We start from the raw sequence: 143,706 nt of genomic DNA, 5'->3' as shown, positions 1-143,706 counted from the left end.
CCAGTGATGCAGTTCGGCTGTCACTGCATCCAAACAAGAGAACTTCTCCCTGGCCGCCTGATCTTTCAGTTCCATCACCATCAGGCCTTCTTCCCTATTCAAGGTGATGCGCTTCAGAAGCAAGGGGCCCTGGTGCAGCCAGTTGCCAGGGAAACCCTCAAAGCCGTTCGGAATTTTGCTCCTCAGAATAAAGAAGCGATTCTTCCAATTCTTCAGAGAGGAGGGCAGATCGGTAAAGAGCCCACAATGTGGCTTCGCCTGGAAGAACCAATACTCGTCGTCCTTTCGACAAGTTAATCTATGTAGTTCGGCGAATACCTTAGCTGTAGGACTGAGTCCCTTAGCTCGGCAGATGCCTTTGAAGGCTACTAGGATCCGCCATGAGTTCGGGTAAACTTGGGCAATGCACACTTGGTGAAATTTTAAAACTTCCTTGAAGAAGTCGTCAAAAGGAAACCGCAGCCCGGCTTTTAATTGTTCTTCATATACCATGATCATATCGTTCTCCTCGAAGAAGTGATCGGCACGAAGATCGCCGTGACACTTAATCAGCTCGTATGAATCAGGCCGAATGTTATACTCTTGGCTGAATGACTGCAGGTCGATTTCTTGAAGGATTGATGGCAATTCGTCCATGGGAAGATTTTCTCTCCCTGAAGAATATACATGCCTTGACGGTGCTCCTTGCCCCCGAGTTAGAATAGAGGCCCTAGGAGGTTCAGGTCGCACACTTGGTCTGACCACCTCCACTTCATCAGACGACCACGAGATCTGAATGAAAGGGGGGCTTGCCGCTCTCTGGCCCTCGGCGCCGCTCATTTTCAAAGGAAATAGAGAATTTAAACTAAAATAAGGATCAAAACCCTTACCGGAGCTTGATCGGTGTCGGAAGAACTTGAGAAATCGAGAGAATTTTGGAATCGCTCGCGGGATGCTGAAAATGACATAAGAGAGCAACTGGCTGACCCATCCCCTATTTATACTCGTCTGAGCATTTAATGCTCACAGTGTTCCAGGCGGTGCATCGGTTAGCGGTACTCGCCAACTTTTCTGACACGTCTCACGAATATTCTAGAAATTCCATAATAAAAGAGGTCGGCTAATTACAGAACGGTGAATTAAGGCAGATCGGTTAAGGGTTGTTCAGTTAGGAACCGGATCGGATAAACACATCAGAGATCGAAAAATAATCAATGTAATAATAATAAAAATGATAATTGACAAAATAAATTTTATTTACAAAAAGGTCAAATTACATTATTTGGGCGATCTCCAGAGATCGGATTACATTAAAGGTCGAATTACATCATTTGGGCGATCTCTAGAGATCGAATTACATTGAAAGTCAAATTACATCATTTGGGCGATCTCTAGAGATCGGCAATACATCCCATCTAATAAAGACCTATGTCAAAGCCTAGTCTCGTGGCTGAATCAAAAGATGTGTTAGGCCAGCTATCGACATCAGACAGATGTACAGCTCAGATGGGGGGATTATGACTCTCATGAAGATGAGAGAGATCGTCATCAATGTTATTGCTCAGAACCGAGCCGCTATCGGGACACCCAATGAGGTGAGAAGCCAAATGAACTTCAAGGCGCAGTCACCAATGTTAAAGGGAATATTATCAGTCTTCTCGCTCGAAGTCAGTTCACCGATTATATCGGTCGAATGATTTGAGATCGACATGATCGAAGTCCTCGATCCAGGTCGGTAAGTTTTTCATCAAATGAGATTATCATAATTTCCCGATCATCGGGATCGTAAATTTTCAGTCGGGGAATAAAAAGAACAATCGGAAAAAGATCAAAAGCCACTATCATGGCCGGGACTACTGCCGAAGTAGTTAGAACAAGAAATGTGAGAAGGAAGAGGAGAAAATCAAATGCGGGGGGCTTCCCGGTTGAAGGTATATATATAGGGAAAATCTGAGCATTTATTGCGAGCAGAAAATGAAGCAGATGCCTCGGAAATCAAAGGAATAAATGCTTTGACTGAACTGGACCCGGATGAAGGAGAAGATTGGAGTTGGAAATGTCGGAAGAAGGGAGCCCGGCATGAGAGATCGGAAAAGGATCATGTTAGAAAGATCGGAAAGGAGGGGAGGTCGGAAAATAAAGGGAATAAGACAATTTCCGCTAACTGTCGTCATAATCAGAGCCGAGGTAGTTAAAGCATTGCAGACGAAATCTCCACTGCACGCCCCAGAATCGCCCGCATTACTGACATGTGCCAGAGTATGTCATGACAGTGCTGTACATCCCAATCTCCACCGTTGATCTTACTTGTAAGGACGAGCCCGGAGCCCTTGGATCAAAGAAGAAGATGACAAGACCAGCGCCTTTCACTCCCAGCCCTCGGATCGCCCTTGATAAGAAAATTTTGGGCCGTCAGATTAGAGGAGAGAAAGGACAAATATTCTGAAAGGGATCTCAGCCGGTCGTTATGATTCTCTTTAATTCCCGAGCCTCAGATCATGTCACCCTCAAAATAAATCTTGACCCTTCATGGGGAGCACCCGGTTCCTATAAATACCTGTATGAAAACTGTTCAAGGGAGGACGAAAAAAAAGTAGTGACTATAGCGGAAGGACTCTGAAACTTAATTCAGTTCGTTACTTTGCTATTTTTGAGCTTTCATAAGAAAAACTTTTGAAACCAGTTTTCTGAAGTATTTTCTTACAGAGGGATTTTTGAATACTGAAACTCTCCATTTTCAGTTCGTTCATTATCCTGTGACACTCTCACTTTCTGTCTTTGCTATCTTTATTTCCACTCCCGTTGTCCAAGCTCAACTTCATTCAAACTCGGTTATTATTTTGACCTGACTGCATTTTAGCAAAGTATCCTTCATTTCAAGGCGAACCTTAGTCCTCAAGCTATCAGCCCGCAGTCCTATTGCGTTTTGTGATTCCGTAGTTAGTTCAGTAGATTCGGCTCCCTACAGGTGAGTGCTTATATTGCTGCTTTATCAAGTGCTCGTTTTATTTTACGTATTTCCTTTATTTTTATGTTTGTAATTCTCACTAAGTTTATATTGCGTCAAAAAAAAAAACGCAAGGAAGGTTATTCTCGAGTTTACTTCTTTGTTAATCAGTCCATTCTTTTGTTAATCTTTGTTACTTCTAAATGCAAGAATTCTAGTCTCAAGTAGCGTATAAGTAGTTGGATAAAATGTAGGTAACTGTATCTTAAGCGTTTCTTTAAAATAATAGAAGGTCTGAATAATAAGTCAGGATAATAGTAAAGTTGAATAACTAGACTAACACAGAAGATAATTGGGTAAGACGTCGTAAGGCGGAATAAAACCAAATCTCAGATAAATAAATAGAATAGATCGGGTATCAAAAGGTACTGGTAAGGCGACCACATAGGAGGTCGGTAAAATTCAGTCTGGTATCCCCTATCTAGTCACGAGGTACCAATGAGTTAAAAGAAGCCTTATTCCGATCCCCGACATCTTTGAAATGCCAGAACCCTTAGTCTTAGGCTCTTGTGGTGTGTAGCTGTAATCAAATTTCGAGAGGTCGGAAAAGTCCTTATCCAACTCCCATTAAAATAAAAGAGATCAGAGGAGAGTTCTTATCCGATTCTCAAACCCAAAGTTTTCATAAATATTTAAAAGAGATCGGAGGAGAGTTCTTATCCGATTCTCACCTAAAAATTTTAATAAATATTTAAAAGAGATCGGAGGAGAGTTCTTATCCAATTCTCACCTAAAAATTCTTAATAAATATTTAAAAGAGATCGGAGGAGAGTTCTTATCCGATTCTCACCTAAAAATTCTTAATAAATACTTAAAAGAGATCGGAGGAGAGTTCTTATCCGATTCTCAAACCCAAAGTTTTCATAAATATTTAAAAGAGATCGGAGGAGAGTTCTTATCCGATTCTCAAACCCAAAGTTTTCATAAATATTTAGAAGAGATCAAAGGAGAGTTCTTATCCGATTCTCAACCAAAATTTTCATAAATATTTAAAGGAGATCGGAGTAGAGTTCTTATCCGATTCTCAAATCAAATTTTAACAAATACGTAAAATGCTCCCCCCCTAAAATAAAACTAATACGCAACAGCAACTCACTAAGGGTCATCTCATTTATTCGTATATCTGGGTAGCCCGAATTGGTGAAAAATCAAATATTCCCTTTTACCAAAATGATTAACATTTCCATCCGAACCCTCCTAACTATTAATTTTAGTTTATAAAGAACTTGAAATTAAATCTGCTTACCCTCATCGAGGGACGAGGTGGGGTGCCTAACACTTTCCCCACCCGTTTACGGACCCCGAACCTAAAATCTCTGTTCTTGAAGTGGTTTCATTTTAATTTATTTTCACAAATGGTTTTCTTTAATTTCCCTCAAAATTAAAGTGGCGACTCCTTACTCTTTCCCATTTCGGTGAGGGTTCGTCCAGGCGATCGCAAAACACCTTGCGACATATATATATATATATATATATATATATATATATATATATATATATATATATATATATATATATATATTAAATCTTAAAGTTCTTGCTGATGCGGCGACTGACGTGGTAAAATTATTATTATTTTATATGTTATTGTTGACGTAGCATAACTTTAATAATTAAAAAAAAATCTAAAACTTTTTTACTTTTATCGCTAATTCTATATGTTTGTTTCATTTATAGCCAATTGATTAATTTGGATCTAACATAGTCAAAATTAATATTTTATTACCTAATAAAATTGTAAAATTCATATTTTATGTTACTTAGTATAATAAAAAAAAAAATTTCTCTCTCTCTCTCCCCTTATTTTTTTATTTATTTAAAATTTAAAAATTTATGTAAAAAATATCAATAATAACAATATTCATCAATTTAGCAAATAATAATAATAATAATAATAATATAATAAATATGTGATTGAATGTCTATATATTATTGGATGACAGTAGGTGAGAGGAGAGAGAGAAAAGTGGATGGAGGGTATATATTATTATTATTATTATTATTATTATTATTATTATTATTGGATGATAATGGGTAGAGGAGTGGAAGGATATTTTGAATTTTAAATAAATAAGAATTCATCTATTTTTATAAATAAGTTTCATAAATACCTAAAAGAAAAGAGAAAGATAGGGGATTTTTTTTTGTTCTACTGAATAATATAAATATTTATTTTTGATAATTGTATTAAGTAATATAATATTAATTTTAACCAAGTTAAATAAAAATTAGTCAATTGACAAAGATCAAAAAGTTTTAGATTTTTTTAATTATTAAAGTTATGCCAAATTAGTAGCAATATATAAAATGAAAATATTTTATCACATTAGTTACCACATCAGTTAGAACATAAAAGTTTTTACCATGTCACTGTTAGTAGTATGCCCTAGAACATATCATTTAGTATGTATATTGTACATATTTTATTAATAAAAGGCATTTTCACTTTTCCATTTACATAATATATTTATATATAATAGAAAATGTCTATTGATATTTTGTTAGAAATTATATTCTTAAGTTGTTAAGAATATGAGTGACAGTATTTCTAGCACAAAGTATCTTAAATAGGTTCACAATCGAGGATACTTCACAATAAGGACATGACTTGTGACACCCCTTATCCGTCTACAGTGTAGCCGAGCAAGATATGCCACACAGTGTGCCGGAGCACTAAATCATATTTCCATTACAATTTACCCTTTTTAATTCATTTATTTACCATTTTGTTTATTCTGAATTTTCTGTAAATTTTATAGAAAATTTTGCAGAATGCCGACTGTAAATTAGAAAAATAGTTCTTCTGAATCCGTTAAAAACACTTCCAATATAATCATATTATCAATCTCAGTCAACCACCAACATCTTTCCACAATTTCTCAAATGACTTCAATATCTCAAAATTCAATTCGTTTCACATCATACTCAACTCAATAAGAAATACTTAAATTTATTACTGAACATGATTTATAGAAGTTTACATCAAAACATAATTACATGAGTTTATAATATACATGACAAAATAAAAGTCTAATTACAAAGGTTTATAAAATACAAAATACCAAAAGTAACCTAATGTCCTACCAATGCACTACAAATGTGAGGTGACTCTGGACTCTGTGTGCAGATCTGAAAGTTCACCCGGTCTGAGGTTTGCTGGACTCCCTAGCTATGTCTCCAGTACCTGCGCGTGGCAAAAGAGACGCGCTAAGCAATTTTGCTTAGTGGTGATAATATAAAATAAAATAACTAAAATAAAATAAATATGCAGAATGTATGTTTACATTTTAGGAAGACTTAATTTATGACATTTATTGCAGTATTATTCGATTAAAATTTGGTAAGATTTATTTTCATTGCCCGAGTAACCCATACTAGTCGACTGGACTAGATAAATGGGTAAACTGACACTGGGTACCAACTACCTCGGACCATCACACCATCGGTCACATTGTGTCTCCCGGTGTGCAACAGAATAGCTAATAAGCTGTAATAATTATCAGGGATAAAACTCAAGTATAACAACTCAATCAACATAGCCAAAGGCTATTATAACACAGAATGGCACGTGAGGCCATAAAACACAGAATGGCATGAAGCCATATGCAGTACTGCTAATAGAACCCTATTGGCATGCCAACCTATCCAAACAAATCTTGCTAGGTGTACTAGGGAATGTTACACTTTTAAATTGTACAATTCTTGAAATTTAAGTTTACGTGTTACTATTCATTTTATTAGTCAACTAAAATGTTGACTTTTGCATAGACAATAGGTATATTGGTTCTAATACTCCCAACATACCACATTTTGCATTCTAAAATTGTTGGTATTGGTTGCCAACACCTTTTTTAAGCTTAGTGTTAGTTATTCAAAATTTTCAGATTTCAAGCCTAGTGTTTACTGTTCCATTGGTCCTTTTTACAGTGGGAATTTGGCAAAGTTGTCAGCATGAAAGTTGTTCCTTATTGTGTATAGTTACATTTCTTTTTTTGAATCACTTCATTTGGAATTTTGTGGCTCAAGTTATGGCCTAAACACCATAACTGGCCGGATTGCAAACTTTCCAAATTTTTTGGACTGACTAAATCTATAGTGTTTTGTGCAGTGATTACAAGTCATTTTTTGAACATGTTATGGTCAAAATTTGGGTTTGGTTTCTTCATGAAAGTTGTAGGTCTATGTGTCAGCTATCTGTTGATAAAATTTCAAGTCAATTGGACCTTTATACACTGAGTTATGACCAAATGAATAAACACTGTTCATTTAGTCATTTTGCCCAGGTAGAATGCAGGTCAACCGGATTAAGGCAATCTTTATATCAACTTAATTTGGTTTTTTGGGTAGGGTTTCTTCACCAAAGTTGTGCCATTAGTGTCTAATTTCATGTCTAATTGGCCTTGCACCAATTGAACCTACACAACTCCAGTTATAGCTGCCCAAACTTGTTGGACTCACACCTAGTCCTGCAGGTCTCCAAGGGCAGTAACACTAACTTCAATTCCCACTAAACAAACCACTTCATTTCTTATTCACACATAACCAAATGGTCACTAATTGACCATTAAAACTTACTTTCACCATTACATTATCAAAGTCTCAATTTCATACCCAAACCCTAACTCAACCATCTCAAATCATGCATTCACTTACCTTTCATTATCCTAAACAATAGGTTAGTATTAAGGGCAGCTAGGATACCATTTTAATTCAAGAAAATCTTCAAAACCCTACCAAGCCCAAGGCTGTTAAAATTTTAAGCAAGGCATACACATAATATTTATTCAATTTTCTTGTAAATTTGCATTCAATTTCACTCCTTCAACATGAATTGAAAGAGAAATATTAAGTTTGGTCACATACCTCTAATGGAGTTAATCTCAAACTTGTAAAAGCTCATCCTTTCTACTTCTTTTTGTTATCTTTAGCTTGCTCAAGGTTTATGAATAATTTTTTATGAAGACAAAGATGAGTTTCAAGGTAATTTGGTGGGTTATCTCAAGCTTTCTTAAGCTTTCATTGAGGTGTGGAGTTAGGAGAGGTTTTCGGCCAAGGAAGGAAGAAGAAGCATCTGATTTTTTTTCTTTTCTTTTTCTGCCCCTTTTATGTATTATAATTATATTTCTTTAATTTGATTGGCCATAGACTTTAATTACCTCATGCTTACATAAGCATCATGTAATAAATCCCATTTAGTTTCATTTTATTTCCTTTTCTTGTCTTCTTAATTTCAATTAAATTTTTAACAATATTTATTCACATTTTATGTCATATAAATTATTTATTTAACTGGACAAATTAGCCAAAAATCATCTCTGAAGATGAAATGATCAAAATACCTTCCGTTTGGCTTAACGAGCTAATATTGTGTGTACCAATTGATTAAACTTTTTCTTGTGTTTTCTTAACATTTTATTGTCATTAGAACTCCAAAAATCCTTTCCTGAAGTCCCAAAAATTATTTCATAAAGTTTTCCCCGGGTCTAGGGTTGTTAACGGCCTTCATCGTTACTTCCCCTTCTAGTTACTCATCACTGGAGTTTCGGCTCATTTAACCTTAGTGTATTTCATTCCTAAAAATTTTTCTTGATTTTTATGAGCATTATTTGGTTTATTTATAACTCCTCACTCTAGTTTAATTATAATTTCAAATATTTTAGCTGTCCAGATTGACATTGGTCACCGAAATAGTAGACTGTACGGACTAGCTAAAGTGAGGATGTTACATGACTTCTCTAGAAAGATTGTAATCATGTTTGTTCCCAAGTTATTTATATGAGATGTAAATAAGATGGAATGGTGAGTCTCATGCCATATAACAAACATGATAGGTACTTATACATGATGAGTAGGCCGAACCAGTGATATTTATGACAAGCACATGGAGTTTACTCTTATCAATGTATTGTCATAAATCATATCAGTGTATATAATCTTTAGACCTGAGATAGCATAGTTATCTTGTATATAGGTGGTTTGAGTTTGATATTGCTTTCATACTTGTACTGTGTATGGGTATATGGGCATGTGTTGGCTCCTACTAGTTATATATGAAGGTAGGTATTGATTAATATTGTCACACCTTACCCCTCTGTAAGGCATAACATGATCCCGTAGAATACCTAATGAACTACCGAACTTCACCTACCGATAACTCATTAAGTACCCTACAAGGGATTTTAAAACAATTTTCTCATTTTTGATAAGTGGTGAGCATTTTCTAATAGGCATTTAAAACATTTAGTTAAAATTAAAACTAGTTAATATTTTTGGTCCATTTTAGTTTTCCGCAAATTCTATAGAAATTTTGACAGAGTTTCCTCTGTATTTTGAGAAAACCGTTCTTCAAATACCTGTAAAAAGCACTTCTAAAAGTTTTTCTCAACCACTACTTCGGTTTCACAATCAAACTCAATCAATTTCTCAAAATTCACAAGTTCAATAGTTCTCAAAATACTGTCAATCAATATCATACATATTTCATTAAAAACAAAATAATTTATACACAACCTTACAAATTTATATCAAAAGAAACACAAACTAAACTTTATTACAAACTTCATACAAATTTGTGTACAAGCTGCTCAAGACCCATTTTTACATGTCCATACATTTATGTGCAATATATACATCAAAAGGAGTATTTATAGTTAGGGTATAAATTATACCCGAAAACTTTAGGCTGGTAGCTTCTCACACCTCAAGACTCGATCACGCTTCCTCTAGTTCTCAGATCATGACAAAGAATAAAGCTATCACGAGTACTAGGACTCAGTGGTGCACAATATACTAAAATAATCTTTATGCAAAACTTAAAGCACATTCATTCAAAAATTTGGCTAAACATGAAAATTAAATACAATCATGCATTGTGAGATTTTACATGTAAACCAAGTTCATTTCAAAGTATCAAAACACATTTCATAAAACCCACAGTTAGATCATGCCATTCGAAACAAATAGAATCTCAATAGCCAGAGGCTAAGAGAAATCACATGAATCTCGATAGCCAGAGGCTAAAGAGAAATCATATCACAAGGCTAGCTAGCTCAAATATATGGATATCCATTCACATCCTCTTCTACTGGCACACCTCAACACTTCTCCAGAGAAGGAATCAAAATTCGAAACTAATTACCCCCACTAGTCGTGCTAGTGAGGTATTCAAATATGTGGTCATGACACTGTGGTTTCAAAACTTATCTTAACAATTTGCTAAATATTGTCTTTTCAAATATACATAATAACTTTCAACAATTTAGATCAAACATCATAAGAATGTCATAATCCAATATTTCACATTATTCAAAACGATATGCAAAAGATGATTATAAAAGTATATGTTGTGCACAAACCTCAAACGAGTCGCCTGTTGGCCTTGACTCGACTCCTCGGGTTCTGTCCCGGTATTCTTTTCCACTGAAACATGAAATTTTCCAATGTTTCAGTACTAAAACTTAAAATAAATCCAAAATAAACTTAACTTCACATTTACCTAGCTCTAACGTGTTAAATTCGACGTTCTCGAAATTTTGTGTTTCGGGTTACTATTCACTGCACTATTCAAGTCAAATTATTGACTTTCTAAGGCTTAATAGGTATGGAAACTCCAACTTCATCCACATACCACATTTTGGTCATCAAACTTGTTGGTTTTGGTCATTTGTTTAAAGCTTAGGTCATTTTGGCAAAATTGCCAATTTTCGGTTTTGGTTCTCCGAAGTTGTACTGTTTCATTGGTCGGTCTACTGTTGGAATTTGACAAAACTTCGTTCATAGAAAATGTTCCTTATTGTCTTAAGTGTATTCTCATTTTTGGATCACCTCAATCGGAGTTTTGTAGCTCAAGTTATGGCCAAAATAAGTTTATCGCTCACGCATCTTGTTCATACTGAGATTTTGGTGCTAGCAGATTTTTGGTCCAACTTTGGTTAATAATTTGATCAAGTTAAGTTCATAATTTGGTCTCACTTTCTCATATGAAATGTTGTACTATGTCTTAGGTTTCCATCGGTTCAAGAATCGCCTAAATCCGAGTTTTCTAGAGGGAGTTATAGCTATCCAAACATTGCTGCTCAACTGAAAATCTGCAGAGTTGCAGTACAGTAATTTAATTTTGCTCAATGATTTTGAAAGGGTTAATGGCCTAATTTGGGTTGGTGTTCTTCATAAAAGTTTTAGATCTATATGCCCTCTAACCCCTGGCCAAATTTCAGGTCAATTTGACCTGTCTAACTCGAGTTATGACCAAATGAACAGTTACTGTTCATTTGGTCAGTTTAGTGCAGTGGCAGCCTGCAATCAATCCACTTTGGTCAATTGTTTCACCAAGTTTTGGTCAGTTTTTGGCCATGGTTCCTTAATGAAAATTGTGCTCTTTTATGTCTATTTTCATCTCCAATTGGTGGCATATCAATTGGACTTGTAAAATTTGAGTTTTGGTCCTTCAAAGTGGGTTTGGTCATGCTGCCAGTAGCATGACCATTGACCTACGAATTTGATTTTTATTCCAACAATTCCCACACAACTTATTTGGTCATAATTGACCATTATTTCATTTCACAATAGGTTAAACATGCCATTTATGTATTTCTCCAATTTTTGGTTCATAAACCCTAGCATTGAAAACCCTAACTCATCATTTTCATGCCTTTAACTAGTTCTAATGGTTTAAATGTTAATCATTTAACTATGTAAAGTTTCTAAACTCATTCAATTGCATCATATTCATGCAAACCATACTCCTCCCAACCAGGCCAAATTTCAGCAATGGTCATTCTCCCATGTTTGTTTCATTTAATCAAGTTCTAAGCTCACTTTCAACCATCACATGTGCATTTGAATGGATAAATGAAGAGTTTAGCATACTAACCTTTGTGTAGCAATTTTCTTCCTCCTTTCCTTCAAATTTTCCTTCTTTCTTTCTTGCTCAATCCTTTTCTCAAGTTTCCTAGATAAGCTTTAACTATGGTGGCTAATTTTTCTATGGTGGAATTAGGGATTTGATCAAGCTCAAAATGAGCTTTAATGGAGGTTTTGGGTGAGGGAGAGGGTGAGGGAGAGAGAATCACGTTTTTGATGAAGAAGATGACTTTATTATATTTTTTTTTTCTTTTCTTTTCTTTTCTTTTATGTCTTAGGAAGACCAAAATTCCCAAATTAATAAAATAAATCAATTAAGCCTTTATGACATCATGCATGATGTCATCACTTTGACTTTTCCATCTTCTTTCTTTTTTTTTATTTATTTTTCTATTAGTTCTTTAATTTAATTCTCGATTCCGAAATTTTCTTTTCTCCGATTTTATTCGACAGTTAGGTCAGGAGTCAGCTCTCGGGGTCAATTGACCAAATTGCCCCTCGCCTGTTCATCCCGGTTTGCAAATAATCCAATATTTCTTCCGGCTCCCTGACCTAATTATTTGACTGACTTAACAGTTCTTTTTCGTGATTTTCTCTTTTCCACTGTGTTCATAAGGGTCCTAAGGACCGCATGGCCACTTTTTCGGTTCAAATTTGAGTTTAAAATGACTTCAGCTGTTCAGGAGGTCACTCATCGCCGTGACTCTACTGCTTAACCTCTTATGTTCCGTTTTTCTTATTTATAGTTAACTAATTAAACATTACTAATTATTTGTGTTTATGGCTTCTCAAATTGTCTTAAGTGTGGCCCTAATCCCATTAATTGTCCGGACCGACACCGGTCACCGGAACAGTGAAATATACCAGGCTATGCAACGGGGGTGTTACAAATATGGAATCTATTCCTCTAAGTAAATAGGGATAAAATCCTATGTTAATTTAATTATTCTTGATGTTTCAAGTTCCTGGCTAGGACAGATAGATTTAATCAGAAAAGAGTTTCTGATGAGAAAATCTTTTTAATTAAGAACTGGAATTAAAAGAGAACATAATATTCATAGCAAATGGGGTTTGACATAAACCATGACTCCAGCTCGAATTGGGATTTTGTAATAGAGAGATTCTAGTGCATGATAACATATGATTATAGGTTCAGTTAAGGTAAACCTTATTACTAATTGGGTGGCCATGGCATGCTATGCTAGGTGTTAACCATGGTCTATGAGGTGCATAAAATGATTTAGAGAAATCATTTATGGTAAGAAAGAGTTCTGATGATATTAAGAGTTGATATCATGTCTCATTGCCAATTAGTAATGAGCCTAGTAAGTCACACACATACACAAGTAATTATCAAATTAAATATAATTTAATTAATTAATTAAAGAGTTTAATTGATTAATTAAATAGGTTTGGTTTTCAATTAGATTACAAAGTTCATAGCATAGCTTAAAACCAAATCTAGGTTATTGGATATATAGTATAAGTTAAATTTATATTTAAAGTATTTAAATATGAATTTAATGAATGAGAAATTAATTAATAAAGATTAATTAATTAATTAATATTTGATATAAATTAATTAGAAGAAGAGAAATAATTATTTTGGGTTAAGAACTCAAAATTAAGACACAAGGGTATTTTGGTCATTTCACAGGGTGATATGTGTGGCACTACACATAAGCTTGCCAAATGTCTTTTAATCATGTAAGATGATCAAAGTCAAGATTAAATATAGGTTTGACACTTGGCACAATGTGATTGAGTCAATTAAACCTAGAGCTAATGAAAATGTGACATGTGGCAAGGGTTTTAAGTGGTGACCTAGCTATATAAGTGTAAGGATGAAAGAACAAAAACATAAGCTGCCATTCATCTCTTTGTGCTGCCACCCTTGGCTACTCTCCCTTCTCTTCTTCTTCATCTCTCATCAATTTAAAGAGATTAGCAAACAATCTATTGAATTAAAAATACTAGAAATTATTTCTAGTGTCCTGTTTACATTTGTAATCTCTCAAAAAGGTAGAACTTGATTTTCTAATTCATAGAAAAAGCTTTAGAAGCTGTTCAATGGCTGGCATAGGTGATCTTGGTGTGGACAAGTTAGAGGGACAACACCTGATGTCCTAAGGCACATCCCAAAGGTGCCAAACACACTACAGTGCATAAAAAATATTAGTGCACTTATTCTTGATCTAATCTAGGGTTCTAATGAATTAATCTGTTAATTCTAAAATCTTAAATAGAAAATGTAGATCTAAAAATATATTAAAAAAGTTTTAATATGCTATTTATTATTGAAATCAAATAGATAAAAATGAATCTTGCATGATGTATGTGACCCTAGATGAAAAATTTTGAATTTCAATGATCTAAACTTGTGTTTTTCATGCTTTCGCTCTTTCAATTGGTATCAAAGCCACGATATTTGCCATTTATATTGTTGATTATATGATTTAATTGTACAGTTTGATCATGAGATGATAGATCCATTGCTGGTTGCAAAGGAAAAGTGGCGGTATGGTGATGAACACTTTGTGGTCCCCAATGGTGTGCGCAAGGTTTGGTTTTTGAATCTACAATTATTGTATGATCTAAGGTTTATCCTATGACTAATTAAAATATTTAATTAGGTGTTTTAATCACACAATTAAATTGTGATTCAGATCTGAATTTTAAAAATTGTTTGAATGTGATTCAAATCTGAATTTTAAAAGTTGTTTGAATGTGATTCAAATCTGAATTTTAAAAGTTGTTTGAATGTGATTCAAATTTGAATTTTTAAATTTGTTTGAATCATATTCAAATATGGATTTTTAAGTTGAATATGAGATATTCAATTTATTTTAAGTATGTATGTTTTATTTAATTGTTAAATAGTGATATGCATGATGGATGATCATGGACTATAAAAGACCAATGTGATTAGATTTATTTCTTTTATGTTTCTTTGGGTTGTAAATTAATTAATTAATTTTAATTTATTTTGGGCATGTATTATAAAGGTTGTAATATTTTTTTTTGTTGTAATTTCATTTATTTAGTTCTTGTAAATTCGCTTTAGTATGCCAGGGATTACTATGTAATTGGATTGCAAGAAGATCAAGGAGATCAAGAGCATTGGTGGGACTAGTGGGAGGAATTCAAGATCAAGTGTTGATTATGTACTCCTTCAGCAACTCTTGTAAAATGAATGAATGAAATGCACCTAGGAATGCCCTGATTCAATTCTTGGTGGCTCAGAATTAAATCCCTTAAAAAGTCCATGATCATACCATATTTACTGTTTATCCATGAATGCATGAGATGTATGGGAATGTATGCTAGTATCTGATATATGCATGCTAAATGAATAATGTGCAAAGTGAGACCTTAATAGTAATTAGGACGATCACAAAATCTTCCAAACAAATGATTAAGTTGGATATGTTATAATTAAAGTAATTATAACATGGGCCCTCCATTGGGGCATTTATTTTAAGAAAATTTAAATAGTTGCATATAATGCAATTAATTTAAGAGATTTTCTTATGAATAATTGTTAAGCATGAGATGTTGTAAATATACAAATGATTTGGTGGCCAATAATGGATATGCCTGAGGAAATTAAAATTATTTGCATATTTACTGGCCCAATGGGATCAACTTAACTAATGCAAGATAAGTCAATAATGGATGTGCCTGAGATTTTGAGCATTAGGGGCTAGGTAAAGGATTGAACCTCACATGAGATGTGATGGGCAAGGAGTTACTCACTTATAATTTATTGTAATTCCAATAATGGATGTGCCTAAGGATGATCAATAGGATTATAAGAATTCAATCACCCACTAGAAATCAATCCAACTAGGATTTCCGTTTTCTACTTTGGAAGTGTAGGATTTGCTAAGTTAGTGGGAGGATTAATTTGATTAAAAGACCATAATCATTTTGGTTAATTACATGATACATTTACTAATTAATCTAGTTATTTTCTACAGTTAATTTTCTAATAATAATGAGCATAGAACAACCACCACCATCCAATATCCTTGCAAGCATACTTGATTGCAATAGGTTGACAGGACCTAATTTATCTGATTGGCTAAGAAATTTAAAACTTGTCCTGAACCTCGAACATATAGGATATGTTCGAGACTCAAATGTTCCTTGTCCCTTACCTCCAAAGGCCACTCAAGAGGAACATGAAACTTTGGACAAGTCGAAGGAGCATGATATGAGAGATAAGTGTTACATGCTTGCTTCCATGAGTAATGAGTTATAGAAGCAGCATGAGAACATGCAGAGTGCGAGTGAGATCCTCCTTCACTTACAAGAGTTGTATGGTGAGCACAGCAGGAATGCTAGGTATGAGATATCTAGGCAGCTATTCCGCATGAGGATGTCTGAGGGACAGAATGTTGGGGATCATGTTCACAAGATGATTCGACTGATTGAGCAGCTGGAACATCTTGACTTTAACACGGATTTCCAATTACAAATGGATTTGATCCTTCAGTCCCTTCCTGAGTCATTTGGTAATTTTGTGACAAATTTTCATATGACTAAATAGGAATGCACCTTGGCTGGTTTAAACATGCTGGTTATTGCCCAAAAGAATATGCCGGGCAATAAAGGAAAAGAGGTAGCTTTGATTGCATCTTCTTCTGCTGGAAAGTCCAACAAGAAGAAGGGCAATAAGAAAAAGAAATCTCAGATTCTTGGTCCTTTCAAGAAAATAGCTAAATAAAAACGGAAGACTAAAGCTGATGGAGGCAAAGGAAAGTGTTTCCACTGCCAGAAGAATAGGCACTGAAAAAGGAACTGCTCAGAGTATCTTGCTTCTCTGAAGGACAAGAAGGATACACCTTCGGAAGGTATGTCCATATCTTATTATTTAGATTCTGATGATACTCATAGTTCATCTACAGCTTGGGTTTTAGATACTGGTGTCAGTTCTCACATTTCTTATGATATGCAGGAACTAGTAAATAGTAGCAGCTTTCGTTCTCGAGATGTTAGACTCTGGATTGGCGATGGCTCAACTGTTGAACCTTTAGCCATAGGATCTAAATCTTTTTACATGTCTGGACATGTTTTGTGTTTGGATAATATTTTATATGTACCTGATGCTTTTAAGAATATCATTTCTATATCTAGTTTGATTAGAAATGGCTATGAATTTCAGTTCACAGATGATGTTTGCAATATTTATTTTGAAAATAAATATATTGGTTTGGGTTATATGAATGATAGTCTTTATTATTTGGATAATAATGAAAAACACAAAATGAATGCAAGTGATCTACATGAATGCAACGCCATGGTGAAAATCAACTCAAGTTCAAAATATATTTGGCACTGAAGGTTATGTCATATTGCAGAAGAAAGGATTGCAAAACTGGAGAAGTTCTGAACCTACTCCAACCTGTGAATCCTGTCTTCAGGGCAAAATGGCTAGATCACCCTTTGTAGGATAAGGGTTAAGGGTTAAGAGCTGAAAATATTTTGGAGCTAATACATAGTGATGTATGTGATCCATTTAAAGAAATAGTTAGAGGTGGCTTTTATTACTTTATTACCTTTACTGATGATAAATCAAGGTTTGGGTATTTGTATTTGATGAAATACAAACATGAATCCTTTGAAAAGTTCAAAGAATTTAAATCTGAAGTAGAAAATTAAATAGGAAAGAGTATTAAAGCTCTTCGATCAAATCGTGTAGGTGAATACTTGAGTACTGAATTTGATGAATACTTGAGAGAGCATAGCATTGTTTTCCAGCTAACTCATCCAGGAACACCACAGCTGAATGGTGTATCTGAAAGGAGAAATCGTACCCTATTAGATATGGTACATAGTATGATGAGCTATACTGATATGCCAATCTCCTTTTGGGGATTTGCATTAGAATCAGCTTTGCATATTCTGAATAGGATTCCATCAAAATCAGTATCTTCCACACCTTATGAGATATGGCATGGAAGAAAATCAAGTCTTAAGCATGTTAAGATTTAGGGTTGTCCAGCTTATATCAAAAAGCTGAACACTGATAAATTGGAAACCAGATCAGAAAAGGATCGATTTGTTGGATATCCAAAAAATAGTTTTGGATACTATTTTTATTTGCCTACATCACAAAAGGTTGTGGTAAGTAGAGATGCCACATTTTTTAAATAACAATTTGTTCAAGAAGGAGGCAAAGGAAGGCAAATAGAGTTAGAATTGGAGAATTCTGACCAACCAACAGATAAGATGGATATAGATCCATCTAGTCAATCTACACCTATTGATGAAACATCTACAGCTATTCCTCATAGAACAACCAGGGTATCTCACCCACCAGTGAGATATGGTTTTGTTCATGAAGAAGAACAAGAGTTGTCTACTCATGAAGAAGTTGATCATGGAGATGATCCACTTACCTATGAAGCAGCTATATCAGATATAGACTCTTGAAAATAGATTGATGCTATGAAATTCGAGATTGATTCCATGTATAAGAATCAAGTTTGGGATCTTGTTGACCCACCTGAAGGTATTGTACCTATAGGGAACAAATGGGCTTTTCAAGAAGAAAATTGGTTCTGATGGAAAGGTAGAGACCTATAAAGCAAGGCTAGTAGCGAAAGGGTTTCGCCAAAGGCAAGGAATCAACTATGAGGAGACTTTCTCGCCTGTTTCCATGCTTAAATTAATTAGAATTCTATTAGCAATAGCTGCGTACTATGATTATGAGATTTGGCAAATGGATGTTGAAACATCTTTTCTCAATGGATACATTGAAGAAAACATTTTTATGGAACAACCTAGGGGTTTTGAATCCCAAGATGGTTTCAAAGTGCACAAGCTAAAACGATCCATTTATGGGTTGAAACAAGCTTCGAGGAGTTAGAAAATCCATTTTGATGAAGCCATTAAGTCATTTGGTTTTATAAAAAATGAGGATGAGCTATGTGTATATAAGAAGGTTAGTGACAGTGCTATCACTTTCCTTGTCTTATATGTAGATGATATTCTGTTGATGGGTAATGACACAGGTATATTGATAACTGTAAAGGTATGGTTGTCAGATACATTCTCCATGAAAGACTTAGGGGAGACAACCTATATTCTTGGGATTCGCATCTCTAGAGATAGAGTGAAAAGAATAATTGGTTTATCCTAAAGTCTATACTTGGAAAAGGTGTTAAAGAGGTTTAACATGATTGATTCCAAGAGAGGATTGTTACCAGTGAGATATGGTACCCACCTTTCTAAAGAGATGTCTCCAAAGACACCTGAAGAAAGAGATAAAATGGCCAGGATTCCATATACTTCGACTATTGGAAGTTTGATGTATGCAATGTTGTGTACTAGGCCGAAGATCGCATATACTGTTAGTTTGACTAGCAGGTATCAATCCAATCCAGGTTTGAAATACTGGATAGCTGTCAAGAATATCCTTAAGTACTTGAGAAGAACTAAGGATTTATTCTTGATTTATGGAGGTGGTGACTTGCAATTGGATGGTTATACTGATTCTGATTTCCAATCAGATATCGATGATAGAAAGTCTACCTCTGGATATGTGTTCATTTGTAATAGAGGTGCAGTCAGTTGGAAGAGTTCCAAACAGAGTATGACTGCAGATTCCACTACCGAGGCTGAGTATATTGCTGCATCAGATGCTACAAAAGAAGATGTTTGGATATAAGAAACCCCGGTCTCACTAAAAATCCAAACACATAGAAAATCGCTACCACATTATCAGATAAATAGTTGGGCGAGGCGATATAGCCATGCAGAAAATAGCATCAGTTGAAAATCCAGCTGATCCATTCACTAAGCTTATGTCACAAACTCAGCTAGACCGACATCTTGAGAAGATGGGTATAAGATATTGCAATGAATGGCTCTAGTATTAGTGGAAGATTGTTAGTAGTATACCCTAGAGCATATCATTTAGTATGTATCTTGTACATATTTTATTAATAAAAGGCATTTTCACTTTTCTGTTTACATAATATATTTATGTGTAATAGAAAAGGTCCATTGATATTTTGTTAGAAATTCTATTCTTAAGTTGTTAAGAATATGAGTGACAGTATTTCTAGCACAAAGTATTATAAATAGGTCCACAATTGAGGATACTTCACAATAAGGACATGACTTATCCAGAAAGATTGTAATCACATTTGTTCCCAAGTTATTTATATGAGATGTAAATAAGATGGAATGGTGAGTCTCATTCCATATAACAAACATATAGGCACTTATACAAGATAAGTAGGCCGACCTAGTGACATTTATGATAAGCACATGGAGTTTACTCTTGTCAATGTATTGTAATAAATCATATCAGTGCATATAATCTTTAGACCTGAGATAGCATAGTTATCTTGTATATAGGTAGTTTGAGTTTGATACTGCTTTCATACTTATACTGTGTATGGGTATATGAGCATGTGTTGGCTCCTACAAGTTATATATGGAGGTAGGTGTTGATCAAGATGGAATCTGTTCCTCTAAGTAAATAGGGATAAAATCCTATGTTCATTTAATTGTTCTTGATGTTTCAAGTTCCTGACCAGGATAGATAGATTTAATGAGAAAAGAGTTTTTGATGAGAAAATCTTTTTAATCAAGAACTGGAATTAAAAGAGAACATAATATTCATAGCAAATGGGGTTTGACATAAACCATGACTTCGGCTCGAATTGAGATTTTGTAACAGAGAGATTCTAGTGCATGGTAACATATGATTATAGGTTCATTTAAGGTAAACCTTATTACTAATTGGGTGGCTATGGCATGCTATTCTAGGTGTTAACCATGGTCTATGAGGTACATAAAATGATTTAAAGAAATCATTTATGGTAAGAAAGAGTTCTGATGATATTAAGAGTTGATATCATGTCTCATTGCCAATTAGTAATGAGCATAATAAGTCACACACATACACAAGTAATCACCAAATTAAATATGATTTAATTAATTAATTAAAGAGTTTAATTGATTAATTAAATAGGTTTGGTTTGCAATTAGATTGTAAAGTCTCTAGCATGGCTTGAAACCAAATCTAAGTTATTGGATGTATAGTATAAGTTAAATTTATATTTAAAGTGTTTAAATATGAATTTAATTAATGAGAAATTAATTAATAAAGATTAATTAATTAATTTATATTTGATATGTAACACCCCGTTTGCATAGCCTGGTGGATTTCACTGTTCCGGTGACTGGTGTCGGTCCGGACAATTAAGAAGATTAGAACCATACTTAAGACAACTAGAGAAGCCATAAACACAAATAATTAGTAATGTTCAATTAGTTAAGTATAAATAAGAAAAACATAACATAAGAGGTTAAACGAGCCGAGAGTCACAACGATGGGTGACCTTCTCGGGAATGACTGCGAAGTCATTTTAAACTCAAATTTCGAACCGTAAAAAGTGACGCTGCGGTCCTTAGGACCCTTATGAACACAGTGGAAAAGAGAAAATCACGAAAAAGAACTGTTAAGCCAGTCAAATAATTAGGTCAGAGAGCTGAAAGAAATATGAAATTAATTGCAAATCGGGATGAACCGGCGAGGGGCAATTTGGTCAGTTGATCCCGAGAGCTGACTCCTGACCTAACTGTCAAATAAAATCGGAGAAAAGAAAATTTTGGAATCGAGAATTAAATTAAAGAACTAATAGAAAAAAAAAAGAAAGGAAATGAAAAGGTGTAGGAAGATGACATCATACATGACATCATGCATGATGCCATAAATCCTATAATTAATAAATTAAATTAAATTGATTTTTGGTCTTTCATAAGACATAAAAGGATGAAAAAGAAAAAGAAAATTTAAAAAGTTATTACATTATGCTTATCTCACCTTTATGACATCATAATTGATTTTTTTTATTTCCCACCAATATTGACCAAGTCAAAAATTGTTTAAAGAAGATAAAGTAAAAAAAAAAAAAAGATATTTTTTTTTATTTTGCTATTCTTCCTTACGTGAGTTCTCTTCCTCCTCACCCTCTCTTCCAATTTCCCCCATTAAAGCTTATTATCAAGCTTTTTAAACATCAAATTACACCATAAATCTTTTGTGAAAAATAGTAGAAACCTCAAATTAAACCTCAAGAGGAAGATTAGAAGGAGAATAATTGAAGAAAATTGAGAGAAATAGAAGATAAAATTCTGCTCACTTAAGGTTGGTATTCTTCCTTCATTCTCTCTTTGAATTTATGTGTAAGTAGTTAAGTTACACTTGTAATTAACAAATAAGTGAATAAAATCAAGCATGGTGGACCAAATAGAAATGTGGGCAGCTAGGGTTTAGGTTTGAGGATGAATAATTTTGATACAAATTATGAATTAGCTAAGTGTGAATGAGTGTATAAATTCCAAATATGCATGTAGAATTCAATAAATGAGCTAAACATGGAAGTTAGGGTTTTGGACCTAGGGTTTAGAGACAAAAAATGTGAGAAACTTGTAAATGGTGTCTTTGACCTAAGGTGAAGTGAAAAATGGTCATTTGTGACCAAATGAGGTGTGTTAGAAGTGTTGGAATTAAAAGCCAATTCGGATTGGATAAGGTCATGTGCTGGCAGCATAACCAAAATCTCCTTTGAGAGACCAAAAATAAAATTTTACAAGTCCAATGGATATGGGACCAATTGGGGATGAAAATAGGCACTAAATGACACAATTTTCATTTAGGAAGCCTGCCCAAAAAGTGACTAAAACCTAGTGAACAAAGTGGCCGAAGTCGAAAAATCACAGGCTACCTCTGCACAAACTGACCAAATGAACAGTATTTGTTCATTTGGTCATAACTCGAGCTAGGCAGGTCAAAATGACCTGAAATTTTATCAGGGGTTAGATAAGATATAGATCTAAAACTTTCATGAAGAATAGCAACCCAAATTATGCCATTAACCCAATCAAATTACTGAGCAAAGTTGGTGACCTGAATCTGCAGAACTGCAAATTGCCATATGAACAGTAAAGTTTCAATGGCTATAACTCTCTCTAGAAAACTCCGATTTAGGCGATTCTTGAACCAATGGAAACCTAAGACATAGTAGAACATTTCATATGAAGAAAATTACACCAAATTATGGACCTAACTTGATCAAATTGCTGAACGAAGTTGGAATCAATAATCTGCCAGAATAAAATTCTGCAGCATGAACAATAAACATTATTTGCTTATAACTTGAGCTACAAAACTCCAATTGGGGTGATTCAAAAAGGAGAATAAACTTAAGACAATAAGGAACATTTTCTATGAAGAAAGTTTTGCCAAATTCCAACAGTAAACTGACCAATGAAACAGTACAATTAGGGACACCAAAACTAAAAATTGGCAATTTTGCCTAAAAGACCTAAGTTTTGAGAAAATGATCAAAACCAACAAGTTTAGTGATCAAAATATGGTATGTGGGTGAAGTTGGAATTCCCATACCTAATAAGCCTTAGAAAGTCAATAATTTGACTTGAATAGTGCAGTGAATAGTAACCCGAAACACAAAATTTCAAGAACGTCGAATTTAGCACGTTAGAGCTAGGTAAAAGTGAAGTTAAATTTATTATTGGATTTATGCTAAGTTATGGTACTGAAACACTGTGAAATTGTGTGTTTCAGTGGAAAAGAATACCGGGACAGAACCCGAGGAGTCGAGTCAAGGCCAACAGGCGACTCGTTTGAGGTTTGTGCACAACGTGTAATTTTTGTAAATTATTTGCTGCTTATTGTTTTGAATGATTTGAAAAAGTGAATTGAGACATTATTTATGATGCTTTGATCGAAATTGTTGAAAGTTAGTTGTGTATATTTGAAATGACAATGTTTAGCAAAGTGTTAAGATAAGTTTTGAAACCACAGTGTCATGACCATATATTTGAACACCTCAATAGCACGACTAGTGGGGGTAATTAGTTTCGAATTTTGATTCCTTTTCTGGAGAAGTGTTGAGGTGTGCCAGTAGAAGAGGATGTGAATGGATATCCATATATTTGAGCTAGCTAGCCTTGTGATGTGATTTCTCTTTAGCCTCTGGCTATTGAGATTCTATTTGTTTCGAATGGCATGATCTAACTGTGGATTTTATGAAATGTGTTTTGATTCTTCGAAATGAACTTGGTTTGCATTAAAATTTCATAATTCATGTTTTGTGTTTAATGCTCATGTTTAGTCAAATTTTTGAATAAATGTGATTTATATTCTGCATAAAGATTATTTTAGTATGTTGTGCACCACTGAGTCCTAGTACTCAGCGATAGCTTTTATTGCTGTCGCAGATACAGAGACTAGAAGAGCAGCAGACTGAGCTGCTAAGGATTGAGGATCTTCCTGCTTTGAAGCTATCGGGTATAATTTATACGCTAATTGTAAATATTTCTTTTGATGTATGTATTGCATATAAATGTATGGACATGTAAATGGGTCTTGAGCAGCTTGTACAAAAATTTGTATGAAGTTTGTAATAAAGTTTAGTTTGTATTTCTTTTGGTATAAATTTTGTAATGATGTATCTAAATTGTTTTGTTTCTAATGAAATATGAATGGAATTATTTTATTTAATTTGAATGAAATGGATTGCTAGTATTTTGATGATCATTGGATAGTGGATTTGAAATTTGAAAGTTGATAAATTTGTTGAGAAATTGATTGAGATTGAGTATAAAACTGAAGCAATTGTTGAGAAAAATTTTTAGAAGTGCTTTTTACAGGTATTTGAAGAACTGGTTTCTCAAAATACAGACAGAACTCTGTCAAAATTTTTATAAAATTTGTGGAAAAATAAAATGGGCCAAAATTTCCAACTAGCTTTCCACTTAATTACATGTTTTAAATACTTATTAGAAATACTCACCACTTATCAAAAATAAAAAAATTGTTTTAAAATCCCTCGTAAGGTACTTAATGAGTTATCGGTAGGTGAAGTTCGGTAGTTCATTAGGTATTCTACGGGATCATGTTATGCCTTACAGAGGAGTAAGGTGTGACATGTTGTAATAGTATCAGAGCAAAGGTTTTAAAGAAATTTTGAACTATGAATTTGCAATATTTTGTTGGTAAATACAACTGCTCAATGTCCATAATTGTTACATACAGTGCATTACATCATGAATATGAACTAACGGGGGGAAATCTCCATGTGTTACTTGTCAGGAGATACCCTAACTTCAGCCTAAAATGGAAGAAGGGGATCGTTCAGTTGAGCAGTCTGTTGAAGCTGAGGCACAAGGGGAAGCCCCAGCTTTACCGAATGTCAGTGGGTCAGTAGCACCAGCCCCGCAAATGCCGTAGTTTCCTGCACAATTCGCACAGCAGATGGCGGCAATGTTTCAACAAATGGCTGGGGGTATGCCTGTTCAAGCTCCACCACAACCACTTGTGGCAGACCCACTGCCTCCAGCCAGACAATATGATAAATTATTGAAGTATGGGGCTACTGAATTTAAGGGTACAGTAGACCCTTTAGAGGCTGAGCAATGGCTTGAAAGAATGAACAGAGTATTTAAGAAGCTGCACTGCCAAGATGAGTTAAAGTTTGAGTATTCTGTGTCGCTACTGCAAGGGGGATGCATATGATTGGTGGAAGACCATCCCCTACAACTTAGCTGAACTGTCAGTGCTGACCTGGGATGACTTCATCAGAGAGTTCAGACAGAAATACATCCCAGATGCATATATTGATCAGAAACTACAAGAATTTTTGAGTTTGAAACAAGGAAATCGATCAGTGGCAGAGTATGAGAGGGAGTTCTCCCGCCTGAGTCACTATGCGGGGAGTCTCCTTACTACTAGCAAGGCAAGGTGCAAGAGATTTGAGACGGGTTTGAAGCCCAGCATAAGATTGCAAGTTGTGGGATTTCGATACAGCAACTTCTTAGAGCTTATGTCTCAAGCACTTGAATTGGAGAGAATTGAATCAGAAGTAACCCCAGTGAAAGAAAAATCAGGAAAAGCTGAGAAATCAGAAAAAGACAAGGGGGAAAAATCAGTTGAACAGAGTTCTGGTGCTACCTCTGGAAAGAGAAAGAAGTTTAGTGGACCCAGTAGGGGTCGGGGTGGAAGATTTGGTAGGGGCAGATTTTCCGGACAGAGACCCCCTAGGTCCAGTCGCAATGGCAGGGGTTCACATTCTGCCCGCCCCTGTGAGACTTGTGGCAAGATTCATGGGGGGGAGTGTTATTGGGCCACTGGAGCCTGCTTTAACTGCGGAGGCAAGGGTCATTTAGCAAGAGACTGCACTAGTGCTCCGTCTTCGAGATATGGTCTAACTCCTACTACTGCCGAGGGATCTATTCAGAGTTCTGCTCCCAGAGGTTGGCAGAGGAAGAGGCAGAGGTAGAGGCACTGCTTTAGGCAGTCAGGGCACAGTTGGTCAGTCGGGACAAGGAAGTGCTTCAACCAGAATCTACACAATGAGACAGCGAGAAGAGGTTGAGACTTCTAATGTGGTAGCTGGTACATTCTCTATCTCTGATCAAGAAGTATTTGTGTTGTTTGATCCGGGTTCAACCCATTCATGTGTTAGTGCTAGCATAGTCAGTTCACTTGCTGTTCCATGTGTGCAAATGGGTTTTGAAGTGCTAGTAACTAGTCTGTTAGGACAAGAGGCCGGGTCAACAGAATTTATAGGGACTGTCCTTTAGTGATCCAAGGACATGTTTTCCTGTCAGACTTGATTGAAATGCCCTTCAAAGATTATGATATTATCTTGGGCATGGATTGGTTAGCCAGGCATCACGCCATGATTGACTGTAGACTAAAGACAGTCACTTTTGGTCTCCCTCTGTACGGTGATGTGGTAATACATGGGGAGAGGCATTTACTGCCATCAAATATCATTTTAGCTGCACTAGCTAGAAGAATGATCAGAAAGGGGTGTGAAGCATACTTAGCACATGTGATAGACACCCAAGTGGGGAGCCCAGCGCTAAGGGACATCCCTACTGTATGTGACTTTCCGGATGTATTTCCTGATGAATTGCCAGGATTACCTCCAGAAAGAGAAGTGCAGTTTGAAATTGATGTTATGCCTGGTGTGGACCCAATTTCCATAACACCATACAGAATGGCACCAGCAGAACTAAAGGAATTGAAAGTACAGTTGCAAGAGTTGCTTGACAAGGGCTTTATCCACCCTAGTGTGTCACCTTGGGGAACGCCAATATTGTTTGTAAAGAAGAAGGATGGCACTCTCCGGTTATGCATTGATTATCGGCAGTTGAATAAGGTGACAATAAAGAACAGATATCCATTGCCCCGCATTGATGACTTGTTTGATCAGTTGAGGGGTGCAGCTGTGTTCTCCAAAATTGACTTAAGATCAGGTTATTATCAGTTGAAAGTACAAGAGCAGAGTATTGCTAAAACTTCCTTCAGAACTCGTTATGGCCATTATGAGTTTTTGGGTATGCCATTCGGGTTAACTAATGCTCCGGCTGCTTTTATGGATCTGATGAACACTATTTTCAGACCATACCTCGACCAGTTTGTTGTGGTATTCATTGATGATATATTGGTCTATTCGAGGAATGCAGAAGAGCATGATAGACATCTGCGGATTGTACTGCAGACTTTGAGGGAGAAACAGCTATATGCCAAATTGTCGAAGTGTGAATTTTGGCTGAAGGAAATATCTTTCTTGGGGCATCTAGTATCAGAAGAGGGCATTAAAGTAGATCCAAGTAAGATTGAAGCCGTCCTTAATTGGAGGCCACCCAGAAATATCACAGAAATTCATAGTTTTCTGGGTTTAGCTGGATACTACCGTCGATTTGTGAAGGGATTCTCCATGTTGGCATCTCCATTGACCAAGCTGCTTAGAAAAGATGTAAAATTTCAGTGGACGAACAAATGCCAGCAGAGTTTTGATGAATTGAAGAGATGTTTGACTGAAGCTCCAGTCCTGACTTTACCTACTCCGGGTAAAGAATATACAGTATATAGTGATGCTTCTCACAATGGGTTAGGTTGTGTGTTGATGCAAGATCGAAATGTCATTGCTTATGCATCACGCCAGCTAAAACCGCATGAGAGGAATTATCCGACACATGATTTGGAGCTTGCAGCTATTGTGTTTGCTCTTAAGATCTGGAGACATTATTTGTATGGGGAAAAGTGTTACATCTACACGGATCACAAAAGTTTAAAGTATTTGGGCACCCAGAAAGAGCTGAATTTGAGACAAAGGAGATGGTTATAGTTGATAAAAGACTATGATTGTCTGATAGACTATCAGCTAGGGAAAGCTAATGTTGTGGCTGACGCCTTAAGTCGCAAGACTATGACAAATCTACGGGTTACTCCTTTGTCTTTGGTGCATGAGTTAAGGTCACTTCATGCCAGCTTAGAGATTAATGATGATGGGCAGACAGCAATTGCATGGCATGTACAGCCAGTGTTGATTGATCAGATTAGAATGGCTGCTCAAAATGATCAGAAGTATCAGAAATTGATGGAAGAAGTTCGGCAGGGCAAGAAACCAGAATTCTCAATCAGAGATGATGGTCTACTACTACACCAGGGCAGAATATGTGTTCCTAATGAAGCACATGAGTCTCCTTTTACCATGCACCCTGGTGGCACAAAAATGTATAGAGGGCTAAAGGAGCATTACTGGTGGATGGGTATGAAAAGGAATGTGGCAGAGTTTGTATCCAAATGCCTAACTTGTCAGCAAGTGAAGGCAGAACATCAAGTACCCACTGGGTTGTTACATCCACTACCGCACTGTAATGGAAATGGGAGAGAATAACAATGGATTTTGTGATGGGACTTCCGAGGACACAGAAGAGTCATGATGCAGTATGGGTCATTGTTGACAGACTGACCAAGTCTGCTCATTTTCTACCAGTCCGGATGGACTACAGTTTAGAAAGATTGGCCAAGTTGTACATTGATGAGATTGTGAGACTGCATGGAGTGCCAGTATCCATCGTGACGTATGCAGATCCTAGGTTCACTTCTAGATTCGGGGTAGTCTTGAGAGCCCTAGGAACTAGATTGAACTTCGATCGCATTCCACCCACGCATGCATGGCCACCGAGAGGGTAATTCAGATCTTGGAGGACATGCTACGGGCTTGTGTGATTGAGTTTGAGGGCAGTTGGGATACACACTTGCCTTTGATTGAGTTTGCTTACAACAACAGCTACCAATCAAGCATTGGGATGCCTCCATATGAAGCTTTGTATGGCAGAAAATGTAGAACCCCGTTATGTTGGGATGACGTGGGTGAAAGAAAGATGATTGGACCCGAAATTGTTCAACAAACTAAAGAGAAAATCAGGGTGATTCGAGATCGACTTAAGACTGCATCAGACCGTCAGAAGTCCTACATTGATCCGAAAAGAAGGGATATTGAGTATGCAGTGGGTGAGAAAGTTTTCCTCAAGGTTTCTCCTTGGAAGAGAATTATGAGATTCGGCAGAAAGGGGAAACTGAGTCCTCGTTTCATTGGGCCATATGAGGTTCTGGAAAGAGTGGGTCCTTTGGCATATCGGTTGGCACTACCTCCAGAGTTGGAGAAGATACATAATGTCTTCCATGTGTCTATGTTGAGGAGGTACCGATCAGACCCATCTCATGTACTACCAGTAGAGGAAATTGAAGTGAATCCAGACCTCACATATGAAGAAGAACCCATAGAGATTCTGGCTTATGAGGTGAAGCAGCTACGGAACAAGCAAACACCGTTGGTAAAAGTGTTGTGGAACCATCATTCGGGCTAGGAGGCTACTTGGGAACGAGAGGGGGACATGAGGAGACAGCACCCATAGCCGTTCAGAGATTGATACCAGGTAAAATTTTGAGACGAAATTTATTTTAAGGGGGGGAGAATTGTAACACCCCGTTTGCATAGCCTGGTAGATTTCACTGTTCCGATGACCGGTGTCGGTCTGGACAATTAAGAAGATTAGAACCATACTTAAGACAACTAGAGAAGCCATAAACACAAATAATTAGTAATGTTCAATTAGTTAAGTATAAATAAGAAAAACAGAACATAAGAGGTTAAACGAGCTGAGAGTCACAGCGATGGGTGACCTTCTCGGGAATGACTGCGAAGTCGTTTTAAACTCAAATTTCGAATCGTAAAAAGTGACGCTGCGGTCCTTAGGACCCTTATGAACACAGTGGAAAAGAGAAAATCACGAAAAAGAACTGTTAAGCCAATTAAATAATTAGGTCAGAGAGCCAAAAGAAATATGAAATTAATTGCAAATCGGGATGAACCGGCGAGGGGCAATTTGGTCAATTGACCGAGAGTGACTCGACCTAATCACAAATAAAATTGAGAAAAAAATTTCGGAATCGAGAATTAAATTAAAGAACTAATAGAAAAAAAAAAAGGAAATGAAAAAGGTGTAGGAAGATGACATCATACATGACATCATGCATGATGCCATAAATCCTATAATTAATAAATTAAATTAAATTGATTTTTGGTCTTTCATAAGACATAAAAGGATGAAAAAGAAAAAGAAAATTTAAAAAGTTATTACATTATGCTTATCTCACCTTTATGACATCATAATTGATTTTTTTTATTTCCCACCAATATTGACCAAGTCAAAAATTGTTTAAAGAAGACAAAGTAAAAAAAAAAAAAAAAGGAAATTTTTTTTATTTTGCTATTCTTCCTTACCTGAGTTCTCTTCCTCTTCACCCTCTCTTCCAATTTCCCCCATTAAAGCTTATTATCAAGCTTTTTAAACATCAAATTACACCATAAATCTTTTGTGAAAAATAGTAGAAACCTCAAATTAAACCTCAAGAGGAAGATTAGAAGGAGAATAATTGAAGAAAATTGAGAGAAATAGAAGATAAAATTCTGCTCACTTAAGTTTGGTATTCTTCCTTCATTCTCTCTTTGAATTTATGTGTAAGTAGTTAAGTTACACTTGTAATTAACAAATAAGTGAATAAAATCAAGCATGGTGGACCAAATAGAAATGTGGGCAGCTAGGGTTTAGGTTTGAGGATGAATAATTTTGATACAAATTATGAATTAGCTAAGTGTGAATGAGTGTATAAATTCCAAATATGCATGTAGAATTCAATAAATGAGCTAAACATGGAAGTTAGGGTTTTGGACCTAGGGTTTAGAGACCAAAAATGTGAGAAACTTGTAAATGGTGTCTTTGACCTAAGGTGAAGTGAAAAATGGTCATTTGTGACCAAATGAGGTGTGTTAGAAGTGTTGGAATTAAAAGCCAATTCGGATTGGATAAGGTCATGTGCTGGCAGCATGACCAAAATCTCCTTTGAGAGATCAAAAATAAAATTTTACAAGTCCAATGGATATGGGACCAATTGGGGATGAAAATAGGCACTAAATGACAATTTTCATTTAGGAAGCCTGCCCAAAAAGTGACTAAAACCTAGTGAACAAAGTGGCCGAAGTCGAAAAATCGCAGGCTGCCTCTGCACAAACTGACCAAATGAACAGTATTTGTTCATTTGGTCATAACTTGAGCTAGGCAGGTCAAAATGACCTGGAATTTTATCAGGGGTTAGATGAGATATAGATCTAAAACTCTCATGAAGAACAGAAATCCAAATTATGCCATTAACCCAATCAAATTACTGAGCAAAGTTGGTGACCTGAATCTGCAGAACTGCAGATTGCCATATGAACAGTAAAGTTTCAATGGCTATAACTCTCTCTAGAAAACTCCGATTTAGGTGATTCTTGAACCGATGGAAACCTAAGACATAGTAGAACATTTCATATGAAGAAAATTAGACCAAATTATGGACCTAACTTGATCAAATTGCTGAACGAAGTTGGAATCAATAATCTGCCAGAATAAAATTCTGTAGCATGAACAGTAAACATTATTTGCTTATAATTTGAGCTACAAAACTCCAATTGGGGTGATTAAAAAAGGAGAATAAACTTAAGACAATAAGGAACATTTTCCATTAAGAAAGTTTTGCCAAATTCCAACAGTAAACTGATCAATAAACAGTACAATTAGGGACACCAAAACTGAAAATTGGCAATTTTGCCTAAAAGACCTAAGTTTTGAGAAAATGACCAAAACCAACAAGTTTAGTGACCAAAATGTGGTATGTGGATGAAGTTAGAATTCCCATACCTATTAAGCCTTAGAAAGTCAATAATTTAACTTGAATAGTGCAGTGAATAGTAACTCGAAACACAAAATTTCAAGAACGTCGAATTTAGCACGTTAGAGCTAGGTAAAAGTGAAGTTAAATTTATTATTGGATTTATGTTAAGTTATGGTATTGAAACACTGTGAAATTATGTGTTTCAGTGGAAAAGAATACAGGGACAGAACCCGAGGAGTCTAGTCAAAGCCAACAGGCGACTCGTTTGAGGTTTGTGCACAACGTGTAATTTTTGTAAATTATTTACTGCATATTGTTTTGAATGATTTGAAAAAGTGAATTGAGACATTATTTATGATGCTTTGATCGAAATTGTTGAAAGTTAGTTGTGTATATTTGAAATGACAATGTTTAGCAAAGTGTTAAGATAAGTTTTGAAACCACAGTGTCATGACCATATATTTGAACACCTCACTAGCACGACTAGTGGGGGTAATTAGTTTCGAAGTTTGATTCCTTCTCTGGAGAAGTGTTGAGGTGTGCCAGTAGAAGAGGATGTGAATGGATATCCATATATTTGAGCTAGCTAGCCTTGTGATGTGATTTCTCTTTAGCCTCTGGCTATTGAGATTCTATTTGTTTCGAATGGCATGATCTAACTGTGGATTTTATGAAATGTGTTTTGATTCTTCGAAATGAACTTGGTTTGCATTAAAATTTCATAATTCATGTTTTGTGTTTAATGCTCATGTTTAGTCAAATTTTTGAATAAATGTGATTTATACTCTGCATAAAGATTATTTTAGTATGTTGTGCACCACTGAGTCCTAGTACTCAGCGATAGCTTTTATTGCTGTCGCAGTTACAGAGACTAGAAGAGCAGTAGACTGAGCTGCTAAGGATTGAGGATCTTCCTGCTTTGAAGCTATCGGGTATAATTTATACACTAATTGTAAATATTTCTTTTGATGTATGTATTGCATATAAATGTATGGACATGTAAATGGGTCTTGAGCAGCTTGTACAAAAATTTGTATGAAGTTTGTAATAAAGTTTAGTTTGTGTTTCTTTTGATATAAATTTTGTAATGATGTATCTAAATTTTTTTGTTTCTAATGAAATATGAATGGAACTATTTTATTTAATTTGAATGAAATGGATTGCTAGTATTTTGATGATCATTGGATAGTGGATTTGAAATTTGAAAGTTGATAAATGTGTTGAGAAATTGATTGAGATTGAGTATGAAACTGAAGCAATTGTTGAGAAAAAATTTTAGAAGTGCTTTTTACAGGTATTTGAAGAACTGGTTTCTCAAAATACAGACAGAACTCTGTCAAAATTTTTATAAAATTTGCGCAAAAATAAAATGGGCCAAAATTTCCAACTAGCTTTCCACTTAATTACACGTTTTAAATACTTATTAGAAATACTCACCACTTATCAAAAATAAGAAAATTGTTTTAAAATCCCTTGTAGGGTACTTAATGAGTTATCGGTATGTGAAGTTCAGTAGTTCATTAGGTATTCTACGGGATCATGTTATGCCTTACAGAGGGGTAAGGTATGACATGATATAAGTTGATTAGAAGAAGAGAAATAATTATTTTGGGTTAAGAACTCAAAATTAAGACACAGGGGTATTTTGGTCATTTCACAGGATGACATATGTCACCATTTGACACATGACACTACATATAAGCTTGCCAAATATCTTTTAATCATGTAAGATGATCAAAGTCAAGATTAAATATAGGTTTGACACTTGGCACAAGGTGATTGGGTCAATTAAACCTAGAGCTAATCAAAAGGTGATATGTGGCAAGGGTTTTAAGTGGTGACATGTGGCAAGGGTTTTAAGTGGTGACCTAGCTATATAAGTGTAAAGATGAAAGAACAAAAACATAAGCTGCCATTCATCTCTTTGTGCCGCTACCCTTGGCTGCTCTCCCTTCTCTTCTTCTTCATCTCTCATCAATTCAAAAAAATTAGCAAACAATCTCTTGAATTAAAAATACTAGAAATTATTTCTAGTATCCTGTTTACATCTGTAATCTCTCAAAAAGGTAAAACTTGATTTTCTAATTCATAGAAAAAGCTTTAGAAGCTTTTCAAGGGCTACCATAGGTGATCTTAGTGTGGACAAGCTAGAGGGACAACACCTGGTGTCCTAAGGCGCATCCCAAAGGTGCCAAACACACTGCAGTGCATCAAAAAAGTTAGTGCACTTGTTCTTGATCTAATCTAGGGTTCTAATGAATTAATCTGTTAATTCTAAAATCTTAAATGACAAATGTAGATCTAAAAATATATTAAAAGAGTTTTAATATGCTGTTTATTATTGAAATCAAATAAATAAAAATGAATCTTGCATGATGCATGTGACCCTAGATGAAAAATTTTAAATTTCAATGATCTAAACTTGTGTTTTTCATGCTTCTGCTTTTTCGGTCACTTGCTATATTAGTAATAACATATTAAAAAATAATTTTTTACCACGTCAACATTTCTAAATCCATTTTTTATCAGACCATAATAAATATTATAACTTTTAAATTAAGTCAAAATGGACAAAAAAAATTTTTGACTATAACTATAAAAACGCATAAAGTTTTAGATTTTTTTATAACATTTAGCTTAAAAAAAAAAACCAAAAACAAAATAAACCTAAAACTTTTAAAATTTTATAACAATTAGCTTAAAATAAAAAACCAAAAACAAAATATACCTAAAACTTTTAAAATTTTAGGGTACGATTTTTTTTAGTGTGAATTTCTCTTTTCATAATTCATTTATTTTTGTTAATTTGCTAATTACAATTGAAACTTATTAACCAAAGTTAACATATATTCATAAATATTTATAAAATTACTTTAAAAATCAAGAAAAACTTAATAAAATTAGTCCATTCTTGCAGTTATAGGAATGTAGTGTTGGCATCCACAGCAAATCTGCTGCACCAAAGTCAGCTCTTATTTTATAATTAAACTGTCAACGGTTTTAATACAGTATTACATTATATATATATATATATATATATATATATATATATATATATATATATATACTTGTGCTGCTTCTCCCTAACCTTTTGTTTAACTACTAACTTCCTTCCATGCTCAATTCTTTATATGAAGTCTGTCTTCCCCTTCCTTGTTACTTGGATTATTCTCCTATTGTAGTCATCAACATGCCAAAACTCACACTACATGATCTCCTCCTAACCTTGCCTGCACTTATCAACCTCACACTTCTTGCAGCTACCTCTTTTCTCCATCAATTCATAGAGCTCTTTCAAAATTACAGAGCAAATTCCAACCATCGAGATTATGTTGAAGAAGCAGAAGAGAATCGCCCATCACCTTCAATGGTTCCCGTACCATTCATTAGCCATGTGGTGTCCAAGTTGATAAAGAAGAAACTCCCTGTGATACAATTCAGGGAGTTCCAATCAAGAATGCAAGCGTGCGATGATGAAGACTCTGCTTCTTGTGCAATATGCTTGAGTTGCATAGAGATAGAAGAGGAGATAAGATTGTTAGCAAACTGTAGGCATGTGTATCACAGAGAATGCTTGGATGGTTGGGTGGAGCATGGTCATGGAACATGCCCCTTGTGCAGAACTAAGCTGTTGCCTGCTCAAGCAGCAGAGATAGATCCACAGAGGGAGGAGAGGATTGCCTATCTTTTCGGTGAGGATTATGTGTTCGATAGTTTCTAGTCTTTTTATTGGTTGGATATATTTTCGATTTGTTTTTGAATTATAAATTTTGCTTTAATTTTCCCTATCCTTAATAATAATTGTTAATTATTTACTTTAATTTCATATTATTACAACTAATTTAATGATAGAATATGATTAGTTATTAGAAAAAAAACTACTATTTAGTCTTGCATTTTAATGAAATTAATTATTTAGTCAATGTATTTTTTAAAAAATACTATTTAGTATTTTACTTCCTTTAAATTATTTGTCATTTTGTTAATTTTTTCTTTAGTCAATAAATATTAATTTAATTCCTCTATTTTAGTGAAGTTAATTAATTGGTCTTTAAATTTTAAAAAATAGTATCTAAATTTTAAAAAATATATTTCTGGATAAAGAATATAAATTTTATTGTGAGGAGACTAAACCTGAATTTACATTTTTTAAAATTATCTAAGTATTTTCATTTAATTTTCTATGCAATAGTATTTGATCAAGTGGTACTTAATCTAGATTTCCAAATAATTAAGGCGATAATTTAAGAAAATTAATTTTCAATAAAGAAAAAATAAAAATAATATCTAGAAAATTGAATGAAATTATACTTGAACAATTTAAAAAAATATATAAATTTAGATTTATTTTTACACAAAAAAAATTTATTTTTCATATAAGAATATGTATTTTAAAATATAGAGACAATTAATTAATTTTATTAAAATAAAAGACCAAATGATAATATTTTTTAAAATATAAAAATTAAATAATTAGTTTCAACCGTAATTTGACTGATATTTAATGGAGAATTAAATAATTTAATATATAAAAATAAAATATATGAATTAAATAATATATTTTCCCTAATTGTTATTACTAACTAGATTACAATTAGTTACGTTTATATCACTCAATATCATGGTGCTGGTAGCGACGATGGTCATGAATAAATTAATTATCCAAAACCCCAACAGACTGGTCGTGTCCCTTACCCTATTTTGTACTTATAACTGTCCTTTCAATTTTATAAAGAATTAGTAAAACTTAGAATGTTTTAACAAAATTATCAGGGTTTGTGCTGTACCTGTTATGTATTTGGCTTCTCAGTTTTTTGAAAGGTTTTCCGACAAAATAAAAAGAGAACAAATTATGATTGGTCGGCAATGTCAGCCACTTAATAAAATAAACATCATTTTGGAAGGTGCAGGTAAATTTTATGAGTAATTAGTTAATTAATTAAGTGATTAATCTAATGTCGGTGACAAAGAAAAGAAAAAAAAAAAAAAGGAAGAAGTTAGTCTGTTAAGACAGGCAACAGTAGCGTATTTGAAAGTCCAAAAAATTAGAATATTGAGGATAAATGAAGTAGACAACCCCATTGGCTATAAGATATACAGACAATATATGTATTAAAAGAGATTTCTTGTAGCAATTCATGCATCTTACGCACTCATGTTGCACGATCGATCTGACATGTACTGTAAGTCAACACTTGTAGATTTTATCCCTATGATCCCCCCCCCAAAAAAAAAGTGATTTAATGAATTTTTTTTAATGTATATTATGTGAGATATAATTGGATTTGGTCAATTAATTAGTAGTCCATCATGTCTTGCATATAGAGGAAAAACTGAGGCCCACATTGCAACCTTGAAGTAAGCCTGAAGAAGCTAAATCAACTGAAATCAAACCACTTATAAACCAACCAAATTCAATCCCTCAAATTGATTCACCCCTAACTTAGAGATTTTAGATACAGTGATGAGAAACAAATGTATGAGCACCGCTGACCACCTCAAGCTTGCTACACCGAAAATGTTGCGCTACGATCGAAGTCAATCACACTGCTAGCAAACACAAGGAGCCAAATGCTCATCACAACCTAGCACCCATCCAACAACATCAATCTATAGAGATTCCATAAAACAAAGCTCAACTCTCTCACAGTATGAGGAGGTTACCGCTGAGCTCTTTGTCTTACATTGGCCATCAATACGATTTTTCCAGCCTTAGTGTATGAATAAATCCCGGAGATGCTAGCAGCTAGATGCAAGAGATTCCTCATACCGCATAAAGTAGATCCACCATACCCAAATCAAGCATCAATCAACACTCTCCCACATTCAACTAGCCAAATTGATGCAAAAAACACAACCAAAAACCCAAAAAACCACTATTTATCCGCGACCTAGATGAAGGAGCTAGGGTTAAACCTCATATGGGCAAGGAAAGCCCTCACCCTTCTTTCTACACCAAAATGTACAAACACTTAATTAATAGAAAATCACGTACATATATTTTTATATAAGATCTATAATGATTTTAATTAAAATGACAGTTAATAATTGACTGGATAAATCTATCTGAGTGCGGGTAAAAATTATTCTTATAATGAGTGAAAACACCCAATCATTTAACAAATACCATTTTAATTAAAATAATTGTAAATCCCACGTATAAGTATATGGTGGTAATCTTTTATTTGTTGAGTGCATAAAGACCCTGGCTTTATATCCTCTAGACGAATATTATAGAGAATATCTATATTATTGTTTTTGATAATTAATTTTATAAGTAAGGATATAGAATTTTAAATATTTTACATTCATTAAAAATAACTTTTCACCCTTTGAAATGAAAAACATATTTTTTCATGTACATGCAAAAGTGAAAGTGAAATTCACAAATTTAAAACCAAATACTGAAATTTAATTTTTCTCATTATTGACCTTTAGAATTTTTGACATAACAAAAAAAAAATGATATGAGAATGAGAGTACTATTGTGCATTAATTCATTAAAAGTTAACATAAAATTTTATAAAATCGAAAACAATAAACAGTAATTTTTATTTATTTATTTTTTTAAAAGGATCTAATAAAAGATATATTTTGAAATTGAGTTTTCAATTTCAATACTAAAAAATTAGTTATACCATGTATGACAATCAGTTAGGATATATCATACTAATTAATTATCATGTCTTCATTATAATTGTGTTTACACTAAAAATGTAATTTTTTATATTAAATTAATTATTTTATAAAATTAATTTAATTAATTCTGTTGCATTAGTTTAATTACGAGGTTTGAAATAAATATGACTAATTATTTTAAATAGTTATTAGATATTTTTTAGAGAAAGTTAATTAACTGAATAGAAAGTTACAAGAAGTTATCTGGTCGTGATGAAAGTTATCAACTACAAGGAAAATTACCAATAATTAACAAAATAATAGATGGTAGTTGCTGACAAAACGCGCAACGTGAGATAGTTTCGAAATTCTTCAAGTTAGTCAAGGTGCTGCTATAAATATTCGTGGCTATGCAACAGGAAAAATCTCAATCAATCAACCAATCAATAACAACAGACTCCAACAATCTATTTATTTTTATTTTATTTATCTTTTAATTTTTTAAGCTTTATATTTAACTTCTAAGTTTTGTACTTAATTTCTAAGCAATCAATATAATTTTCTTTCACTTTATTATTTAATTTGTGTGAGATTTTTATGAAACTGTATTCAATATAGTCAAGTTGTAGATAGAAGCCTAATTGTTGTTTAAGGAAACAAAATGATTGGTCCCAACTTAATTAGAAGTAGGGATGGCCATGGTTCGATTTTGAACTGGAGTCGAATCAAAATAGGTTCGGTCAAAATCGGACTAAAATGGTCAAAACCAGAACCGGCTTCGAACCAGACCGAAACTATCCTTCTGTGATTTGGTTCAGATTCATATTTTTCAGGAACCATGAACCAGCGGTTCCGAACTGGATTGAACTGAATGTTTCGAACTGGACCAAACTGGCGATTTAAATAAAAAAAATTCAATAAACATCTCACCTCACTCATAATTCATTTATATATATCATTAATTCTCTACATAATTATTTTCTACACTCTCTTTAATTCTTAATACTTTTTTAATTTCTCTCAAATTTTCTAAATAATTATTTTCTACACTTCTTTTAATTCTCAGTATTCTCTCAATTTTTCTACTTTATTATTTTATATATTCACTAAAATTTTCAATACTATCTCAATTACTTTGTTGTTATTTTATATCATCACTAAAATTTACAATACCCTCCATTTTAATTTTTTTTCTTTTTTATACTTTTTTAATTATCAATTATCAAATAACTTTTAAAAAAAGACAAGCAATAGAACTAGAAATATTGATTCCTCTAAATCCTAAAGGAATACATAGATAAAATTAAGTTCATATACTTTTTGCTAATTTCTTTAAAAAAAAATTATTTTCATCTCTAGTTTTTTAATAAAGTTCAAGTCTTTACTTATTAAATTTTTCTTAAAAATAAATTATTTTCATTCTCATTTTTCTTATTTTATTTTGATTGAAAGATTTCTAAGAAAAATTAAAATATTTTTACAAATATAACTTAAATTCTGAATCAATAAAATTTTTCTCTAATTTTTTTGTCTAAGTCACCCTTAAACTGCCCCTAAACTGCTCCAAAACTATCCTCTAAACCGTCTTAAATTATCCTTTTTCAAACCATCCTTCAAACCGTTTTAAACCGAAACTCGAACTGAAACCGGCGGTTTAGAAATCGTCTTACAATCCAAACCGTCCCTTAACGGTTTAGTTCAGGTTCATGATTTCATTAAACCTGAACTGGCGGTTCAAGAACCATAATCGGTGGTTCCTGAACGGTGGCCACCCCTAATTAGAAGCTTGAAAGTGATTAGTGTTCTATCAAAACTGGCTATGTGTAGGTTCAGGTTCTTTTTAGGAGTGATGTAGAAGCTTAATTTTATGTGATCCTATCATCACTCACACTCGATGAGAAGAATATATAAATTGGATCGTAAAACTAAAAGTTATGAATCTGATGCCCCATGTGGCTATCCACATCTCATAAGAATTCAGCTTCAGTAATTACAATTCCTGATGGCAAAGTATATGAAGGCTAGCTCTTAATTACTTAATTAGCTAGTAATTTTATATGAAATCCATCAAAAAAAGTTAATTACTTCATGATATATAATTAAATTTGAAGAGATCATTAAAAAACTATCTTACAATCACTTTCTATTTAAAAAAAAATTAATTAACGTATAATTACAAAAAATTATGAAGTATATAGTACTGATGATTGATCTTCAAGTGTCTAATTAAATCTAATATTAAAAATAAAATAAAATCCTCATATTATTGTGGTAAAAGGCTTTATTCTTTAAGGAATTAAGATGCTTTTCTTATCCAAAAGTTTTTACGCAAATTCTATATTCCATTGAAGAAATAATATCTAATCAGTGTCCTGTTCAAGATGAAGTAGTAATTTTATTAATTTGATCCTTCCTAATCTGTTGCCAGCTTAAAGTGAAGGACCCTCATGCCTTATGGAAGGAACGATAAGGGTATCATTCTCCCTTGCTTGGGCATACTGTTTAGATGGAAAGACAGATGGTGCATAAGTGGCCACTTGTAAGAGCCACGAATCTCCTACATTGCCTAGTGGCGTTATTGGAAATAGCCAAAACCAAGGCGACTGGCTAGATGATTCCTTCAAAATATTATTGTTGTTGATCAAATATTATTGTTGTTGATCATTCTCCAGTGAAATGCCTGCCTTCGATCTTACATTTTTGCATAAAAAGAAGTTATTAAAAGAAAGATGCTTGTCTTATAGATACAATTACAAAAAGTACACTGAAATTTATACAAAAGGGAAAACCAGAACAGGAACAAGAACAAAAGCCTTGTTATTTAGTATACATATATGCTTAACTTCACACATCGACTTTGCACTGTGGAGATCCAAGCAAAGGAACTTGCCCAACCACGCCCTTCTTCAAACCCACCCAGATGTCACACTTCACATAAACTCCATACCTCCCAGTCTTTATAGCTCCAGCCTTCCATCTTAACCTCCCCAGCAACACCACCCTCAATGCCACCACCCCGTAACCCTCATCCATCATCAACCCATTAGCCACATCTACGGACACCGGCACACCGGCTCCGCCCAGAACCGGCGAGAGCGCCACCGTGCTCTTCTTTTCATGATAAAGCGGAGGCAACACCACTGGAGGCGTTATGGCTTGGTTCCTATATGAAACATAAGCTGAGAGTTTATCATATATGATGGTGACTCTTTTGTTGGGGTTTCTGGTGACAAGAGTGAACTGCATAGACGTGGAGATGTAGGGAGGGGATGTGGTGTTGAGGTCATAGATGGCAGCACCAACTACAGTGAACTGGGGTTTATGGGGTCGGTAAACTAACCAGACTATGAGAACAGTGAGACCTGCTAAGAGGAGGAAGACGGTGATAAATGTACAGAAAGTACGGCGAGGGTCTCTGGGTGAGTATGTTGATAGTGGTGCCATTCGTTTGCGTTTGTCGTTTACATCGTTCATGCTGGTTTGATGATGTTGAACTTCTTCGTGGTTGTGCTCTTCAGCCATGGGATATGATATTATATTGATAAAAAAGAAGAAGAGGGAGAAGGAAAGGAGGTTAGGTTTAGGGAAAAGCAGAGGGGTTTGTGGGGCGAAGGTGGCGAGCGCATATGATAAGGAAAAGCAGAGGAAGGAGAAGAATCTGTGGGACAAATGGAACAAAAAAGGAAGGGGAAAAGAAGGGGGAGAGTTGCGTCACTTGCAGCTGAAGTGCTTTTTTTTTCGATTTTATCTGTATTAATGGATGAAAATATATTCTTCTTTGCTTTTTCCACTATTCTTTCTTTTAAAATTTGGTTGGTTTATTTTTCGACTTTAATTTCCTCTGCTTTTCTCCATTTCCACTTAAGAGTTATTAAGAGCATGAAACGACAAAAATAAAATAAATAAATAAAAAAAATCAGAGGAAAGGCATTAAAAAAAAAGCATAAAGGCCTGTGGCTGCTGCAATTAATAATCGTACCATGAGCATCCAATGTCTTCATTTGTAAAACTACTTCTACAGTCCTCTTGTTGCATGCAAGATTTATTTGCTGGATAATTAAAATATATAATTAATAATTCAAAATTAATGTCATAATTATTTTCTGGCCTCTAATTTACGGTGATGGGCCCGAGAACATGAACATATTACGGATTACTTCGTCACTACATAGGGAATTAGTGCATGGTAGGGCTACTGTGCCATTCACCGACATGTGGATAAGTTTGACCCAATTGTTTCTGCATGGGAAAAATAGGTGGCTTTGTTCTGCCTTTTCTACTTGCTTCTTCTTCATTGGGTGTTGCCGCGTCAGATCCAACATCTATTGGTCCAGCTCCTACAGTTTTAAGGCCCATGCCCTACACCCCATGCTTCCATGCATTTAGTATTAATTTGTTCCTTTGATCACCACATTATTTTAAGATTAAGCAGTGGAAAACCATGGAGTCGACTAGAATTCTATTCTCTCTAAAATGTGCTGATTTTTTTTTAATTTAATTTTTTTTAATTTTTTTAATTTGAAATCGTGAAAAAAAAATCATATAATTAATTTTAAAATTTTAAAATAAAGATTTAATTGAGTTAAATTTTAATTCTTTTTAATATCTTATTAAATATAAAAATATCTGATTAATCTTCTTACAGTTTAAAGGTATAAGAAGCAAAAATATCTCAAGTCTGATGAGAGATAATGAGGAGAGGCCTTTGAGCTGGAGAGAGCTACAAATAGTTGAAAACAAGTTGCCCCTAAAAACTTGGCCGTAGAATTTTACTCCCGCACTTGATTTCAACAATGAGCACAAATACCATTTACGAAGGCCAAGAGACGAAGCTCTAAGCCAGCACAATATAATGATATTTGCAAAGTGAAAACCGGAAGTCTAGTTCCTGCTTTAACGTAGCTAATCATGAATTCTACTCACTTCTAATGCTCTTTTCCTTTGAAATGTTCAGTGTTGAAAAAAAGAAATAAAAAAGCAGTTGAATCCTATACAGAACTGGTCAAAGCTAAATGAAGACATCAAGGCAACTGAAAACTATTAATGCAAATTATCAAATATCACCAACAAAGTCAGTCATCTATAGATCCACTGAACAAAGCAAACAGATTAAACATGATAGTAGATGACTCCAACAACCTCGCTAAATAATTACAAGACTACCTTCTTTGGTAGGCCCAAAAATTACACCTTATAGCCCATAGCTAGTACCAACAACCAACACAAAAGTATTTGGCACTTCAGGCAACTGATAGTGACCGCACATTTCTAAGCAATGATGAATTTCATTGTCAATTATTATCATCAGCCATTGGGGTATCATTTTGCACTTGACGAACAAACTGCCCTTTTACTCGAGGCCGCTGCTCTGCTAGTCTTTTCCGGCTTTGGTATCGAACCTGCGTAAAAATTATCCCCATCAGACAATTGAAGACGCTTTTGTCCCGGGGTTGCAGTGTGATTTTGCTATTCTCACGCCCCATTTGGCATTGAATTTTGGGGTCAAAAAGCAATTTTCAGAAAAAAAAAAAAAAAACCATTTTAAATGTAGCAAAAGGAACAATTAAGAAAAAATTATTTTATTGTTTTAGTATTCTGACTAAAACACATAATATTTAATTTTTAAGTATTTTTAATATTTTCTTCCTAACATACTTAAGAAAGTCTTTTTTATCAAGTTTAGGAATAATTCAAATAAGGTCAGAAGAAATAGTGTCGATTGAATAAAGTGGTTGGAGTTCAAAGGAGTAAAGCAAGTGAAGTTCAAAAATGAGCTTCTCAAGTCCGAAGTATGGAAACTGAAAATAGAGGCAAATGATATGTGGATACAGATGACATCAAAGATTAGAGAAGTAACTAGAAAAGTACTTGGAGAGTCTAAAGGACATGGATCACCCTCAAAAGAGAGATGGTGGTGGAATGAGAAAGTACAAAAGGTAGTGAAGAGAAAAAGGAAATGGTATAAGAAATTACCTAAATGTGATAATAATGAGGCATATGAACAGTACAAGATAGCAAAGAAAGAGGCAAAAAAGGTAGTTAGTCAAGTAAGAGCACGGACCTTTGAAAAGTTATATGAGAAACATGGAACTAAAGAAAGGGAAAAAGATATTTATAGATTAGCAAGGAGGAGAGAAAGGAAATGTCAAGATCTCAATCAAGTTAGGTGCATTAAGGATAAAGAAGGAAAAGTGTTGGTGAAAGGTTGAGGACATTAAAGAAAGATGGAAAAATTATTTTAATGATCTCTTTAATAATAGTCAAAATGGTAATAGCGTGAATATAGATTATAGAACAATAGAAAAGAATGTGAATTATACTAAAAGGATTAGATCTTTAAAAGGAAAGGAAACACTTAAGAGAACGAAAGTGAATAAAGCCTGTGGACCCGATGAAATACCAATTGAAGTATGGAAGTATTTGGGAGATATAGGAGTAGCATGGTTAACTAAATTATTTAATACTCAAAGAAAATGCCTGATGAATGAAGGAAGAGTATTTTAGTACCTATTTTTAAAAATAAAGGAGACATACAGAGTTGCTCAAATTATAGAGGAATTAAACTCATGAGCCATACTATGAAGTTGTGGGAGAGAGTTGTGAAGCATCGACTACGTCGTGATACTTCTATCTCTCTCAATCAATTTGGTTTCATGTCCGGTCGTTCAACTGTGGAAGAGATCTTTCTCATTAGAAGCTTGATGGAGAAATATAGAGATGTGAAGAAAGATCTACAAATGGTTTTTATTGATTTGGAAAAGGCTTATGATAGCGTTCCAAGAGATGTCATGTTGAATGTGTTAGAACAAAAGAGAGTATCTATTAGGTACATACAAGTGTTGAAAGATATGTATGAAGGAGCAACTACTATTGTGCGCACAGTGGGAGGAGACACAAAAGATTTTCCGATCTCAATTGAATTACATCAAGGATCAGCCATAAGCCCTTACCTTTTTACATTAATTTTTGATGAATTGACGAAACATATACAAGAGAGTATTCCTTGGTGCATGATGTTTGCGAATGATATTGTTCTGATAGATGAGACACGAGAAGGAATCAATAGAAAGCTAGAACTTTAGATAAGTACTCTAGAGTCAAAAGGTTCTAAGTTAAGTAGAAAGAAGACAGAATACATGCATTGCAAATTCAATGAAGGCCAAACTGGTGATAGGAAAGGAGTTAGTTTGAATGGAGTTGTACTGTCCCAAAGTAATCATTTTAAATATCTAGGCTCAGTCCTTAAAGTAGATGGGGGATGTGAGAAGGATGTTAGTCATAGGATTAAAGCCGGATGGTTGAAGTGGAGACGTGCCAAGGGAGTTTTATGTGATTGTAAGATTTCCAATAAGTTGAAAGGAAAATTTTACCGGACAGCCATACGACCGGCTATGTTATATGGTAGTGAGTGTTAGGCACTGAAAGAGTCGTATGCGTCTAAGATAAGAGTTGCAGAGATGAGAGAATTAAGGTGGATGAGTGGCCATACTAGATTAGATAAAGTCCGTAATGAGAGTATTATAAAAAAGATAGGAGTGGTGCCAATTGAAGATAAGTTGAGAGAAGAAAGATTGAGGTGGTTTGGTCATGTGAAGCGTAGACATACGGAGGCTCCAGTTAGACAAGTAAAGCACATTAAGTTAGAGGATAGAAAGAAAAAAAGGGGTAGACCTAAATTGACTTGGAGGAGAGTAGTACAACATAACCTAGAAGCATTACACATTTTTGAGGATTTAACCCAAAATCGTTTAGAGTGGAGAAAGCGAATCCATATAACCGACCCCAAATTTTTGGGATAAAGGCTTAGTTGAGTTGAGTATAATTCCAAAATAGACTCTTACCACGGATAACAGACAGGTGAATTTCATCCTAAGAACCTGAATAATAGGCCATAGTGTACAGATTCAATAGATCTGCGGTTTTCAGTCTAAAATAATCTTCCCAAACTAATTTAAATTCCTAATAGTGATGCAATCTGGGCAAAAGAACAATAATTGCTGAAAGGATGATAGTTATGAATGACTTCATGATAAACTATAACATAAATATCATATGGCTGCAGAAGCAGATGCTTATTGAATCACCTCACCCACATTTAGAGGCTTGTGAAACATGAACATCTGCATGTAATGCATAGTTGTATTTAAGGCTGTACATCCATTTGCATATGTAACATGTAACGCTAATGATTTTTTTACCTTTTTCTCATAGCATCGATCTTTCCGCTTCAGTCGGAACTTTGTCAGAGCTGCTTCTCTTTGGCTGGCACGATGAGAATCCATCCCTCTGAATCTGTCATGAAGAAAGAGACCTCCATCATTCAAGCTCTCTGGAACCCTAGCCTTCTCAGATCCTACCACCAAAATAGCATTTCCATCATTTCTACTGCAAAGGCTTCCATACGCACTGCTGTTATTGTGATCTGCAATGCTATTACACATGCTACTACTAGTACTCTGACCAGCAGCCGGAGAACCATGTCTCAGTTCCTCAACAGGTTCCATATTATTCTGCTGATGTGTATTTTGGTCCACGGAATTGATGGTAGTCTCATCAGATTGTCTATGATTCTGTTCAGAGTCATGAATTTCAGGATTTGAATGAATTGAGGTACTAAATGGAGACTGTTCTCTTTGGCTGGCCAGTTTGGGACTCCAAGCTGGGGATATACCACTTTGTCTATGGTATACAGGAGGAATAACGTGGCCATATCCAGTACAGAGATTGTCACGCCTTACCCCTCGGATAGGGATCAGCTGTTGAGGAATTGAGTATGCTAGTTCAGCTTGCCCAGACTGACCAATGACCAGAGTGGTCTTAATTTCTTGACTGTCATTCAGATTGGCACCATGCTTTTGAGAAAAACCACTAACATTTTGAGAATGTCGATTGGATGACAGATCTGGAGACTTACTGGCATCTTCTTTGAGCTCTGTACAATTACCCGTTGATGTTGGAAAAAGAGGTTGCAATGTCTTACTATTATACCTGTAGAGAGACCCTACAAACTGTTCAGGAATTCAGATAAACATTTTACCATAGTGTTAATTACGTATGTCTGACTTGTATTTAAAAATGAATATAGTGGAAGAAGGTAAATCACAAATATAAAAAAATTTCCATCCACAATAAAGAAACTCAAAATCCAGTTCTCATTTTTTCAGTCAGGGGCTGTCAAAAGTGCGCACAGAATGCACAGGAATTGCTCCAGATCACAAATCATTAGGTCTGTGAGACAGTTGTGCAATTCCTTTGGATTTATGTGGAGAGCAGCCCTTTGATAATCCGTGTCACCACCTCTACCAAAACCCCAGCCCTCATCAAATCCACCACCCCAACACCATTACTGTTTCCTTCAACAATACACTCACATGCCTAATTTCTTATTCTTATGAGAAAATATAAACAAGAGTTAATATTATATGATAGCAAAATATCTTGAATAGGTGTCTAATAAAAGCAAAATTTACATGCAAGCAAAAAAGGAGAAAGGCAATCCCAAAAATAGAAGTAGAAAGATTAAAATAAAAAATAAAAAAGGGAAAATTAAAAGAAGACAGACAAGCTTCTTGCTTCTGAAGTTTAGAGAGAAATATCTTAAGTTTAGATGTGGAGTTATGCTAATCCAGCAAACTTACCATGAAAAAGCCGAAGCATTAGAATGGTTCAGCAAATGCTTTTCCTCAACCCCTTGATTCTTTGAGCTGTTGGGAAAAAATCTTCTTAGAGAAAGTTCCAGCTGTGAAGTGAACTCAAACTTGTTTGTGCCGCCAATTTTAGTCGTATGCCCATATATGCATTTTGGGCCATTATCAAATGAACCAATCAAATCAATAGCTCCAGTAGAAGATTCGACAAGTTCATCATTGTGGCCCTGAGAAGTATTAGCATTTCCCGTATCATTTTCTGGTCTCACACTTTCATCTTGAATTGTTGTCTTAGCACAAGCAGCATGTTCTCCCAGTTTCTGAGCAGTTGGATTGTAAGCTTCATTGCATGATACACTCATTAGGCTCAATTGAGTTGACCAATCTGCAAAAATGCCATTTGAATTGTCTATTGTTAAGTGATCATGAAAAAAGAGCACACACTTTCCATTTAATCTAAGAAATTTTAAAGGAACGCAGAGATGACATACCTCCAGTTTTACTCTCAGGGATGACTTCCCTTTGGTCCAATATGACACACTCTTCGTACTTCTCCTTCTGCTTATTGCTCAGATTTGAATCACTTCTATGCTTAAGCAGTGAAAGACCCTGCATATTTTGCATGTGAGCACTCTCAGCTTCAAAGTACAGGGTCACACAAGAGGTGGCAAAACATGCAGTCTATATATGGAACTTATTAAGCCAGCCTAATCTGGAAAGACAAATTTCCCTCACACAACAAGTGGCTTCACAAATGCATGTTCTCATGAATCCCAGATACATGTATAACCCATTTCCTTTTTCATGTAGATTATGTGATCAATAAGCCAAAAAGAAGAGGGAGAAAACAAAGAAGAAAACAGATTGATTCATAACAGGTTAAGTCTGAGGCAGCCATTTGAAAATTTGATTAGGTAAACCAACTGCTGGCAAGGAAGGCTTTCTACATAGAGATTTTATACCCTTTCAAGACTAACTATAAGGTAACTAATACTTACTTGGGCATCACACCCTTTCTCAGTGCATTCCTTTCTTTTATGTGAAGAAGTTGCACAATCACTTGAGCGATCACTTGTCGAATTGTTTTCAGAGGCAGTTTCAACTTTATGCTGTGCATCAGGTGAATTTTGAGGAATATGTCCAGCTGTTAGCTGTCAAGAATTTAAAAAATATATTCCACTTTATTAGTACAACATGAACCAACAACGGACCAAACCAACTAATGCAAAAGATGAACTGGAAGGTGAAATTACATTTTGCCTTCTCCAAACATGCTGCCACAGGTTTTTCAGCTCATTTCTCCTGACAGGCTTAATGAGAAAGTCAGCCGCACCTTTTAACATGCACTTCAAAACCATGCTAATTGAATCATGTGACGACATCACTGTGTAGCCATGAGTAAATGACAAATGCAAACATGTTCAGTTCCATGCTCAACAAAGGATGAAGGTTGTAAAGACAACAAAAATATTTGGGTCAAGATAACATACTTATGACAGGAATGTTTTTGCAAATGTCATGCTCCATGACCAATGTAAGCAGTGCATATCCTGATATTGATGGCAACTCTACTTCTGTTAATATGAGATCAATGTTATGGGGTCCACCCTTTAAGGTCTCCCATGCCATTAGTCCATCAGGAACAGCAGTAACTGCTTGGAGATAATAAGAAAAATAAGGCATATGTTCAGTTCAAGACCATGATTAAAAGAAACAGAAAATTCCATAACCTCTACCTGTTTGCTCAATGTAATAACCATAAATGGAGTCTATCAGCTTCACATGCATGTTCAGAGTTAGCTGGGTTAGTTTTTAGGCTTACCAGACTACAAGCAAATGAAAAAATATTGTTGACCAGGTTAACTGTTTCAACAAATAAGCCCTATTATTTGTATTCACTTTGGAGAGCATGAACATAGCAGTCAAGACAGCAAGATCCATAATCTGAATAGTTCAACCAACTACCAATCCTAGATTTAAAGTAAGTATATTAAAGAATCAAATCCAATTCCATCAGTGACCCTTGGAGGAAACAAAAAGTGGAAAAACCAAGATAAACCTGAAGGAGATCAACCACAATAATTAGCAGAACAACTAGAGATGATAATACGAGGATACGTATATATACAATGCCTTGCCTAACCAATAATAATCACAATACTAATGCAGCTATAGAATTACTCTAGTTAATGATGCCACTATCACCATTTGCATTTTGTCAGTTTAACACTCATGTAGCTGCAATATTTCTGTTTCCATAATTTGCCCTGCTTCATCCTTTAGGCATTGAATTCATAGTTTCAATTAACATGGACCCGTATGCCTCCATAAATATTCAACTTTGATGCAATATTTATTGTAAATCCGTTTTCTAGGCCTAAAAGAAGAGGAAAAGAATAACAGAAACACCAACATAGTCCCTCAAAGTGAATTAATTTATTTGAACATAGCAAAAACTGGACAGCAGCCATGAAAAAAACTGTTAATTTAATTCCGTAGCACATAATCACAGCAATAGCAGCAACAATAAAAATTACCCATCAAACAAAAAACAACAGTATTAATTGAATAATAGAATTGTTTTCGACTATTAAACATAACAAGAGAGAGAGAGAGAGAGAGAGAGAGAGAGAGATGCTACTGTAGGAAGGAAAAGTGATAGTAACTACCCTACATCAACAAATTTGGAGCAAATTTTACATTAACGGAGTAGAAGGGCAATAATCAACGTTAATTCAAACAGTCCAACACTTTCAACATCCACCAAAATATCCATAGAAAAAAATTTTAAGCACAAACCCTGACAATATACAAATGTAAATAAAAATGAAAACTTTTTAAAAAATTGAATTCTGTAACATAATAAAAATAAAATCAAAGACTAACTAAAAAAAAAAAGTTGCCACGAATGAACTAAAAATCCAAACCAAAAACATAAAATGCACAATCATGCCAAAACAAAGTTTCCTACAGAATCATGAAAAATCAATTCAAAAAAAAAAAAAACTTAAAAGATGACGGACTGACCTCTGTAACTGCATTTCCGAAGAAGTGCGGCAATAATCTGGCGCGTAGAATCATCAGCCTCAACCAATAGAACTCTAAGCACCATCCTAGGAAGAAACTTCTCCCACAGAACCACCTCCGATGAGCCATCCTTATTCTCTGTTTGTTTCTTCTTTTTCTTCTTCTCTGCATCCTCCTCTGTCCCCACCTCCATCCCACCACCACTGCTCACTACCACCTCACCCATTCTCAAACACGCTATTATTGAAACCAAGAAAAAAAAAAAAGAAACAAAAAATACACAGATCAAAAGAAATTAGGAAAAAAAGCCCTAGTTTTGTCAAACTGGAAGTAAATTAAACAGTTGCAGGAGCGTGAGCAGCGAAGATGTGTGTGTCAAAGGAGAAATTAACCTCATCCTTAAAGGGATAAAAAATAAATATCTGAAAAGTCCGCAGAAATTAGAGTGAGAAATAAAGAGAGAGAAGCTGCAAAAACGCCTCAAAATAGAAATCCAACTTTGGCTTACAACCGCGAAAACCGCTAAAAATATCTTTGCCTCTCAGTTCCAGAGAGAGAAGACTTTTTTGGGGGTTGGACTCTCTCTCTCTCTCTCTCTCTCTCTCTACTCTCTGCGGTCGATCAAAAGGTTGGCCGCCATTGGCTTCTGATGGGTGGCGCTGACGTGGCTCATTATGGGCCACTGTTTTTGATTTTTTTCATGTGGGAGTTTTTAGGTATGATGTGGTGGTGATTATCCACGTTGTGGGTCCATCTCCGGGACACGTGTTGGGCTGTTCGGGATTTGTTGCAGAGGATATTTTGAGACGATTGCCACATTGGAGTTGTGAGACCACGATTTGAGATCTTATGGTGAAACTGTGACACGTGGAACAATAAGAGAATCTTCGTTTTGTGGCTTCTAAGTCTTTCACCTTTGCCTGGCTGGCTTAGCGTGATTTGCATTGCTCTCTCCGCCTCTCTTTCTTGCCCGACACTGATGGATTAACTGTTCAGATTTCAATATTTTAAGTGATCTGTTTTAATTAATTATTAATAATTAATCCAATTATAGTAGTACATTAATTTAAATTATAAAATAAAGATGCGGCAATATCTCATATCGACCTTCCATCTAAATTTGTCACGGGACATTTTATTTTCTTTTATTCAAATTCTCATTCACATTTTATAGATTATATTATTTTATATATTTTAGAGTTTCTTAAATTTTTGTAGACTTTTGGAGGGGAAGCCAGCAACTAGCCACATACATTATATATCCTGATTTTCGTTGTGTGGGCATGTCAGGTGGGAACCATGATATAGGGGTGGGCCATCGTGTTGAGGAGGGAAGACGTGTCGAGAATTAGCGGTCATCCAACGAGGAAATTGGAAAATCAAAATGATATAACACGTGAGATTGGACACATAGCTCACTTGGTGGAGTAATTAATATTTAAGACAGTGGTTCGATTTCGATATGTTACGTGGCACATGTAATACCAGGAAATATTTATTAATTTTAAAAAAATTATTTAATGATTATTAAAAAATTATATATATTTTTTAATTTAACTCTCGTTCTCCGCGTTATTAAAAAATTAAAAAAAATTATATATAATGATTATTTAATTTGCTTTTCATTTATGAGATCAATAATAATGTATGCAACATTATTATTTATGTATATAAAGTCTAATTAAATTAATATTAATAAAAAAATTTAAATTCATTTTTTAAAATTTATTAAATCTTCCTATTTTATTATTATTTATTTTAAAATAATATTATAAAAAATAACTTTTCAAACACTTTTAATGAATAGTTATTCATTAGTATTTCAGAATTCATTGATATTATTTTATAGATAATTTTTCTTTGTAAGAAACAATATTATACTATAAAATACAACCATAATTTATTATTTTTTAAATGATAATTTATTTATTAACTATTTAAAAAATCATTGAATCAATTTTTTACTAATAATTCTACCAATATCTAATATAATATTTAATATTAATTTCTTGACTTTATCTTAATTGCATTAATAAAAATAATAAGAAAAAAATATGATTAATAATTATATAAAATATTGATTTTAATTAAATTTAAAAATATATAATATTAATTAGTCTAATCAAGATGTAAAAAATGAAAGAAAAAAACTGAAAAATTCGTTAAAAAAAGGATACATAAGAATAGTAAATAAGGATGGAGTCACCTTATCTTCACTTTAAATAGTTTTGTTATTTCACTTGTGCTATCTTCAATGAAATAGCAAAAAATATAATTTTTTCACTTGATGAGTTACTTAAAACAATTAAAATTTAAAAGGTGAATTATAAAATATTCATTGTAATTAATATTTTTAAATTCTTAATCATTACAATTTATTTTTATTAATGATTTAATAATTTTTATTCAAATTAATTATAAAAAAAATTAAAATAACATTATTAATATTACAATAAAATTAAATAGAAAAATGCATGTGATGATGAGCATTAGGACGTGAGAGCGGGTTTGAAAGTTTACGGCGGAGGAGGATTGGCTTCAAGTAGGACAATGAAGAGAAAATTAGGGGTGGGGTGAGAATGGAGAATGAAGCATTCAAAAATATAATAATTTAATTTTTTAAAAAATATAAAAACTTTAATTATTAATTATATCAAAATTTATAAATTACTTTATAATTTGTTTTAATTTAAATGGATTAAGATTTATTTGGGATTGTAAATAATATTAAATTTTAGTAATTCACATACCACTTAAAATTTTGGGCCTAACCTAAAAGTCGTCTTGTGAGTTAGAAATGCTCAGTTAGTATATAGCAAAGTTGGCATTAGGTATTCAAGCGATGTAAAATTTTTGTTCCACACACCATTCACCTACCACTTGAAAAGACCTGAGCTCTGTCACTTGGATAGGTCAGGAATTGTCATGCAACTTTTCATAGTTAGTAAACCACTCTCGTGGAATGATCTTTACCAAATCTTTTTTAGGCAGTTGTCGAGGAATCTGAACAATAGTGAGTGTAATCTCTGCGTTTGCAAGAATGAACAAAGCATCAAAAGATATTATCGGCTGAGATAAATCTATAGCATGATCTTGAAACCTATGAATTATCTAGTAGTGTAAGGTAGCTGCCATAGAGGAGACAGTCCGTTCTGCCTCAACAAGCTAGACTTGAACTTTCAGTGTTGTGGGAAGATCAAGGTCTGGAAGATACATAGTATAGTTGGGGAAAAAAGTAAAAAACTACACTTCCAACGTGAAGAGTGGTTATACACGTGCTAATCACAACATGTTCATAATTGAGATATCAGGTATCTAATAGAGACAATCTAGCCGTTACTGGGAGGCCTCTTCTGCCATGGAGGGCGAGAACAAGGCGAACAGCTCCATAATGAAGATGAGAATATCCCTGTCTTCACCCTCCCCTTGGAAAGACCTAGGCTCTATCACTTGGATAGGTCGGGAATTGTCATGCAACTTTTCATAGTTAGTAAACCACTTTCATGGAATGACCTTTACCAAATCTTCTTTACACAATTATCGAGGAATCTGAATAATAGTGGGTGTAATCTCTGTGTCTGCAAGAATGAACAGAGCATTAGAGGATATTCTTGGCTGAGATAAATCTATGGCATGATATTGAAGCCTATAAATTATCTAATAGTATAAGGTAGCTGCCATAGAGGAGACAGTCTGTTCTGCCCCAATAAGCTGGACTTGAACTTTCAGTGTTGTGGGAAGATTAAGGTTTAGAAGAGATATATTATAGTTGGGGAAGAAAGTAAGAACTACACTTCCAGCATGAAGAGTGGTTATACACATGCTAATCATAGCATGTTCATAATTGAGAAATCAAGTATCTAATAGAGACAATCTAGCTATTACTAGGAGGCCCCGTCTACCATGGAGGGCGAGAACAAGGCGAACTGCTCCATAATGAAGATGAGAATATCCCTGTCTTTTCCATGATAGGATAAAAGTTAGAGGAATTTCAAGAGTCACATACTGTTCTACAGTTATGGATTTAAGAGCACACTGATCCAGACGTGAAGTTTGAACATACTCCTTAATAACAGATCTTCTGGAGGATATGAAAGTTCTAATGCTTCTAGTGATAGATCCAGAGCGTCTGTAACTAATATATGGACTGATCAGAGAAAGAAGAGATTCTTCAACCGGTGCACCCTCAGGTATGTGCGAAATTTCAACCAGGTTATCTATTTTAGAGGTTAAGGTTCGTATGCAGGAAGGTGATAGGAAAAGAGAAGAGGTGAAATTGACTGGGTCAGAGGAAGAGGATGGAGAAGATGAAGCTGGTTCAATTATAATATTTGAAGATGGTATTAGTTTTGTGCAACTCATGATTAACTGAGTCTTCGTACTTATCTCAAATTAAACCTTATTCATATTCCTCTCTTGGTTTTGGCCTAGGCTCTGATAACATGACTAGCCAAGAGCCCCCAAACCTGAGTTAAGCATAATAATACTCATGTGGTGCTGAGATACGATAAGCCGCTATGGCCAAACAAATCTCAAGGTTTTGCCTTTTTATATTATTATACAGAATTAGATTTGGAGGACCGTGACAATGGATCAATGAACTAGTATTTTCTGATACATAGGATCCACTAAAAGTGGTAAGTGTAGAGCATACTCATGCCTTAGTAGAGCATTATATGAATAAGATAGTATTTTTGACTTTCAGGAGAGGGAGATAAATTCAGAAAGCCATCAGACAAAGAAGCTGGAATATTATTTCTTGGTAAGTCCTCTCACAAATGGAACCAAAGCTCCCTTTATATAGGAGTAGAGCTAGAACCATTATAATTACTTTTCATATAAACACATGTCTACCTAATAGTTAGGTAAGGACACTTAACAAGATAAAAACTAGTTAAGTAGGCACATAAATCATACCTAACTAAGTCATGCATGAAGACAAATAACTTTTTTGATTGAAATTAATTATACAAATATATGTCTTTCCAGCTTCAGAGGGACAGTCTGCTACCAATTCACATAGAGTTTTGACTGGGACTCAAATTATTATTGTAATAGTCTGAGTCATCAGAATCGATGTCCTTGCCATAGAGATCTTTTTCCTAGAAGCTTCCAGGATCATCAAAGGGCTTAGTGTCAGTATCCATATCTTTTGGATCCTGTGAATCTTGCCATATCTCTGAGCTGTAGTCTGGAACTTCTTCAGGCTTTGCTTTTGGACTTATAGAGGTTTATTTCAAAATTTGAGCCTTTGGTCTAAAGTGGTTGATCTCATGTAAATAGGCTATAATTTTCTTTCTAAGTGAAGGTGTCTCTTATCGTGATAGACTTATAATAAGTCTGATATTCGTAGACTGAATTTTGAGTCCAAAGTATCCCTTCTGGATTTTTGAAAAAAGATCGATACAGGATGAACAGTGAACAAAACTCCTTACCAACGTCTGATGATCTATGCCATAGACCATAGTGATTGATAATCTTTTTTAAGTCATTGCACCATTGACTTGAGTCATTCAAGAAAATTTCATATTACTTTTTTCTGATTATTCCTGTCATTTAGGAAATAGTACATGGAAATAATAGGGACTTCAAAACCAATGGCATAGAGAGTCATCATGCACCATAAGAACAATTTTTCTTCAAATAGCAAGTCATTTGAAGGATTAAAATAGAAAATTGTGAGAAATGGAGCATTTGACAAGAATTGAGTCTGGCTGTCTTTATGTTGTCTGAGGACATTGAATAAGTTTTAGAAATGAAACAAATGGCTTTTTTACAAATTCAACAATTTGGGACAAGGTCATTGTTAGTGTGCATTCAGGTGCAAATATTTTTGTTGCTGGAATAAGGAATTGTGGAATATTAGATTTAGAGGAGCTGGATGAATCCACCATAAAGATAAGAGGAATTGTTTGAAGAGAAGTGAGTAGAAATATGTTTGGAGGTCTGGTGAGGAGATCTGAAATGAGATTGAGATGCCCTTATATATGTTGGATGGTATAGTCATATTTATCAAATCAGCTTTTGAGCCTTAGCAGTTGTAGCTTCGGAAGAGTCTTATTTTTAAAATGAAGTACCTTTGAAAAAGATGAATTGTCCATCACTATCAGAAAAATGATGGCCAATAAGATGAAATTCAAATTTCTTGATTCAATTCTTAATGGTTAGGATCTCCTTGTAAATCGTGTGATTGTATTTTTCAGACTCCTTAGATTGTCTACTTATATGACCACAAATTTATCGTTTTCCATCAAGTTCTTCAAGTAAAATAGCACCCCAATATTTTTCATTGGCGTTAGCCTGAAGAATTCTTTTCCCTGTGCTTGGAATTTTAAAGGAGGGGGATTCTGAGCTATTTTCTTTAAAACTTTTACAGTTGTGGTCCGTTCATTACCCCAAGTGGAGGCTTTCTTTTTTAGCAACTTGAAAAGCTGACTGGTATATTTGGACACATGAGAGATAAAATCTCTGAGATAATTGATAATTCTAAGAAATTACTGAATCCGTTTGACAATGAGATTTGTATCTGGAAATTTGAGCAATTCTTGGGCAATGTAAGGTCCAAGTTGATACTGCCCATTAAATTTCATTCCCAAAAACTCAATATCAGTTTGGGCTAGATAGCTCTTCTTTTCAGATAGCATAATCCCATATTGTTGAACCAAAGAATAAAATTGGGCTAAGAGTTATTTATGGGCTGAATTATCTCTTGAAAATAGCAGGATATCATCAATGTAAATCAGAGCACTATGAAGAATAGGCTCAAAGATTCGAACCATGGCCTTTTAGAATAATGAGGGAGCAACTTCAAGCTCAAAAAGCATTATGGTCTACTGATACTGGGTATTAGGAATGCATAATACTGTCTTATATCTTTCTGCTGAATCAATTCCTAGCTGCCAAAATCCCACTTTAAGATTGAACTTTGAGAAGATATGTCATGTGTCCACACTGTCTCGATTCAGACTACACTGCCCCCCGGGCCCCCAAGCCCCCGGCTGGCAAGCCTAGGCCCCCGGGCCTAGCCTACTAAATAATTATGCCCATATATAATATATAAATAATTAAAAAAATATTAAAAAATAAATTTTTTTAATATAAAAATAAATTAATAAAATTTAATTAATTTAATAAAACTAAAATTCCAAAATTTTCAAAAAATTTCAAAAAAAAATCATTAAAAAAAAAAAAAAAATAAAAAAAAAAAAAAAAAAAAATTAAAAAAAAAAAAAAAAAATAAAAATAAAATAAAATAAATTAAATAAAAATATTATAAATTAAATTAAAAATTAATATAATAAAAATTAAAAAATTAAAAAAAATAAAAAAAAATAATTTAAAAAAAAAAAAAAATTAAAAAAAAAAAAAAAAAAAAAAAAAAAAAAAAAAAAGAATAAAAAAATAAAAAATATATAAAAAATAATAAAATATATGTAATACAAATATATAATAATATCATAAATATACAAATAAAAATTTAAAAATATTCATATAACAAACACATAACACATAACACAAAAACACATACACAACACAACAATACACAACACTACAACATCATCAATAAAACCTATCAATCCTCTTACATCTCTCTAACACAATCTTAATCCAACCTCTCAAGATCCCAATAATAAACCACTAAATAATAAGCCAAGATCCCAATCCCAAGATCTCCTCAACCGTCCCCAGTCCAGTCATCTCCTCTCATCACAGTCATCAGTATCATATATCACGCATATCATATCCACCATCAACACGCATGCACACACAACCAAATTACACACACACAAACAAACATACAAATCATCAATAAAAAATGCAATATATATATATATTATATACATGCTAATATATATATATATGATATATATATATATTAATTATAATATATATTAATATATAATATATTATAATTAAAATTAATTATTTATAAAATATAATTAAAAAAAAATAAAAAAAAAAAAAAAAAAAATAATAATAAAAAAATATTAAAAATTATAAATAAATAATAAAAAAAATAAAAAAAATAAATAAAAAAAAAAAACTAAAAAAATAAAAAAAACAAAAAAAAAACAAAAAAAACCAAAAAAAAAAAAAAAAAACAAAAAAAAACTCCAAAAAACACACAACATAATCACAATCATCATACATCACAATCACACACAGCCCCCATCATAAATCAATCCACACAAAAAAAAAAAAATTTTTATTTTAATTTTCATTTTTATTTCATAAAAAAAAATTTAAAAAAAATAAAAAAAAATAAAAAAAAAAAAAAAAAATTTTTTAAAATATTTTTAAAAATATTATAAATTTAATATTTTTTTTAATTTTTTTTTATTTTTTTTTTTATTTTTATTATATTTTATAAAAAAAAAAAAAAAAAAAAAAAAAAGCAATTTAAAATAGAAGATTCAATTCAAGTCGAACGCGATAACAACCGAAAAATAAAATGAAACTATTGACTATAAATATGATGATGAGACGACCCGAGACCGCCATCTGAAAAATGAAAAATCAAAAAATATGTCCTCTCCTACCTACCTTCGATCTATGATAAAATAAATAATATTAATAATAATTATTTAAAAATTATAATTATTTTTTAAAATTTAAAAAAAAAAAAAAAAAAAAAAAAAAAATTAGCGATCGATTTCGATGATTTCTTTTTTTTCGAGTTTTTTTCAAAAAAAAAATCAAAAAAATCAAATCGAAAAAAGTCCTCGTCCATCATTGCCTTCTTGATATGATCGTGATCCGAATCCGAAAAAAAAAAAGAAAAAAAGAAGCACACACTCTCTCTTCTCTCTCTCTCTCTCTCTTCTCTCTCTGGAAAATGGAATGGATGATGGAGCATGATGGATGATGGATGGTGTGTGGTGGTGGAGTGAGCCACCCCCCACCTCCGCGGGAACGCGAACACAAAGAAGAAGAGCGAGAAGAACGACGACGCGCGCGCCGGCGGGCCTCGGCCCTCCGCTCGCGCCGCGCGGGGGGGGGGGGGCGCGCCGCGCCGACCACACGGCTCTCGCCGGACCTCTCGCGTTGCGCGCGCGCAGCCGAGGGCGAGAGCAAAATGAGTAAGAGGGAGAGGGAGAGAGACGGGAGGAAGAGAGAGAGAAGAGAGGGAGGGGCTATGCTGCGTTTAAAATTTTTTTTTTTTACTTCTAATTACACTATTAGTCCCTCAACTTTTTAGGGGTTTACAATTAGGTCCAAAATTATTTTATTATGTTAAAGTTTAATAAAAATCTAGTAATGATAAAAATAAATATAGTTTAGAAAAATTTAATTATTTTATTCTCATTTACTAAATTAACTTTAATTTATTTATTTATTATTACTTTATTTATTATTATTATTATCTTCCTTTATTTTAAAATCAGTTCAAATAAATCCTATGATATTAATAACATAATATTTCCTTTTTATTTTATTTATAATTTAAAAATTTTTGGGTTGTTACAATATGGGCTTCTTGTAAGTGAGTAAACAAAGAACTGATTCTGAAAAGTGGAAATTTATCATCCATTAAGAAATGATTTAAGGGCTTATAGTCGATGACTAGCCTTTTTTTTCCTCGAATTCTTTCTAATCTTTTTTCAACATAAAAAGCTTGACAGGCCCATCCTGAGCTAGTGAGTTCAATAAGACCTTGTTGAAGTAGCTGTTGACAATTTTGTTGAGCTAACAGAAGGTCTATGGGAGTCATTCCTGGATGAGTTACCTTTGTAGGATTGACATCCTTATTAAGCTTGAAAGGAAGCTTAATAAATAAGTCTTTGTTTTTCCATAAAGGTACTGGATGAGAAAAATCTGCATGGATTCTGCATAGGATGGCATGAGCAAATCTTTGTATTTGGTGAATTCTTTTGAAACTTTAGATAATAAAAACAACTTTGGAATAGATGTGAAGGTTTTTAAAAACCTTTTGTGTTTTAAATTGGTAGGAAGGATTTGAAGATGTTGAGCTTGCTAATAGACATCAAATTCTATTAATAAATCTTTATCAGGTAAAGTTGTCTCAATCACTTTTGTCCATATGATACAGTCTGGAAAGAACTGTATTCCAATGGGCCTTTTAGTGATGAGGTTGATGCAGAAAACTTTTCCATTTGCGGCTTTAAAATATTTTGAATGAGGCATCCAAGCCTCATCAGGTAGTACTACAGGATTCATCATGCTTCTATGAGCACCAGTATCAAGGAAACCAATGATAGGAATTGGTTTCTCATACTTGGAAGATAGTACATGAATATGTATCAATGGAATTGAGATAAGGGGTTGTACTGGATGGCATGATTGAAGAGTATTGATATTGAGGTATTCAAAATCATTTTTTGATGAATATTTTTCTTCATCTGAAAAGATTTCTTATAGGGCAAAGATAGTTTGTTCATTAACTTCTTCTTGTTCTAAAAATAATAATTTAATGTCGACATTTTTCAGATCTAGATGCGTGCTCTGGTGATAGTTTGTTCATTAACTTCTTCTTGTTCTAAAAATAAGAATTTAATGTCGGCATTTTTTAGATCTAGATGTGTGCTCTGGTGAATTTGTTGGATCAATTTTGCTCCTTGTTCGGGCTTTTGAGAGCATTTTTTGGAAAAATGTCCCTTTTTTCCACAGATAAAATATCTGTCTATTTTGAATTTTTTTTTTCCTGGTTGATTTTTTCTTAAAGAATCAGACAAATTTCCCTTTCTTTCTGTACTTGCCATTATTAAATCTGTAATGCTTCAGATGCTTCTTCTTTTTGGATTTACAAGTGCAATTCTTTTCTTTGCATTTGATTGAAAGATAAGACATCTTGCATATTTTTTGCAAAGATTTGTTATTGTATAGCATATCACTCAGGAAACGCTGCTGATCACACATCTTTTCAAAAGTGGCTAATGTCATTTGATGAATTTCTTCTAGAGTTATCTAAGTCATGTCATTGCGAGTTGCTAGGATTGATCGTTGTAATTCAGGCTATAATTATTTTGGTAAATAAGCGTTATAAGTGTGTCTCAGGTTGACATTACTGTATCCATTCAATAGATAGTATCTCTGAGATATCCTTTAACAATGAAACTCAATATCTTTCTTTTTTAAAGAATAACATTTTATCTCAAAGTATTCTTGTTTCACCTATCTGTTGTAGAGTGTGTAGTCTCTAATGAATTCTTCATAGAGAGTATTCATGACTCCTATGATTGATGCTTGATAAAACAGGAGATGCTTGTAATCTCCAAGACTCTGGAACCATTCTCTTAATGATCTAATAAATCTACAGGAGAATTTTTTCAAGATACCCGATAATTCTGCATAAGGTTTTGACATTTGAAGATCAAGCCAAGCATGGAATTCCATCATTGTGTCCCTCCATTTGGCTAGAGGAATTTCATCAAGAGTAAACCAAGGACCAGAAGTTAGCCTAGGGAGGACCTTGTCTGAATTTTCTCAATCATGAGTACTAAATGGTTGCTCTACATGAGGTTTAGTGATTCCATCATTAGAGCCTGTTGAAGTTGCAATCAGCAAGTTTGTGATATCTGCCAGATTCTTTTCCGAATCATCTTCTAATAAGGAGTCTGTTTCATTGACTAAGAAGCTAGTTGAAATTGCCATTTGTTAGAAAGGAGGGTCACTAGGTACTCACTGTTTGTCTTTTTTGGGTTTAATTTTATTTTCCTTCATAGATTCTGAGGATAAGATGTTTTTAGAAGGCTGAGTAGTAGATGAGGAAGTTTGGTTTAGGCTTTTCTTGGAAAGGATTATGAAATGGTGTTTAAGGATAAAGGTTTTTCTGGTAGAATGGCTTATAGCCAGAATGTGGATAAAATGAAGAAAAAGGATTATAACCAGTGGGGGGAAGAAACGGGTTATGATTATGGGTAAATGGTGTTTGTTTCTTTCTGGCTAAATCAGCTTCAATCTGAGCAATTTGAGTTTTTAACTTTTTGATTTCTAACTCCTTATAATCAAATTTATAACCAAACTTTTTCTGCTGAAGTAAGAATTTGAGGTCTTTATCAAGTTGATTAACCCTGAACTGAAGGCTGACATAAAGCTTGTTGACCTGGGCTGACAAATTATCAACCTTTGTTTCAGTCAATTGAGCTTGACCAACTATCAGGTCCATTTTTGAATTAATTTTTTCCAGGAAAGCATTTTGAGCCTTGGCATTCAAAATTTGCCAGTTTAGATCTTCTTCAGCATGAGTTAATGGCTTGGGCTATCTGTTTAGGCTAACAGCAGATGTCTAAATAAATGGTCTAAATGTAAGCTGTTGTGTTGGGTCAATCCGGTGTCTGAGTAGTGAAAAGTCTTATTCATATACATCTTCTTGTGAGAACATCATACATGATTGTACAAAATGAAGTATTGGAGGTGGTGAAGATGAAACTTTTTTCTCTTTCTCCATTTCTTTTCTTAAGATTTCTAATGTCAGTTCATAGATTGGGAAAAGGATTCTTCTTTTGAACATCCTTATGAATACCAATCCAAGGTCCTAATTCTGAAGAGGAATCCCTTTTAGCTCTTAGAATTTTGCAAAGAAAATTTAGCTTCTTTTTCCCCCTCTTGCAATTGCGATAATTATTATTATTATCATCATCATCCCATTGTAGATGACAATCGCACCCTTCATCGCATATTTCTGATCCTGGAGTATCCCAAATTAAATGTTGACCATCCATCTGCTTGAAAATAGTAAACATGAATCTTTTCTCTTCTCTTGTATTGAAGAGATCATCATTGTTTGAAATATTGCAGGAGTTTGTGAAGTGCTACCAAATTCCTTGAAAATTGTCTTAACAGTGCCATTTTTTTGTCTACGAAATGCATCATAGTATTTTTCAACATCAATTCAAATAATAATACTAAATAATTTTTTAAGATCAGAAAATTAAATTATTTAAATTAAAAAATTATAAATCTTGCAAAATGTGAGAATAAATTACTATTATTATTATTGTTATTATTATTTTTAAGAGTAATAAATTATTATTATTATTATTATTAATTTAAGTATTTTAAATATTAAAAAATATAAAAAAATATTTTCAGTGAAATAAACAAACCTAAATAAGATGAGATTCGTGTTGCCCTTACGATACTTCGGAGCAGGTAGCCCGTTGGCTGTTACCGTCGCCTGTAGAGGCAAGAATGCATCAGTCATTTCTCCGTTCCTCCAAAACTGCAATAACTGTCACTCGCTTCGCTATCTGGCAAGAAGCACGATCACTCTTCTTCCACTCTTTTTCAGCCCATCACCGCCAGCAACAGCAGCAAGAACAAAAAGGTGAAAAACAAAAGCAACAGAAACTAAAACAAGAATCTTCTAATTCCATTGACATCTCCAAATCCCCAATTGGGTCGCCATCTCGAGTCCAGAAACTCATAGCTTCCCAATCAGATCCTCTCCTCGCCAAAGAAATCTTCGATTTCGCTTCTCGCCAACCTAATTTTCAACATTCTTACTCTTCGTATCTCGTCCTTATTCTCAAACTTGGCCGTTCCAAATACTTCTCTCTCATAGATGACCTTCTAGTTGACTTAAAATCCAAACATTATCCAGTTACTTCAACTCTTTTCTCTTACATAATCAAAATCTATGGCGAGGCCAACCTGCCAGATAAGGTTCTCAAAACTTTCTATAAAATGCTTGAATTTAACTTCAAGCCTTTGCCCAAACATCTCAATCGCATTCTTGAATTTCTTGTTTCTCACCGGAACTATATAAAAACTGCTTTGGATCTTTTCAATAATGCTCATAGATATGGTGTTTCGCCCAACACTAAATCATATAACATTTTGATGCGAGCTTTTTGTTTAAGTGGGGAACTTCGTATTGCGTACAAGATGTTCAATCAAATGTTCAAAAGAGATGTTTTGCCGGATGTTGAATCTTACCGAATTTTGATGCAGGGATTGTGTAGGAAAAGTCAGGTTAATGGAGCTGTTGATTTGTTGGAGGACATGTTGAATAAAGGGTTTGTGCCGGATACTTTGAGTTATACTACTCTGTTGAATAGTTTGTGTAGGAAAAAGAAGCTTAAGGAAGCATATAAGCTTCTCTGTAGAATGAAGGTTAAGGGGTGCAACCCGGATATCGTTCATTATAATACGGTTATATCGGGGTTTTGCAGAGATGGGCGTGCAATGGATGCTTGTAAGGTTCTTGAAGATATGGAGTCTAATGGATGCTTGCCGAATTTAGTGTCTTATAGGACTTTGGTCGGTGGATTATGTGATCAAGGGATGTTTGTTGAGGCAAAGCGTTATTTGGAGGAAATGATATCAAAGGGGTTTTCCCCACATTTTTCAGTTTCTCATGCGTTGTTGAAGGGGCTCAGCGAAGTTGGTAAGATTGAAGAAGCATGTAGAGTGTTGGAGGAATTGCTAAAGCATGGAGAGGCTCCTCATACAGATACTTGGATGATTATATTACCTAGGATATGTGAAGTGGATGACTTGGGGAGGGTGGGAGAAATTTTGGATAAGGTCATGATGGTAGAAATAAAGGGCGACACACGAATAGTAGAAGCGGGTGTTCGCTTGGAAGAGTACTTGATCAAGAAGATACAAACAAAATGGCGAGTTTGAATGCTTTTTGGCATATTGACGGTTTATTTCAACTCTAAGCAGAGATTTTGCAAATTTTTAATTCCAGATTGACCATGATTCATATTCATTTTCTTCCATCTACATATTATGGTTTTCAGTGTATTGAATAATGTTGTACCAATGAGTTTTCTTTAGAAGAATGAAAATATTGTTGGCTCTGCATGATGAAAATATTTCTCAACCAACTGCATTCTGATTAATAGACAGATTGCCGAATGGGGTACTTCTGTGACTACCTGGGCTCAAATCGTGTTACCTAAAAAGCGTTGCAAAACACTAGGCGGTGATACCGTTAGGCATTAGTGTTCTAAAGGACATTGGGAACCGATTTAAGTTAATGAAGTTGATAAGAATGGCTATTTTGGCAACAGAAATTCTTAGCATTGTTACGCGGGATTGTATCGGACAATGACCAAGACCAGACCAGAGGAATCAGCTAGGGTTGCTTTATCCTTCGCAATCTTCCACTCCTTTTATTAGGATAGTTATATTTGCTCAACAACGCAGACATAAAATAGGTGATGCTCAATTCTATTTTATGATAGCGCAATTGCAATTTTCAAGCTGAGATTCAACAAGAAGCTATTTATTCAGCAAGCAGACGATAATCAAGAAATGTCAAAGCCCTTGTACTGAATGGGTGCTAAATTTGCACCAAGAACATATCTGAGAGTTTCCTTTCACAGTTATTAGACTCAAGGTAAAATGGAGCACTGCTATGTTTTCCTCATAGAAAATCAGCAATATTAATCAATTAACTAATCTTTCTAGAAAATTTTCAGGGAAGATGCAAAACTTTATGCAGCATTAATATATCATTTTACTATTGATTAATTCACTAAGAAAAAACAAAAATAGGGGGCAAAACTTCTGCCAGCTCCTTCAAACATGCTAACAAAGTATGTATCTAGTTACCATGTTGCCCTTTGTTGATGCATCATATCTTTCATTCTCTCTCCATTTCATAATTCATTGCTTACAAATTGTCATGAGCAGAACAAAAAATCATGGACTTTGAACACAATACTAAATTAGAAATAAGCTATCACAACAGGATATAAAACAACATGCAAATGTGCAATAACCTATCATGCTAGACACAAGCACTGAAAACTTGAAACTCAAATGAGATCAACCACAACCAGTAAGAGTTTCTCAAAGATATTTTTAATGTAAATTGTCTTGTGCAAAACTTTGAAGGGTAACTGACCTTCACTGCAAGATATACACAACTTTGAATTTGTGGAAATGAAGAAGAGACGACCAATCTTCTGCCCAAGAATTTGGAGTGAGGATCCAGCTATCACACTTCTAGTTTAAAAAAAAAAAAAAAAAATTGCAAAATTGCTCCATTAAAGATATAAAGCAAACAAAATTTCCGGCGAGGCTCAATCATCTCTCTCAACACCTTTTCTAACCACTAATATCCGACCACGAAAATCCTGCAAGAGAGACTCAAATGAATTGCATGCTCAAAAAGGGGGAAAAGTAGAGAAACGAAGTTCAAATGAGATGATTAATGGACTCAACTCTTCCATTCAAAGAAAGTGCAGCATCACGCTCTGCAGCAGACGAAAATGACAAAAAGGCATAGGCACGGTTCTTTCCAGCTTTACGATCATACAACACTCTTGCACTAACTACAATCCCAAACTGGCTAAATTGATTCCTCAACTCTTCAGGTGTTACATTCCAGGCAATATTGCCAATGTATAGCTTATATGGACTTTCATAAAAGAGATTTTTTATTGGTGCTGAATTCAATGCCTCAGGGTTTCTCTTACTAGAACTCATATCAACTGAAAATTTAACCCGCATTTCTCGGCCACCAACATCCTACAAAGTACAAACTTTCAATAAACTTCAGGGAAAAATGCTATAACAAGAAACAAAAATCATAAAAGGATAGCTAGTCTGACACTCAACAGATCCATCAAGTGCAGCAATTGCATTTTTTGCAGAATTTATAGAACCCATTGTGATGTAACCACACCCTCGACTGAGACCAGTTTCAGGGTTCCGGGAGACCTGCAATAAAGCCACCAAGCAATGGATATTCAGAAGAATCCCAGTTGTCCAACGCATGAAATTTGTTGCCAACATCTAATATTCAGGTAAAACCCAACTAGGTTCCCAATCATAAATTGCAATTTAACCTTATAAACCACAAAATCTCTCTCTCTCTCTCTCTCTCTCTCTCTCTCTCTCTCTCTCTTTTAACTTCACATCTCACTTAAACTTGTCATTAGTTCTTGTGAGATACAATGCAAATCGATTTATTCTTCCCACTTCAAATTTAATCCAAAAAACCAAGTAAATTGGAGAAAAGAGAGGATATAAGTATACACTGTACCTCAACAGAAATAACAGTTCCAAAGGGCTTGAACATCTCTACAAGCTCTGAAATGTCACAGCTCCTCGGAAGATTACACACGTAAAGTTCACATGGTCTTGGCTGCCTATTCAATTCAGTGCCCAAAAGGTCGTCGTCGCTCTCTTTCTTGTCAATATCTTCCGCAACCACTGATTCCTCGTCAACAACTGCTAATAAAGAGAAAACGCTCCTAACTTTTTTTGGTGGCCAGTGAGGAACAGCAGCAGAAGAAGAAGAAGAACAAAGAAGAAATTCACGAGAGTAGGACTGGAGCAAGCAGGAAAATTTTGGGCATTGAAATTTGACTGAGGTATGGAACGACAACGAAGCCAACGATGCCGTTCTGATAGATGAAGGAAGGGAGGGTACTAAGCGAGTGGCAGCCATTGAAAAAGAGAGAAGGATCTAGTTCTCCATTGGAAGCGGATAATGTTTTTAGTTTTTCTCCATGGGTCAGTTAGCGGCACTAATTTTTTTGGAAATCGGGTCGAACATGTTAAACGGGCCGGACGGGTATAAAATAAAAGCAGGTGAGAATCCATCGGCCCAATCTTCTTCATCATCTTCTTCACAGGTCTAGGTCTCTACTGAGGCGCATGCAGAAACAGAAAACTGAAAATGCCATCAACTCCCAACGATTCAGTCCATAAATTTAACGAAGAAGATGAATCCACAGTATCTTCACCCACTTTTTCCTCTTCTATAAAGTTTGGCATGCCGGAGGCTTTGGATCACGTGCGCAATCTAACCGATGTCGGTGCCATGACGCGGCTTCTCCATGAGTGCATCGCTTACCAGCGGGCTCTCGATCTCGACCTTGACAACCTCCTCGCCCAACGCACAGATCTCGACAAGTACCTCCTCCACCTCCAGAAATCCGCGGAGGTGTTAAACATCGTCAAGGCGGATTCCGACCACATGCTTTCCAATGTCCGCTCCACATGTGACCTCGCCGACCATGTCAGCGCCAAGGTTCGGGAGCTTGACCTTGCCCAATCGCGGGTTAATACTACGCTTCTACGCATTGATGCGATTGTGGAAAGAGGGAATTGCATCGAGGGGGTGAAAAACGCTCTCGAAGCAGAGGATTACGAGGCGGCCTCGAAGTGTGTGCAGACATTTCTGCAGATTGATGCGAAATATAAGGATTCCGGATCGGACCAGAGAGATCAGTTGCTAGCGTCGAAGAAGCAGCTGGAAGGAATAGTGAGGAAGCGGCTTTCAGCTGCAGTGGATCAGCGGGACCATCCAACAATTCTAAGGTTTGTTAGGTTGTATTCGCCTTTAGGACTCGAGGAGGAAGGGTTGCAGGTGTATGTGGGGTACTTGAAAAAAGTGATCTCCATGAGATCCAGGCTTGAATTTGAGAATTTGGTGGAGTTGATGGAGCAGAGTCATAATCAGAATCAGGTTAATTTTGTTGGGTGTTTAACAAATTTGTTTAAGGACATTGTGTTGGCTATAGAGGAAAATGATGAAATCTTGAGGAGTCTTTGTGGGGAGGATGCAATTGTTTACGCCATTTGTGAATTACAAGAGGAGTGTGATTCGAGGGGTTCTTTGATTTTGAAGAAATATATGGAGTATAGGAAATTGGCTAAATTATCATCTGAGATTAATGCCCAAAACAAGAATTTGCTTGCCGTTGGAGCTCCTGAAGGGCCTGACCCGAGAGAGGTTGAGTTGTATTTAGAAGAAATACTGTCACTGATGCAATTAGGTGAGGATTACACAGAATTTATGGTTTCAAAAATCAAAGGGTTGAGTTCTGTTGATCCTGAATTAGTGCCACGAGCCACCAAGTCGTTTAGGAGTGGGACTTTTAGCAAAGTAATTCAAGATATTACTGGGTTTTATGTGATTTTGGAGGGATTCTTCATGATTGAAAATGTAAGAAAGGCAATTATGATAGATGAGCATGTGCCTGATAGCCTTACCACTTCTATGGTAGACGATGTGTTTTATGTTTTGCAGAGTTGCTTGAGAAGGGCAATATCTACTTCAAATATTAGCTCTGTCGTTGCAGTCTTGAGTGGTGCAAGTAGTTTGTTGAGTAATGAATACCATGAAGCTTTGCAACAGAAAATGAGAGAACCAAACCTTGGTGCAAAGCTGTTTTTGGGTGGTGTTGGTGTGCAAAAAACTGGGACAGAGATTGCAACTGCATTGAATAACATGGATGTGAGTAGCGAGTATGTAGTAAAGCTAAAACATGAGATTGAAGAGCAATGCGCTGAGGTGAGTGATAATTCTTAATTTAGTGATACTAATATTTTTACTTGTGGCATGAGAAGGTAGATTAAGTTTGTTATGTGGTAATGTTATATGCAATCATATAAAAGCATGACCGTTTGCGTATTCATATGCATTTCTGATTATCCCATGGAGTGGTTAATGTAATTTTATTTATGCTCTTTAAGAACAGCTACATAGTAGAATATCTCAACCCTTGTAGCTGCTGAATCTATAATATTAATGACTTGCTAAACGAATGCTTGAGTCATGGGCTTATGGTTCTTTTTATAAGCTTTTGATGGAAAATGATATCTTCAGTTTCCTGAAAAAACTCAGTAGATTCGTTGGTAGTGCTGCAAGCTGGGAAAGTAATCTGAATTTAGGTAGATTGAGCTAGCCATCTCCTTATTAATTTAGGTTGGTATTCAACTAAAACTTCATGTCTAAAGTTGAGCTTGCATGAGTTTTCTGTTCTTTGCCCTCTTTTGTTTAAAGGGCATTACTCAGTTATAGGTCTTCCCAAGCTGTATTATTGGAGGGTTGAGCTGGATATGGTATAAAAATAGATTGTTTCACCCAGTAGTTTTCTTAGATATATCAGAATCTGCTAATCTGATGGAATGCTAGAATGTCTTGAAGGCGGGCACAATACTGATGTGCTGTATGGATGTCCTCAAAAGTGACATTGATGATCGTCGGTGGTTCACCATCAGGGTGAAATATGATACATCTTTTATGGGCTACAATCGATAAATTGAGCTTGTGTCTTTAACATCGCTTGTTGATCCAAACAGAGAGCCAGAGGTCCTGTTAAAGGCTGTAGTGAATTTTTCAGGGTAACTTGCTAATTTGCTAGCCTGCCAATTGCCTTGAGAATCTTGGTTGGGATTTTTAACCATTTATTTGAAAGAGGGGATTTTTAACCATTTATTTGAAATGTCTTTCAAAATGTATTTATTTGTTGATTTTGATTCTTAGAACCTGTTGTACTCATTTGCTTTTTTGGTCTTCTGCTTGTTTGTGAAAATCATTTCAATCCTTAGGTATTTAACAGATTGCAATAATTTTCTGCAGGTGTTCCCTGCACCAGCAGATAGAGAAAAGGTAAAATCTTGCTTGTCAGAGTTGGGTGATATGAGCAATACCTTCAAGCAAGTCCTTAATGCTGGTATGGAACAACTTGTGGTAACTGTGACACCCCGAATCCGTCCAGTGTTGGATAGCGTAGCAACCATTAGCTATGAGTTATCTGAGGCAGAATATGCAGATAATGAGGTGAATGACCCATGGGTACAGAGGCTTCTCCACTCTGTTGAGACAAACGTGTCATGGCTCCAGTCACTAATGACTGCCAACAACTATGATTCATTTATACATTTGGTCATTGACTTCATTTTGAAGAGGCTTGAAGTGATAATGATGCAGAAAAGGTTTAGTCAGCTGGGAGGACTTCAGCTCGACAGAGATATAAGGGCTTTGGTGAGCCATTTCTCTGGCGTGACTCAGAGGACAGTTAGAGACAAGTTTGCTCGTCTCACTCAGATGGCAACCATCCTGAACTTAGAGAAGGTATCTGAAATTCTAGATTTCTGGGGTGAAAACTCGGGGCCTATGACCTGGAGGTTAACCCCTGCTGAGGTTAGGCGAGTGTTGGGTCTCAGGGTTGATTTTAAACCCGAAGCAATTGCTGCTCTCAAGTTGTAAGTCCAAAATTGTCTCAATTGTCGAAACCCATTGGTCCAACTAACAGGCCAAGTGTCTAATCAGGGGCTGTCATCTTCTTATCGTTCCCTTTAATCCTGTGCTCGCATGCTAGGACATTCTTGTCATCTTTTATTGTTTGGTTTTTATACATATTATTTTCTTTACCCCAAATTGAAATATCTTTGGTTCTTTCTCTGATATGTCTTGAGTTTGATCTTTGTACTTTTAAACCTCCAAAGTGTTAAAAAAAAAAAAAGAAAAGAAAAGATGATGCTTAGATTATGAGGCCGACAGGGAATTTTGCATGTATAAACTTTGAAGCAATTTGCGGTATAATATTTAGTAGGGGAATTGGGGGCACATAGCTTTAGTTATTAAACCAAACCAATCTAGGCTGTCCATTAGTATTGTTTTCGTTTTGAAAGGTGAAGTATATGTTCATTTATTTTTAATCAATTCTATTGTACTGTACGGATAGAAATGGACACCACCTTAATGTCCAAAAATTGATTGGCTGTGAGATCATCAAATTTAGTGAATTGCTGAGAAATGTCTACTTTCTATTCAGTTACCTAATCGTAGAAAGATTGTAAAAATTTGAGTTCTTCCTCCATTCCAAAGATTTTTGAAAAATATACTGTTTTTATTTTTATTTTTATTTTTTAAATGCCAGAATACAATTTAATTAACTTTTGTTTAATAATTTCTAAGCATATAATAGTAAAAAAAGCAAACTTTAAATTTAAAGATTTTTTTTTTTAAAATTATACAATTACTAAAGTGATCAACTTTCTAAAAATTCCACTACTACTAAGTATAAAGACACTCCTATATAAAATAAACTTCTCTCCTCATAAATAAAATAAAATAAATTCTTTCAAATCCACTAAAATCTCAAACACTATTTCAAGAAAAAAAAAAACTAAAATCACAAGCTTGTAAAATTGTATTATAAAATATTCTAACATAGAGATTATTTGTTTTTCCCAAGTGGAGTGCAAGGAACGTGAATCATTTGGGGTTTCCATTTCAAACAATAGTCCACTAAACAAAGGATAATTAGAGCAAAACAAATCTAAATTAAAAAGCAACCAAAACAAGAAATCATATGCTTACACAAGACAAAGCATTACATTTAAGTAAGGGAACAAGTGATTGCTAACAATATCTAGTATAATTATAAACGTCATGCAGACCAAGCAGTTAATGAATGTCCCCAACTCTAACAAACCTAGACATGAGCAGTGCCCTGGGTGAATTTGGGGTCCTCGCATCTATACCGCCCATCAGGTCCAATTCCAAAGCCTTTTGGATCTGCAAAGACATTTTCAAGTAGCTGGCTGCGAGGTGGAAGAGGACTCTCATCTGCAAATTCAACAGCATCCTCAACCACTTCATCTATCTTCTTCTCAATGGCCTTCAATTCTGCTTCACTGGCTAGTTCGTTCTCAATGATGTACTTCTTCAAGAATGTGATGGGATCCCTAGCAGCATAGTGAGCCTTCTCAGCTGCCAAGGGGGAAACATTATGAACTTACTGGATAATGACTAAATACAAATTAGAGAACAGAAACATAAGGGCTCCTATAAATTGATCAACCATTTTAATGATACTCTATCAACTAATTTAACATATTAAATGCTAAAATGAAGATTTTTGTGAGGTTATATGGTGTCTCTGGCCACTACATTTGCAAAATATTCAGAGACTAATCACCAGAGTGAGGTTATATATTCTAATGGTAACTTGTGGTCATATTATCATATTTTGTGCAGGATAAAAAGTGTCTTCAGAGTTTTAAAAACATCAGTAAATGAATTCTGATAAAAGGCATCATCATTCTAATGAATTGCCGCCGATATTTCAAGAATTCTGGTGGAGTCTATCCTAAACCCATGATAAATAAATAAGGGAATGTTTTGAGTGCATCCTAAGCACCCAGCACCCAAGAAAAAGGGGGGACCCTACAAAAGGGGAAATAACAGAGAGGGAAAAAGGATGAGCATATGACAAAAAGTTAATGCTTAAACTCCCATCAGGATTCTGGAAATTTAAGTGTACTCTAACCAAATTATAATGTTTTGTAGAAAATATTTTTCTAAAAAATATTTTTCACATTTTCTAGCATTTGGGGCATTTAGGAAATTAGCCAACAAAAAATATTTTCCTACTTGAAGGGAAAACTAAGCTATTTTTAGGGAAAATAAATTCTTCTTTTCAAAAGAAGAAGTCATTTTCTGAATTTTCATAATTTTATTAAAATATAAAAACACTTGTACATGCATGACATAAATACATACCATTAATTTAACATTGCAACCAAATATTTTTATTGAAAATATTTTCTTAAACAACAATTTCTATAGAATACAATTTCTAGGAAAAACATTTTCCATATATAAATTATTTTCTATGAAACAAACAGAACTTTAAATTGTCAAAATTCGACTCAAATAAGACTCGAGAGACCTATCTATTGGAAAAATAAAACCAATTCATGAATTCAACTTTTAAATTATAGAAATGCGTTTTTATCAAATAAACGTCTAATAAAATCAACAAATGAAAGTGAACACAAAATTTTATACAAAATGGTGGAAGTTTCAACAAGGACAGTAAGAGGGACTGCTGTCCAAGCATATCAGCTAAAGTTGTGACGGCAAAAGCTATATCACAAAACAAACAGTTTAGACAAATGAAATTCCAACAAGTTAATCAAGAACAGGAAGAAAAATAGATACTGGATTTAAAAGAACTAATTTCAATGCTCACCAGGGTCACGAAGCTCATCAGGATCAGCTAATGAGTGTCCTCTAAACCTGTAAGTCTCACATTCCACCAATGTTGGTCCTCCTCCCATCCTGGCCCTTCCAATTGCCTCCTTGGCCACCTCCCTTACCTTCAAAACATCCATTCCATCAACATGAACACCTGGCATTCCAAATGCTGGACCCTTCTTCCAAATCTCTGGATCTGAAGTTGCCCTCAGGTGTGACATTCCAATTGCCCACAAGTTATTCTCCACAACAAACACAATGGGCAATTTCCACAATGCCGCCATGTTCAAACACTCGAAGAATTGCCCGTTATTACAAGTTCCATCTCCAAAAAATGCCAATGTCACGTCCTCACTATCTGCCTCCTTCAAAACCTCTCTCTTATACTTAGAGGTAAATGCTGCACCAGTTGCCACTGGAATTCCCTCGCCAATAAATGCAAAACCACCAAGCACATTGTGCTCTTTTGAAAACATGTGCATGCTTCCACCTTGGCCGCGACAACACCCGGTGGTCTTGCCAAAGAGCTCACTCATTACAGCACGAGCAGGGACACCCTTACTCAATGCATGCACGTGATCACGATAAGTGCTGACAACATAATCCTCCTTCTTCAACAACTTGATGAACCCAGTTGAGACAGCCTCTTGACCATTATAGAGATGAACAAAACCAAACATTTTTCCCCTGTAATACATCTGGGCACACATATCCTCAAAGGCTCTCCCTAACACCATATCCTCATATAGTACCAAGCCTTCTTCCTTTGTGATCAACTAAGTACAGAAACATGAGAATAAGTAAGAACAAAGTTCGTCCTCTCTCTTTAACTCATAAAAAAGTACCTTCAATGGTGTTTCTCTAAATTAGATGTCAAGTGGTACATATATATAGATGCTTATCAAAGCTTATTACAGAACTACAGCCACCCAGAAGCATTAGTTAAGAGAAGCCGAGTACAATTACAGCGTTTGCTAAAAGAAGACAACCATTAAAAAATTAAATGTTGAAATTTCGGTCCTTTTAATCACAAAATAAAAGAAATGATAGCATATACATCAAGTGTTTTGCATTAAGCTTAAGGGGGTAGGATCGTCTGCTATCACAGTTTCTCAATGCTAACAATTAACAACCAACATTCCAAACTTTGAAGCTCAAACCAAATAATAATAATAATAATAATAATATTAATAAGGAAACAGCCTTCGAAACAATCAATAATCCAAAAATAGAGCGTAAACTGAAATGGAGCAAGGAAAGATGTGGGTAATTGATTACCAGATTGGAGGTTGATTTAAGCTTCTTTTCCTTAACGGCTTCGGAAACGGCAACTACAGGTGACCGACGTTGGGAATTGTGTATATTCAATTTGGGAAAAGAAGTGAAACAAAGCTTACGAGTAGATCCCAGAAAAGAAGTGGTGCTTTTGAGAGGATCGTAAAGAGGTTGGTTATCGTGAGATCTGGGGGTGGTGGAATTGAGAAGGGTGAACTTGGTGGCAGAGAAAGCAGAAGCCATTGCGCTTTCTCTTAGTAAGAGGAGCTTAGAAAGCAAAGGGAAAGTGAGGGAAACAGGAGGAAAGGAAGGAGAGTATAAGAGAAGAAAGAGGGGCGGAGGAAACGAGGGAAGGGAGCGTAGAAGTAACCGCCTGACTCAAGAGATTGAAAAATGAAACAAAAGAAGGCCACCCAACTCCCAACTGCAAATTTACAGATGGTTCTTTTATTTGCCTTTTTTATTTGGTGTATCACAAAACCACGTCGTTTTTCATGTTTTCAACCTCGCCATTGTCAAAGCATGAATTCACGAATTTAGTGAATAGTGATAGAAAGGAGACGATGCTGAATTGCTGAAACAAATCCCCCCCAAAAAAATGGAATTCCATTTCAATAAAATTGATTTTAATTTTAATTTAAGGGTAAATGTTCAATTTTGAGTGGACGATGTTGATTTCTGTAAATGGATCCAGCCCTTATTGGCACCATGCGCTATTGGATGACACTTCCAACGTGGCGTTAGCGTTTAGAAGGTTTTTTATTTTATTATGACCCATTTAGGAAAAACAAGGGGTCCATAGCTCAGTGGTAGAGCATTTGACTGCAGATCAAGAGGTCACCGGTTCGAACCCGGTTGGGCCCTTAAAATTATTTTTTTTTATTTTCATTTACTAATTTTATTATTTTTTTATTTTTAATTCACTCTACAAATAATTACTAAGAAAATTACACAATTAAGTATCGCTATTTGTTTTATCTAACTCGAAAATACAAAAAATCTCACAAAAAAACACCACTTAGTTTTAGGATATGTTTGATATTTTTTATTTTTAAATTAAAAATTATTTATAGTTTGTTTTTTATGTTTCTTAAAAATTATTTTATGTAAAAACTTTTTTACAAGTGTCTTGTTTTATTAGAAGATAAATAAAAATAAAAGTTATTTAAAAAAGAAAATAAATAAAAATACTCTTTTTTTTACATCTTGAAAAATAAATAGATTTTAAAATTAAAAACAATAATAACAATAATAATATATTAACTTCATTATATATATATATATATATATATATATATATATATATATATATATATATATATATATATATATAAGTACTATTAAGAATAAAAAATAATGAGAAAAAAATTAATCTATAATTTTTACCCCCAAGTTTCTTTTTTTTTTTTTCACCCTTCTCAAACACATTGTTAAGACTTAAGAGATGAATTACTAGTTTTGCTTTCTTAAGTAGTGGTTTTTTATTTTTATTTTCTAAAAAAATACGTGTACCACTTAAGAAAAATTGAAATAATTTTTAAAAAATTTTAAAATTGAAAAAGAAAACTGTAAAATTAATTTTTTTAATTCTTTTAAATTTAATTAAGATGTGAAAAAATAACAAAATTTTGAATTTTAAAATTTTTTCAAATGAAAAATAATAAATTTTCTATAAATCATACTACTATTTTTTATAGTTAAAATTAAATAATTATTCAAAAAAATATTATTTATAATGGTAAAAAAAATAATCATTACAATATAAATAATAATACATATTACAAAATTTTAAAAATAAAAAAATTTTAAATATATTTTATAATATTTAATTTTTCTTAATTTTTTTGTATGAAAATTTTTAACAAATAAGCCTGTAATATCTGCCCAATTTGAAGCATTCCATTTATTTATTTATTCACATTTTTTTTAAATTAAAAAAAAAAAAGAATCTATTTAAACATCAATTTCGAGAAAGCTTCCTTGGTCCTTTTTATAAATTTGACAAAAGACTCCACCGTGACGTACAACGACAATCACTGGCTTGAGCTTAATTGGAATCCTCGGGGTGATGCTTTCTATGGCAATGGAGATCCAATTTTTCTTTTTTTTTTTTGAACTGCCATAATATTGCATTACAAGGCCAGAGAGGCATCAAAAAACAACCTACTCGAGATCTCATTTGGAGTATTACATAACCAGTCACATGGAAAAGAATCTCAAAACTTTAATCTAACTACAGCATGAGTAACAGAATTTGCACTTCTGCTCACTAAAGAAAATTCAATATTCTCAAAAGCAAATAAGAGGAACTGAATAGTCTTAACAATTGCATAGATCATGGAGATCCAATTTATGATAATAATATATATATATATATATATACACACACACACACATATATACACAAGTCATATCATTAATTCCATATTCATTTTTTCACATACGCATATTAAGACTATAAATCAATGCACAATACTCGTCAATAATATATTATAATATCAGTCATGAAGCCTTTATGTCCTTATTCTCTCCTCAAGTTCATTGTAGTTAAGCTGAATCATAGCATAAATGATCAGTGAGTAACATTATTATATATACTTCCATGTAATGAATTAGGGATCAAAAACTCAGCCAGACAAACGTTGTATTTCGAATCAACAAAATTCATCAGCCTGTTGAAATGCAGCTATGGAATCTCTACCAATGTTAGTCTGTACAAAACAGCAGTCACCTTTTATTCATCTTCTCCTTGCCTACAAGAAGCACCATCCATGAGCTAAAATGGGAGACAACGGCCAAAAGCTTAATATCAATCAAGGGATTATTCATGAGCCTCACCAAATATACTTGATTTTAATGGAAACCGAAGAGATGATCCTGTCACTTTCAGCTCCCTGAGTTGCCTCCTTTTGCTTGGTTTTTCAATTTTTGCAGCACCGCTGCTACTCTCTCCTGTCAAAAGCTCAGGTCCTTCCTTCACCTTTTCATGATAAACAGCTGGTGGGGCAAGCCTTAACTGAGGGATGTTCTCTATCTGGACTAATTTCTGGTCTTTTTGAAGATTAGTCAATATATCAAACTGCAGCATCCAAATTCAATTTTGATTAATTACCAATGTCTAACCTTCTACGATGTATGATATACTAACAGTAATAAAGGTACTGACTTACCCGCGATATTTGCTGTGAACTGTCTAATGAATCATCATGCAGGTGTAACAAGCTAGTTCCTTGTGATCGTTTTGATCTTGATGAAACCTTATTTACTGAACCATTCTCAGGAAGGATTGATTTATTTCTAGGTCTCTGAGTATTCTTCTTAGGCATACAAACAGGGCATCCAGACAAGGAACCTTTACTTGAAGAGTCACTTTCCAGAAGTTCACATTGAAGATGAGTTGCATGACCGCAACTGAAAACTTGAATTTGGAAACTAGAGGAACCCTTGGTGAGAAGGCAGTTGCATATACAACATATGAGACTCCGGGGGGCATACCCGTGAGATGCCCCCTTCTTGAGTAAACTCATGGTATAGAATGTATCATCTTCTATCAAGGACTTGGCAGTATCCTAAAGCATCACAGCAAATAATTTGAATTGATAATTACTGATTTGCAACACAATATAAGGAAAAAAAGAAAGAAAGAAAGAAAGAAAGAAATCACTATTGACTGTATGCACAAATAGAGGGTGAAAAGGAATGAATTCCTGCAACACGGATACATAAAGCAAAACCCAATGACTGTTTATGTAAGCAACAAATACCAGAATTCTCCTCTCAAAGCCATATGTTCCAAGCATCCCCAATATGGTAATTTTAAAATCACCAAATTCCTGGCTACCATTGTCAGAGAGCAATTTTGACATGATAGTAGGAAGGCGAACATATCCTATCATTCCTTCAACAATCTCTTTGATGAACTGAGAGAACAATTTCCTTAAGATATGGGCACCTTTGTGGGACCTAGAGATTTTCCACTTGATTATGGGCTCATCATCCTCATGTTCACCCAATGTTTCAGCTGGCATTCCAACTTGACTTTCTCTCAATACCCTTTCATCAGCATGTGAATCCATCAAAGGCTCACAAAAACTGTATTGCCAGTAAAAGATTGTCAGCATTGGACCATCATATTAGATCTCATGTGAGATAAATAGCTATATTCAGATACTGCATAACCTGTTAACATTCACACTATGCTAAAAATAGAATCAATGGCTTGTATTGAACTTACGAATCAAGTAATCTGAACCATAGTGTCTCTGACTCCTCAGGTTGCAAACGAGGGGTGTTTCGCTGACACAAACCAATACAGGAGTTCAATATACTGCGTATTTCATCAACCTGTGAAAATTGAAAATTGCATAAGTTGTCCAAGAACACAATAAGGTATCAACAAGGGAAAGAAGGAGAAAAAAGCTTAAGAATAAACAGAGTTCAAATCTGCAGACCTCTTTCATTTTTAAAACAGTGCTGTAATAATCAATGCCAGCAGAGCCACGTAAAGTTGTAGTTGAAATCACACTTCCCACAGCTGTATCAAGCACAGCAAATTTATCATTGAGGCCAGAAAGTGTCAGAAAAAGAGCACTCCCAACATCACCAACTCTTTCCAACAAAAAAGCAGCTGCATCTGTTATGCCATATTCCTGGCACAAGCGCAAACAGTGTTCTACCCGATAGCTATCAAAAGTCTCTAGGAATTTGAGAACTGAATCACGTTCATACTGACACAATAACTGCAAAAGAAAAATGCAAAATATTAGAATATGATACTTCTAAGGGACGAGAATCATGAGGCAATGTTTCCAGAGTCCATTGTCATTGAGAACCAGTAACAAGTACAGCCATGAGTTACAGAACAGAAATCAACCAGCCACAAATATTTCTCAATTAAAAAAAAAAAAAGGAGAGAGATAGAAAAGAAAAGCACATACATAAGATGAAAATAAGAATAGCTAACCCATGCCCATAAGGAGCAGACAGAATAAGCAAGACCTTAATTGTGAACCCAAAAAAATGTTTGTTGAGCTTAATATTTGCATTGTTGCTTTTTCCCACATTTTTGAGGTGCAGAATGAACAGCAGCATGAAGACTAAATATACAACTTTTTATTTTTTTATTTGTTTGGAGCGCGCGTGTGTGTCTTTGGGAAGGAGGGGCGGCAACTTGATCAATTGCCAATAATAACATATTGTGCTCACCTCCATATAAAGCTCTATCATATCATCAGCTACATGGACAGGGTTATTCCTTATAAACTTTGGAAATTCCGAGATCCTTTCCAAGTAAGCTTCAAGTCCTTTCAACTGATCTTTCACTCTCCTTCCACTAAAAGCATCTAGAACATCATCCTTTTTTAAATGTGAAAAATTGAGGGTTCCAGACAAGTGAACCTCAATAACCGTCTTTAGATATAGAAAAAGGCTTTTCAGATGTGAGTGTAGTTGAGAGAAGATGTGTGAATTGTTGCTATTAAAATGGTCAATGACTAACAAGAAAGTTCCCTCTCTGCAAAAGATCATACGATTGATTAGAGAAGAGATTCACAAAAGGAAAAAAAAAAAAATCTGCTGAATATTCAACAAGTGGAATAAAGACCTAAAAATTAATGAAAAGCATTACCTGCTCAGCACAACCAACTCTGGAATCCGAGACATGACAGCTGATTGAAAATCATCGCGTTCATTGCCACTTAGCTGCCTTAATGTATTGTTGATATATGCGAAGGTATGAACTGGTTCATCCACATCTTTCATATAGCTATCCAATGCAGCAAGATACTGGTTTCTGATAGTGTGAATGAAGCCACAAACCTGAAAACCACATAAAAGCTAATGAAATGAAGAAATCAAAAAGAAAATTTCCGACCAAGAAGCATTCTTTCGGAGAATATCTCATATTTGAACATGGCATAAATACCTGGTGATAGTGTGCTTTCTCACATAGCTGTAACACGTAAGATGAGTTCCAATCAGTCTCAGGCACTACCTCCAGAAGTGCAAGCACCTGTTTCTCTCTCCTTTTTAAAGTTTTGATAACATGAGCAGGAATACTTGCTGACAAATTGCTCTCTGATGTCAAATACTCCAAAATCTGACTCAGCACACTGCTTGAAACATAAGCTTTTCTACATGCAACATGGTATGCAATGAATTCAAATAGGTTCCCTATGTCTCTCTTTGAAGGCCACGCTTCTACTGATCCAGTATCATCACTACTAGCATGTTCAGCTGCTTGGGATGCATCTTTTTCAATGATTTGAACAAGAGCATTTAGAGTATTTTGAACCAATATATTCTGACTTTCAATTGTTGTAATATTTTCCTGCTCATTTTCCATATTTATATTAGCAACATCATGTGAAGTGAATTCAGGTTTTGGATTTTCATCATCCATAAAAGCCAACCTCAGAACATCTAAAGTTGCTTCAGTATCTAATTCTAAGAGATGGTACAGGTTCAGATATGTTCCTCTTGATGACAAGCCCAACACAACTCGTGAATTCAAGGCACTCGAATTCTCTAATAAAAACTGAACAAGTTCTGTCCTAAGAGATGGCAAACGTGTAGGAGGAAGAGCTCCATGCCCTGCAAACATGGCACTCATCAAGTTAAAGATCCAATATTGTATTCTAGGGAGAAAACAATTCATAATTGTTTCAAGTTTGAAGAATAATACTTCACATCCTCAAAGCATTGGAACCATGCTGTTGGGACTGGGGCTTGCATATTATAAACAAAGCATCTAATGATCAAGAAAAATGTTTAGGGACATTCAAGTCATGAATATAACCATGAAGAAGCCAAGTTCTACACGTAATTGGTAAAGCTTGTATGATACTGGAATTTAATTGCCACAACCATTTGACAGTGAAGTTGCCTTTTTCAACAAATACATATGAAATACATTAGCCATCAAAGATGTGCTGTGGGAATCAGGCTCCCACAACATGTCATTCAGGAAGATAGCACAGCAAAATAGTTAGAATAACTATTTAAATTGGATGTCGTATGCATATCATGGGAGAGTGATGCAGGAATAGAAGTTTTTCAAAAGACTAACATAAAACTACTGTTTATTTGTTAATACTGCTGTAGCAGTCTTAAAATCACAGTTATTTGTCTTTTCTTACTCTTTTGTTATTTTGGGCATCTGGGATAACACTTTGTAATGAAGGCTAGGATCTGATTTTATCAGGGTTTTAAGGATATAAATATGGCTATAATAAGTTACCACACTTTTATTACATTTGATCAAGTACTTTCACTTATTATAATTTTCTTTTATTTATTTTTTTAAGCAAAGAAAGTCAAACACAGTACACACAAGGTACCACAGGACTTGGACCATCATTTTCTCCAGCAAAAGCATAACCCCGTTTTAGATCCAATGATAAGCCCTATAAGCATCCTAACTAGTTGTGGGTTAATGGGGCTCCCACAAAGAAGTAGTAGTTTAAATCACATAGATTACTTAATCATATAACATCTCTCGAGAAAGACCAAGATGATAACCACTATCACTACATATTAGTTGAAAATTTATATAGCTATCAATATCACCAGTAGAATTGCAAAAATATTCTCTCATAACAGTCAAATTCGATCAAAGTCTATGATAACCAGAAGCCATACCTGGTGGAAAGGCAAGACCTGAAAAGCAATACTTCAGATAAACAAGCATCCTGTACCTGTTGATAAGAGCAGTAGCAAAAGGTGACGACTCTGATCCATTAACAAACAATATGAAATCAAATGTCAGCCAATCAATTTTAAATTTATTTTTGATAATAAGTTAATGGGATGTTTCTAGTTAGGTTTACAATGTCAACACGTACAAACATGGAACAGCTTTTAAAACAAGCCAAACCATCCCAAAGAACTTTTCAGCATTGCTTAGGCTTCTAAATGTGAAATTGGACTAGACATTTCGATGACCATCCACTCAGCAAAAATTAGTATGGTAGATTTGTAATTAAAAAATAAAATTCTAGTACTGAAAAAAAAAATTGAAATAGTGAGGCACCTAACAACAAGTGTTATGTACTTCATGTTGTGAATATGATGATGAACCTATGATTTTACTTCATCATTGTATTCTCTCAACAAATAAGAATTTTCCACAAATAAATTTCATCAGTAAAACCCTTCACCCAGGCACATGAAATCCTCCACCACATTAAGTTTTTTTTTTCCTCTCCCAACAAAAGAAGAAAGCATAAGTGTCATTAAGAAAATTTATCACATTTAACATGATAAAATCTTCAGAAATAAACATACTACTGAAATGTTTCACATGTAAAATATTAAAATACAGTTACTGATGTCAAAGCCATTTACCCAAGGGCAACAGCACTCTCTCTATCACTACTTCGCGAAACTATTAACAACTCCTCTAAAGGTGCTCTGAAATCATCCAATCCTTTATTGAAAAGATACACCAAGGCACCATATAATCCATGCTCACGGCATAGCCTGACAACCTAAAAGAAATTCGAATGAGCATTCACAATTGTTGATGGAAAAATTATTACAAATACATCAAGAGAACCGGGAAATAAATAATAGAAACCTGATTGAAATCCAAGGAAGAAATGTCCATGTGAAGGACACATTGTTCAACTCGTTGCAACCACCCTTTGCTGCTATAATGCTCTACTAGAGCTTGCATAATCTAACAGGAAGAAGGAAGAAAAGAAAAGAAAAGAAAAGAGAAAATAATTAGTTAGCCACTGGTAATTTTATATAATTTTTTTTTTCAACTCAAACAATCAATAAGGATAAAAATTGAGCCTTAAGCAGCAATACCTCAGGAGGTAGGGATCCAAGCATATCTCTCAATATATATGGCTCCAAAAGCTCCAAAAATGTATCTAAAAATTAGGGGGAAAAAGACACAATAATGATTCAAAGATTAGTTCAATGGCCACCCAAGAGCATAATTATATAGCATCAAAATTATAGAATAACACATCATACACTTATTAGGCAAAATTTAAAAAGAACAAATTGAACATATCAAAAGGTCAGTCCCATGACCTATAATAAGTCTTCCCCTATCAAATGCCAATATGAATTGTATCACTTAAGATGAAACAAAAAGCTATGTCCCTCTGGTAAAGTTATGAATTCAAAATTACGACTCAAAATGTAACATAAAATATTAAGTATGAGCATTTAGTTAAACTTCAATCTCCAAATGTCTACCCAACTAAGCATAGATTCTGCAGGTGCTGTCAGGGTACCTCTATGTTGAACGGCCACAAACTTGGAGAAAATTTCATCAAAAAGAATGTCAGTCCGCTGTACATGGACACAAAATTCTACTGCAACACCACCAACGCGAGTGAATTGTTCTTTTATTTCTGAGCGCACAGAACCGCTTCCACTCTTCTGGTCATCTTGTTCCACTTTTCCAATTTGGTTGCAAAAAGCCACTGAAATATAAGAAAATACTTCATCTACATATGACAATAGCAACTCCACCAGGTAAGGCATTATCATTTCTTGTACAGCATCCACGGCTCTTGGGAGGTCAATAACACCATGAGCTTGGCCATCATAAAGTGTCATTGCCATGTTCAAGGCACCCATCCAGTCGCCTGCTCTCCGCAAAACCTGAATCCGTTCCTTCCAAGGGAGAAGCCTGGAAACAATAAGATGTATGGGACCAATTATATATATAGAAGCTCCTCTTACCGCTACACAGTTGTGATAAGCTTTCTCAGGATTCCCATAGATATTTATAAAATGAGTATGATATGCAACAAGATCATCCCCTCCAGAACCATCAACAGCAAAGCTGGTCTGGTGAATCACAGTACCATCCTTTGCAAACAAATACAACTGTCCTGTCAATGTGAGAACCACCAGCATCTGGTCAAGCATAAAACCCTTATTAGCCTCAATTTGTAGAGAAAATGAACCCAGGCACAAGGATAACACGTAATATAAAGACATACGCTTGAAAAAATTAGAACTAAACAAATTTGTATGATACACAGCAGTTCAAGCTAAAAACATACATGAGCATCCAACCAAGCCACGCCTATTGCCGCACTGTCAAGGGACCATGTTCCAAATACTTTGAGCTCTGATTTAACCAACTTTGCAACTTGAACTTTCCGATCCCATGCAACAGCAAGTAATGAAACTCGTTCTGCCACATCTGCAGTAATATTTTCTGCAACAAATTCATTTTTTTCAGTTAGCTTCATGCTTGAAATTTGGGAAATCCATTCACAACATACCAGATGACGAACTGCGTGATTGTGTAGTACATTTCCATGCAGTATAAGGCATGGAACCCTCCCGAACTCCTTCTGGCTTGGAAAGTTGTGCATAGACTTCCAAAGTGGGAGTGAGCCTAACCTGTCACAAAAACACGGTTTCAATGCATTCTGAAGAATACTAAATAGATGCAAGCATCAATAGATTCATAACACAAAAAGGTACATGGAATTTGCGCAATCATCCGAGGACTTCATACCACCAGAGCAGTTTGATGGGTGACAAATATGACCACACCTTCTTCAGCCATAGAAGAGCCCTCATTGAATAGTTTCCATCCCGCATCTCCCCCAACTACACCTCCCATCATGTTACCAATGCTGCTGGATGAAAGTGAAGCATTTCCCAGTGATGATGGCAAAGCGCCTCCAACAGATTCATCAAAAAGAAGGGGCAAAGCAGATAGTACAGTGCCTGTTCTTTGTCCATCAAGAAGACACTATCACAAACAATGAACAAGAGATCATTAATTTGGCAATCATAACACCACTGCCTAGTGCCTAGAATACATAAAATTAGATCAAGATATTCTAGAAATGGATATGCATTGACCAAGAATAATGTTTTACCTGTGTTTTGATGGTGAACCTGTTAAGCAAGGGAACCACTGAGAAAGCATGTAAAAGAACCAGACCTTTACTATCACCAGTAACTGCTTTAAATTGACGAGTAACTTGAGAATCCTGGCCTAGGAACAATGCATGTACTACTGGCGCCATATGCTCCCCAGTTATCACTTTAGCAGCTGATGCCCTCTGGACATCCCAAACAGTAATGTGACCATCACCATAACCAGCCAAGAGCAGGTCCCCTAGCTGATTGAAGCACATGGAAGTTACTGGGGCATGAGATCTATCTCCTTGGACACCAAGTATTAGCATCTGAATAGGCACATGTTTCAGTCGGTGATATTGACTAACGTTAATGATAAAAAAGAAATCTAAATGCCGAAGATTCGCATTGTCAGATCAATGATTTTCATAATGAACTTTTTGTCAAAGTGAACGTTCACTAATCAAATATTTTGCTTCCTCTAGCAGTGAAGTTTTGTAGTGTGCAAGATGTTATGAAGCAGCCAATAGTTCAGAAACAATCTTGCAGATTTTCTAAAGCCATAACCCATCAAGCAGTCCTAGAATTGCCTTAATTAATAGTGTTTCAATGGGTAAAATAGGTCATTATTCACTGAAATGCATTTCCAAATACACCTTCAACATTTTTTTCTAATATTTGTGTTTCACTAAAAGCAAGAACAAAAACTAAAGACAAAAGAGAGAAATAATAATTGAAAAGAAGCACACCAAAGACACAAACAACAAGCAATACAAGTGAACTGACCTTTGAATCCATGTTGTCAGTACTATAAGAAGAGTATCTACTTGGAGCGACAACAATAACTCCTTTTGCCATTCCCACTGCAATGTAGTTAAGATGAACTGCCAGGACTTGTGGGGAACCATGATCTCGCCGAAATGCTTGAGATGCAATGGTTCGGGTAATGGCATTGCTAGCATCAATATCAAAGTATCCCAAAGTAGTAGATCCTCTCCGAACACCCTCAAGCTTCATTGGCTGAGCAGCTGCACCCTCCTCCCAATGCAAACCGGTAGAAGCCTGCCTCTTCTCAAGTTCTTCTGCCAATTCAAGTGGCTTCATAGTGGACCTGAGTTTCTTTTGTGCTCTTTTAATAATCCTCTCACTCTCCAGTTGCTCAATTCTCTCCTCCACAAGCTCCGAAATTTCACTAATTGAACTGGCATCATCACCGCCACCAGTAGTAATACCGGCCTCATCATCTTTAGAGCTCTGCAGATCTTTCTCCAAATAATCTCCCTCTTCCAGTGGCATCATTGTCGAATTCAACTCACACTTTCCATGGTCATCATCCCTAGAAGAGGACAGAATATCCACTTCGCAAGAATCATTCACATCCACAAACTTAGAATCTTCATCAGAAGAAACAGTTGCTATAGTTTCATCTTTTCTATCATCTGAACCCAAATTTTTGGAGCCGTCGTCCAAATGTAAGTAAACGGTCGAGTTGGATATTGAAGTAGTGGCATCTTGCTCATAGCTAGTTTCCCTTAATTCCTCCATTTTATCGGCAGCTTCTACTTCACCTGCCAAATCTTTACTAGGAAAAACCTCAGTTGTAGTCTCCAAATTCCTATCTCTTGCGGAAATTTCATCTTCCAAAGCAGATTGATAATCACCCGCGTTATCATCTTCGGCAGCCAATTTACCATCAGACCTGTTTCTCTCCGTAGCAGCTACAACTGAGTCCCCAGTGGATGAATTTGAAACAATCTCGTGATCATCACCAACGAGGGAACTCGATTTTCCAGTGTCCATAACCTTCCGGAGACTGACCGCCCTTCTCGACTTGATCGCGGCAGCATGCGGGGTCGGCACCGACCGAGACGCTGCCGCTGCTGCAGCAAGCGCAGCCCCTGGCTTCGCGTTTGATCTCACCCCACCGAACAAAGACGGCAAGGGTCTCGATGAAGAAGAAGCCCTCCATACCGAATCAGCCGATAACCCACCAGACTTAACCCGAGTAAAAGAATTGGGTCGTGTCTGGTCAGAATTATCACCCAAAAGCTGAGACTGGGTGCGCTTTAGGGATCCTGTGGAGTCATCTGAGACTGCGTCGTTCAGGGAAAGGGGAAGATCAGAGAGGCGAGATTGGTTGATTTTTAAGGATGATGGGGAAGAAGGAGGGGAGGTAGACGTGGAAGAATCGGAGTCGTCGAGAATTTCATCGAGGGTGCGGTGAGGGACGGCGGTGGAGTCGTCGTCGGAGTCGGAGTGCAAGTTGAGGAAAGAGTCGAGGTCGAGTTCCATGGGGAGTTTGCTGGTGGTGAGTTTCATAGTCATATTGTCATAAGTAGAGTAGGACTATTCCATCATCATCTTCTCCTTTCTGTCTGATGATCGAAGCAACAGCAGTTTCTGTTCTTTGCAAGGGAAGCGAGTTGAGCAATTGGCTCTAGGGTCCCTTGTCCCCTTCTTAAGGGTTTTGTTTCGGTACGGTGTTGTGCACCTAAACCCATTCTTATCAATAGTCTCCGCAACCATCATCTCGAAAAGAGGGGGAAAAAAAAAATCAGTGACAATCGTAAAATAACGTTATTTTTTTTTTCACGTAACAACAAATTGTTTTTAAGTTAATTTTGAACAAAATTGGTTTTTGTCTAAATTTATTTTCGAACCTAAATGCATATACCTTTAATTTAATTAATTTATTATTTATTTTTTGAATTAATTTTAATTATAATTTAAACTCTAACCCTAATAAATTTAAAGAGAATTTTAATATCAACCATATAAATCTAATTATTTTTTTTATACACTCATTCGCTTTTTCGCACTTATAGATGACTCAACACTTATGTGGCATTCACATATGATATCTGGTTGGGCTTAATAGCAAAATGTTATTATTTAATTTCTTATCTCCATACTTTTGATTTTTTAAAATTAATTCTTAAAATTTATTTTTTTTAATTTAAAAAATTTTTATTAATCAAAAAATAAAAGTTTAATATGATTTTATGAAAATTTTGTTAATTTTTTATAAAATAATTTCTTCTAAATAAAAAAATTAATATAATATATAAATATATGAAAAAAGAGAACATTAATTTTGATCAAATTACCTCTTATTATTTATAATATTTAAATTTATATTTTTTAATATTTAACTTAATTTTAGAATTTATATAAATTTAAATTTTTATAACTTAAAATTTATATAAATCTAAAATTGTTAATCCTCCTTATATTTAAAGTATACTTAATTAAATTTTTATTATAATATAATTTAAGATAAAATTTTATAAAAATATCTTTATAATTTATATTATTTACAAAAAGTGAATAACTTTTTTAATAAATTTAAATAAATTTTTATCTCTATTTTATAATTATTTATATAAAATTATTTCAATGTAATTATATTTAAATTTACATAAAAAATCAAAAAATAAATAAATTAATTTTTGTCAACTAAACATATTAATTCTTTCATTAATATTTTTAAAATTTTTATTTGACTAATTACTTAAAAGATCATTAAAAAAATATTTCGTATAAAATAAATTTATATTTGTCTCAATTATAGATATTTTTCTAAAAATTTTTAATTGTTACATTAATATATAAATTAGGTCCAATTAAAATTAATTTGTAAACCTTATATAAATACTATTAATTGGTAAGCTATATATATATATCCACAATAAAAAAAATTATATTCATTTATTTATAAAAAAAATATTTAATTAGTATGCAATATATATTAAAATTATATGAATGTAAGAGTTTTAAATAATATATAATTACACATAAAGTGTAAAAAACAAATTATATAAGAAAAAAAATTTTAAATAGATAAATATATATTATTTTAAAAAATTAAATATGTATTATTTAAAAAAATTAATAATAAACTAAATATGTTAAAATAAATTTTAATTATAAAATTAATATATTTGGTAGGATGATTATAATTTATAATATTATTTTTTTAAATTTAAAATATACATTATTTAAAATTTAAAATATGGATGTATATATATATATAAAATAATTCTTTTAATTTTTTAATACTATAATGTTATTCTAATTTAATAAATAGAAAACACATATAAAGATAATTAGAAATTATATTTTGAATATATAATTATTATTTCAATTTAATAAATTTAAGTTTAAATATAAATATAAATCAATAATTTGTTTATAAGAAGTCAAAAATATCATAGGAATATAAATATTATATTATTTAATAAAATTTTTCTTTATTTGAATTCAATAACTTATTTTTATTAAAATTTAATGTTTACTCAAAAAAAAATAATTATAAAAAAGTTAATTTAAAAATACATTATAAATTAGTTTATATTATTATAAATCGAATAATTGTCTATATATTTTTTTAATTAAAAATAATAATATATTAATATAAATATTTTTTAATCTATTAGCATTGAATTTTTTTTTTAATTTTTGTCATTAATTTGTTATTTATAAATGATTTATTAGAATCAATATATTTTTCAATCTTATTTTTAAAATTTTTCTCTATATCATAATAAAAATATGAAATTATATAAAATATTTCATATAAAATAAAAATTAATAATATTAATACTTATTAATATTAATGTGTCCAATTAATTTTATCAAATAAAATTCAAAAATTAAATTAAAAATAACTAAAAATAAAAAATTTAATATTTTTATGAAATTATATTAAATTAAATTTATTAAATTTATAAATAATGTTAGAAAAAGTTTAGATTGTTTGCGTTAATTATATTTATTTTATAAGATTATAAAATAAAAATAATTAATTAATTTTAATAAACTCAATACTTATTTACTAACAAAATAATAAATAATTAAATTTATGTATTTATAAAACACTTATGATTATAATTTATTATAAATTTTATTTCTATAATTTGTTATTTTTATTAATATATTTTAATTTTTATTAATTTAATCTAAAAATAATAATTGTCACAACAATATAAATGTTATAAAAAAATAAAAAAATTGCTATATTATTATAATAATAATTAATATATTATAATAATATTATCTTACATCAAAAATTAATAAAAAATAATATATATAAAAATATTAAATTTTAAGAACATATAATAAATAAAAAAAACATATAACGTGCATTATTTTTTTTTTTTAAATGAAATACTTTTTTTTTCGAGAAAATAAAAAAAAATCAATAATGAGAATTCGACCACTATCAAAAATTTTTTTCAAAAAAGTAACACTTTTTTGTCGAGAAAATAAAGAAAACAATTCAATATGGAGAATGGACCACTATCAACTACCAAAACCATAGCACATAATATACATTGATAAAATCATACTTCTTGAAACAATTCATTATTTTTGTGCTGTCATTTATTTGAACTTTTCATGCAACTTTTTATTTTCCTCACATTAATGATTTTTTTTTCTTCCATTATATATTAATATTCGATTGTCAAGTTAATATAGGATTCTACCGGAAAAAAAAAAAGTCTTACAATTTTTTTTCCCGTTTTAATGGTTAGTAATATGTTTTTTCATTTTCAAAATTTAACTTAATTATATTATGTATCATTAGAATTTTTAATTTTATACTTCATATATATATATATATATATATATATATATATATATATATATAGTAAGAAACAGATTATAAACAGACCAAGTACCATTTCCCCAACTAGACGACACATTATTGTTAAAGGAGAAAATACATGCTGAATTATCATTAAGAACTAAAGAAATTTCAAGTTTAAAAGAAAAGGCAATATACTATAACAAATGCTAATCAACATTTTCCTTGATCAACTTTGTTCAAGTTTGTAACAGAGCAAGCAACATTTTATTGATAGAAAAGACTTCACTAAAACACAATTCAGTGTCACATATACTGCAATTGCATTGCATGTTTATCACTTACAAGAATGCAGCAGTCAACAAGCCACACTCTAGCCTTGCACACAGTCCATCCATGGAGGTAATGACAATTCAAAGATACCTAGAAACAAACTCTGAAATTCTAAGACGTGGATTACAATTCCAAAAATAATTTCTCAAGTGTCACCTGCACATCTCATAATTGGGATAAATTTTACCTAAATCAATTTTCAAGGGAGTCGGTAAGTTTGTATCATTATTTCCCAAAGAAACATTATCGGGTATACAATGCTAATACCAAATGTTTGAACAAAAAATTCAATGTCAATCTGCTTAAGCATCAAGCACAACTGCGGCGTGCAACAAAGCAGAAATCAGATTCAACATCCTTATCCAAAGATGAAGCAGTAGCAATTTTGAAAATTTTAAATTCATTGCACAATTTAAGAGTTAAGAACATCGATTCAAAACTCAATAACAAGAGAACCAATACTCATCTGAAATACTTATACATTTCTAGACGCTATAAAACATATGATTGTTCAAAAACCATACTCTCCAATACTGCATTCATGAAAAAAGAGTATTTATACTGACACACAGAACAGCCAAAATATCCAAAAGGGAACTACTTTTGAACTACTAAGACCAACATAGGACATGGGCATACTGAAGGAACTCCTAATCAAATAAGCTGAATCCCATGTCCTCATCACTCTCTTCCTCAGGCTCTTCCTGTAAAATATAAACAAACAAATCATATACCAATTAAAGAACTCAAACCCTAAACAAATCAAACACAAAACATTGACCAAATAAAATCAATGTAATGGAATGACATTATTTACCTTCTTCTTTTCTTCAGGTGGAGGAGCAGCAGCTGCAGCTGCACCACCACCAGCAGCAGGAACTGCAGCTGCCACTGGAGCACCACCACCGCCGGAACCAACATTCACAATGAGGTCCGCAACGTTGCGCGTTGCCAATAGCTTGGCAAACAAGCTTGGCCAGTAAGATTCAACTTTTACATTGGCTGCTTTGACCAACTGAGCGATCTTCTCAGCCTTTCAACAGAAGTTAAAGGAAAAAGATTTCCAAGAAAATATATTTATCCGAGAGGAAAATTTCCAACTCTGTTGTTAAGTTAGAAGCAAGCAATTCCCTCTAGTTTCTTAGCTAACAACCAACCAGATAATGACCTCCAAAATCCAGAACCATTCAAATATACGTTAAATAAATTGAAAATATAACAAAAAAAAGCCAATAATGCCCTAATGCACATTCAGATTCAAAACCTAGAAGGTCAAAATATGAACTAAACTAAATAACAACGGCGGAAGGAAAAATTAATACTGAATCTTAAAATTAGCATACCTAACTTACAGAAATGCTAGAATAAACATAACAGCAAATACAAGCCTACGGTTTCACGTAAGGATACAGTGATGGGTATACCATCATCGTAGAGAATCAAAGCAGCATAAGTGCAAGCTACCTCTCCAACCGACATAGTTTTATCTGCATCACGTCAAAAAGAAATATAAAAATAAAATTCGGCAATTATCGATTCCTAGCAGCAAAATAATGACAGAATAACATTTACTAAGCGAAAATAATGGAATTACATGCCAGAGACAACTAGAAAACTGTGAGGAAATTTACAAGAAACTAATTTAACAATAAGGGAAATAAACTATAAGACGAAGAAGAAGAGTCACCTCTAGGTTATGAGATCCGCGAGGGGAGAATCCTTGTGTGCTTGGCTGCGCTGCTGCGAAAAGAAGCGCTCTAACCTAGGGTTTTAGAGGCGCGCCTAGAATGGGTTTTAAAGGTAGAGATATGGGCCCAGAGCCTGACTATGATATTTGGGCCAAGGCCTCTCAAGTAGGGCTGTTCAGTAATTGCCTAAACCCATCGATTTGATCCAACGAGCTTGATCCAAATAAAAAAAAAAAAAAAAAAGTTGATCGATTTAATCCAATCTCGTTCTCTAGGCTTGCCTTCTAGTGTCCTCCATCAGCGGGCAGTTGCTGCGTGACCTGCGTTGAAGCACAGGAAGCACCGAAGCTGCGAAGCACACTAGTTTTCCATCTATCTCGTCCGCAGTCCGCAATTCCGCCGTGAAGCACAGCCGCACAACAAGCCGTTCTCTTCAATCTTCTCTCTCGGTGAGTATGATTATTGCCATTACAGTAATTAATGTCGTATTACTAATTTTGGGGATCCAAATTTAGATGTAGTGGGTACCCACGTCAATTGTAGGCAAGGTTGTCCATTAAAATTTGAAGAGACAAAGACCAACCTTCTTCGCAGTATCAGCACTTTCTCTCTCTATATTATACATATATGTGTGTGTCGTGTTGGGTGGGTCTGCACAAAGCCACAAACATCTGCTTCGCTGTACTCAACCTTCCATTTTTCTTCTCTTCCTCTCTCTTAATATAATATTGAATTTTCTATTTATGGCATTCGTGTGTCTACTCTTCGAGATATGATATCTTTACCCTCTCTCAAAACGCCTCTTCTCTTCTGTTCCGTTCAACTCCCTCTCTGCAGCTATTCTCTTAACCGAAAAAGTACTGGTAATGGGGTTCTGTTTGGTGGGCCAAAACTTTCTGGCTCGGCCTTCTAAACTCTCATAAAAAATTATTTTTCTTTTCTTTTAATGGACGATTCCTCAGAACACCACTCTGGTTATTGTCAAAAACCCACAAGTTCCCTCTCTTTCATAATGGAAATAACGAGGTTTAACGTAACAAAATAGGGTTAATTAAGCTAAATTTCTCATTTTGACAAAAAGTGTCGTTCTTATTTATGGCTATAGATTCCAATTCACCATGCTTGTCTAAACCCAGCTCCAGCTGTGATCGAATCAATCCAATCTCGTTCTCTGGGCTTGCCTTTCACTCCTTGTTTGGATGATAGTTTTCTATGGTTTCATAATGTATGGTATGGTAATGCTACTTGTTTGTGATGTTTATGAGATGTTTATGAAGATTGTTCTTGTAGAATGGTGGTTTTGGGTTGATTTTTAAATCGCAAAATTGGTGGTTTTAGATGGTTTAAAATTTTTGCAATTCAATTTTATACTTACATAATTTATAAAATTCTAATTATACCTTATTCTTTTGGTTTCTTATTGGTCCTCCATTATCTTTCACATCACATGTTCTTTTTATTTCTTGCCATCAATATATATATATATAAATAATTTTATACTTTAAAGTTTTTAATAATAGATATGTAGTTCACAATCTTACTGGATTAATTTAAAAAATATTTTAAATGAGTTTTTCATCTAAATTTTTTTTATTGATTTTGATAATACTACTGTTTCTATTAATAATTTTAAACAAAGTTTTCCACATATATTAGAAGGTAAATTATGTGATAAACAAAAGATTAAGGACTTGTAGATGCATTTTCAATAATTTAAACCCTTTGCAATATAGATTGTATGTGCTGCAGTGCAAGCAAAATTTAAAATAATTCTTTTTATATTTAAAACAGCAATTAGGGTATTTTAGTAATCTTCATATTCATTACACCATACCATATCATTTAACCAAATAAGAAAAGGTTATTAAATTATCCTTTACTCGACCATCTTTCTAAACATGTTAACAATAAAAGTCATACTATACAATACAATATGAGACGATCCATTAATAAATCATGTTGCACTCATTCTAAATAGGGGGTTAGTGTTCTCCACCTGTTGAATGTTGTGATATAAAATGGAAGAAGGGAAAATACAGAGGAAATGGTGGAAAAACTGATCAACTTTTCATTAAGGGGGTGTTTGGTTCATCTGTTGGGTGCAGCTGATAGCTGATAGACACCCAAACAGGTGAACTAGAGTGTTTGTTAAGTTTTAAAAAATAAAGCTGATGATAGCTGATGGGTAGCTAATATGATACCCATCAGCTGCAGTTCATATCATAGAGCTGTTTCTCATCAATTGATAGCTGATTTGATTTTATTTTTTATTTTGACCATATCATCCTTTTATATTTAACTCAAAAATAATATTATTAATACTTTTATATTTTTTATTTATAATTTTAACATTTTTATTAACACATTTCAATTTTGTTAAAATATTTTTTATTAATAACATAAAATATAAAATATTTATTTATATCTAAAAACTTAAAATTAATTATAAGTTTTTCTTTATCAATAATAATAATTACTTTATTATTTTATTTATATTTTTTAAATTATTTAATTATTTTTTAAAAAATTTAATTATTTTCTTATTTCAATAATAAAATAAATAATATAATAGATTAATAATTATATTTTTATTTTAATAATATAATAAATGATATAATATATTAATTTAATAATTATATATTTAATTTAATAATAAAATAAATAATATAATATAATAAATTTATAATTTTATATTTATTTCAATAATAAAATAAATTATATAATATATACCCTAATTGGTCATTTCACATATCAACAATAACAGCTAAACATAATTTTACCAAACACTTAACATATAAAACAATTATCAGCTGTATTCAACAATTAAAACAAACAGACCCTAACAATAATAATGATCCATAATGCAGCGGTTACAACTCTTATAACTAACATCTAACAAAATTTCAATAACTAAATTCCCACAACTATTCTATCTTTTCCGCCCATGTAACTGCCAATATTACAACAACAGGAAGCATAACAACTTTAGAACATTACCCTTTCATTATTTATTGCCAAATATATTGAATCAATACATTCCCCTTGTGAAGTTCCTTACCCTCAAGGAACTCTAAATACTGCAAACAATATTCCCATGCTTATGGCTTCTTATTGATAGGAAGCATATTTTCTTCCTTCATCTTTGTCCAATTTCATACTCATTCTCCTTGAGATTCTAGGACCCGTGCATCAGTTAAATCCCATAAAAGAACAAACATTTTCAACATTTGATGCACACACTCCAAATTCTTCAAGCTGATAAGACTGAACACCATTATAGCCATGCCAATTTGCTGCATCTTTGCTTATCAACAAATGCCAAGAACCAATGTTCCTTTTCCGCATTCTATCAAACACCCAGTGGGCTTTTCCGCATTCTATCAAACACCCAGTGGGCATCTCTCATACTCCTCCGTTTTTCATATGTTCCCATCAATTTGTTGCTCATTTCAGTGTCACCTGCAAACGGTGAATGTTCCAATAATACATCTGCTCTTTTACTCGTATCAAGAGGCAAACTTCTCATCCTATTTGGTATACTTAATTCATTCACCTTTTGAGAAAATCCATCAGAATTTTTTGCAACTGGAGCCAATAGGCATACCTTCAAGTAAAGATAATCAAAAGAATTGAGACGATCTTGCAAGGAATATGACTTCTTCAGGTTGTGCAGCTTCCCAATTGGGTCATTGAATGCATAATTTCCGAAGCTAGCCGCCAATGCATTGACATATTTATCCGAATTCTCATATGCTTTATTACCCTTCACCTGAACAGACCCATGGCACCATTTAATAGCTTGGCCCTTTAGATGCAGAGCTGCAACTTTCACTCTGTTCTCATGTGATATTTTTTCCACCAACAAGAAATATGCACATCATAAGAGCCATCATTCTAATCTACTACCATCAAAACGAGGAGATTCCAGTTTAGCATTACTTTCCCATGGATTTTTATCACCAACGTTCCCTTCTTGCAATTGTTCTCCTGGATTCTTATTACCCACTCTTTCCCCAGTTTGGTGATCCTCATTCTTTTCAATCTGCACCAACTCTTGACAACAAACCCTTTGTTCTGCAATTTCTATATTTTGTTGACTCAATCTAGCAATCAAAGACTTAAGCTCATCCACTATACTTTGGAATCTTGCTTCTTGTCCTGCCACCATCTCCTTCAACCTCATCTCATGCCTATGCTTTGCTTCCACTACCATGGATGTTATCTCCTTTCTTCACTCTTGAGAACGTGTCTCCTCCCCAACCCCAACCATGGTCGTGGATCATCGCTTTGGTACCAAATGTTGTGAAATAAAATGGAAGAAGGGAAAATACAGAGGAAATGGAAGGGAAACTCTGTCAACTTTTTATTAAGAATCGAGAATGATCCGTAATACAACATTTACAGCTCTTATAGCTAACATCTAAGAGAATCCCAACAACTATTCCATCTTTCCCGCCCATGTAACTGCCTATATTACAATTACAACAGAAAACATAACAACTTCAGAATATTACCCTTTATTCTTTGTTGCCCAATATATTGTATCATTGAAGCACACGAAGCAGCAAATAACGCTCGATTTCCATCCATCTCGTCCGCTGTCGGCAATTTCACCGTCACAGTCACACAAGAAGGCGTTCTCTTCAATCTTCTTTCTCAGTGAGTATGATAATTGCCATTACATGATCATTGCCATTCCAGTAACCAATGTCGTGTTACTAATTTTGGGGATCCAAATTTAATGTCTGCTGTGTTTCAACAATATGAAAAGCATAATCCATTATTAATTCAGTATTTTTTTTGGGGTATTAAGTCCATGTCTGTTGTGTTTCAACAATATGGGAAGCATAAGACATCTACGGATTTTATTAGGACGGTCACTAATGTTGGGGATCCTAATTCTGTGTACAAAGTTACATTAAACACGTAGTGGGAGTCTGGTGACAGTGCAGGCTGATAAGCTTGTTTTTGGGAGGAGTGGGCAGAAATTGAGCTTCCTTATTAGATTGGAAACCATGGCAGTGAAGCTCTCTCATGGGAGCTCAAGCTTGAAGAGTGGTTCTATAGTTTGGTCATATGGGAATTACACTGTCACTAGTCGTATAGTGACCTTTTGGAGTATTTTGGTAAGGAGCAGTTTAATCAAAAGCAAAGCTTTGTAACATATCTTCAGCTGAAATGGTGGGTTCTATTGTGATTTTATCATTCTTAGTAAGGATGAATGGGAGATATCAAGAAGGCAAAGAAAGAAATTAATCTGCTGTGGTGCAGGAAAAAAAAAAGTCAAAATAGCAAGAAAACTACTAATATATGGGCATGTGTTCATCTTTCAACTCAAGAATTTGGTCTTTCCTGGGATCACTCAAGAGGAAACCCAAAATGATGGAATAAGTTGGCATCTTTGATTCTTTGTGGTTATTTTCTTGCTGCTGAATATTGCTGGTGATTTTCTGGATATGGAGGCTGCAGTTTCAGTGTGATATATAAGCCATTTCCAATCCAATTCTGGGGAAAAATGGTACAACCTGCAGGGAATTAAGCCACATTAGTATAATTGCAGGTAAATTTGCTGATTGCAGTTTCCATTATTCATTCTTGGGGACAAGAATAATTTCAAAAAGTGGGGAATGTTATGACTAATAAGGAGAATAAGAGCCATTAGAATATATAGGAGAATAAATTGTATAAATAGCATAGCATTGTATTGGAAAGAATCAGTCATCAAATCATCAGTTATCAAATCAATAATACAACAATTTTCTCCCTCTCTCTCTCTCTCTGTCTTTCTCTCCTTCTCCCTTTCTTCTTTTGCTACATAAGTTGTGAAGCAGTTTTTATTATATATGACTGCATATCCTTGTTAGACACTGGCTTTAGCAGCCATTGTGATTGTTGATATTTTGCATTTGTATCTTTTATTAAATTTGGTATACGTGACTCAATTATAACTCGATTGATAGTTCCAGTGTCTACCATTTATAATTCCATGACAACTTGTGAACTTTGCTGTCTGTTCTGCTTTGCTTTATTTTCTGCTGCTATAACTCCAGTAATTATCTTTCTATTTTACTGTATCTAGCTTCAGTTATAGATTGATCAATCATACATCATCTTTTCGTGTAGTTTGCTCTAGATACAAATTGGGTGTTTCTACAGCTATGAGTGTGAGATGGCCAAGGTTTCTAACACCAACACATCTCTCTCAGATCATAAGAAACCAAAGAAATCCATTAACAGCTCTGCAGATTTTTAAGGAAGCAAAAGTTAAATACCCCAACTATGGTCACAATGGTCCAGTGTATGCCACCATGATTGGAATCCTTAGCAGCTCAGGTCGAATCACTGAGATGAAGGAGGTCATTGATCAGATGCAAGAGGATTCCTGTGAGTGCAAGGATTCAGTCTTTGCAACTGCAATCAATACCTATGCAAAAGCGGGCTTTCTAAATGAAGCCATCTCTCTCTTCAAGAGCATTCCAAAGTTCAATTGTGTAAATTGGACTGAATCTTTTAATACCCTTTTGCAAATAATGGTGAAAGAATCTATGTTTCAATCAGCTCACAGTCTTTTCCTGGATAACTCATATGGGTGGGAAGTGAAGTCTAGGGTTTGCTCCTTGAACTTGCTTATGGATGTTCTTTGTCAACATAACCGCTCTGACCTTGCGTTGCAAGTCTTCCAAGAGATGACTTATCAGGGTTGCCACCCTGATAGGGATAGTTATGAAATTCTCATGAGGGGTTTGTGTAAAGATAGAAGGCTGAATGAGGCTATCCATTTATTATATTCAATGTTTTGGAGGATTTCTCAAAAGGGAAGCGGTGAGGATATTGTGATATATAGAATCCTTTTGGATGCTTTATGTGATAATGGACAGGTTGAGCAAGCTTTAGAAATTCTCAACAAGATCTTAAAGAAGGGGTTGAAGGCACCAAAACTATGTTGCCACGGCCGTGATCTGTATCAATGCAATAGTGGTGATGATATAGAAGCCACTAAGCTTTTAATTAATGAAGCTTTAATTAGAGGTGTGATTCCTAGTCTGGGTAGCTATACTGCCATGGCTGTTGAACTTTACGGTGAAGGTAGGATTAGTCTAGCTGATAAAGTGCTTGATGAAACACAGGATAGAGGCTTTAGGCCGTCACTTTTAACTTATGAAGCAAAGGTATCAGCATTGTGTAGAGAAGGTAGAGTTCATGAAGCAGTTAAAGTAATTGAGGTGGAGATGATGAAGGAAAATTGTGTTCCAAATGTAAGATTGTATAATATCTTACTGAAAGGCTTGTGTGATGCAGGGAATTCAGCAGCCGCTGTTGGGTATTTGAAAAAGATGGCTAAGCAAGTGGGTTGTGTTGCCAATGAGGAGACCTATTGCATTTTAGTGCATGGGCTATGTCGAGATGGTAGATTTGTTGAAGGAAGTAGGATTTTGGAGGAGATGTTAATTAAATCATATCGGCCTCCCATTGATGCTCACAACGTGCTTATACGAGGCCTTTGCTCCATGGGCAGGCTATATGAAGCTATTGTGTGGCTAGAGGATATGATTAGCCTGGGTAGGTCACCAGAACCTTCTGTATGGAACTCCCTGGTAGCTTCTGCATGTTGCAACATGGCTAACATTGATGTTCACATTGAAGCGGCTTTGTAGTTCATAGTTTATATTGGAGCAGCTGTTCATGTGAAGTTCGCTCTGCTAAATAACGGTTTTCTTCAAGTATACAATTGCCTAATGAATTCATGGCTTTGATTGTGATTCATAATTTACTTGAATCTCTGTACAGCTAATGGCAAAAGCATCTTAAAAATGTTTATTGTTATTTAGTTAATTTTTGTAACAATAATTAATGTATATTCCTATCTTTCAAAAAAAAAAATTTGTGTATGATCCGAACTGTGAAAGTGTAAATTTCCCGATCAGCGGATGGCAAATCTGTTTATATTATGGAGCCTACAAAAATTTGTATCTTGTCAAGATGGCAAAAATTGATAATCATGTGAAGAGTAATAAATAACTAGATAAACCGATCAACAAATGCGTCCCTTAATTATATTTGTCATTTGTCAAGTGTGTGCTTCTACACTTTGGCTTAGTCATTAATAATGAAGTGTGTTTGATTTGAGTCTAAGAATCGTAAATATATCATTTGATTTGGAGTCTTATAATTTGCTATTTAACTTCAGTGATTTTTAAATCATTACAGAGTTCAAGAGATAATTAATCTGATTAATTAACAGTTATAATACACTTCTTGATAATAAAAATAAATAAATAAATAAATGTGCGTGTGCTAAAATAGTTGTTTTAAGAAATAACCGGAAATGATTGTATGTATAGGCCTTCAATCCTCATTCAGCCCTTTATCAAATCTATATCTATATATTAAAATTAAATATTAAAAATGACTTTATACGGGTTACTTTATTTAATAATTTTTTTAAAAGATAAATTATTTATAAAAAATATAATTTAATTAAATTTTTACATGTTTATTTTTTACTTCTTTTAAAATAATTTTTATTTCATTTTAAACTTGAGAATTGATTAAAAATAAATCAATTAAATTTACTTCTTATAAAGGGAACAAAAATCTAAAAAAATAACTACATGTCATCTCCTTTTTTTTTAATCTTTTTTGTTTAATTTTTTTATAAAAAAATTAGTTTAACATGCTAAATATTAATTTTCTATTTATACATTTTTAAATTTTTATTACTTAAATCTCATTTCATAAAAAAATTAACATATATTTATTAAAAATTCTAAATTTTTAAATTTATATTTCAGATAATATAATCTTTGTTTGCCATATTATATATATATTCAAAAATTAATTATTATTTTAATTAAATTTTATGTTGGATTAGAATAAGGCTATGTTTTAAAAAGTTATATATATATATAAAACACAGAGTTTAAGTAGCGACTTCTCGAAAAATCATTAGTAAAATTCTTAGTTTTCAAATATAATAAATATTTTTACAAAATAAATATTTAAATTTTATAAATAATATTTTGCTTATTCTTATATTGACATATATTAATTAATTTAAAATAATAAAAAATAATTTATTAGTTAACTTATTTTAAAAGTAAATGATATATTTTTATATTTTTTATTAAATATAAAATTATGTTAATGGCTATTAAAAATTTTATTTAAATATAATTTTAAAATATAAAAAATGTTAAATTATATTATTAAAATAAAATAATAAAGTCAAAACGATTAGTTTATCTTGGCTCTAATTTATTTCTTTCTTTGTCGTTTGCCCTACGCATTGATCTTTATTCGATAAAAACCGTTAAAAAGATACCGACTGGGCCGCCAAGGGTGAATCTGGCCCTGCTGAAACGACGCCGTTTTTCTCTGGAAATTGTTAAACTCTGCTATAAAACATCAGATCATCCGAGTAGTTTGCTCCATCTTACCATTCTTTTACGCGCTAGGGATTCGTTGGTCAAATTAGGTGCGCTCCCTCTTTCTCTCGCTCTGTATGTGTATATGTGTATATATCTTTGTGCTTATGAATCTAATTATGTTATTGATGTGTTTGTGTAATCACAATCGTGCTATAGGGTTTGAATTTGGTGATTTTTTTTCTTTACTTCTTTTTTTTTTTTTTTAAATGGTGGAATTCCGTAGAATGAATCCAACTTACGTTGTGGATTGTACGGTTTTTTTTCCATTTTGTTTTTATTTTTAAAATTTTGGGATAAATCTAATCTGCGGTTTCTGAGTTGGAGTAATATGAATTTAGTGGCAAAACTGGGTGTAAAGATCGATAATATATGGAATCGAGCTAGAATTCTTTTTGAGCTACAAGTAATTTTGGATCACAGATTAAGCGCGGTGCTCCAATGAGTTCTTTCAAATGTGTATTGTCAATTGATGATGGCATTTTCTACTTGACAGTTTATGTCCACTGAAGGTTAATTTTAATTTCTAAATTGTATGCTGAAGAATGCTTTTGCAGTTATGCTTGTAACAAGTGTTCTGACGTGGTAACCTAACAACATAGTTTGCGACAGGCTTTTCTAGTAACAGGGATGGAATCATCTATGTGCTCTTGTAGAATTGCTATTAATTGACAAAAATAAATAGAAATATAGAGTAACTAGTAATTATGTGAAGTAGGCTTTTGTTAGATAACTACTAGTGTAAATACGCTTTACCTCCTATCGTTTGTGCTATATTCGAGTTTGTAGTTCTTTCATAACACTTTGCATTCTGTGGTTTAATAAGAGCAAGTACTACCAAAACATCTATATATGGGGTCAAAGCTGAATATCCAAGTATTGAGCTTTAGTGGATCTTTGAGATTTCTATGGTAAAACTTTTTGATTTTAATACTCTTTAGTGGTCTATAAGAATTCAGTGCGACATAAGTATCATTTAGATTGCTCACAAACCACTTGGAGGCCATATATATTTGAGTCAATTAAGTAGACTGATTCAATTATGCACAGCAGCTAAAAATTAAAATAATGAGTAAAATAGGGGGATGGGTAGGTAAGTTGGTGCATATTGCATAATGACAGAAATCAGAGCAAGTTGGTGCGGCCATGTCAATGCTGTTGAATAACGAAGCTGCCTATTGTGATTAATAGGGTTCAAGACACCGCATCCCTCATCCTCATCATTTTGTGATCGTTTGAATGTGGATTGGGGCATTGTGCTTCGAACTTTTTCAAATTTTGGATGATGGATGCTAGTGGGAAAGTGCATAATGGACCTGTGGAAGATGGGAGACTTGTGGAACCAAGAGACCAGGACGTGGATGAAAATCTTAAATCATGGAGTCAATGAGTCATTTTGTTGTTGAACAGATGTGGAATCTTTGTGTCTTTCACAAACTTCAGTTTTAAGTTGAAAATATGTTTTTGTAAGATGATCTTCAAACAACATGACAATCATTATCATATTTTTACTTTTAAGGGAGAATTTTTTTTTCCTTTTTTTTTTTTTTTTTTTTTTTTGTTGTTGGGGGGGGTGGGGGGGGGGGGGGGGTGTGTGGCGTGTGTGAATAAATTCTTCTTATCCTTAATCCATATAAGGACCCCATTTCATCTCAACTCAAGAATCATAATATGTCAATATAAATGCCTTTCAAGATGAAACAATATTAAAATAAGGTGCAGCAAAGTACATCCTCTATATAATTAGCATGGACTCTCGCTTGTTGCAGAGGAAAACTTGCACCTCATTTCTGTAACATGAATCAACATCACCATTTGTTAGCCTCTAAGTAGTGGCCAGGCATTACTTGGAGCTGTTTTAGGGACATTCCTTTGATGCATCCAGTTATTTCCTAACAATTGTTTTAATGGTAGAAGCACACACTTGATAGATAGAGTTAAGGCATTATTTAGAACTGTTTTAGGGGTACAGTCCTTTGGTGCATCCAGTTATTTCTTAACTGTTTTAACAGTAGAAGCACAGACTTGATAGATAGAATTAAGGCATTGCTTAAAACTGTTTTAGGGGTACATTCCTTTGGTGCATTCAATTGTTTCGGAACAACTGTTTTAGCTGTAGATGCACACGCTTGATAGATAGAATTAATAGTTTTTTTCTTCTAAACTTTTGTTGCATATTTTTGTCAGCTCTTTAACCTGCAGTTTAAATCAATTGCAGATTTACAGTTATTCGATAGATTAAACCTCAGCAGTCAAAGGAGTAAGATACGGAGATGGGCAGGGATGTTGGAAGGCAGATTAGGGCTGGTGGGAGCAGAAAAAGGGATGAGTCAGTGTTGACTCGAACGGTTAATGCTGTCTTTGCCTTCATAAAATTTGCAGAATTTGAGATGCTCTTTCTTTTCTTCTTCCTCATTGCCTTTATCATCTTCAAAGATCTCACTTCAAGGCCTGAGTACAACCAAATTCTTGTAAAGAAGCCTGGTGGTCCTGATTTCTGGGCTTACTAGAAAGCCTTGGAAGGGGTTTCTGCCAACTCTAGTTTACTTGCATAATATATATATTTTTTTTATACTACGCTCTAAATTTCTGTGAAAATGTAATGTAATTTCATATGACACAATACAAAACATGGTCTGACATATTTCTTCACAAATTCTAATTATGTGGAATGAAACATTTGTATGAAATTGTTTTCCAAGTGCTATATTTGAAGACCTTTTTCCTAGAATTATTCCACAATGCCAACTTATAATTGTGTTGCTGAATATATATTGTGTTGAAGGAAACATGTATTTGAAACAAATCATAAATTTTGGAGTTTGATAAATTTCTCAGATTTTGTAAGTGTTGCACTTTGTAAATGACCGTTGAAGTGAAGAAAGCCTGCCTTCATCTTCCTCCTCTTTTTTTTATTTTTTTGGGTGAATGCAACTTATATATATTAAGAGGTTAAGCCTCTTGGTGTAGTCAAATTGTTGGAGAACTTTAATCTGCTAGGACTAAGCGTGATAACAAAGAAAGGCCTATCGCTCTGTTTTCTCACTGCTTTAGAACCTTTTTCTTTTTAATCTCTTTTTTTTATTAAAATTCGTTTTTTCTATTTTCACCTCTTGCCCGTTGTAGGTGACAGCAAGTGTTAAACGATTATCTGTCCTAATTCGGAGTAGCTTTTGCATTGCGCATCCCAGTTTAGCTCTGTCCTGTCCCCTGAGTTCAGAGCAAAGGCCAAGACCCCACCTGCAATTAGCTAAGCTAGAAAATGCAGCATCTTTAATGGCCATCTCCACCCTGAATATTTGCTGTTGGTCTCAAATCTACTTTTATTCTCCCTTAGGATTCTATTTCAGCATCCTAAAGTTACTACCAATCCAAGCATCATCTTTTTAGTACTCTTTGACAGCACTCATTAACCCAAGGAACTATATTGGTGATTTAACCAAATTGGATGATTCATCTCATTATGATTTTGTGTTTAGCAGAAACTTCTTTCCCCACTTTGTCATCAAATTCCACCTATCACAAGCATGTGAGCAGACCCGCATGCCCAACTTTGAAACAGAAAAAGGTCCCCAACAACATCCTATTCACTCCACCTTTGTGAGTTCCCCTTGGATTCCAAACAAATAAAAAATATTTTGCATACAACAAAAGCTGTGATCATGCAAAAGAAGGACTTGAAAAAGAAAGAAATGCCCAATTGAAAGCGATATATGAAAGTTGAAAGAGAATATTTATCTGTAAATAAAATTTTAAAAAGAAAGAGAGACACCATCATCTTTTTTTCCCCAACTAATCTTCTAATCCTATCATGAAAATATCAAGCATGAATAATGAAAAAACAAAAAAAATTACAAGTTAAATGGCTGAGCTATCCTAACTCACTTTTCCCTCCTTGTTGACCAAATTTGGGTTGGAAGATATAAAATCGATCTTCCAACCCAAGTAGTGCCAAATATAAACAAGAGTACATCATCGGATGCTCTCTGCGCCCGAGACATAGTCACCTGACAATTAGTACTCAGGTAGAATCCAAAGCCAATATTGGCTTCCACCTTATGCTTATACATGAAATGAATATGATTTCTTCTCCTAATGCTAACAACTACTTAGACTTCCTAGTGTCTTAATTAACCAAACATGTATAATGATGAAGTTGACAGTGTTGGGGTTTGAATGGATATTTTAATTGAAGACGGTTAGTGGAGTGAGCTTTGCATCTAAAAATGCCAGTTTCCACGAATGAACAAATCTGATGCCGAATTCTTGGATTTCCTCTGTTTTGTTATGCTAGCTGATCAGGCATCCTTCTCTTGAACTTGAACCAGTGACTTAAGAATGTTTTGGGTGATTCATTTCCTTCGTACTGCTCTTTGACCCTTTTCACCACATGCTATATTGTTAGCTTGTGAAAAGAAAAACGAATTTTCCAAGCTTATTAGGTTGATGAATTTTGCTCAGAAGCCGTTCCAGAGGCTTGCAAAGCACCTGGTCCCGCTCCCACCACCCCTACCGGTGTTGTCGTGGAGATTGTTGTTGTCGCAATCATAGGAATTGTCATTGTTGTTGCACCTGTTGCAAGTAAAATCTAATTTGTCTTGTCCCTGCTCTTTTCTTTAGCACAAAGGACTAATAAGTTTGAAGAATTGATTAGAAAAAACTACCTGTGGCAGCAGTCGCCATTGCCATGGAAGAAGGAAGTGATAAAATTCCTGTAGAGCCATATTGCTGAGGTAAATATGGGTACTGTACCATTTGGGGATATTGAACTCCAAAGCCATGACCTTGGCTACTCTGTCCATACTGTGTATAAAGTGGATAGAAGTTATGGAACATCCCTGGCGTTCCTGATACACCAGTAGAGTAATAAGGGGAAAATTGTTGACCTCCGTATACCCCATAGTAATTCTGCAACAATGCCATGAAAGTGTGGTCAAGAAATGCAGATAAATTTGGTATATAGGATTCACTATGCAAAACATTATCATGTCAATACTAACCAAAGGGTATATGGCGTCTTGTGAATATCCAGTGTACCTGTTAGATGACCCAAAAGAAGGGGGAACCAAAAAAAAAATTATGAAATGGAAGAATCAATAAAGAATTGAATGCGCATTAGAAGAGGAAAAGAAAGGAAAGGAATGGAAAGACTAGGCATTTTATTCCTATTATCTCTTTTGCTTACCCATAAGTTGAATAAGGAAATGTGTATTGCCCAGTGGGTTGATGGATATATGATGATGAAGAACCATGATAAACAGGTGGAGCCACCAATCCAGGTGCTGGTCTAAACCGTCCTGCGCCTGCAAATTTTATTTAAATGTTTGTCTCATCGTGCATCGTTTAGATCCACATTTCAGTTTAGAATCAGATGAATCTAGAGTTTGTTATGAACTTGTTCATGTTTGCTAGAGTTGTGAAAGGGGTGAACATGAAAGAGAGTTCAGAAATTGAAATCTTCGGATTAAAAAGGGTGCTTTTTAAGATTTTTGAGAAAATCTGTTAACCAACATTTGCCCATTAGCTTTATATCAATTATTCATTGTAGGAAAAGGTTGAGTCCGTTATTTTCTGCATAGAAAATGTTCATTGAGAGTTGTATACTGTACCAAGAATTTAGCAATAAAAATAGAAGAGATCAGAGAAAAAGAGAGATATGGACCATGTTGAGGAGTTGGCGGACGAGTCTTGTGTGCACCAAGTGATGCAAGATTGCAGTTTGCCCTTCTTCCATCAATCACCGGAGATGCGTTTTGACAAGCTCTCACGGCTGCCTCTGGATCCTTAAATGTAACCTATAAGAAGAAAGATCCAGTTTTTAGAATAAAAAAATCAATAAAAAAAGAATGAACAAGGAAAAGGATCAAGGCAAATGGGCATACAAAGCCATAGCCCTTGGATCTCCCAGTGTTCTTATCTGTGATAACAACAGCCTCCAAGATCTCTCCAAACTGCTCAAAATAACGCCTCATGGTATCTCTCTGGGTCTCCCAGGCCAATCCTCCGACAAAGATTTTGGTAAAAGTTGTGTCATTGTACTGGCCTGGATTGCTGCCACCCACCATCTGAAATTGCCTTTGTTGAGACATGATACACAAATATAGCACCAAAAGAAAGGATACAAAAAAGAGCAAATAAAACAAGAAAAAAAAAAAAGGAAAATTGAAAAAAAGAAGAAACCGTCGAGAACAAAAAATCAAGAAACCTACACTTCCCCCTTCCTCTTCCCTCCCAAGAGAACAAATATAGCGAGGAAAAAGATGGTAAGAAAAAGCCAGAAAGAGCCGTTTATTTTTGATGATCACATCAATCAAACTAAGCACTCCTTTTTCTCTCTCGGACACTCGTGTGCGTTTGTTTCTCTTCTTCTTGTTTTTCTAATGTTATAACTGCCACTTTTTACATCCAAAACTCCTCAGATTCCTCAACAACGATACCCGTAACGAGAAAATCATTACTGTTAGGGGAGTACCGTGTGTTTAGAATAATAGCAAGATAAAAGAAAGGTAAAAGAAAACCCCCCAAAGAAATATATTTATATGTACAAAAATATATTGCGCACAAGAGAAAAGAAGAAGAAGAAGAAGGAAGAGAAGGGAGAAGGGAGAGGACAAAAAAGCTGCTAGTGGGTACCCACGACAATTGTAGGCAACGTTGTCCAATGAAATTTGAAGTAACAAAGACCAACCTTTTTCGCTGTATCGGCACTTTTTCTCTCTATATTATACATATCGATATAATACATGTATGTATGCGTTGTGTTGGGTGGGTCTGCACAAAGCCACAGACATCTGCTTTGCTGTACTCAACCTTCCATTTTTTTTCCTCTCTCACTCTCTCTTAATATATTGCATGTTCTGTTTATGGCATTTGTGGTTCTTCTCTTCGAGATATGATACCTTGACCTCTCTCAAAACGCCTCTCCTGCTCCGTTCAACTCCCTCTCGGTCTCTGCATCTGCAGCGGCAGCTGCAGCTGCATCCATTCTCTTAACCGAAAAAAAAAAAAAGTACAGGTAATGGGGTTCTGTTTGGTGGGCCAAACCTTCTGGCACGATCTTCTAAACTCTCGTCAAAAATAATATTTCTTTTTTTTTTTTAATGGACAATTTCTCAGGAGTCAGGACACCATTCTGAGCAGAACACCACTCTCTGGTTATTGTCAAAAACCCACAAGTGCCCTCTGTTTAACGTAACAAAATAGGGTTAATAAAGCTAAATTTCTCATTTTGACAAGAAGTATCCTTCTTGTTGCTGTGGATTCCAATTCACCATGCTCGTGTAAGCCCAGCTCCAGCTGTGATTACTTGCTTTGTGCCAACGCAGTCTTTGTAGCAAGATAATTAAGTATTTTATTGGAATATTCAAACTTTAATCAATCAAAATAATTAATAAAAATAGTAATAAACAATAATTAGAGGAGAATAAAACCAGGGGCAAGCGTCGTAAGCGGCGCTTACAATGGTGAGAATGGGACACAGAGAGAAGAAGGTTAAAGGGTAATTAGATCTCCAATGGATATAATTAAAAGTTCCTGAAACAGAATCATGACTGTCTCTGCCACACAAACTGCTTTGGACTCTCAAACTGAAGAGATCGGTCAAACTCAAGCCTAAAAAACTCCCTTTTTTCCAATTTAACTAAGATAGAGAGACAACTCTCCCCTTTCCAATTCATATTTGCAGAATATAATATTTAATATAAAATTTATTTTAAAATTAATTTCACTCCAAATCAAATAAAATTGTTCTTACAGTCCTGCCCTTATTGCAAAGTTGATCATACTTGAAATAGTTATGACAGTTGAATTTTTAACTTTTGTATTTAGAATTTTATTATACAAATTGTAGTAGATTAGTAACTATAATTAGTCATAAAAAGACACATCATCAATCTATGGCTTATGTCCAATCCAAATCATTTTCCCCAACAAGTGCTAATTAATTTCTTTTTTGTCAGAGCTCCTCCTCTTGCAATTCCATCGTGTAAATAAATTGTCAAACGAGCTCATCACTCAGTCTGGTAAATTTTTTTTATACAACTCTCATGTTGTAGTTATTGCCTGATTTCTGGGTATGAATCCGGCACCAAACGAAATTGATTAGCAGATATTCAAGTGAGGAATTTTTCACACACCCTTCATCCTCTCTCTCGTAATTAAAATTCTGATATCATAGAGTCTTTGAATTCAATTCAAACATTAATTCATGAATAAAAAATTTTTAAAAAATATATAAATCTGATAAATATTAAATATTTAAATAACTTTAGCTATCTTGTTTAAATACCCAACAGGCACTCTATCTCATGGCTCTAATAAGAAAAGAAGCATGGCCTCTCAGAGTCTCTCCCGTCAAAAAGACTTGTATATATATAAGTGATCTGATGTGTTTCCCACTTTAATGATTAAATTGGGTGGATTCCATTTTGTAGTTGGGCGGTGAATGCTGCCTCAATTACAATTAATTTTATTGAAATCGTTAAAATTAAAAAAATTTCAGAAAATAACGAATTTATTTTTAAAATTTTATTATAATTTTTTTAATAATAAATATTATCATGACAAAATAGGATAAGTATACCTGCAATAAATTGATAAATAACTTTTAAATAATTTTTTATAATATTTTGTTATTTATTTTTATACATTAACTCTAAAAAAAAATTTCTAAATCTGCCAGTATTTGAATTTCACAAAAGATTTGATAGAAATCATTAAATTGGTAATTTCCATACCTATAATATTGATTATCAATTGAAACCTACAATGAGATCAAGGCAGTCAAAGGGATGAACAGCTTGATTATTTGGTACTGAATCAATTATGTCTCCTTTTATATCCAAAATTATTAGGAGGCAATATTATTAAGTCATTTTTCATAAGGATACTGCTTTTAATTCTAATTAAATTAGATATAAATAAGAGATCAATATTTAATATTTTTTATTTATTAACAAATTTAATAAACATCACATCTCTATAGACATAAGTAAATTACGACATTTGTGCTTAATACCTTCCATAAAAATATCATTATTACAATGATTCTCCATTATTAGAGAAACTCATGAGCGTTGGTGTGGCGCTAACCTCATCTTTCTCCTCTTGCAGGAAAAAAACATTCTGTCAGCCACCGTCTCAGGAACCTGCGGTAACAACCATAATATTAAACAGGCTGTAATGATAACACAAGTTAAAAAATTGAATTATGAGGAAGAGAGAGTTTGGCTAGAGCAAAGCCGAGCTGAGGAGTTGACGAGAAGGGGGAAAAAAAAAAAAAAAAAAAAAAAGGAAGGGGGGGGTGTTGGCTTGTGTTGGGGAGGGAATGAGGAGGGTGTCGTACTATCCACAAGAAGGCTGCAAATCCAGGCAGGCAGAGGCACCCGTCAGACACCCCACATGCCCTTGACAGTGCTTTCCATTATTGTCCCCCTTTTTTATTTTTACAATATCATCTTCTTCCTTCTCCACCGCTGGATCCCCTTTTTTTACTTTCGTTTTCCCCAATCCCACGGTCAACAATCAAGTTTTACTTAGTCTACTGTGGGAGATGATGTGTGTGAACTTGGAGTGGTCGGCCCTGCACTGCACGTGATCAGTCAATGGAGAGGCTTTTACCATAACGTGGCCAGATATGTTTCCCCTTGGAATTGCATTATCCATTCTATCTCTTCCTCTTCATGAAAGTATTGTCCCTCTCCCACCTTTTGTCCTTTTCCTCTTTCCATTCTTTAAAATTATTTATTTTAATTAAGGAGGCCAAAACTTTCCTAATTAAGTTCCATTATTTTAATTTTTAATTAAAATTTTAAATTATTTATTATTTTTTAATAATTAAGAGTTTTTAAATATAAAAAAAGAATTTTTTATAATAATAAAAAAAAAATTTTCCCCTAGACCTGTAGTAGCAGGTTATGGAGTTATGGTAAATGAGAAATAAACCGAAAATGAAGTAATTGCGAATTGAGGAATTAGAGAGAGAGAGAGAGAGAGAGAGAGGGGCATTCCATTCCAAGTCTGTCTGCGCAGATGTTGGCTCAAGTCAAATGTCAATGGCAAAAACATTCCCTTGTAGACTTCCATCACCCTTAGCCCATTATTATAAGCTGCATCTTCTCAAAGCCCAATCTAGCTCCATTTTTTTTTTCTTAACGTGAAAAATATTTATTTTAAATATTATTTATTTATTATTATTGCAATAAAGAACTAAAACCAAAGATACACTGCGTTGTAATGTTAATTTATCATTATTATTGAAAATTTAAATAATTCTAAAAACATATAGATTGTATATTTAAATTAAATTTAATATTATGTTTTTTTTTCTGATTTTTCATATGCCTGTATAAATTTAAATTCACATATAATAAAATAAATATGTATGTAAACGTATCCTTAAATTTTTATTTTATAATTACATATTTTCATATTTATGAATATAAAGTATAATTAAAAAAAAAATTGATATAATTCTATTTGGTCCAATCAGTGTGAATAAAAAGGGGGGGTGGGGGTTGCGGTGGGTTGTGGTTTTGCGGTGGGGTGGTGAGGAATCATACGGCGGATTTTATCCAATTTCTTTTCTATGGGTCTACTTACATTCCTTCTTTTAGAGCGAAATACGGGCAGATCCTTTTACATAGTTTAATTTTACGTTTAGAATTGCGGCAACTTCCTTTTATACGACAATTATCTGCAAAAAGAAATTATGTAAATATATTGGAATGAAGGAGAATAAATCTACCTGATGATAATTTCAAATGTGTGCAACTCCACGAACTCTATTCTCTATAAAAAGAATACAGCAACTGGGGCTTGTGCTCCTTCAAGAATGTTAATCATCAAGGACAGGCCTTTTTATTCATGATATAAAGGTTGATAATTAACTTGCACACAAATCAACACGCTAATCTTCCTTGATGGGACTCAAAGCCCAAGCATTTGCATAATTTGATACCAAACCTTGGCCACCCACAACACAGGCACGTAGCCTACCATCTAAGCATTGTTGCAGGATCATACGACCAAGCTCCGAATTACCTTTGCTCAAATCCACCTGTGCTGCCAACTCCTTCAGTTGCCTTGTAGTCATACGCACTTTGATTCTTAACTTGTTTGATGAGGTACTACCATGGATAATTTTAACATCCTCCTCCTCTTGGCGGTGGTTCAAAGGCTGAACTGCTCGCTTCCTCCCGATACAATTCCCCATTCCTTCTCTTTAGAGTGAGTTTTCTCTTCCGACTTCTGAGTAGGGAAGGGCTACAAGCATATGGTGTCATTAATATAGAAAAATAGACGGCCAGCCCGTTGGAAGTATTTCGTACCAAAATGCCAAGAATTGCCGACTAAACAAGACGACTAGTAAATACAAGAATTTGACCATAATACAAATTAAAATTTAAGTTTGTCAATTATGTTGTTTTTTTCATTAATGACGAGCAGCTATGTACATTCCTGCCTTGGTTAACCAAATTCTTGCTTCAAAATAATTATATCACAATTAACATGGTTCATGCCGTAAGTCATATTGATGGTAAAAGACGCAAGAGGAATTTAATAAGCAATTAGAAAAATAAAAGAGTTGCTGACTTTTGATGGAAAGATCACATTCTAGACGACGTCTGTAACGTTTACGTTGTGATATTCATCAAATATATAAGTCATCATATGTGCCATGACGCTCGATATCCATTCTGATACAAAACCTAGTCAATGGGTTTAATGGGAAATGCCTGGCCAGCTAAACCTTGTTAATGGGTTTAATGGGAATTGCCTGGACAGCTCTAGTCAAATCATGCTGTTCATTTAGCTTTTCCTTCTTTTTCATAGAAAAACTTAGATGATTTAATTTATAAATTTGTCAAATTAATTTAAAAACTTTAAAATAAATATATATACTGTTTGTGCCCTTTATTTTAATCAAGTACATAATTATTTAAAATTTTTATATTAATTTATAAACACTAAATATTTATAAGTTAATTTTTATAAATTAAATCAAATAATTTCTTTTCTTTAGGGTATGCGGCTTCTAAAGATTATTAGTTATGTTTGCCTTTTCTTTTAAAATTTTGGCCATTAAGATTTTGTTGTTTGACATGAAGCTAGAGAGAAAGAGGGCATTTAAATCGCGAGGAATAGATAGGAACTTCCTATGTATTTCGTTAGTTAAAAAATATAGATTAGCTAATGGGGCATCGCCATGGTGGATTGGTAGGTGATAAGTCAAGAGCAATATGTTTTAATTTTAACAGTTGAAGCTAGCTTTCTTGCTTGCCCCTTGCGAGCATAGCTACTACGCTATTGAGAGGATTGTTATAATTAATATTATAATTGAATTAAAATTCATTACAAGTAGCATCCACAGAGACTATACTACTGGCAATTCTCTCTTTGTGAAATCCTTGATGCTTTTAAGCTTGTCATTGGCGGATAGCACAGGAAAAACATGAACAACATAAGGCAGTGAATTCAATTAAATACGTAGAAAACCTTAACGAAATCTCTTCAAAATAGCCACTTTGAATGCTGACGGTTTGGAACCGTTGAACGTAATTAATGATGAGTTTGAATTGGGTAAATGATGACATTGATGATTAATTAAAGAATCCTCCATCAATCACTAGTAATTTCAAAATTTGAGCAATGATGGCCTTTGAAGTTGGCATTTGGCAATACAAAATTTGTGAACTACTACAGGAATATCTCTCCAGTGATTAATTACTTATTTTTTGCTGAGCCTAAAACATCCCCATGTGTGATTGGGGAATCCGTTATCTATCTCTTTGCTTTGGACGATTCCATCATCATCAACCAACAAATTTCAAAACTTAATGAGTGCCACCGAAAGAGGCAAGGATGCTACAACTGTCGATTTACCCTTATGTGATTGCCGTAGCTGATAGCGAGTTTCTGGTCATTTAACTTGAATAAATGACAAGCAAGGGTAAATTGCGAATTTGATTAGCCAAAGCCAAGCAAGGGATCCTTGTTATATTCTCGCTCGCTATATACAATCTCCATTCACCAGCAGCAAAATTGTCGAGGAGGAATTGAGGACACTGTAATGCATGGGAAATTGCATGTTCAAGGGATTTGGACTTCAAGTAGAAGAAATAATAAAAGTGGTCACAACAAATGGAGGAATCATGGAGCTCTACGCACCCATCACCGCAAAGCGCATAACCAACGAGTTCCCAGGCCATTCAATCTACCGTAGCTCCGACCTCTTCTCTTCACCTCTCCTCCACAACGAAGAGCTCCATGGCGGCCATCTCTATTACCTCCTCCCTCTCAACACCAATAAAAACACCTCCACTACGTCAAATTCTTGCAACAGCACCATAAATTATACATCGTCGTCCAAACTCACACCTTATCGCATGTCGTTTGACAATCAGAGGGCACTAAAGCGATCGACAGAGGCTGAGGTGTTTCCAAGGTACAACAGTACTGGGGTTTGGAAGGTGAAGCTGGTGATAAGCCCAGAGCAGCTGGCGGGGATACTGGCGCAAGAGGCACGAACGGAGGAGTTGATAGAGAGCGTGAGGACCGTGGCTAAGTGTGGAAATGGGGTCTATTTTTCATCGGTGGCTAGTTCGGATCAATGGAGTTTGTCTAGTAGCTGGAAAGGATCTGCTGAAAATATGGGGTGGATTATATTTAGCAGTTAGCAGTATTGTATTAGTTTCTACCTTAATTAGTATGCTTAATTATCTTTGAAGACTATATTGAAGTTATAGAAAATATGGTGAATACTTGATTAAAAACGTGAAACGTAACAAGGGAGAAAATAAGAAAAAATATGATTATTGTCAGAGGAATTGTTTCTAACTTTCAATTCAGAAAAAGAGAGAAGAATCTGAAAGCAATAAGGAAAATTTTATCCACGAGATGATGATCGATATTGGTGTGTTTGATGAAGATTTGTGTCATTTGTTGAAAAATAAAAAGAAAACAAAAAAGTAAAAGCATTTGAAATTTGTTTTCCCCATTTTGAATATTTAAATTATCATCAACTGTAAATTTTAACATTAAAACTCATAATTTGAACAATTTAAAATATGTTGCAATGCTATATATTGGTTTCTTGGCAATGAGCCTCAACTTCTAATTTGTCTAGGATTAGATAACCAAACCCAACTTGAGTGGCAGGGTCTTGAGACCCACTTGTAATGTTTTCTCTATGACTGAATCCGTTCATCACATTTTACATGAGTTGGGCCTAGCCCATTTTCCATATCACCAATTAACAAGACTTTGGTCCAATTTTAGACGGTGGCCGGGCTCTACCAATCTCTTTTGTTGGGCTTTTGCGTAAATAATACAAAGTGCAAATAGTCAAATTAATAATTCAATTATTGATGAGGAAAACTAAAGAGACTTTTTGTTTTATATAAAGAAATATATGTTCATCAATCAACGCAAGTTTCTTATTGGGCTTGTTAACTAGTAATATTTTGATAAGAAAGGAAAGACAAAAAGTGGAATAAACAAAAATGTGGGACCCTAAAATTGAAATTGCAGCAACATGTGTTACACAATTTGGCACATTAAGAACGTGTTTAAGAGCTGTCCTTGTGTGGATGCAAATGCAATATCCTTCCCCATCCCCAGCCCCCGCCCTTGGATTTCTCATAAATCATGATGGTTTTGATGCATAATGAATATATTCTTCATCTATAGGCTATTTATCGTAGGCTTATGTGGAGGTGAGTTATTTAACCAAAATTCTTCTTATTTATAATTTATTAATTCTTCTAATTTTAGCCTCCGGGTGCTTAGATCTCTAATAATGGCAATCATTTATGTATGTGATGCAAACTGTTGGTGGCATGTTATATTCAGAGAGCATTCATCTACGCTTAAAGTCCTATATTTTTAATTCTTGAAAATGTAAGGCATTAATTATAACAGGAGATTTGTATGGGAAGCAATAAACTTGATTAGATATTGTATCAGATTGATGCATGCATTTCATATCATTGTTTAAATATAATTTTGTAATTAATTTATCTTTGTTTATAGCTTTTATGGTAGATATTAGCATTTATTTAATTAATTTTATCTTTTTACACTTCTTAGTTCAATTTATAGAATTTATTTATTTTGTAGGATAAAATTTAGAGAATTTTGATTATTTTCAAATGAGAGCAGCCATTTGGAAAAAATTAGAACTGAATTGTAAAATTTTAAAGAGGAGAATTTGAAGTTGTGTTTTAAAAAAAACAGAAAGTTACGTAACCTATGACACAATTTGTGTTGCTTATGTCGCAGATTGTGTCACAATTAAAAATCTCAGGTCAAAAGCTACACAGGCAGGGACACAATCTCATTTAATCTTTGTCGATGCACCTGATAAATTTCAAAATTTATCCAAAAAGTTGCACAACTTACAACACAAGCGCAATACATCTCGATTCAGCTTGTATCGTTTTAATAAAAATGCTGACGCAGCAATTTTTCTCCTTTGACCTAATACCTCATATTTTCTCTAGAATATTCTATCTTTTTAACCAATTTTAGGGCAGACCCATGAGTGATATAAAATCATTTTTTTCTCTCTCTTACCATAAGAAGAAAAATAAGAATTTTTGCTAGAGAGTAAGGAACAGAGAGAAGCTCCTTGAATCGTTACTGTAGCAGCCAAGAGGACTTCTTCTCCAATGTTCCAGCAGCAGATTCTTCACCATGTTTACTGAGTTTTTCTTTCTCCTAAGCTTAGATTTTCATTTCTTCTTCATTTCTTCACTTGGGTTTGTCTTGAAATCATGATTTGTGAGTAGAACTTTGAGATTCTATGAATGGGTATGTAAATATTGCCTTGTATTGTGATCTTTGAACTAATTTAGCTGTTTAAATGAGATTTGCTGCATTTTTTATTTATTGCTTGTGAGCTTGTTGTCTTGCTTGATGAAAGGGTTCTCATTAAATTAAGTCTTAATCCTTTACAGATCGACTAAAAAGTGAAAATTTATGATAGATAATCTTGCAATAACCTTTATTTTCTTAGTGTTAGAAATAAGTTAAGAAAATTAAGAGGACTTTTATAATCAATTAGAGCTTTAAATGGGTTTTTAATCAGGTTTGAAATACCATAAAAATAAGGTTTGATTTGATGAAAATCAACTTTTAAATAATTGAGAGAGGTTTCAAAGAACTATGGATTGTTTTCCTTCAAAAATTACAAATCTCATGTGCTTGGCTAAATTGGGGATAAATCACGTGCAAGTAATATTGAAAATCTCTATCTCTATAATCACTTTAATTTTTTTATTGAAATTAAATTTAAATCCTTCTAATTTCATAATTAGTAATTTCAATTTAAAATTTAGCCATCTAATTTAATTAGTTTAATTAATTATTTGATTTGAGTTAAATTCCTCAGATACCGATTTTATTTTTAAATTTCATTACAATATCTTTAAATTTTGATATTCTAATTAGCTTATCCATTTATTTTCAATTTAAGAATAATTTTCTGCAGAAATGATATTTTTAAAACTATACTATTGTGACCCGTACACTTGCGAAAGCTATTTCACAGTAATATCACAGATTGACAGCTGCAAAACTAAAACAAAACAGAGAAAGCATGGCCGAAAGCCTCATGGAACCTACAAATTCCAAAAGAATAATGTTGAGTCAGGAACAAAGAAGAAAAATTTAATAAAGAGCTGCTGCTTTAATTCCCTTGATTCCCTTGTGACCCCAACATAGTATCATAGTTAAAGAAATTATATAAGCAGTATTAAATTATTAATGATTAAAATTCTCAAGAATTTTTTCGTTGAAACTAGGTTGTGATTTTCACGAAATATAATTGATAAATAAAAACCCTCTCTATTATCCTTTTGGATGCAAAACAAAATGAAGCTATATATATCAAAAATGGATGAATCAAAGCAAAAAACAATATATTCTCTCATGCAAATTAACCAATTTTCCAAATACAAATTCCTTAAATTTTGTAAGAATATGGATCTACAACTCTAAAAATGAGAGTGTACATTTATTGAAAGCGTCCAATAATTTACTATAATTCAGATGATTTTTTTTATTATTTATAGATATAAATTTTTATATAGTGAGATCAATTTACCCTAGCCATAAGATTCCATGACTCAATCAATGCTTTCAAACAGTAAAAAAAATTGGGAAATGTCGCATTCATTGAAAATTAAAGGAGGGGTCCTCGCTTATCAGATTATTGGAAATGCGATGGAAACTATACATATATGATTCCTTTAACCATTTTTTTTCATAATGGATGGCCCATAAATTGAAATTAATTTACATTTCTGAAAATTTTGTCGGCTACCATGTCCCTCAGAAATCAGAAAATATATACATTGAGTAATAAATACTGGAAAGAAACAATCGATTATTGATGCGATGGACTTTCTAAGCTAAGAAAGCCAACCACAAATGAAGAATGCCATGCACATTTTCAGCCATATACCTATTTATTTCACTTTTAATTTTTGTTTGCATGCTATTTGATTATTCATTCTCTATCTAGTCGCTTTTAATTATCTTTTCAAAATTGGCATACACTGACATCATGAACTAGATGCATGGGTTTCCAAACAAACTATAATAGAATTATATGTGAAACGCAATTAATTTATCAATAAGATAAATAATTCGTAATTTATCCTTTTAACATAAGATTACAGACATAATTTTTCTGATTATCATAAAAACAATCATTAATTACAAGTTTAATCCCTTCATTTTATTACATCTAAAGTGTAAACATTGTAAAAACTTTTACGGTAAATATATTAGTCAATTATTATCATCCCTTTTTAAATATAGTCTAATATATTTATTATTTTCACTGCACTATACATCACAAAATTCCTACCATGCTAATTAAATTTTTTTTTTTTAAACAAAGTTCCTACCAAAATAAAAGGTGGTTTCATGTCAACGAGCTTTTTAAGCAAGTAAAGTAGCTGGGCTGCTATTTTTATTTTATTTTATCTTTGGAAAGCAGGCTCTAATCTAACAAGTAACAACAATGAAAGTATGATTTTGTATTTTATGAGTTTTGATTAGAATGTGATTGAAGGCGAGAAATTATTAAGAGATTAATTAATTAAAAATAATAACATGTGCCCAACAACGATTTAAATTAAAATATTAGTACGTCATTAAAGTAACGCTTCATCAATGGATCGTTTATTGCTGGGTGACAAAACAACTTAATGTATATATGATAGTGAAATCATGAAATCTTCTGAAATATAATTTTAAAAGCTTCGAAGAATTGTCCTCTGTCCGCACGAGCAATGCTTGTAAAAGCTAGCTGCTCAACAGTTCTTCAAAAGGGAAATAATAAAACCAATAATTTATACTTGAGAGGATTATGAACCAAACAGAGACAAATGCAAAAAAAAAAAAAAAAAAAGTACAAACCTAGCTGTTAGTTGGTTGCATAGCAATGGACGCATACTGATGAAGTGAATTGTTTTTATTATTAAATGGGTTTATAATAATAAATTTTATTAACAAAAATTTATATTATATCTAATATTTTATATAAAATAAAATGACAAATTATTGATAATATGTATGTGTCGGTTAAGTCACCGTGTTACTCTAAAATTCCATCCAAGTCAACAACTCGACCAAACTTGAAAGAGCAAATTAAAACAAACATTTTGTAATTGGGCGGCTATGAATTAGCAGGCAAAGCTTTATTGACTAAACTATAAGGCATCTTCTCTCATTTCATATCTTTTCTGTGCCCCTTAAATATCCTAAATATTCTCTTCGTGCGTCATGATGCAAAGAAAAACTGTACGTAGCTAATAATACTTGCTTTGTGATGATACTTGATTCTCGATTCATATAATAAAAAAAAAAAAAACAAAATCTCGTGTTGATTAATTATCCTGGGTATGACCTTGATTGATGAGATATATCATGTACCAAGCTAAAGCTTGAGTGCTAGGGTTTCATTTGGATTGATGAAGTATGTAATAGATATTTTTTTTATAAGCAAGAAGTGTGTAATAATTGTTGGAGATTTAAAATTATTTTTTAGATTTTTATATATAAATTTAAGTTTTTTTAATTTAAGTGATTTTATGATATGGAATTAAAGCCTATTAAATAAAAAAGTAAATTTGGATCACGGCTATTCTTGTTTAGCATGCTAATTAATGCGCTGAATTACCTTAATTAATGAGATTTCTTAGTAAATCAAACAAATTAAAGAAACTATAATTTTTTAAAATTAAAAAGGACATTTTCTACATATGCCATAATTGAGTTTAATAAAATACTTTAGCAGTTCGTAATTTTAATAAATCTTATTAATAAAAGGATATATTGAAGATCCAGGAAACTCTCTACCTCTTATATATATATATGTGTATTGCTGTCCTAAGCCTTTTTGACCAGTCTGATGATATATTAGCTTGTGACACAAATAATAAGGTCGATAGCTTATTTACCAACTACTTTGATGATCAAATCAGTGTTTTGATTAGAAAGATAATAATGTAAACAAAGTTCTATTGCAAATTAAATAGAGTAATAGTATCTAGTTTGTTGTGTCATTCTAGTATTTATGGATTAAAATCTTATATAGTAACCATTGAAAGCGATTGCGAGAATTTCAAATTATTCAGTTGTAATCTCTAGATTCTTGACGGGTATCGTATGCTCATTATCAATTGTATATTCCTCGCTAGTTAGTTGTTCAAACTATTGAGGTTGTTAAGTTAAATCCGACTATTGCTCGGATGATTATCATTCCATTGGATAATCAAATTGTCTGATGCTCGAATCTCTTGATTGTATGTTTTGATTGGTTGACCCTTTAACCATTATTTTGATATTTTAACTGAACTATTTAGTCATTTAACTTTTGATCGAGTCATTTAACCGCTATATCAATATATATTCCTAAAAGCATTGTTGGTAGGTTGTTTTCATGAAATCCTTAAACAAATTACCATTCTTGATCTAATTGTTTATTAAGCGGGTATAATCTCTATGTTAGATGTGAGGGCTGAAGGGGGATAGCAGAGGTAAATTAAGAATGGGGCATCTTTTAAATTTTCGTTGTATAGTATATGCATAAATCCCACATCAATTAAGAGTAAAAAGCTAAAGCAAATGAGGATTAAACCATTTTGATAAAGACAATTTCAATATGAAAAGGCTAATATTGTGGATCTTATGCTGATGGTGATTATTCACACTTTCTGAATCCTAAATTTTACACTCAATATAGCATTATTGCAATTATGCCGGTTGATACGTGGTTTCAGATCATTTTCAATGAAAAATCCAAGAAAATATTGATTGAAATAAGATTTTGGCAGTGTTATATATTGTCTACATATAATGAAGCCAAGAAATTAATTAACCAAAAAAAAGTACAGCATTAGATTAATATATTGTTTATATTCAATTATATATGTCATCCTTGCAATAATAAGACAGGCTGATTAGAAATGTGAAAATGACTGAACTGATTACAGCCAACTATTAGTTTGAAGTTTTGTGATTGCTTTCTACACCCGTAACTTGTATTTGTATATATGTGTGATGTTAATTAGTTGCAATGACAAACCTATTTTAATTACTAAACGACAGGCCTAACTCTCTTGAGTCTAATGTAATTTCCGTGTTCCGTCAAATCGTTTAATGTAATTTCCGTGTTCCGTACATATATATATATATATATATATAGAGAGAGAGAGAGAGAGAGAGAGAGGGAGAGGGGAAGAGAGAGAGAAGTCCCCATTTTGCAAGTTGTTAGAGTTTACCATCAAGCAAGCTAATAGCGATTAAAGGACGTAGCAATCTATCAGGCTACGTTAGGTAATGGTCCTAACTTCCAATCCGTGGCGGTCGCAGACAAGGAAGATTAATATATAAGCAAATTATACAATATATTTGATGCACTAAATATTTATGTAAAAGTAATTAAATATTAAATTTAAGAAGATGAGATCTAAGCCTTGGTAGATCAAAGTATACATACATCACGAGAATATAATAACTTATTTAATATGTAGGAGTTAATTGATTTTTTATTTGTAAAAATATTTTCTCTATTAAAAAAGAGGATTAATATTTAAATTTATAAGAGATCAATTTAAACAAATATATAAATATATAAAAGTAATTTAAGAAAAAAAAAAAGCCACTCTTTTATTATAGTAGATTTGCCTCTACCTCAATTATTTGATAGGGATATATATTTAGTTAGATTATTTTTTTAAAAAAAATCTAACAGCATTGTTTGTTACATTGAGCCACAAGAGAGAGGGACAACACGCACCCTTCTAATAAAATCATGGTAATTTTATCAAAATATGTTAAGTTTTATACAATATAAATAGTTCTTTTGCTTTCACAAATATTTCTATTTTAATAAAGTAAATTCAAATTTGACATTTTTTAATAAATTTTTTAAATTTTTAACTCTTTGGCTCTGAATATGATGGATGATCTTTTTAAATTGTTGATCGGTCCATTACGACTCCATTGACTAAAAAAAATGAAAGGGATATATATCTAGCTTTAAAAAAAAAGTTGGATGCATTATTTGAACGTGGAATTATGACTCTTAGGGAAAAAAAAAAAAAAAAAAAAAGAAAGAAAGAAAGAAAGAAAGAAAGGTAGTTTATTATGTTTATGAGTAGTAAAAGAATATATTCAACAGACGATCGGTCCTGTGTGTTGACTCATTATGTGTCCTGAAGTTAGAAGAAGGTAAAACCAGAAGGCTTTCCAATAACTCTCTGTTGCTTTGTAGTTCCTATCCCATAAAAAGCAAAGCAGAGCGGACTTCTAATAAGTGGCATGTTCAGAATGTTATTTGTTGGTACCTTTCTCTGCTAAATGTTGGAGGACCATCACTGCATATATATATTCACAAACAAGAAAAACGTTGCGTGAATACCTGAGAGTGAATTCAAATTAAGATTCAACATATACACGGATACGTAATTCTGAAACCCAGGAAGCAATTCAGCTTTTTTTTTTCCCCAGAACTACACAAGTGGTGGGTTCTTTAATTTCAGAACAGAGTTACATATGGTTTGTGCACAAAGGCAGTCGACCCCCATGCCAGTTTCTTCTGACTGTGTTCATTCTCAGAGTCTTCACTCAGATAGAATTCAGAATCTCTCCTCCTTCCACAATGGTCTAGTATTCCATGAGTAATTTCAACTTTATGTTTGATTATTATTTGGAAAAAAACAAACAAGAGAAAGGCACTGGGACATTTTTCTATAGCTTTCTAAAAGTTGAGAGAGATGAAGGTAATCAATAATAGCTTGGTAGGGTCAGTCTTCCCACTATAATGTCTAACCCTAATGATAGGTGTGGCAAAATAACTAGGTTTTTTGTTTCTTCTTTTCCTTCCTTTTTCGATGAGCACTTGTGGTCCTCAAAGGAACCTTTCAAATTTTCATCGCTTCGCCATGGATTTTTTTTTTTTTTTTTTATTTTATCTTTGATACATACCTGTCAACTGACACCATCTCCGGGCATCTATGTGGCTTTATTGTAGATCATATATAGTGTTGTTTGCTAGCTAGAAGGAATTTCGTACTTTAGAAATTACTATTCAATTTGTGCTCTCATTTTAGCAATACTAATCAATTAAACATTGAAAGTAAAAAAAATTAAGTCAATTAGACTTTGACATTGGCAAATTGAATTAGATCTATCATGACACGCATCATATAGTGATTAAAATGATATTTTTGGTATTGTTGTAATTAGATAAAATTACTATTAATTTATTTTTACCTCTCTCAATCTCACCCCCAAATTGAAAATCAAAGTAATAGAAATGTATTTTTTTTATATAATTTTTTCTTGAATTATTTTTTTAAATCTTCAAAAAAAAATTTACTTAATATTTTTATAGAAATTTAAGAACTAAATAATAATTTATCCAAGAATAGTAATATAAATTACGATTCAAAATTTCAGCTCTTCACACACTTGTTCTTGTGCTTGCTATGTAATTTGGGAAAATTTGATTCATTTTATCTATTTTAAAATTTAATCCACTAATTAAATTTTTGAATTTAGTATTTAATTAGATAATATCATTAAATTAATGGAACAAATTAATCTTTTGTACGAAGTTTTTATTATTAATTTTCATGTCATTTAGTAGAATTCTGCAAAAATCAAATTATTTTCTTTTTTTTTTTAAATAATTTTTCGGGTCACCTTCTAGTTTATGAAAGTAAAGCAGAGTTTCATTATTTCGCAAAATAAAAGAATTTATTCGGTGTAATTATTGATAATTGATAGTAATGAATTTTACATGAAACTCATCATAATTAATCATCATAATAGTTCACAAAATAATTAAAAAAAAAAACATAAATAAATTAACTGTTATTAGGAAGACGAATCGGGTGTCCATTTACGCAGTATACAAAAATTAACTGTTATATTGAGAAGTGATAATTAGGGAGAGAATTATTTTTATGTTTTTACTTAAAATTTTAAATTTTTTAGCTAATTGATTTTTTTATAATGCTATAATATTAAAATTTTCTAGATTAAAAGGTGATATTGTTTATATATATGTTCACGCTTTCAATTCAGTTAGTATTTATATGTAAGGATGTATTAAAAATCTAAAATTATTTTTATAATTCTTATTTAAAATTCAACATGTTACACAGAGGGAAATGTGATTTTGTTATCTTCTACAGGAACCACCAATGAGAATTACTTGTTTAGTTTAATTACTGGACCTCTCTTTGATTGTAATTCTATACTAATTTTGTTTATTTTGTATCGAGTTTTTTTAGTCTTTTTCACTTAATATTGGTTGTCTTAAATTGAGTGTACTAGAAAAATCTAATGACTCGAAATAATTACATGATAAATGCTAAGTTTTCTTGCGTGTGATTTAATGAAAAATTTTTATCTAAACTTGATCTATTGTAGATTTAAGATACAAGTATATGAGATTTATATATTTAATAAGTGAATTATATCATACATCTTATTTTTTAAATCTATAGTGAATCAGGTTTAGATAATAAATTAAAATCCTCGTTAATAACTAATGAGTTTTGGTTGAAATATGAACTTTCAATTGTTTAGAATGTAATCTCAGTCCCAATAAAAAATATATATATATATATATATATATATATATATATATATATATATATATATATATACTCCTGCAATGTGTTTCTATGAAAGTAATTTTTTTTTAATTATATAAGGTTTGTTAACTTGGTAAATATTTTAACGTTTCCAAATATTTTTTTTTTGTGTAATTAATAATTAATTTGAATAAACTTTTTGAAACAACCAGCTTGTCATCATATTCAATTAAAAAACTTGTAACACTTTATTTGAGAGATATAGAGTAAAGTAAGATTTATTATAGTTTTAAAAGTTGATAATTATTTTATGTTTGGAATGAAGGAAAATTTTTGAAAATATTTAAATATTTTAAACACAAAATCAATTTAACCCAACGATTTGATGGCAAGTGAGTTATAAAATGAAGGTTTTTTATTCTCCCAAACAGAAAATAGAGGTTCTAACCATCAAAAACTTTCCATTACCTTAGAAAAGCTACTCAAAACAGAGGGTAAGGCAATGGGTTTTCCACTTTCATATTTTTCGCACATCTATTATTAACAATGTGAGATTTCTAATAATTGCATATTTTTAACAATTTTCCTTTAAGGGTGAGTTTGTTTCACATTGAATTGATTGGGCTGCTCTTTCTTAAACGAAGCCTTTCTCTCAAGGAGAGTATTAAAGCATTATCAAGAGTCTAATTATTCTACCAAACGCATATGAGCATGCAATGCTCCATTAGGCTTCTTTTTACCAAGTCCCAATTATTCCATCCTCGTGTAGGAGCACCATAAAAATTATTAATACTCTATACTTGTCTTTGTGAAACCATTAACTCCGATGTCATTTGTTAGAGATTCAGAGAACTAAAATAATTTGAGAAAAATATTTTTTATTGGGTCTCGTGGAAAAAAACATACTCATAAATTTCACACTATATCCAATCTAATATTTTAAAACAATAATTTTATTGGTCATTTTACTTGGATGTTTCTACTTATTTCATCATTTTTTAATTTAAAAATTTTAACAATTGTGTATTTCTAATAATATATATTCTAAATTAAAATATTAAATATGAATGGATTTTTATATTAGACTTATTTCATATTATTGATAAGTATGAATATATGAATATTTATTTTATATTTAAAATTGAAATAAATAGCATGTAAATAAGAAATATTGGGTGTCTGCATTATTATTGTCTGAGGATCCTCAAGGCAAACTGTAGCAGTGATGCAGTACCTATTCTAACATTATTTTTTCTTGGGGCAAAAAGGATAAGTGTCAAGAACCAACTGTATTGACCATTAATTCCTCTATTAAGGTCCTGGTAATCACTTTCCTGTCCATTAAACGAAGTGCATTTTTATTGATTTACTTTTTTTTTTATCTGTTTTAGATTATAGATATTTTTTATTTTAAAATAATAATTTATTTATTTATTTACTAATATATCCTAATTTAATATATAATAAAGTGTAAATTTTATTAATTTAAAAATAATTTAATAATATAAGTTATTTAATTTCTAGTAAAATAATATAAATGTAGAATATATTAAAAAAAATTTTAAAAAATATTACTTTAATCATATTAACATGAAAATAAAAGTAAATGAGACAGATGGAATAACTGCCGAGTGCTGACTGCCGCCCTCATGTTCTGGCGGATTTTAGAGGGAGGTCCACCTGGGTAATCATTCCTGTGCCATATACAGACCGAGACGTTTTCTAGAAATTGGTGATTCCCTATCAACTTTTACTTAGTCATAAGTTGCGGTTGTGAAGGTTGGAGAAATAATAAAGCAACCTCCAATCTTCGATTTTATTATTTTCCTGCAACCACCGCACGACCGATCATAATTTCGAATAAATGAGGGAAAAATATAAAGATAATTTTGTGTTTAGACACATTAAAGATTATAATTTAATTTAATTTAATAAATATAATGTATTTTTATTTATTAATAAATATAATTTAAATAATTAATTATTATTAAATGATATTAATATAGTTATACATTGAATAATACGTTAGTGTTATATATTCGCTGCATAAACGTCACGTAAATATTATGTAAACATCATATTTATCATATGTGGTCATATCAACATCACATATTTATCACAATAATGTTATTTGATTATAACTAATAATTAAGATTACATTTATTAAAAAAAATATATATCAAATTAATAAAAATTAAATTAAGATTTCTCATGTGTTAAAATGTGAAACAACAAAATAAATATATATATATATATATATATATATATATATATATATATATATATATATATTGACTTTTATATATATAACGAAGGATCATATAAAATGCTTGGTAGCTAAAAGTAATTATATAAGAAAAAAAAATCAAGGAGATATCATATCCCCAGTACCATATGTGTTACCAATTAACTAAAGTGTGTAGTGGTTGCTGTGTCATTTATCAGACATAAATAATGATTAACATCATGGAATTTACAAGAGCAATAAAATGATAGGAATTAGGACCTCTAAAAGTTCTATAACTAATTGCATATTGCTTGTGAAGTTCTAGAGAAAATATCACTGTCACAAATCGATATGAGATATTAATACATTCTTCTCACGTTCAGAATATTTAAAATGTAAAACAATTAAGTAAGACTTAATACACACCATCTTAAGAAAATAAGTTGAATCTAACTCATCCTAAAAACTAATTTAAAAGGGAAGGATTGTCTAAAAGCCAAAATTTCATAAGAAATATATTATACCTATTACAAATTAATTTAAGATATTAACAATATATAGTATAATTAATTTAATGAACTTGGGTTGTCCTTAATTAATTAAGTACAATTCGATTAAAATTTTTTTTTAAAACATGAATTTTATTTTCTGTACATTACTACTCTTCAAATACACATGTACAGAAATTATGTTAGGTTCAATATATCTCTCTTCTATATGTATATTTGGAATAACAATATTAAAGACACAGACAGACAGATCAAGAGAAAGCTATCAACGAAAAGACCTAATATTAATGATTAATGGTTTTCAAGCGAACATAATTAATATAAATGGGATCATAGTTTTAATTATAAATTCTGTGTTTAATCTATGAATTGATGTTGCTGAAAGAAGCTACCCAGAGAAGAATTATTTCCCGAGATTAAGTTGTTCATGAACATGTTTTGAGATCCACAAATTGCATCCCTTGATAAGCAAGCAGTGTATAGGAAGGAAAAAAGGTTTCATAGCCTTAGGCCGGATGTATCTGAGCTTTGGGTTTAACTTTAATGCTTCAAATTAAGTTTTTTTTTTTTTTTTTTTTGGAATTTTATTAATAAAAATGTATTGTCATAAAAAAAAAATTCATAATCTGTTACGTTGTTCTTAAATTTTTTTTATGTATATAGTAAAAAAATTTTATTATTTTAATTTGATGAACAATAAACTCTTTTTAATTGTTTAGTTTGGTTTTATCTGGTTGCTAAATACACGATAGATTCAGATTTGTGTACCCAATTTCTCATTTGCCGATTGCTTGATAAATGATTTCTAAATTTTTTTTCTCCTTATTTTCATTCATCTATAGAAATATCCATCAAATAACACAAAATTAGAGAAAATATATAAATTTATTTTGCAATGAAGAATAAAAATTTTTAAGTTAATTTAAATGCATAAAAATTTTATTAATATTAAAATTATTTTTAAAAGTATAAAATTTTAAATTTGAATCAACCCTCAGCCCATGGTAGCCAATAATCAAACTATCTGCAATAAGATATATTCATCATTCAATATCAGACTGCGTATAATTTTTTTTTAAATGATAAATTAATTTATACCTTGAGGCTCAGATGCGGTGTCCAAGTTGTTCCCTCATGGGCATGAAAGACAAGGGACTAGCAGAGGCCTCGGGAGGAATCTGATCAGCCTCAGCCGACGAGGGCCTCGTGCGTAAGGCAGTCGACGTACAACACGACGTGATCACTACATGTGGAAAATAGAAATCCTCCAAATAAAATCAAATAAAAAAAAATTGAAAATTGGATCAGACGAAGGATTGTTAGAAACCATAGATCATGCAGATTTTCCATAAATTTCAAAGAGAGAAAAAAGAAAATTAGAGAGAGAAAGAAAATTCACAGAATTTTTTTTTTTTTTTTGGTTTTTCCTCTTCAATTTTACAGGAGAGAAGAGTTTGGTACAGAAGAAAGAGAAGACAGCTTGGGACAACCGGTTAACGTTTATGGGACAACCGGTTAGATCCAGGCTAAATGAATTTCTTATGGATGAAATGAAAATTGGACGGAATCGTTATTAGAATTAAAAAGGATGAGAAAGTCAAATTTATCTTTGATTTAAATTTTAAATAATAATTTATTTTTTGAAGAGTGAGAAGTTCTATATAATTGTGAGACTTCTTACATATATAAATAAGAATATTATTATTATTATTATTATTATTATTCCACATTGGTATAAAATAAAATAATAATACTAAATATAAAGACTTGGCTAATCACCCTCCTTAATTAATTTCTATGCTTGAAATAGGTTATTAATTTTCTCTTCATGGTTTTAGAGTTGATTCTTATTTCAGTTTTGGGTGCAGATGTTTAGTTTTGTAAATTTTACATTGCGTGCCACAAATATTCAAGCCTGAGCATAAGAAAATGTATTGTCCGACCAGATATAAGATATTGAAACAACAATTAAACAAACTTCATTTCAAATCTCTACTTTTAAAGTAAGCAACACACAAATTTTCAAATAAAATTATTAAATATAAATATTTGGACAATCCTCCCTCTTGAAATAACTTTTATAATTGTGTTAAATTCGCTTTCTTTTCTATACATGATATTTAATAATTAAATTAATAATATTCTCTATATCAAAATAATAATTTAATGATTAAATGTCAAAAAAAAAAAACAATATTAGGTCTCATCATTTTTATATTGTATGAGCCTTTTGTAAAGAAGATTGTGAAATACATTAGGAACGCTAAAAAAAAGTTTCCTACAGAAATAAAAAAAATAGTTTTTTCCTTAATTTTAAAAAGTGAATTCATGTGTTATGTAAAAGAGGCTGTATAAATATTGAACGCACTAATAATTTCTCTTTTTATAAATATTAAATTAGTTTAAATAATCAAAATAATATGTATTTAATTTATGACACTATTCACATGTAAATATAGATGAGAATATTGAGTTAATAATTGAGGGATTGAATATAAAAAAAAAAAATCATGCATCCCATCATTTTTATATTACCTAAATCCTTTATATATGAATAAAAGAATATCAAATTAATTAGTTGGGATAATTAAAATTTAAAATAATTCAAATTTAATTGGACCGAGAAATACTTGTGATAAATGGACACGACTGGATCCAATAATGTGTGGTTAATTGTGAATGGAATTCAAGGAAGGAGAAAAATATAATGAAAAAAGATATGTATGTGACATGTGGACTTGTTTTAAAAAAAATTCCTTGGAAAATTCTTTAAAAAAAATTCATTGGAAAATTCTTTAGTGTATACCTTTAGATTTTTTTTTTTTTCCTTTTCTACTAACGGGCCACTAGCTAGAGGGCAATGGCCACCCCATAGTCTCTTTCTAGTTGTGGTGGTTGCACGAGCAAAACGAGAGAGAGAGAGAAAGAGAGAGAGAGAGAGAAAAGGGAGACCCACCTCCATTATCTTTATTCTTGTTGTGGTGGTTGCACAAATAGAATGAGAGAGAGAGAGAGAGAGATAGAGCGAGGTCTATGGTTGTTTAAGAGGTGCTTTTCTATGGAGATTTTAAGATCGAGGGTCGTAATTGCGATGTTGGCGTGCCTTCTGTTCTCTGGTTGCTAAACGCTAACAATGTCCATGTGCACGTCTGATACCCTACATAAGGGGCCCATTTAAATTTCCGAAAACAATTCCCTTTTCTCCATCCATGTAGGTAGGTGGCTCTTCTCAGATGCATAGTAAAACAAACCCCACTTCAACACAACCCATTCTAGTCTCCATGAAAACAAATGCTTTCCTCATCTATTTCTTTGGCCTTTTTTGTCCTACAGCACTTATATATATAGTCCTCTATACATACTTCTTTGCGTATACCATATCCAACCAATTTCTATTTATATTCTCTCTCTCTCTCTTTCTCTTAAATGCCAGAAAACATGAGTATATCCGTAAATGGGCAATCGCAGGTGCCTCCTGGCTTTCGATTTCATCCCACAGAAGAAGAGCTTTTGCATTATTACTTGAAGAAGAAGGTCTCCTATGAGAAGATCGACTTGGATGTAATTCGTGATGTGGATCTTAATAAGCTCGAGCCCTGGGATATTCAAGGTCATATATATAGCTATATTCTTCAAGAAGTTTTACTTTCTTTCCCCTTATAGCCATGTGATGTTAATTTGGAACTGTGTTTTTGCAGAAAAGTGCAAAATAGGAACCACTCCTCAAAATGATTGGTACTTCTTTAGCCACAAGGACAAGAAATATCCCACCGGAACGCGCACAAATCGAGCAACTGCTGCTGGGTTTTGGAAAGCTACCGGCCGCGATAAGGTGATACACAGCAATGGTAGGCGGATTGGGATGAGGAAGACTCTAGTTTTCTACAAAGGCAGAGCCCCACATGGCCAAAAGTCTGATTGGATTATGCATGAATATAGACTCGACGACAATATTAATGTTGCTGATGCCAATGTAAGCCCCCCATTTATTCAATACTTGTGTTTTCAGCTGAATTCGCATTTAATGAGTAAAGGGTTCGCCAACCATTACTGTTCGTATTTTTAAGTTTATTAATTATTGTTATATGTTGTTATTCATGTCAAAGGTGTCCAACGTTTTGGGAGAAGCAACACAGGAAGAGGGATGGGTAGTTTGCCGCATCTTCAAGAAGAAAAATCACCATAAAACCCTAGACAGTCCTCCAAGTTCGTCATCCATCGCTTTGGAGGCAAGGACGAACCAGATGTTCAATTCTTTCAATGAAGGAGCTCTAGATCAAATACTTCAATACATGGGAAGGACGTGCAAGGAAGAAAACGAAGCAAACAACATTACTGCAAGATTTCTCAGGCCAATCGATGCAACAATCAACAATGGTTATCGTGACAGCAGGTGCATGAAACTTCCAAGCCTCGAGAGCCCAAACTCAAGCAGTAGCCAAAATTGTTACCCACCCATGATGATGAATGAAGGTTCAATATCCAACCAGGTGAGTTCCATGGATCCCAACTCAGTTTATCCCTTGGACTCTGGCCTCACCAACTGGGCAGCCCTTGATCGTCTAGTAGCTTCTCAACTGAATGGCCAAAGTGAAAATTCGAGGCAGTTTGGGTGCTTCAATGACCCAAACATGGGCTATTGCAATCCAATTGAGCAACCTCACCATGATTTCCAATTCCCAACCCAACGATCGTCATTCTCATTGCCATCGAGCAGGCCGTACCATGGAAGTCATCAAGATTATGTAAGTGAGATTGAGCTGTGGAATTTCGGCTCTCGGTCACCGCCGTCAACATCGGACCCAATATGCCACGTTTCAAAGTCTAGTGTATAACAGATGAATGAATAACCCCACATAAATAATGATATCATAGTTGATAAAGTCAGAAGGAGTATTATGACAAGAGTTTTATGTGATAATTTATATATGTAAGTGATATAGAATATATAAATAAAGTGAAGAGTTTCTTAGATGGGGTGGCATTATCAACCATTATCTTTTCTTAATCAAGATGTCTACCATTTTTCAATTTGTAATCTAGAAACCATTATCTTTTCAATCTGTGGGGTTATTTCTGTGATAATATCCCTCTAACTTCATGTAATAATTCTACCTTTTTAATTCCTCCAAGATGATGATCGATCAAGAGAGTCACGTATGTAATTATTCTTGAGGTTGCCACATGGTTTGTCGGTTTGTCTTGAGGAGCTGAGAGGCAGTGGCTATGGCTCATTGGTGATTGGTCCATGCAATGCCAAAATAGGAAAAGTTGGTGGGACTTGGGTTTGGCTAAATACGACTACCCACAGAAAGAGAGAGTTTTCTTGCTTATTTTAAACATATTTATTTACTAATTAGCAAATTTTCAATTACAATAAAAACGATCGAGGATTTTGTATCAGTATTTTTCACGAGGGAAAATGGAAAGTAAAAGATATGCCTATCGTGCGTTCATTTCATGACTTTCTAGCTAGCTAGGGCTTTAGGCCTTCTCTTGTTTTTTAATAGCCTTTAAATTATCTTTTGCATGGGAATCAACTGTTTGTTCTTCTATAAACATATATATATATATATATATATATATATCTCGTCACAGGTTTAAGGTTTGAGCAAATATGTCAAAACATTTTGCTGTAGTTTTTGTTTCTTTTGCTTTAGCTCCTTCTTTATTAAATATGTCAATATATTTTGCTGTAGCTTTTGTTTCTTGAGCTTTAGCTCCTTCTTTATCAAAAAAAAAAAAAAAAAAAAAAAATGTCGACAACAGAAATTGGTTTCTATTTGTGATAATCTTCATCAGTCATGCACTCATGCTAGAAGCTGAAATCAACATATAGCTAAATTTGAGTAACTGAAATTCATTATCATACTATGAGATAAAGAATTGTAGATAGAATCACCTTGAATTCTTATTTCTTAGCTATGCTTATTAAGAGATAATTACCCTAATTAATTAAGGTCATATAATGGTAAGATATTAGTTAGTTGAATGAACTTTAAATCAGTTCTTGGAATATGGTGAAATACATAGCGATGGGTCTAAGGGATAAAGATGAGAAAAGGAACACCAAGCGAAAGAGACCAAGCAGCGCGATTCTAGGCAACTCAACAACCACTGATACGAAAAAAGCTGAACGGCTTTAGGCTTTAACTACGTACTTTTCCATGTAAAAATCTAAGGAAAAAAAAAAATTCCGACAAAGACCAACTTATGACGTACTATCTTACTTGCCTTTATGTCTCTCAGTCTCATCCTATCACGTCTCTCGCCAGTCGCCTCCTCCTCCTACCTTCCTCTTTCTTTTTCACCTTCCATTTCGCTTTCTGTTCGCAATTTGCTAAAAAAAAAACATTTCTCATTAAACAAAGGTTTCACTAATTTTTTTTTTTTTTATCAGAAGACTAGTGATGTTCTTGAAGCAATTGGGTAAAGATTAGTTATTAAAAATTTATCTATTTTTTATTGTTATAAGATTTTAATTTTTATTATTATAAAATTTATCATAAATCATTGAAATTTAATTACATTTTATTATAATAAAAAGGAACAATTAAAACAATTTAATTGTTTCTTGACCAGTATCTTTAGAAAATTCCTTAAACAAAAATTATTGTCCATTCATTTAGAAAATTAATTATCGATGGATTAATTATATTTAACTCCATCGATTATTATGTCTTTCTTTATCTTTAAACGAAAGATGAAAAAATTTTCAATTATCCAACTACACCATGAGAAAATTATCAACATTTTTTTAAGAAGGAAATTATATTGACATCAAATGAAAATGGTATTCATATATTGTAATATAATATGGGCATTTAGAAACGATGTTGGTTATGAACTTGTTAGTCTGAAGAAATTAAATAAAGTTAAAATTTCATTAGTTTATATAACTTATATGAATCCATAAATTATATCCACCAATAATTTATGCTAAATACACGATTGAATCGCTCAACTAAGTTACTTTTTTCCATAGTAAAATGAATAATTTCATTAATTATAATCATTTTGCAATGATGAAGTAATGAAGGTAACATTTAAACTCAAATAAATAGCACAAAATAAGAATCAAGCCAAGTTTTTTTAATTATTTTTTTAATGAAATTTAAACTCAAACTTTTATAACTTTATAATTTTAATATTATTGAACTAATATTCATTGATTGAATCAAACCAAATTTAATTATACAATTCCTCATAATAAGCTAGAGTACTAAAATACTAAATCATAGTTAATATATCGTTTCAAATAATAATATTCAAATTAAATAACAAGTTGTAATGACTTTAAAATGCAAGTTGAATTTAAGAATTATGATGTATCAACTAAATTTGGATTTATTATATGGGAGTAGCATTAGTATTTCTAGATCATATTGTATGGACTTTTATGCCCATAATTTCTAAGACTTCTGACCATATTAAAGTGAGTTAATTAATTAATTAATTAATGAAACTAAAGAAATTAAAAAAAGGGTAAAGCTATTCTTTGGAAGTTAAGAATGCTAGCATTCACAATCCTATTAGAGTGAAAACAAAAATTAACTGGATGTAAAAACAGTCTCATTCAGCTGCTTACGTAAAAAAAAGATTAAAACATTGGGTAAGCAAAGTTCTTTTGGGTTTTTTTAACAAAGGGGTGGAATAAAAAAAAATACTAAAAAAAGTGGGTTTGAATTTAATTATGAAAAAAGGGTGAATTATTCTGAGATGAAAATATAAAGGTGGGACGCTAATTATAATAACGTTTTGAGATTCCGTACACTATTATAAATAGCGTACGAGTTTTAAAAATTAAAAAAAAAAACTAGACGCTATTTATAATAATTATAATAACATTTTGAAATTTCATACGTTATTATAAATAGCGTACAAGTTTTAAAAATTAAAAGAAAAGCTGGACGTTATTTATAGTATTGTTCAACTTTCATTTTAATTTTTTAATTATTTTATTTTATATTTTAAATAAAATATAAATATTATTTTAATAAATATTATTTTAATAATTAATATTATATATTATAATATTTTTATTATAAAACTTTTTTAAATTTAAAATCAAAATAAATAAAAATTAAAATATAAATATTATTTTAATAAAAATATTATAATAATTAATATCATATATTATAATATTTTTTATTATAATAAATTATTTTTTAATTTAAAAAAATTTTAATTAAATAAAAAAATTAAAATATAAAATGAAAGTTATAAAATATTATTTTTCTTTTAATTTTTTAATTATTTTACTTATAATAACGTCTAATTTTTTTAAAATTTTTAATTATTTTATTTTAATAAATTTTTATATTTTAATTTTAATTTTTTTTATTTTAAATTAAAAAATAATTTTTTATAATAAAAATATTATAATATATAATATTAATTATTATAATATTATTTATTAAAATAATATTTATATTTCATTTAAAATATAAAATAAAATAATTAAAAAATTAAAATAAAATTGGACGCTACTATAAATAGTGTCTAGCTTTCTTTCTAATTTTTAAAATTTATACGTTATTTATAATAATATCTGGACCCTCAAAACGCTATTATAATTAGCGTCATACTCTCGTACCTTCTACTTTAATGTAATTCACCTTCTTTTTTGTAATTAAATTTAAATTCCCCCTTTTTGAATATTTTTTTTTAATTCCACCCTTTTGATAAAAAAAACCTGTTCTTTTGCGTGAAACATGCTTAGATCCCAGAAGCCTAATTAATCAATTCTTAATTGCTCTCCGTTGACACTTTTCACACCAAGCCAAACCCAAGGAGGACAAAAACTTGCTACTGGACAAAATATACGTACATGATTCAGCCCACTTTAGACTTTTGTTTCCAACCACAAATACTATATATACTTTTGTTTCCAACCGCAAGCGCTATATGTACTAACTGATATTAACATAATTTATCATCTATTCAAAACTTACATTAATTTTCTCTATTTCATTTTTCAATCTCAAAACTTCTCAAAGCAGTCTATAATAAACCAAATTTACATAAGTTTTTCGGAGCAATAATTGGTGAAGCACGCACATACTGAAAGCCTTTTCTGTTTAATAACTCTTATTATAAAATTAATAAATCTGAAAATGGGTAGACATAAAACTTTACTTTTAATGATGGAGAAAAATCAGGCAAATTAACTATTTTTTTTTATTGCAAGATTGATACTAAAAAATTAATTAGATTATATAAATATGAAGAATAATATTGTTTATGTAACCTTAACATACATTATGCAAGATACCAAATGGGAAATATAGGTTTGATTTCTAATGGATTAATGAATTAATTAGGTGAATTGACAATATGACCCCTGACATCAAGGATAACCAAACAAGATTACCAAATGGAAGACAGAGTTGAGCATCTGATTAAATGTCATATTCTATGAAAAAATGTTCTTAGTCAACACTGTAAATGACCTTTGCCCTACCAAAAGCCTGTAGGGTGATAATATAGAATGGGACAGTTTTGCGATTTAATTCATACAATTTGCACGTTATAATATATAACTAAGCATCAAGTAGCTAATCAATTAGCATTCCCCAGTGGATCAGATCATTAATTCTTTAAAGCAAAACTTGTAATTAATTAAAAACGATTAATGATTTTGTCATGTATATGTCAATTACAAATTATTTTACGATAATCCGCATTCTCTTAATATTTTTTTCTTTAATTTTTAACAAATAATTAATCAGTATGTTAAATAAAAGATCTATATATATATATATATATATATATATATATATATTTGTTTGCTGAAAGTGAACATAAAGAGCTCAAAAAATTCTCCGCAGTGTCAATGATGACGTGAAATTAAACAATATAATGATCATTATTTAAAAGATTGTTTAAAGTCAATTCCCTGAACTCCTTTACAAGATTTTCTTGATTTAAATATATATTTTAAGTTTTAAGCCACATAAAAGATTCAAACAGTGAATGATCAGCAAGAACGCCAATCTAACGCATAAATTAAGAAGAGAACTTAATGGGGAAACAGTTAGGCTGCATCTGTGGGTGACTTCCACATATATATGCCTTTATCTTCTCCCTATCAAACTTTTTCACAGAGAGAACCTAAATTATCAACAAAATGAAAATAAACTGCATGTACATAAGACTAAAAAAAAAAAAAAGAAAAAAGTGAGAGGAGGTACTGATGTCGATGGACATATATAAAGGGTTATAGCCAACCAAATTAGAATAAATATATAGAAAAAGTAGATGGCCAGGTTTTGTGTGATTAATGGTGAACATTTGCAATAATTCATTAAAAAAAGGGTTTATAATCATGTAAATTTGTCAAAGTTTTCTTTTGGTTTGATATTTAGCTTTTTTATTCCTTAGAAGAAAGTCAACCCCTAATTATAGATTAGAAAGCTTATTCAAATCTATATGGGTACTAGACTGGAGAATAGAAGGAACCAACCTTTAGGTGAAGTAAGGCAATCATAAATCCAATTACACACCATGAATATCAAGAACAAGACCTCTAAGTCAAGATCAAGAAACCAGTGTCAACCATAATTCTTATTTGAAAATGCCGACAAAATTCTACTTGCAAACTTCACCTTCCTTAATGCTACGTATACATATCATTCATTTAATTTGTCTCACCAAACGTCACATAATATGATATAATAATATATTATTTAATGAATTGTTATAGATCTATGCATAATAATGAATAAAGATTACGTTGTAATATTTGATGGGATAATGGAGACGGGCAAAAAAAAAAAATCTAGCACTATAAAGAAGCATAATTTTTCACTCAACATTAATGATATTATGGTTAGTAAGAAAATTGAAGAGTTGTTAATTACTACTAATTAGCAAAGACGTTGAAGAGTTTTGATTCCTATGGAATATGGATCAGTTATTAATTACTTTCCTAAAGCTATTGATCATGATTGGGCCAAGTGAATGCATGATTAGAGCTAAAACATTGGCGATTTAATCAAGTTAGGTGAGGTGGGGTCGAACTATGTTGGCAAGATGTTACATCTGGATCGAAATTGGGGCACATACAATAATTCTAATTTGTAGATGAATTGGATGCTCATATATCTTTTTGAAAAACAAGGCCAAAGAATCAAATCTCAAGGGATATTTGATTTGATAAAAAGTTGGGAGAGACTAATCCCTTTCTTTTATAATAATAATAATAATAATAATTATTATTATTTTCTCTATAGCGCATTATCTTTTCATGGTCGAGACATTTATGCTCTTTTCGCTAGCCTCCACGCAACAAGAGAACATGAGGATTATTTGAAAGTGGAGACACCCTTTACCCTACTATCTCCATGTGATTTGCCATGATAATGTATTTTTTTAAAAATGTATTAACTGACTAATGACTTTTACCATCTAAATGTCCCCTGCATGCTTCTGATGGGAGAGCTTTCTGGGTTATTATAATTTTTTAGTTATATCATTCTTAATAACTTTAGGCTAAATCGATCCTTTATGTGTAGGTTTATTGTGGTGCCATTTTTTCTAGTTCTTTTAGGACAAGCTGCAATAAAAGTCTGAGGCCACACAAATGCAAAAGTCACGTAGTACTGCCAATACATCAACTCTAATTAGCTGGGTAGAGCTAAAGGCCTTCTGAAATTTTCTTTGTTTGTTTTTTTTTTTTTCTCTTGTTCTCACTCGAAAGTCAAGTGAATGGTTCCAAAATGGACAAGTACATCAATATGTTTCCCAACACAAATTGTTTCGCTAGTGGAGAGGAGATGTAAGGACATAATTAGCTATATAGGACTAAAAAAATATATAAAATTATCAACTGATTTGAAGTTTTCCATTGTTGTTTCACCAGCTAAGACGATTCCAGTTTTTTTGGAATTTGGCTAAGTGTTTCTCAATGGATACACGAAAGGGTGGACTTTATGAGAACTGCGTTTCTTTTGACTTTTCTTGATTTGCCGCTAATTGTTTTATGATTGTTCATTATTGCAGTGTCCCACCAAAGAAAGAGAAAGGGGCAAGGGCAGCCATTTTTTCTTTACCACAATTTTTTTCTCTTTAAAGCCAATATTTAAAATCAAACTTCACAGACTATCCCCTCCCCCTTTCCAATATAATCCTATCTCTCCTTTCAGATTTAGACTGGTTCTCTCACTTAGCAATCAAGATTCATTAAGTTAGCAATCTATATATTACTAATTCTCTCACTTAGCTTGCTAAGTTATAAGATGGGTGTAATAGGGTACGTCTGATGACCTGGAATGATATTCATATGCTAAGTTTTTGCTAGATAATTTTATTAATAAAGATTCTGATATAAAAAAATAATTAATATGATCAAATCTCAAGGAAAAGTGATACAAATGACTGGAAGCGGCCTTGGTTTTGTAAATTCTTGAGTTTTGACATTACACTGGCCATTAGCTATATTAGGACTCAAATCTGAAAATCTCTAAAATTCACAAACAAATATAATTTCAGCATCTTCTAATTTGATTTTATTTGAAAATTATTGACTGTTTCTCCAATTCATGTTTGGTTACCACTTACCAGACTACAAAATCAGGCTCTCAAGAAAGGCGGCCCAGGGTATATTGGGCTAATGTGTAATTCCAATGCCTACCACCTTTTGCAGGGATTTCTCCATCCATATTTGGAATTGTTACCCGAGGTTAGACCTCTTAACGGACCGATATGGGCCTGAAACTGGACCCAAGACACTTTGAACCAAAGAGTAAGTACATAGCCCACAAGGACCAAAGTCACGTACTTGATCAGGCTTCA

General features: G+C 33.2%; 14 protein-coding genes and 1 non-coding gene across 21 annotated transcripts; 7 read left to right on the top strand and 8 right to left on the bottom strand.

The window, feature by feature from the left end:
• Positions 1 to 35,097: 35,097 nt before the first annotated feature.
• On the top strand, positions 35,098 to 35,628 carry LOC110673598 (E3 ubiquitin-protein ligase RHA1B-like). The gene has a single exon (XM_021836734.2). The coding sequence runs from the start codon at positions 35,098 to 35,100 to the stop codon at positions 35,626 to 35,628; it is 531 nt and encodes a 176-aa protein (XP_021692426.2).
• A 5,612-nt stretch (positions 35,629 to 41,240) lies between these two features.
• LOC110672674 (NDR1/HIN1-like protein 12) lies at positions 41,241 to 42,265 on the bottom strand. The gene has a single exon (XM_021835515.2). The coding sequence runs from the start codon at positions 42,045 to 42,047 to the stop codon at positions 41,370 to 41,372; it is 678 nt and encodes a 225-aa protein (XP_021691207.2). The 5' UTR covers positions 42,048 to 42,265; the 3' UTR covers positions 41,241 to 41,369.
• A 1,273-nt stretch (positions 42,266 to 43,538) lies between these two features.
• Positions 43,539 to 51,799, bottom strand: LOC110672683 (two-component response regulator-like APRR5). 4 transcript variants are annotated; one of them, XM_021835526.2, is made up of 9 exons: positions 51,592 to 51,797; positions 51,200 to 51,436; positions 49,663 to 49,824; positions 49,426 to 49,556; positions 49,171 to 49,323; positions 48,664 to 48,781; positions 48,164 to 48,557; positions 46,724 to 47,513; positions 43,539 to 43,924 (listed from the first exon to the last, which is right to left on the bottom strand). In XM_021835526.2, the coding sequence occupies exons 2-9, from the start codon at positions 51,423 to 51,425 to the stop codon at positions 43,817 to 43,819; spliced, it is 2,082 nt and encodes a 693-aa protein (XP_021691218.2). In that variant the 5' UTR covers positions 51,426 to 51,436; positions 51,592 to 51,797; the 3' UTR covers positions 43,539 to 43,816. The 4 variants fall into 4 exon arrangements, with proteins under 4 accessions (XP_021691218.2, XP_058008491.1, XP_058008489.1 ...); XM_058152508.1 differs by having other exon boundaries at positions 51,200 to 51,797; XM_058152506.1 differs by lacking the exon at positions 43,539 to 43,924 and having other exon boundaries at positions 46,535 to 47,513; positions 51,592 to 51,799.
• A 12,503-nt stretch (positions 51,800 to 64,302) lies between these two features.
• On the top strand, positions 64,303 to 72,296 carry LOC110672697 (conserved oligomeric Golgi complex subunit 4). The gene is made up of 4 exons (XM_021835548.2): positions 64,303 to 65,785; positions 67,874 to 67,883; positions 68,830 to 70,424; positions 71,496 to 72,296. Exons 1-4 carry the CDS (start codon positions 64,352 to 64,354, stop codon positions 72,123 to 72,125), a joined length of 3,669 nt encoding a protein of 1,222 aa, XP_021691240.2. The 5' UTR covers positions 64,303 to 64,351; the 3' UTR covers positions 72,126 to 72,296.
• LOC110672689 (28 kDa ribonucleoprotein, chloroplastic) lies at positions 66,821 to 68,884 on the bottom strand. The gene is made up of 4 exons (XM_021835538.2): positions 68,166 to 68,884; positions 67,739 to 67,840; positions 67,343 to 67,648; positions 66,821 to 67,254 (listed from the first exon to the last, which is right to left on the bottom strand). Exons 1-4 carry the CDS (start codon positions 68,571 to 68,573, stop codon positions 67,201 to 67,203), a joined length of 870 nt encoding a protein of 289 aa, XP_021691230.2. The 5' UTR covers positions 68,574 to 68,884; the 3' UTR covers positions 66,821 to 67,200.
• An 831-nt stretch (positions 72,297 to 73,127) lies between the features above and the next one.
• Positions 73,128 to 76,773, bottom strand: LOC110672704 (pyruvate dehydrogenase E1 component subunit alpha-3, chloroplastic). Its single transcript, XM_021835560.2, has 3 exons — positions 76,182 to 76,773; positions 74,899 to 75,679; positions 73,128 to 73,634 (listed from the first exon to the last, which is right to left on the bottom strand). The coding sequence occupies exons 1-3, from the start codon at positions 76,419 to 76,421 to the stop codon at positions 73,357 to 73,359; spliced, it is 1,299 nt and encodes a 432-aa protein (XP_021691252.2). The 5' UTR covers positions 76,422 to 76,773; the 3' UTR covers positions 73,128 to 73,356.
• Positions 76,774 to 76,970: 197 nt separating this feature from the next.
• TRNAC-GCA (transfer RNA cysteine (anticodon GCA)) lies at positions 76,971 to 77,042 on the top strand. Its single transcript has one exon. It is a non-coding gene; the product is annotated as a tRNA-Cys (tRNA).
• A 1,598-nt stretch (positions 77,043 to 78,640) lies between these two features.
• LOC110672712 (uncharacterized) lies at positions 78,641 to 89,471 on the bottom strand. Its single transcript, XM_021835571.2, has 19 exons — positions 87,810 to 89,471; positions 87,041 to 87,352; positions 86,671 to 86,910; positions 86,432 to 86,552; positions 86,207 to 86,364; positions 85,427 to 86,057; positions 84,990 to 85,054; positions 84,754 to 84,855; positions 84,522 to 84,664; positions 83,817 to 83,872; positions 82,102 to 82,769; positions 81,805 to 81,995; positions 81,384 to 81,690; positions 80,630 to 80,917; positions 80,413 to 80,522; positions 79,943 to 80,270; positions 79,349 to 79,747; positions 79,017 to 79,257; positions 78,641 to 78,931 (listed from the first exon to the last, which is right to left on the bottom strand). The coding sequence occupies exons 1-19, from the start codon at positions 89,346 to 89,348 to the stop codon at positions 78,906 to 78,908; spliced, it is 5,925 nt and encodes a 1,974-aa protein (XP_021691263.2). The 5' UTR covers positions 89,349 to 89,471; the 3' UTR covers positions 78,641 to 78,905.
• Positions 89,472 to 93,326: 3,855 nt separating this feature from the next.
• LOC110672729 (60S acidic ribosomal protein P1) lies at positions 93,327 to 94,786 on the bottom strand. Its single transcript, XM_021835589.2, has 4 exons — positions 94,631 to 94,786; positions 94,354 to 94,430; positions 93,761 to 93,976; positions 93,327 to 93,647 (listed from the first exon to the last, which is right to left on the bottom strand). The coding sequence occupies exons 2-4, from the start codon at positions 94,420 to 94,422 to the stop codon at positions 93,594 to 93,596; spliced, it is 339 nt and encodes a 112-aa protein (XP_021691281.1). The 5' UTR covers positions 94,423 to 94,430; positions 94,631 to 94,786; the 3' UTR covers positions 93,327 to 93,593.
• Positions 94,787 to 94,886: 100 nt separating this feature from the next.
• Positions 94,887 to 102,610, top strand: LOC110672720 (pentatricopeptide repeat-containing protein At1g05600). Of its 2 annotated transcripts, XM_058152505.1 has the most exons (3): positions 94,887 to 95,080; positions 99,504 to 100,191; positions 100,755 to 102,610. In XM_058152505.1, exon 3 carries the CDS (start codon positions 100,790 to 100,792, stop codon positions 102,284 to 102,286), a length of 1,497 nt encoding a protein of 498 aa, XP_058008488.1. In that variant the 5' UTR covers positions 94,887 to 95,080; positions 99,504 to 100,191; positions 100,755 to 100,789; the 3' UTR covers positions 102,287 to 102,610. The 2 variants fall into 2 exon arrangements, with proteins under 2 accessions (XP_058008488.1, XP_021691270.2); XM_021835578.2 differs by lacking the exon at positions 99,504 to 100,191 and having other exon boundaries at positions 94,888 to 95,080.
• A 1,348-nt stretch (positions 102,611 to 103,958) lies between these two features.
• On the top strand, positions 103,959 to 106,763 carry LOC110672734 (uncharacterized). 2 transcript variants are annotated; one of them, XM_058152503.1, is made up of 2 exons: positions 103,959 to 104,106; positions 106,275 to 106,763. In XM_058152503.1, the coding sequence occupies exon 2, from the start codon at positions 106,330 to 106,332 to the stop codon at positions 106,564 to 106,566; it is 237 nt and encodes a 78-aa protein (XP_058008486.1). In that variant the 5' UTR covers positions 103,959 to 104,106; positions 106,275 to 106,329; the 3' UTR covers positions 106,567 to 106,763. The 2 variants fall into 2 exon arrangements, with proteins under 2 accessions (XP_058008486.1, XP_058008487.1); XM_058152504.1 differs by lacking the exon at positions 103,959 to 104,106 and adding an exon at positions 104,241 to 105,522.
• A 970-nt stretch (positions 106,764 to 107,733) lies between these two features.
• On the bottom strand, positions 107,734 to 111,094 carry LOC110672747 (uncharacterized). Of its 2 annotated transcripts, none has more exons than XM_058152501.1 (7): positions 110,745 to 111,094; positions 109,939 to 110,121; positions 109,719 to 109,851; positions 109,242 to 109,359; positions 109,057 to 109,093; positions 108,721 to 108,964; positions 107,734 to 108,628 (listed from the first exon to the last, which is right to left on the bottom strand). In XM_058152501.1, the coding sequence occupies exons 1-7, from the start codon at positions 110,799 to 110,801 to the stop codon at positions 108,495 to 108,497; spliced, it is 906 nt and encodes a 301-aa protein (XP_058008484.1). In that variant the 5' UTR covers positions 110,802 to 111,094; the 3' UTR covers positions 107,734 to 108,494. The 2 variants fall into 2 exon arrangements, with proteins under 2 accessions (XP_058008484.1, XP_058008485.1); XM_058152502.1 differs by lacking the exon at positions 110,745 to 111,094 and adding an exon at positions 110,266 to 110,655.
• Positions 111,095 to 114,890: 3,796 nt separating this feature from the next.
• LOC110673607 (uncharacterized) lies at positions 114,891 to 115,287 on the bottom strand. Its single transcript, XM_021836740.2, has one exon. The coding sequence runs from the start codon at positions 115,266 to 115,268 to the stop codon at positions 114,963 to 114,965; it is 306 nt and encodes a 101-aa protein (XP_021692432.2). The 5' UTR covers positions 115,269 to 115,287; the 3' UTR covers positions 114,891 to 114,962.
• Positions 115,288 to 116,835: 1,548 nt separating this feature from the next.
• LOC110673617 (uncharacterized) lies at positions 116,836 to 117,771 on the top strand. The gene has a single exon (XM_021836751.2). It carries the CDS (start codon positions 117,130 to 117,132, stop codon positions 117,730 to 117,732), a length of 603 nt encoding a protein of 200 aa, XP_021692443.2. The 5' UTR covers positions 116,836 to 117,129; the 3' UTR covers positions 117,733 to 117,771.
• Positions 117,772 to 133,998: 16,227 nt separating this feature from the next.
• Positions 133,999 to 135,883, top strand: LOC110672762 (NAC domain-containing protein 43). Its single transcript, XM_021835632.2, has 3 exons — positions 133,999 to 134,521; positions 134,610 to 134,884; positions 135,018 to 135,883. Exons 1-3 carry the CDS (start codon positions 134,338 to 134,340, stop codon positions 135,744 to 135,746), a joined length of 1,188 nt encoding a protein of 395 aa, XP_021691324.1. The 5' UTR covers positions 133,999 to 134,337; the 3' UTR covers positions 135,747 to 135,883.
• The last annotated feature ends 7,823 nt before the right edge of the window (positions 135,884 to 143,706 follow it).

Source organism: Hevea brasiliensis, chromosome 9 (assembly GCF_030052815.1).
Source record: "Hevea brasiliensis isolate MT/VB/25A 57/8 chromosome 9, ASM3005281v1, whole genome shotgun sequence".
Taxonomy (NCBI): Eukaryota; Viridiplantae; Streptophyta; class Magnoliopsida; order Malpighiales; family Euphorbiaceae; genus Hevea; species Hevea brasiliensis.
The sequence above is the reverse complement of the archived record's forward strand: the minus strand, read 5'-3'. Positions and strand labels throughout refer to the sequence as shown.

Bases quoted from the DNA above. Each gene is read 5' to 3' on its own strand.
- LOC110673607 (XM_021836740.2), bottom strand. From the start codon at position 115,268: ATGGGGAATTGTATCGGGAGGAAGCGAGCAGTTCAGCCTTTGAACCAC.
- LOC110672674 (XM_021835515.2), bottom strand. From the start codon at position 42,047: ATGGCTGAAGAGCACAACCACGAAGAAGTTCAACATCATCAAACCAGC.
- LOC110672683 (XM_058152507.1), bottom strand. From the start codon at position 51,425: ATGGGTGAGGTGGTAGTGAGCAGTGGTGGTGGGATGGAGGTGGGGACA. The intron at 49,324-49,425 runs GTAATTTCACCT...AATTCTTGACAG, and splicing joins ATGTTTGGAGAAGGCAAAAT to CTAACAGCTGGACATATTCC. The intron at 48,558-48,663 runs GTATGTCATCTC...GCATTTTTGCAG, and splicing joins CCCTGAGAGTAAAACTGGAG to ATTGGTCAACTCAATTGAGC.
- LOC110673617 (XM_021836751.2), top strand. From the start codon at position 117,130: ATGGGAAATTGCATGTTCAAGGGATTTGGACTTCAAGTAGAAGAAATA.
- LOC110672747 (XM_058152501.1), bottom strand. From the start codon at position 110,801: ATGTATTATATCGATATGTATAATATAGAGAGAAAAAGTGCCGATACA. The intron at 109,360-109,718 runs GTCCATATCTCT...TAAAATTTGCAG, and splicing joins TCCGCCAACTCCTCAACATG to GCGCAGGACGGTTTAGACCA. The intron at 109,094-109,241 runs GTAAGCAAAAGA...GTCATCTAACAG, and splicing joins TTTCCTTATTCAACTTATGG to GTACACTGGATATTCACAAG.
- LOC110672712 (XM_021835571.2), bottom strand. From the start codon at position 89,348: ATGACTATGAAACTCACCACCAGCAAACTCCCCATGGAACTCGACCTC. The intron at 84,856-84,989 runs GTATTGCTGCTT...TCTTCCTGTTAG, and splicing joins TTGGATCCCTACCTCCTGAG to ATTATGCAAGCTCTAGTAGA. The intron at 81,691-81,804 runs GTAATGCTTTTC...GATCTTTTGCAG, and splicing joins GAGTTGGTTGTGCTGAGCAG to AGAGGGAACTTTCTTGTTAG.
- LOC110673598 (XM_021836734.2), top strand. From the start codon at position 35,098: ATGCCAAAACTCACACTACATGATCTCCTCCTAACCTTGCCTGCACTT.
- LOC110672734 (XM_058152503.1), top strand. From the start codon at position 106,330: ATGGGCAGGGATGTTGGAAGGCAGATTAGGGCTGGTGGGAGCAGAAAA.
- LOC110672762 (XM_021835632.2), top strand. From the start codon at position 134,338: ATGCCAGAAAACATGAGTATATCCGTAAATGGGCAATCGCAGGTGCCT. The intron at 134,522-134,609 runs GTCATATATATA...GTGTTTTTGCAG, and splicing joins CGAGCCCTGGGATATTCAAG to AAAAGTGCAAAATAGGAACC. The intron at 134,885-135,017 runs GTAAGCCCCCCA...TTCATGTCAAAG, and splicing joins TTAATGTTGCTGATGCCAAT to GTGTCCAACGTTTTGGGAGA.
- LOC110672697 (XM_021835548.2), top strand. From the start codon at position 64,352: ATGCATCAGTCATTTCTCCGTTCCTCCAAAACTGCAATAACTGTCACT. The intron at 70,425-71,495 runs GTGAGTGATAAT...AATTTTCTGCAG, and splicing joins TTGAAGAGCAATGCGCTGAG to GTGTTCCCTGCACCAGCAGA.
- LOC110672729 (XM_021835589.2), bottom strand. From the start codon at position 94,422: ATGTCGGTTGGAGAGGTAGCTTGCACTTATGCTGCTTTGATTCTCTAC. The intron at 93,977-94,353 runs GTATCCTTACGT...TTCTGTTGAAAG, and splicing joins ATGATGGTATACCCATCACT to GCTGAGAAGATCGCTCAGTT. The intron at 93,648-93,760 runs GTAAATAATGTC...TATATTTTACAG, and splicing joins CACCTGAAGAAAAGAAGAAG to GAAGAGCCTGAGGAAGAGAG.
- LOC110672720 (XM_058152505.1), top strand. From the start codon at position 100,790: ATGAGTGTGAGATGGCCAAGGTTTCTAACACCAACACATCTCTCTCAG.
- LOC110672689 (XM_021835538.2), bottom strand. From the start codon at position 68,573: ATGGCTGCCACTCGCTTAGTACCCTCCCTTCCTTCATCTATCAGAACG. The intron at 67,649-67,738 runs GTTGAGTGTCAG...TGTACTTTGTAG, and splicing joins TTGCTGCACTTGATGGATCT to GATGTTGGTGGCCGAGAAAT. The intron at 67,255-67,342 runs GTTGAGTCCATT...TCTCTCTTGCAG, and splicing joins CACTTTCTTTGAATGGAAGA to GATTTTCGTGGTCGGATATT.
- LOC110672704 (XM_021835560.2), bottom strand. From the start codon at position 76,421: ATGGCTTCTGCTTTCTCTGCCACCAAGTTCACCCTTCTCAATTCCACC. The intron at 75,680-76,181 runs GTAATCAATTAC...TTCTGTACTTAG, and splicing joins TTAAATCAACCTCCAATCTG to TTGATCACAAAGGAAGAAGG. The intron at 73,635-74,898 runs GTGAGCATTGAA...CCCCCTTGGCAG, and splicing joins TGATGAGCTTCGTGACCCTG to CTGAGAAGGCTCACTATGCT.